The sequence below is a fragment of the Ylistrum balloti genome, unplaced genomic scaffold (assembly GCF_031769215.1).
Source record: "Ylistrum balloti isolate Yb309-2 unplaced genomic scaffold, AGI_CSIRO_Ybal_v1 Utg371136, whole genome shotgun sequence".
NCBI lineage: Eukaryota > Metazoa > Mollusca > Bivalvia > Pectinida > Pectinidae > Ylistrum > Ylistrum balloti.
Genome location: NW_026782623.1, coordinates 4,434 through 129,645, shown reverse-complemented (window position 1 = coordinate 129,645; position 125,212 = coordinate 4,434). Strand labels below are relative to the sequence as shown.

The 125,212-nt window shown below is 36.0% G+C and overlaps 9 protein-coding genes across 9 annotated transcripts; 5 read left to right on the top strand and 4 right to left on the bottom strand.

Moving 5' to 3' along the window:
- Window positions 1-9,142: 9,142 nt before the first annotated feature.
- On the bottom strand, window positions 9,143-13,396 carry LOC132561005 (doublesex- and mab-3-related transcription factor dmd-4-like). The gene is made up of 3 exons (XM_060225723.1): window positions 13,158-13,396; window positions 9,948-10,084; window positions 9,143-9,813 (listed from the first exon to the last, which is right to left on the bottom strand). The coding sequence occupies exons 1-3, from the start codon at window positions 13,394-13,396 to the stop codon at window positions 9,143-9,145; spliced, it is 1,047 nt and encodes a 348-aa protein (XP_060081706.1).
- Window positions 13,397-23,419: 10,023 nt separating this feature from the next.
- LOC132561016 (endoglucanase-like) lies at window positions 23,420-26,378 on the top strand. Its single transcript, XM_060225732.1, has 3 exons — window positions 23,420-23,456; window positions 25,312-25,554; window positions 26,077-26,378. The coding sequence occupies exons 1-3, from the start codon at window positions 23,420-23,422 to the stop codon at window positions 26,376-26,378; spliced, it is 582 nt and encodes a 193-aa protein (XP_060081715.1).
- A 2,494-nt stretch (window positions 26,379-28,872) lies between these two features.
- LOC132561004 (endoglucanase-like) lies at window positions 28,873-33,189 on the top strand. Its single transcript, XM_060225722.1, has 3 exons — window positions 28,873-28,909; window positions 30,843-31,085; window positions 32,888-33,189. Exons 1-3 carry the CDS (start codon window positions 28,873-28,875, stop codon window positions 33,187-33,189), a joined length of 582 nt encoding a protein of 193 aa, XP_060081705.1.
- Window positions 33,190-39,533: 6,344 nt separating this feature from the next.
- LOC132561014 (probable proline--tRNA ligase, mitochondrial) lies at window positions 39,534-61,095 on the bottom strand. The gene is made up of 14 exons (XM_060225731.1): window positions 60,868-61,095; window positions 55,327-55,626; window positions 54,663-54,840; window positions 54,375-54,448; window positions 53,913-53,993; window positions 53,441-53,513; window positions 52,016-52,123; window positions 49,131-49,224; window positions 48,163-48,194; window positions 46,872-46,933; window positions 44,232-44,311; window positions 43,090-43,225; window positions 42,136-42,303; window positions 39,534-39,691 (listed from the first exon to the last, which is right to left on the bottom strand). Exons 2-14 carry the CDS (start codon window positions 55,570-55,572, stop codon window positions 39,581-39,583), a joined length of 1,443 nt encoding a protein of 480 aa, XP_060081714.1. The 5' UTR covers window positions 55,573-55,626; window positions 60,868-61,095; the 3' UTR covers window positions 39,534-39,580.
- On the top strand, window positions 57,214-67,511 carry LOC132561013 (NADH-cytochrome b5 reductase-like). The gene is made up of 7 exons (XM_060225730.1): window positions 57,214-57,268; window positions 61,691-63,237; window positions 63,483-63,634; window positions 64,209-64,296; window positions 64,824-64,928; window positions 66,149-66,352; window positions 66,796-67,511. The coding sequence occupies exons 2-7, from the start codon at window positions 62,368-62,370 to the stop codon at window positions 67,000-67,002; spliced, it is 1,626 nt and encodes a 541-aa protein (XP_060081713.1). The 5' UTR covers window positions 57,214-57,268; window positions 61,691-62,367; the 3' UTR covers window positions 67,003-67,511.
- LOC132561003 (zinc finger Y-chromosomal protein-like) lies at window positions 58,930-61,923 on the top strand. Its single transcript, XM_060225720.1, has 2 exons — window positions 58,930-59,455; window positions 61,691-61,923. Exons 1-2 carry the CDS (start codon window positions 58,930-58,932, stop codon window positions 61,921-61,923), a joined length of 759 nt encoding a protein of 252 aa, XP_060081703.1.
- Window positions 67,512-69,865: 2,354 nt separating the features above from the next.
- On the bottom strand, window positions 69,866-74,925 carry LOC132561009 (2-iminobutanoate/2-iminopropanoate deaminase-like). Its single transcript, XM_060225726.1, has 6 exons — window positions 74,789-74,925; window positions 72,148-72,253; window positions 71,826-71,880; window positions 71,636-71,704; window positions 70,399-70,454; window positions 69,866-70,055 (listed from the first exon to the last, which is right to left on the bottom strand). Exons 1-6 carry the CDS (start codon window positions 74,851-74,853, stop codon window positions 69,996-69,998), a joined length of 411 nt encoding a protein of 136 aa, XP_060081709.1. The 5' UTR covers window positions 74,854-74,925; the 3' UTR covers window positions 69,866-69,995.
- Window positions 74,926-74,962: 37 nt separating this feature from the next.
- Window positions 74,963-85,229, top strand: LOC132561012 (ribonucleases P/MRP protein subunit POP1-like). The gene is made up of 9 exons (XM_060225729.1): window positions 74,963-75,042; window positions 76,130-76,199; window positions 77,036-77,220; window positions 77,589-77,831; window positions 79,571-79,658; window positions 80,371-80,951; window positions 82,215-82,443; window positions 83,771-83,920; window positions 84,054-85,229. The coding sequence occupies exons 2-9, from the start codon at window positions 76,130-76,132 to the stop codon at window positions 85,211-85,213; spliced, it is 2,706 nt and encodes a 901-aa protein (XP_060081712.1). The 5' UTR covers window positions 74,963-75,042; the 3' UTR covers window positions 85,214-85,229.
- A 2,156-nt stretch (window positions 85,230-87,385) lies between these two features.
- On the bottom strand, window positions 87,386-115,733 carry LOC132561010 (acyl-protein thioesterase 1-like). The gene is made up of 8 exons (XM_060225727.1): window positions 115,525-115,733; window positions 97,473-97,504; window positions 95,677-95,742; window positions 95,157-95,204; window positions 94,809-94,879; window positions 92,979-93,157; window positions 91,340-91,510; window positions 87,386-90,667 (listed from the first exon to the last, which is right to left on the bottom strand). Exons 1-8 carry the CDS (start codon window positions 115,708-115,710, stop codon window positions 90,617-90,619), a joined length of 804 nt encoding a protein of 267 aa, XP_060081710.1. The 5' UTR covers window positions 115,711-115,733; the 3' UTR covers window positions 87,386-90,616.
- Window positions 115,734-125,212: the final 9,479 nt, after the last annotated feature.

The following is a 125,212-nucleotide window of genomic DNA, read 5'->3' as shown; positions in this document are numbered from 1 at the left end:
TATGATAACACATGCAAACAAGACACCATCACTACTATATAAAAAAAAAATTCCCGCTTGAATCGGTCACGACAATGTTGATGATTAATGTCACTTAATTCTTTATTCTGAATTGACCTAGAGTTATCAAATAAAATTTCCCAAACCCATAGCAAAATCCAGTGCTGAAAAACTGCATTTTTCTTACTGTGTCACTACTGTTGCTGTCATTTCTGCTTGCCATCATGTGTTCGTGTTTACAAATTGAACTGCCTCATTTTCAAAAACATTATCGACACTAAATTTGAAAGGGGTTTCATGAACCAAAGAAGTGGCGAAGCTGGACATTGGAAATCGACTTTGAATATCGGGATAGCGTAGAAACGTTAATTGGAATGTATCAATACATACAATCAATAACGTTTTTAACGTGATATCACTTATCACATATAACTACAGAGAAGTATAAGAAGTGAGTTGATGCCAATGTTAAAGCAGTGAGTTGATGCCAATGTTAAAGTAGCAAGTTGATGCCAGTGTTAAAGCAGTGATTTGATGCCAGTGTTAAAGCTTTGATGCCAGTGTTAAAGCAGTGATTTGATGCAGTGTTAAAGCAGTGAGTTGATGCTACTGTTAAAGTAGTGAGTTGATGCCAATGTTAAAGCAGTGAGTTGATGCCAATGTTAAAGAAGTGAGTTGATGCCAGTGTTAAAGCAGTGAGTCGATGCCTGTGTTCAAGTAGTGAGTTGATGCCAGTGTTAAAGCAGTGAGTTGATGCCAGTGTTAAAGCAGTGAGTTGATGCCAATGTTAAAGCAGCGAGTTGATGCCATTGTTAAAGTAGTGAGTTGATGCATGTGTTAAAGAAGTGAGTTGATGCCAGTGTTAAAGCAGTGAGTTGATGCCAATGTTACAGCAGTGAGTTGATGCTACTGTTAAAGCAGTGAGTTGATGCCAATGTTAAAGAAGTGAGTTGATGCCAGTGTTAAAGCAGTGAGTCGATGCCTGTGTTCAAGTAGTGAGTTGATGCCAGTGTTAAAGCAGTGAGTTGATGCCAGTGTTAAAGCAGTGAGTTGATGCCAATGTTAAAGCAGCGAGTTGATGCCATTGTTAAAGTAGTGAGTTGATGCATGTGTTAAAGAAGTGAGTTGATGCCAGTGTTAAAGCAGTGAGTTGATGCCAGTGTTAAAGCAGTGCGTTGATGCAAATGTTAAAGCAGTGCGTTGATGCCAGTGTTAAAGCAGTGAGTTGATGCCAATGTTAAAGCAGTGAGTTGATGCTACTGTTAAAGCAGTGAGTTGATGCCAATGTTAAAGAAGTGAGTTGATGCCAGTGTTAAAGCAGTGAGTCGATGCCTGTGTTCAAGTAGTGAGTTGATGCCAGTGTTAAAGCAGTGAGTTGATGCCAGTGTTAAAGCAGTGAGTTGATGCCAATGTTAAAGCAGCGAGTTGATGCCATTGTTAAAGTAGTGAGTTGATGCATGTGTTAAAGAAGTGCGTTGATGCAAATGTTAAAGCAGTGCATTGATGCCAGTGTTAAAGCAGTGAGTTGATGCCAGTGTTAAAGCAGTGAGTTGATGCTAGTGTTAAAGTAGTAAAGTGGAGGTGTGTGTTTTTAGCACTAAGTTGATGTTGGTGTTAAAACAATGTGGTGATGTCAATGGTGATGTATGAATTGAGTATACAATGAATGCCCTCAACCTGAATTATTTAATCTGATTGGATAAGCTTTGAATTTTTGAGAGAGAAAAAAAAAACAACTCTAGAAAAATTGGACATTGATATGGTGTTATTGCTGCCTCCCTGATAGTGATCCTGAAATGGTCCTGACCAAGTGTCGTTAATTTTCAGGTCAATGTGAAATCCAATATGGCTGCCATAATGAAAAATAAATTTCAGTCTTCTTAAGAGCCACTGGTACAAATAAGCTGAAAGTCCATGAGCTTCTTGTTTGGAGAAGGATCATGAACTTGGTTACCTGGAGAAGGATCATGAACTTGGTTACCTGGCAACTGACTTGGTGACCTGGCACAGGACATGGCGACCTGGCAGTGTCTGTTATCTCTTAGAGATCTCTGAACTGTAGATAAGAGTCGAGTTTCATTCATTCAACCTACCAGTATTAAGTCATAGCTAGCATTACACATACAAAAGTACAGAAGTTCCTGTGAAAACAGAGAAAAAGTTGATTGATTCTTATCAGCACGAGATGTGTTGAACCTGTTCATACTCAAACTAAGACAGGGGTTAGAGTAAATTTATCTCTACTTCTTGTGGAAAGAATATGGTATCAATCACTTCTTGATAAAAAAAAATAGATCAATTTATTATTGCAAAACCACCAATTGCCAGTCAGGAAATACTTTCTGTATTTCAAATTTAACTGTCAGTACTAGTACTAACTTACTGATGATGTACAGGACCAGTCTATGTTAAACTGACCATAATAACTGATGATGTACAGGACCAGTCTATGTTAAACGGACCAGTCTATGTTAAACTGACCATACTTACTGACAATGTAGAGGACCAGTCTATGGTAAACTGACCATACTTACTGACAATGTACAGGACCAGTATGTTAAACTGACCATACTTACTGACAATATACAGGACCAGTCTATGTAGAAATGACCATACTTAATGACAATGTACAGGACCAGTCTATGTTAAACTGACCATACTTACTGACACAATGTACAGGCCCAGTATGTTAAACTGACCTTACTTACTGACAATGTACAGGACCAGTCTATGTTAAACTGACCATACTTACTGACAATGTACAGGACCAGTCTATGTAGAAATGACCATACTTAATGACAATGTACAGGACCAGTCTATGTTAAACTGACCATAATAACTGATGATGTACAGGACCAGTCTATGTTAAACTGACCATACTTACTGATGATGTACAGGACCAGTCTATGTTAAACGGACCAGTCTATGTTAAACTGACCATACTTACTGACAATGTACAGGACCAGTCTATGTTAAACTGACCATACTTACTGACAATGTACAATACCAGTATGTTAAACTGACCATACTTACTGACAATGTACAGGACCAGTCTATGTTAAACTGACCATACTTACTGACAATGTACAGGACCAGTATGTTAAACTGACCTTACTTACTGACAATGTACAGGACCAGTCTATGTTAAACTGACCATACTTACTGACACTTTACAGGACCAGTATATTAAATTGACCATACTTACTGATGATGAACAGGACCAGTCTATGTTAAACTGACCATACTTACTGACAATGTACAATACCAGTATGTTAAACTGACCATACTTACTGACAATGTACAGGACCAGTCTATGTTAAACGGACCAGTCTATGTTAAACTGACCATACTTACTGATGATGTACAGGACCAGTCTACGTTAAACGGACCAGTCTATGTTAAACTGACCATACTTACTGACAATGTACAGGACCAGTCTATGTTAAACTGACCATACTTACTGACAATGTACAGGACCAGTCTATGTTAAACTGACCATACTTACTGACAATGTACAGGACCAGTCTATGTTAAACTGACCATACTTACTGACAATGTACAATACCAGTCTGTTAAACTGACCATACTTACTGACAATGTACAGGACCAGTCTATGTTAAACGGACCAGTCTATGTTAAACTGACCATACTTACTGACAATGTACAGGACCAGTCTATGTTAAACTGACCATACTTACTGACAATGTACAGGACCAGTCTATGTTAAACTGAAACTGACCATACTTACTGACAATGTACAGGACCAGTCTATGTTAAACTGACCATACTTACTGACAATGTACAGGACCAGTCTATGTTAAACTGACCATACTTACTGACAATGTACAGGACCAGTCTATGTTAAACTGACCATACTTACTGACAATGTACAGGACCAGTCTATGTTAAACTGACCAGTCTATGTTAAACTGACTATACTTACTGACAATGTACAGGACCAGTCTATGTTAAACTGACCATACTTACTGACAATGTACAGGACCAGTCTATGTTAAACTGACCATACTTACTGACAATGTACAGGACCAGTCTATGTTAAACTGACCAGTTACTGATGTTAAACTGACCATACTTACTGACAATGTACAGGACCAGTCTATGTTAAACTGACCATACTTACTGACAATGTACAGGACCAGTCTATGTTAAACTGACCATACTTACTGACAATGTACAGGACCAGTCTATGTTAAACTGACCATACTTACTGACAATGTACAGGACCAGTCTATGTTAAACTGACCATACTTACTGACAATGTACAGGACCAGTCTATGTTAAACGGACCAGTCTATGTTAAACTGACTATACTTACTGACAATGTACAGGACCAGTCTATGTTAAACTGACCATACTTACTGACAATGTACAGGACCAGTCTATGTTAAACTGACCTACTTACTGACAATGTACAGGACCAGTCTATGTTAAACGGACCAGTCTATGTTAAACTGACCATACTTGCTGACAATGTACACGACCAGTCTATGTTAAACTGACCATACTTACTGACAATGTACATGACCAGTTTATGTCATACTTGTCATGATGCTGACATTTGCTATGGTTACTACAGGATGGTTGTTGGCCATGCACACGTTGTGTCAAACATTAGCATCTTCAATATGTAGTTTATTTCTGTGTCCGTTAAAAGTAGGAGGTACAAATACTTGGTCACAGAGTGGCAAACACTTTGTCACTCCGCACAAAAAAGTCGAGAAAATTTAGAAATGATAAAAATGACTAACTGTTGTTGTTTTACAAAAAATTGTTTTACACTACTTTTCTGTATGTTGTTTTGCTTTCAGAGACCCGGAATTGATTGAGGGGAAATCATATTTGAAAATGGAGGGTGGGCACATTTTCATGGTCAAAAGGTGAGATGTTTTAATTACCAAAATCCTAAGACTAAATGTGTTGATGTTGATACTTTCTGGTTACAGTAGTGATTTGTGTACGAACTAGATTATTGCTTCAAAGTAAATGGTGTTCAATATCTGGTTTGTTTAATGGGTCTGAAAATGTCTTTTATCTGTTGTTTTGTTTGAAGGTCCGGCCAATGTTTTGTACCCACTAGTTTGTTTGATGTGGGTCTGCAAATGTCTTTTATTTGTTGTTTTGTTTGAAGGGTCTGCAAATGTCTTTTATTTGTTGTTTTGTGTGAAGAGTCTGCAAATGTCTTGTATTTGTTGTTTTGTTTGAAGGGTCTGCAAATTTCTTTTCTGTTGTTTTGTTTGAAGGGTCTGCAAATGTCTTTTATTCGTTGTTTTGTTTGAAGGGTCGGCCAATGTTTTGTACCCATTGGTGTGTTTGAAGGGCTGGCCAATGTTTTGTACCCATTGGTGTGTTTGAAGGGCTGGCCAATGTTTTGTACCCATTGGTGTGTTTGAAGGGTCGGCCAATGTTTTGTACCCATTGGTGTGTTTGAAGGGTCGGCCAATGTTTTGTACCCATTGGTGTGTTTGAAGGGCCGGCCAATGTTTTGTACCCATTGGTGTGTTTGAAGGGCCGGCCAATGTTTTGTACCCATTGGTGTGTTTGAAGGGCCGGCCAATGTTTTGTAAGCCTTGATTCGTTTAAAGGGTCGCCCTTTGTTTTGTACCATTGATTTGTTTAATAGGCCGACCTATGAATCCCAAATGGTCGTTTGGGCATGGAAACAGATGAAAATTTACACTGATGCACGTTTATGATGTGAAGAGTGACGATATTTAAAGTCTTAATTAATTGAACCTCGACCAACTTCAAAGTATTATTTCCATTTGAGTCCGTTGGTGAAGACTAAACTTGGAGATAATTGCCAATACAACGCCTGTTTTTAATGCACATGTTATAACTATTGATTTTCCAATACACTAACTAGAAATGCATAAAATGATACTTTTTGTCATCGGGTCAGTATATACATGTAGTACGGACTTAATGAAACGCCATGGTTGTGTCCTCAACTTTCTGTTGTACACTTAATTGCAAAAATACAGACTTTGTTAAAGATCAACAAAATGAAGAATGAATACTGTTGTACATGAACCCTGCCTACACTAAGTTTACATACCCGATTACAGAATTTTGATAAAATATTTAAAGACTATGCATGAATACACATAGAAATGGTGATATTAAAGCTCCTTGTGCCTTTCATGAATGAAATTCTGATTGTTTTTCTTTTTAAAAGATTTTACATCATTAAGTCAGTTTCTTTAAAATTAAATACCACTTCAATCAACATCTTACAACTATAAGGTCGCTATCATTTGTATCTCTACCCCGGGCGATGGTTTCATTTTGATTTCTAACACATGCTATTTGTCAGATACACTGCATGCCGTACAACTATCCATTTGTGTGGCCCCGCCTTTTTGCCAAGAAGCTATTTAAAAGTTTTGTACTGGTCTGTAAAACCGTTGTATCTAGTTCAAAGCAGGATTTCCCTTACAAACATTACTGTTTCATCAGTCACACCAAATTCCGGCCGATAGATGGCGATAAATCACGATCATAGCCGTAATTCACCGATTCCTGTCGTCGCTTGTTCAGGTCTGACTGACATGGCCACACACGACCGCTATTGGTCTACAGTGTAAGATTTTTAACGACGTCATTATGGCTGGGCGAATATTTGGATATTTTACCAAAGATCCTTATCAATGGAGATGGTTGAAGAAATTCCAGATATGTACAGCAATTGCGTTCTTGGCCATTGTCAAGTTAACTCTTAATGGTGTTTCCGTTGATAAAACAACGTTTGATAAATATGTAAAATGTATATTGTGTCTTTGAATATGTGTACAAGATGTTAAGGATTTGGTATTTCTTAAAAGTGGGTATGGCGGTTTCAGAAAGAGGGGTGCGGAAGTTTGATTACCAAACCAATGATTTGTATACGTTATTTATTATTTCTGAGATCGTTTCTCTAAGTCAAAATAAAAATCTGTTTTAAAGTGAATACAATATTTGTGCGAATCTCGAATGGAGTGTCCCGTTAATCGTATCCATGTACCGGACTTTGGGGGTAAAGGATCCTACCCTCATGGGTTAGCGGAGGGGTAAGAAGTAAATATCATACATATTTGATAACTGATGACTAATCATCCATGGTTAGGGAATCGACAGTCATACGAACTCTATCCATGTTTGTGACTAAATCAAGTTGTATCTTTTTACGTGACAAGGGTAGTTTTGTGCGCGTGCTTTACGCGATGAAGGCGGCGCTATATAACAGTCCAGATTGAACATCTCAATTCTTAAATGATAACATGGGATGGAAGTATAAAGGAAACTCGATCCGTGATCCGTGCCGTTTATCAAACTAGGTTCCGTTACAGATAGGTATATGGCATGCTACCGATACCGCCGCACCAAGCCGTATCGCTCTTCTTATCTAGAGGAGAGAAAATGTAAATTGTCAAAGTAAATATTGAAAAAATGCACATCGTAAGCTGTGATGTGGCTATCTTGGCGATGCTAGCGACACATGATACTTTGATTTCTGTTAAATATTGCCAAAATATGTTCGGATGGCTGTTAATTTAAACAGAGAGGGCTTCATATAAATACATGACTTGGTAATTGGAGTCTTAACCATTTCTTTGATTGTTGATGCGGTGAAACTCAATCATTGGTCTATAGTACATGATAGTGACAACACACAGCTGTTCCTTAGACCCGATCATTACGGCGCCCGATTTCCGTAATTGGTCACATGCAAATGTGCTGTAATTAAAACAATCGGTTATCCATGGCTACTAGAAATACATCAAGATGTTACTTTAAAGAAAATTATTGACTCTGGACTGACGGATGAACCACGACATGAGATTAATCTTTTATACTTCACTAGCCCACGGACAGGTTTGGTTTTCTTACTTAAGTCATGCAATGTTGCCATGTTATTTTAGTATCCACAGTGATGTGAAAGGGTATGCCCACCAAATGCCACGCGTCTTTCTAACATTCCCCAAATGGACCTGGGAAGAAAAACAACTGTTAACACGGGAAAACGTCAACTCATATAGCTCATACAACTCGATATCGACAGATCGTCAAAAACAGCTTCATTATGACACAAGGCTAACAAGAGAGGCTACAGTACAGAACTTTTACATGTCAGTTACACGGTAAACCCGCTGTCGTTGTTTACTTAAAGGTGACCGGTAATGAAAATTCGCGAAAAAAAAATCATTAGACAATGATTAAAGAAAATTGCGATGTATTGCATTATGTATAGAGGTAGTACTATTTTTACCTGCAAACTACCGAAGAAATGAAAATATCTAGAGTTGTTTCCCCACTGGACACATTTATATTAGCAGTGTTAATGAAGGTCGTGTACATTAAATCGACCACCTCTTTTAAATCAGCATGTCCGACATCATAAAACGACCTAGAAGTAAAGTTTGTTATTTTATCTGAACAGTTTGAGCCTCAGAGTGGCTAAACGTTGTCAAGTATTGATGATTCAAGTGACGAATCTAATTTGGGAATACAGTCAGTTTGTTAATGAATGACGGCAAAAAAGACTTATATAACACATGTTATATGCGTCTCTAATGTAACAGTATTTATGTTAATTTCTTATAGTTTACATTACAGAACTTTATATTTTTGGGTTCCTGAGATAACTCGTGTAGAACACAGATTCTCTTAAAACATTTTATTAAGAAACAAATTAATTTCATTTGACTTCATTCTCTTAACTTCAAATACATTTACTTCAAGCAACTTTTTCTACATATACTACATGTAGATAAGGATCCATATTACAATACTGTCGTTGTAGTTTCTAGGTGATAATTGATAAGGTCAATAGGTTATCTGTACAAAGCCTCTGTACAATTATATACAAAATAAATAGTTTGTCGATACAGTGTTACAACATGACTGATAAAAAGAATATTTGTATTAAATAGATACAAAATAAAGGGGAAAAATCATAGGATAGGGAAATGTGACGAAGAACTGATGTTGATTATTGTGTTAACTTTTCTATGAAGGAGACACATTATTTATCGAAATCTCCTGTGATGGAGGTGTAAATGTACTACTGTTGTCCTGTTTGGCGGAGTTAAACAGTATAACTCTCATTCATTGACTCGCACACATTCTAAAGGGGCGCACAATGTTATGATTCTCCGATAATTGCAGCAACAGAAAACTTGAGCCTGGCTGTTTTAGTTGCCACTACTTCACCATTAGCGTGTCTTGTATATTTTTCTCGCGCTTTAGTGTCGTTTGATTCACAAATTGGTATATCCACATTTTTTGTATTTTCGTTCGTCTTACACTTGTTCAAAAGACCGGAGACATTAACATCCGGTCCCTTCACATGCTCTAGGCCCATATAGTTGGAATCTTTGATAAAAGGAAACATGTTACGATGAACAATATCCGCTACCGGAACTGAAGAAAGACATGACTGGATGCGTGGTACATTGCATGCGATTTGTTGAATAGCTTTCTGGAGATTTCCATGACAACCCTGCCAGACCAGTTCTAACACACTCGAGCTGTGAAAGGGAAAGACTTGCTGTAAGACATCACGTGGTGCACAAGGCGACGCAGTTGTCATCTCTGAGGTGTCCATCCCAACAAGTCCGGTTAGAGAATGTCCGGTTTCTAGGGAGTTACTTCCTTTTACTTTCGTTTGTAACATTTCGTTTTGTCTTTCACGTTCAAACATTGCAAGTTCAAGCTCTTTATCCGCAAAACATCTTCTTTTGCGCATGCGTTCATTGAAAATAGGAGGCAAGTGTTTTTCCTCTGAGTTGTAAATTGCTGGTTTGCATCTGTACTCTGTAAAATATATTGAAAATGCGTTAATTTGAATTCGTTTCAAACTGAATCTCATATGCTTTAAATGTATGTTTAAAGATTTTTAACAAAAATGAATGATTAGAAACAAGATCAATCCGCGCCAAAAAACTTACTGGAAAGTACATCACGTGGCATTGAATGTTGTTGTAGGCTTCTGAGATTGCGCTGTAGCAGTTTGCGTTGTTGGAGTATTTGTGTTGCCGTCTTGACTTTGTCCTTCAAATTGATGGTCATCTCTGAGGCTTGGTGTCTGACAAGGACAAAACAACAAAAAGAAGGTTAAAGATTGAAAGATTGTTTATAATGAAAATAGAAACGGGCAGCTTTGCGTCTGGGGGAGACAAAACATCGAAACGAATATACTTAACACGTTGTGCTAGGCAAGACAAAACAAAAATGGAGCTAGAAATTTTGTTGGTGGCATGAAAATAAAACTTTACAAGATGGAGATCAAAATGAAAGCTCTTTTTCTGTCGAGGACAAAAACAATTGAATTACAAACTGAAAACTTAGTGTTTGTGTCGTGAATAACCGGCTTGGTGAAAAACAAAACAGTGTCCGGCAAGGCCGAACAACTTCGCTAAACAACAGAATACAAATTCAAACGGTTGTCTTTGAGTCTGGTAAGATCAAAACAACAAATAGGCTTCATATCTCGAAAGGACGACACAAGATATATTTGTACATGTAAGACTGTTTGGCAAGAACAAATGTGCAGATTTGTGTCTGGCAAGGACGAAACAAAACAGCTATATGCTTCATGTCTGCAAGGACGAAACAAAACCCAAGTACAGACTATAAGCTCCATATCTGGAAAGGACGAAACCAAAGCACAAGTACAAACCATAGGATCAATGTCTCGCAACGACGAAACAAAACACACGTACAGAATATAAGCTCCGTGTCTGGTAAGGACGAAACAAAACACAAGTACAGAAAATATGTTCCATGTCTAGCAAGGACGAAACAAAACACAAGTACAGAATATATGTTCCATGTATAGGAAGGACGAAATAAAACAAAATTACAGACTATGGTTCCATGTCTAACAAGGACGAAACCAAAACACAGACTATAAGCTCCATATCTGGAAAGGACGAAACCAAAACACAAGTACAAACCATAGGACCAATGTCTCGCAAGGACGAAACAAAACACAGACTATAGGCTCCATCTCTGGTAAGGACGAAACAAAACGCAGGTACAAACCATAGGACCAATTTCTCGCAAGGACGAAACAAAACACAGACTATAGGCTCCATCTCTGGTAAGGACGAAACAAAACACAGGTACAAGCACTAGGACCAATTTCTCGCAAGGACGAAACAAAACGCAGATTATAGGCTCCATCTCTGGTAAGGACGAAACAAAACACAAGTACAGAATATATGTTCCATGTCTAGGAAGGACGAAATAAAACAAGTACTGACTACAGCTTCCATGTCTAGGAAGGACGAAACCAAAACACAAGTACAGAATATATGTTCCATGTCTAGGAAGGACGAAATAAAACAAGTACTGACTACAGGTTCCATGTCTAGGAAGGACGAAATAAAACAGGTACAGAATATGTGTTCCATGTCTAGCGAGGACGAAACAAAACGCAGCAACAGACAATAAGTTCCATGTCTAGCAAGGAAGAAACAAAACACAAGTACACACTGTAAACTCCATGTCTAGCAAGAATGAAATTAGTACGTTTATGTTAAACGTAGTCTGGGAGATTGCGTAACTATAGGATCCAAGGCGAGCAAAGCTCAAAACTTGGAGACACTCATAAAATATCATATGATACCAATACAAGATACTTTTTATCACATAACTCAGACAGTTTTAACAGTGACCTAATAAGCGAATTATGTGATGATATCGTATCCGACAAAGAACGGGTATATAGGAAATAAACAATTAGATATATAGATGGAATGGTTTGGAGATTTATGTGTGATGGTATATGTTTATTGCGGACCCATTCAGTGATATACTACGATGAGTTTTCTTTTCTGAAAACGCTCCCTTACATACTCCCAACTTTCACTTCATTTTTCAGTTTAACAAATTCGTGCCAACGTTGTTGCCAATGCTGAATGTGTTCTAGATCTCTGTGACTATCTGCTATCTTGTGTCATGTTGACATTCATTTCCTTTAACTGGAAATAAATGCGATAAGAAATGCGATATTATGAAAGGACATTGATCAGTAAAAGTAACTCTATTTCAGAATTAATTTTCGGTAAAATAGGCTTAATTTTCGACCCGCCGTGCATGACACGCGCACCTGTTAGGGTGGATTATTGCCCGAGCGGCATGCAATATGGCGAGGATTATCCACGTCGGTATCTCCTTACTTCTAATTCGTTACTGATCAAATCTAAACACCGGACCGGACGCACGGAGCAATATTGATTGAAACGTAATGTAAGTGTAAACAGACATTAAATTGATAGCCTGTATCAAGGCATTAACTCCGTGCATGGGAACGAGGTGATAATTCCGTGACAGATTTTAAATATACCAAAGATAATAATGTAGCTAGATGTGTATTCTTAAACACATAAATTCTTTTAGATATAATACTTCCTTGATTTAAAGCTTGTGTTATTTTTCATGTTTTTTGTAAAAGCGAAAGACAGAACGAGCGATACTCTGATGTATTGTATTTATTTTTGTTGACGTTCCGGCGCGGCGTGTATAGAAAACAGACCGGCAACAGTACGGTGGTCCTCGGCTATCACGTGCATATGATTTTCTTTATTGTAAACTTGGGCCGTGAAACATTAGCCGCGACTTTTGGAAATTTGGCGATATTTATTTGTAGAGGGTGGTATGTGTAAACCGAACAAGTGAAATTATGTAGATCGCACGATATCTGCTGATTAAACCCAGCGAAAGGCCGTGCATGGCGCATGCTCGGTAAACAGACAGTGAAAGAAACCTGCTTTCTGTACCGCAACAAGGGGGTGACTAGTTATACAAAATGTAATTGATATCAACATGTTTGGTACAAAGTAAATCATCAGTTTAACCAATCAAAATTTGTCCAAACATCACTAAAATGACATTTATTATATACTACTGGCTCAATTCAGTATAAGTGGATTTTCATTTTGTAACATATTACTGCGGTGATAAATTTGCGCACCCACCATAACTGCGACGCTACCGTGCATTATAGAGGGTACATTGGTGATTTATAATAACTAACCACGAAGAAGTTATAAAATATTACCGAAGTTTTCTGTCAAGTCGATGACATTGCTTCATCGTCATTTAAAAACTGCAAATGTTGTTGATCTTAGATATAACATTTAATATAGAGGTACCTCCTGAGTGCCACTTGAGCTGCCATCACGCGTTGGCGTTCCACCACCAGGAGACAATTAGGACATTGACAGTCGCGCCACCTACAGAACCGCTTGTGGCCTTTCAGACAGGACACCACTCCATGGTTCCGACAGCGGGCACATTTTGGCGTCCGTAACAGCTTTCGTCCGCTCACACGAGTGACGGACTTGTCCCGTAATGATGCATGGCTACCTGTCTTCTTAACCGCTTGGTCCATCTTTGTTACATATGTCTGTGAGGAATACAATGACGATTAAATAGCACTTGTCAAATGTTTACACCATCGAAACCTTTTTAACAAAGTTATGAACAACTCAATGGTTGTTGGAAACACTACAGGAAAATGATGTATTATCATATTGTTTAAAAGGTATATACTGACGTAGTTGTATCTTTGGACGAGACACTCAACTCAAATTGTTCTGGACAGCATGCGACGGGCCTTCTGTACGTTGTTGAATGAAGTAGCCGCCAACTAGTACAAAAATTGCCAGCCTCATTTTCAAACGTTAAAATGTCAATATCCAACCGTGCGTCGTCGAATAAGCCGGCTTATGTGAACCATGAATTGGGTTTAAATGAACGGACCATACACAAAGTTCTAATGGTCATCATGTAACAAATGTACAATATAGTTTTTTCCGGATCTAAACTTTACTGGATAAAGTCTAGCATTCTTTCCAAATGTCCACTAAATACATTTTGTTTCGTCACTTTAGTAGCAAGAACCTGACATATATGAAACACGCTATAGATTTTCCAGTTAAATTTAACTTTAGTCGAGCTTGTATTGAGTCATTTTGTTACTTTACAGGCGGTTAACAAATTATCCGTTTACAAGCGATACATGGGGGAATGTTAATGAGCATGACGCCCGAATTTTAGAGATATGAATGATATATTTGCGTTATAGTTTGTATATATTGTACGTTGTTCCGGTCAGAATTTTGTGTCCTCTTTTTTGAACGATTCATGTTTCTCCCCTGTTATATCAGGATACCTGATATATGAACCAATAATACCAGATATTCAGATCACGATCTTTGTCTTTCTGTCCCCAATGATCGGCCTTTTAGGTCGCCTGATATAGGTCAGGAAGCTGGTTAGAAGAGGAGTTGCAAGGAAAGAGACACGTGTTATTTCTTTCTGTGATTTATGTTTACACAACATAAGTTATGACCATTTCGTTAACATCATTTTAATACGCTCTGTGTCACATGGTACCGAGACCGAGAGTACTTAACGAGAACATTTCCCGGAAAATGGGGCTTGCCCTGCCATCCCCGCCCTACCCCCTCTTCCCGATATCTTTCATTGTGAATGACATGTTCAAATAAATTAGTTTCAGTGTGTATTTTAGCTTCTTTTCCTGAACATGACGAGAAAACACTCAATGGATGTTTACTTTAGAAAAAAATTGTTGTGGAGGGGAGGGAAATCTTTAATCCTTTCAAATCCTATTTTTTTTAATCAAATCTCTTTTTGTGTTGTACTTGCTTACATGCTCCGACTTCAATTTCCACCCCTGACATATGAATTGTTATTTTCAGAGTGAGAAAACAAATTGAAAACATAAATGAATAAAATACAAAATCCGAATGTTTTCCTGAGCTATCTATCGCAAACATCAGTTAATTGGAAAGAAGACTTTTGCTAAAATGACATTTGTTCTTTTGTTTTCATTTGACCAAATATTTCATTCGTTAGCATGTCTTCATTTTAGGTGACATGGCCGAAGTTTCGTGAATTTTCTGATCCATCTTTGTCCAGCGTAATGTCGCCTGTTAACATTTTCACATTTCTGATTTCTTGAAAGTTTGCAGCGATTTAAATTAAATTTGCATAAATGTTTCGTGGGCAATGATAAAGTAAACTTGTAAATTGTATGATTTCAAACCCAACAGGCCAAAAAGGTGGTGATTAAAGGGCGAAATTTGCGTATATCTTCTCATACCAAGATACTGTTAAACTTGAAAATCAAACTCCTCATAGAGAGAAAGGTCTCCATGTGGTTTATCAAAATTGCAAGTTGTATCACCCCACGTCTCGTTGCCCTTAGAGAGGGGATAACTAACAGTATGATTTATATAGGAAAATGGCATTTGTTAGTATATATTGTTTATTTTCGGTGGGATGTAATTCAACCTCAGAAAGAAAAAAATAAACGATTAAATTAGGACCAAGTCAGTATTAAGATTAAGTATTAAAATTTAATACATTTTCTACCTTAAGAATATGAATGCGTTATCATGAAGAATGATTTTAAAACTTCATTAAAACGCATAGCACGCCATTCTTTTACATAAAAGTTAGGTTTTGGCATGTTACATGACGCATTTGATACTCAATGGTATTGTTATTATATATAATTCCTCTCATGGGCAGTTAAACATTAAGATCTGAAGGTGTACTTTTAAAAAAAGCTATCCTAACAATGCCCATGAATTCAAGATCACGTCGATTGTAGTTTGTTAAAGTAGTAACTTCTAGCTGTTTAATCAACATTAGTAGTCTTGTTGACAAAATCATCCTTCTTAATTTATAGAACTCTTCAACGGTATGTTTTACTTAAAAATAATTTTCATAGTTTAAAATTTCAAGAGAAAAAGTGACTGGAAATGTATAATTGACCGTTAAAATATAACTTTATCCCCTCCCGCGGAATTTATAAGAAAATATCGTCATTGCGCCTACGGCAAAGTGTCAGCACAAATAATAAAGGTAATTCAGAAACGCAATTTGAATTTAAATACTTTATGAATTAGTGTTTTAATACTAATGATCAATTTTAATCAATGGTGTATGTATAATATCTAAAACGGCTTACCTTTTAGAAACAGCAGGAATCGTAGTAGACACAGACAACAATGATACCAATGTTTCAGCGGCTGGATGAGAGGGAGGGGATGGAGGAGTTTCGCGTCACTGATTGGCTGGATTCTCACCGAGAAACACGCGTTAATATCCACATCAGATTTCACTTCCGAGTCAGAACATATGTCACATTTCTCATGTCTGACGGTGGGCCTTGCGAAAGGACGGGGAAACATAAAATTAGGGTGGGCAAGAGTACATATGATCGGCTTCAAGCCCCTAAGTTTTTACACTGGCTTATCTCCCTGTTTGAAACTGAGGGTCTCTAAAATCCGACTCTCCAAGAGACACAATTTATAAAACTCTATTCAATTCCGTAATTTAATTTTCAGACAGGGATCAATCCAGGACATCATTAACAAGAGCGTTACCACTATATTGCACGAGGGATACACACACGAGGGTGGACGAGACTTACAAAGGTTAACACTATAGAGAGCGACGGATACATACAAGAGGACGGACGAGGCTTATAAATGTTAACACTATAGTGGACGAGGCTTACAAAGGTTAACACTATAGTAGACGAGGGATACATACACGAGGGCGGACGAGGTTTACAAACGTTAACACTATAGTAGACGAGGGATACATACACGAGGGCGGACGAGGCTTACAAACGTTAACAATATAGTGGGCGAGAGATACATACACGAGGGTGGAAGATGCTTACAAGCGTTAACACTATAATGGGCAAGGGCTACTTCATCGAGGTAAACGAATTACATATACGATGGTGGACGAGGACTCCATAATCAAGGGCGGATATGAATACCATGGGATGGAGAGGACCACACACAGGAAGTTGGTCAGAGGGCTACTTACTCAAGGGATGGAGAGGACCACACACAGGAAGTTGGTCAGAGGGCTACTTACTCAAGGGATGGAGAGGACCACACACAGGAAGTTTGTCAGAGGGCTACATACCCAAGGTATGGAAAGGGCTTCACACAGGAAGTTGATCAAAGGGCTTCATACTCAAGGGATGGAGAGGACTTGGCTACATACTTTAGGGATGGAGAGGACTTGGCTACATACTTTAGGGATGGAGAGGACTTGGCTACATACTTTAGGGATGGTGAAGACTTGGCTACATACTCTAAGGATGGAGAAGACTTGGCTACATACTCTATGGATGGAGAAGACTTGGCTACATACTTTAGGGATGGAGAAGACTTGCCTACATACTCTAAGGATGTCGAGAGCCTGACTATTACACAAGAGTTGGTAAGGACATACTACACAGATAGTGTGTGGAGACAGGGGAGACACATCCTACATTTGTACATACCTATATCTGACGCCAAAGTCTACACAAGAGGTCATGCCTACTTTTCTATATTTTACATGTGATGAGCTTAATTCCTGTTCACAAAATGTCTTGAACCCAACATGATCATGTTGTTTGGTTTTTATTTAAAAAAGATTAAGAATTAATAAAATATATTTAAAAAAGAACTTTGGATTCTAAAATCTATTTTAGTCATCTTAATGATAATGACAATTAAAGCAAAATTTATCACGGTTCGATATGTGAAATGATCTGCATGTCACTATATACAGTTTTAACACTGACATAGAATTTTAACTGTAAAAATGGAAAAAATATAACATAAACACACATTTTCCAAATAAGAATCTCACATATGCATATTTACAGGCACGCATTACGTCTAAAATTTGGTTGCATATATTCTCGGCTCATTTTCACAGAACATTTAATCACTGTCGTGCCACCACAGAAAGAAAACCGACTTGGTTAATCCTTTTCATTGTGTATTTTCCAGCAATTATTAGACATAGCAACATTCCATACAGCATTGGAAAAAAAAGGATTTCATATTCGCACAAATGCACACACACACACACGTGCAACACGCGTAAATACACGGACAAGTATAAATTGCACCTACACTTCACAAATATGATAATACATGTATTAAATCAATACCAGACGTCCTTGGATACAGTTTCTAATCCTAAAACATACCTACATGTGTGATATTTAATTGAATTGAACCCTCAACAATGCTGATGTGTGAAAGACACTTGGAAATTTGATTTGAATACAAATGCAAACGATATTTATTTAATTTACATATGAAGACAATGTATATGGTACAGTATCACGCTATTAAGTACAAAAATATAGGCTTACAACGGAAGACCTTATACTTTTGATAGCTTTTTCAGTGAAATATTTAAGTATCCAACTTTGAATTGTCCTCTCATTGCCTTCTGGAATGTCTGAAACAAGAGCTTAAATGATGGTGTGTTAAGTGAGGACAATTCCTTATCGTGCCCATAAAAATTCGTATGTAGGTGTGATTTGAACAGTTTATCTATCGAACTGACTAACTGACAAACGTCGGCGGCGAGATCTTGCACATGTTTCGAATATCTTTAAAAGTGTCTGATAATAGCAAAAGGAAAACGAAGCGGAAAACCCACTACTGCCTTTCTATCGTACTCAAACGCAGTAATTTTGCGCTATGTTTGTTTGTTCAGAAATAACAGTTTTTTGAATGTACTCTTCCGTTATTGCTTATTTAGTCTTTACAATTTTCTACACGTGTTTTTTTATTGTATGTTTATCACATACAAAGTTCTCTAAACATAATGAAAAAATATTGTTTTATTTTCCGGACCAACACGACATTACTGTAAGTATTTAACTATCTAATGGTTAGTTTTAAGTAATCTGACCTGAAGAATCAGGATGACCTATAGCCATCATCGTTTATTTTTTCATTTTATCTTCGTAACCACTTAGCGTCGTTCGCCTTGCATTATCCGCCGTGACACATTTTCTTACCTTTTGAACTTCTCCAGTTGCACCTGTATCATTTAGATGGAACTTGTCAATAATGCTACCAAAGAGTTGTTATTTTTTATCAGCCTGATATCTAATATGGCCGCCGTAGCCTTCATCTTGAAAAAGACATTTGAAACTTCTTTTTAAGTTCCACTTGTACAATCTAATTTTGGTGTTAAAGACAGGAGGCCAATGAAAAGTTATGTTTCGGTGTCCTCAAAGCCTCGACATGGTAGCAACGGTGGCCATCTTGTAGCATGTTTGAGTAGTCATGGTTTTCCAATACTACGCCTATTTCAAATTTCTTCTCAAGTTCCACTGAGTTCAACTTGACTGAAATGATCCTGAGATGGTCCCGACGAAGTTTTTGAGTTGGTAGGAAATCGAATATGGCCGCCATCTTCAATTACAAACTGAAACTTCTTTTCCAATTCCACTGATGCCACTGAGAAACTAAATTGAAAATCATTGCTGTTTATTTTGTTACCTTTTACTGTTAAAATTCAGACTGTTAATGATTCAATGATTGTCTTCACTACCACTACCATAGTAACATAACCGTTAATGTTCAGGGTCTCTACTTATCACAACCTGATCAAATACGTAACCTATTGGTAATAACTGTTGTTAGACATTTTCAGGATCCCGCGATAGTTAAGCTGTAGGTAGCTTCACATGGGTCAGAGTACTTGTTTTATTCCAGGTAAACAGCACATAGAGAGCACACAGTATAAACGCAATCATTCCGGTCAATGTAAATCTCACCCCTTTTAACTACACCGACTGTTAAAATATTTCAAGTTATATTAGCACTGCGTGGATTTTCAAGTTAACATTATAGATACACACAATGTTGGCCATTGTAGCCAGTCTGGCTGATGGGCAAAGTGAGCTGCTTCAACTTCTTCCTTTAAATGAATTATTTTCAGTTACCAAAACGAATCGACCTTGACCGATACTGGTCAAATTTGTAAAATTTCAAACGATTTCTTATGCTAAATCAATGATCTAAAATGATGCTGTCTGACTGATAAAATCTTGAGATATCCGAGAAAGATTTTGTGAAAAAATTACCTTGAATAATAGTCAAGATCACTGGGATCTAATAACAAAACAAAAGATCTAGAATTGTGAATTGTGATATTTGGCTGATAATGTCGTGAGGATGAAGTCAAACAAAGTTTATGAAAAGAATTTACATTGATATAGAAGATCACAGGGGTCAGCTTCATTAAAACCTTCAAACAATCTTTTCTCAAAAACCAAGACTTTGAAGGAGATTTGTGTAAAATGTTCCGGTATTTGTGTAAAAAAAACATTGACTTCCGTCCAGGGAGGCGACGCGGGGCCCACTGGACCACCTGATTTCTTTTATATTTAGATTGAGTTAGGGTTAATTTATATAACTCGGACTCATTGGATTAGACAGTAAACAATGTGGCGTTTACTTAGATAAAGCTGTGGGAGCCATCACATATGGAGGTTTTACATTCTGACCCAGCAGTGGCCGAGGTGACAACTGTAGAACTACCGATGGAATACACTTTCTGGTATGACCGGGTTACAGGAATTAACTTAAACAAAGATAATGATTAGGGTGAAGGGAAAACATTACACGCATATTGCGCTCAATACATGTGAAAGATACACATGGAAGGGTCTTGGGATAGGGATACTATGAAGAAAATGCATTTCGCAACGAGATGTAAAGTCAACTGTTTAAGTATATCAAAGTTTCAATTAATTTGATCACATATTTCCCCCCAGTTTATCGCTTTATGAGAACAGAATGTAATGTTTTGTTTCTGTAAACAGTTTAGCAATTTGCCAAAAACACTCACTGGAACTAGTTATATATTAAAATAACGTAAAACAACACGTCAAAATTCAAATTAAAACATCGCCGGAAAACTGACCTGTCAGTAGAACTGTCTAAAAATCTTTGAAATGTGAACAGGAAGGAACACAGGTAAAGCCAGGAGACAACACACACCACGTAAAATCTCTAAATTATAACCAAGTTAATGATGATAACAGATCATATATGAAATATTTGCGTAAATAATGAACATTGCAAATGAAATCTTCCTAAAAGAGAGTTTTTTCCTTAGCTTAAATCTGTCACGTAATATATACAGGTAATTGTGTCGCCTGCAGAGCTGGCGGACACTTAAGGTCACTTTGTCCGTTGTCACGCGTCGGCGGCGTCCGTACGAAAGTTTTCCGGACTTTTTTCGTTTATGCTTTGAGTATATGGTATATGGCTTCTTCTTGGAAGGGTACAGATTAAGTTCGATTTCCGGCTGTCTGTGACCCTTCTTTGCAGAGCAATGCCCCTTTGAACTTAGATAATCTCTGGGAATATTGTTTTCTGGACTTTCTTTGGTTATGCTTTGAGTTATAGAAATGAAATTTGGTATATGGCTTCTTGTTGGAAGGGTACAGATTAGTTTTGACAACCAGTTTGATTTCTGGGTGACCGTGACACATTAAGTAGGCGACACATACAGTTCCGAGGAACTCTTGTGACCCTGATGTAACTGTGATGTTTAAAAACTGATGACCGTGATGTTTAATAAACTCAAGACTGTGATGTTATTTCTAAAATTATGAATATTTTGCTTGTAGATTTTAGTACAATGAACGACGAAGATAAACTGGTATTGATTATGAATATCACTGACACTAAAATTTAGCTTCTATTTTTTTCATTTTTTAATATTTTACAGAAGAACCTATGTATTTTACATGTACATATTTTACAGAAGAACCTATATATTTTACATGCACATATTTACTTAAGAACCTATATATTATACATGTACATGTCAACCGAAGAACCTATATATTTTACATGCACATATCAACAGAAGAACCTATATATTTTACATGCACATATTTACATAAGAACCTATATATTTTACATGTACATATTTACATAAGAACCTATATATTCTACATGTACATATTTTACATAAGAACCTACATATTTTACATGTATATATCAACAGAAGAACCTATATATTTTACATGTATATATCAACAGAAGAACCTATATATTTTACATGTACATATTTACATAAGAACCTATATATTCTACATGTATATATTTTACAGAAGAACTTATATATTATACATGTACATATTTTACATAAGAACCTACATATTTTACATGTACATATCAACAGAAAAACCTATATATATTTTACATGTATATATTTTACATAAGAACCTACATATTTTACATGTACATATCTACATAAGAACCTATATATTTTACATGTATATATTTTACATAAGAACCTACATATTTTACATGTACATATTTTACAGAAGAACCTATATATATACATGTACATATTTTACATAAGAACCTACATATTTTACATGTACATATCTACATAAGAACCTATATATTTTACATGTACATATTTTACAGAAGAACCTATATATTTTACATGTACATATTTTACAGAAGAACCTATATATTTTACATGTACATATTTTACAGAAGAACCTACATATTTTACATGTACATATTTTACAGAAGAACCTATATATTTTACATGTACATATTTTACAGAAGAACCTATATATTTTACATGTACATATTTTACAGAAGAACCTATATATTTTACATGTACATATCAACAGAAGAACCTATATATTTTACATGTACATATTTTACAGAAGAACCTATATATTTTACATGTACATATTTTACAGAAGAACCTATATATTTTACATGTACATATTTTACAGAAGAACCTATATATTTTACATGTACATATTTTACAGAAGAACCTACATATTTTACATGTACATATTTTACAGAAGAACCTATATATTTTACATGTACATATTTTACAGAAGAACCTATATATTTTACATGTACATATTTTACAGAAGAACCTACATATTTTACATGTACATATCAACAGAAGAACCTATATATTTTACATGTACATATTTTACAGAAGAACCTATATATTTTACATGTATATATTTTACAGAAGAACCTATATATTTTACATGTATATATCAACAGAAGAACCTATATATTATACATGTACATGTTTTACATAAGAACCTATGTATTTTACATGTATATATTTTACAGAAGAACCTATGTATTTTACATGTACATATTTTACAGAAGAACCTATGTCTCATAAGAATATTGATACTAAAACATGTTGTAACATGAAAGTTTTTTATTTCATGTATATTATTTGGAGATAATTCGTATAAAATTCTCTTTTTTTGTTAGTTTTCATTTCTGCTGTAGAGGCGATTGTTATATAGTAAGATATGCTGGTTGTCATATATAAAAATCTATAAGTATCTCGTAGGTGAATACTAGACCGGATATTAATTCTCTTCGATGTTTTAATTGTGAATTAATATGTGACACTTGAATAAATAATATGTTTAGTAGTAGACAGTACGTCGATTAATGGGACTGGACAGGTCACACTGTCTGAATGGCTTTATCTTGACCAGTGGTCAAGCAGCTATAAAAGGACCGCCTGGTTATATAGATTTGCAATCATGATTGTCTCCGTGGTCGCTGTGCTGTTTCTTGTTGGTAAGTATCGATAACAAAGATGTCAATTGTCTCCTCGTTGCTACATCTCTCATAAATGGTTTTATCAATTGATGGTTCGGTAAATCTGACGAAAGGAGATAATCTTGGTCGGGGATTCATCAGATATTTCTTTACTGTTGAGTCTTGCGGGTCTTGCCCACCCGGGAGACGAAACAGGTAGAGTGATACTGTGTACCGTTGTTGTCATGGTAACCTTTTGTTTGATTGTATTTCATTGTTATTGTTAATTATCTATGTTACCTGTGAGACCACCAGATACTAAAATTAATGATACTATCCACTACTGCGATAGTATAAGATTGTGCCCGTGTTTCAGATTATTCCCGTACCAAATTTATGGCAGTAAAACTATCTTTACACCATATGGCCAATTGGCCGGCGATGTTACCAAATTTTCCCCCGCTTTCAACAAGTGTGCACCAAATGTAACGATAATTGTACAGAGGACGAAATTCACTGCTTACTGATATGTATCAAATTCAGTAAAGATGGGAAAGAATCATTTCACAAGTGTAACATGTATACCACAACCTCCAAGTCATAGGTCCATCAGAAAAACAACGATTTTCTGATCTTTTTGTCGACATCTCTAGGTAGTTTTTCATCTGATCTAAGTCATGTGCCAAGGTCCCAGTAAACCGAATATTGTCAGTTTTATAATAAAATGTACACGCGCTTATACAAATAATATTTCAATAATAATGTCCATCAACCTGGTTTTTTGGCTACTCTACTCCATGTTTACATGTGTATGTATACATTGTTGCCTTACGTGGGCCGAAATCCGTTGATATTCTACTCGTACTTTTGTCTCCCTGTACCGACGGAAGGTCTGTCCATTGACTTGTCAGATCTTTCTATTGCTAATAATATAATTGTCACCCCCTGAGACAAATTATGTATGTCATCCGCCTGTCTCGCCCCTATCACCAGTAACGCCCCCGTCCCTGCATTGCCATGGTACCCGACATTGATGTTGGTAATATTCTAGCAAAATGACCAAAACTTCTTCATATTTTTTCAACAATTCTCCTCTACCCTGTCTCCCCAAGTCAGTCACTTCCTCAGTCCCTTTTTCTTAAGGTACCACAATAGTGTATTATGTCACCTCTACTCTGCCTTCCCAGGGCAGTCAGTTTGTTTCTCTTCCGGTACCACAATAGAATGTCCTCATGTCACCTATACTCTGGCTTTCCAGGACAGTTCCTCGATTTCTTTGACTTCCGGTAGTAGAGTCTCCTCACGTCTCCTATATTTTGCCTTCTCAAGACAGTTTCTCTGTGCCTTTTGACTTCCGGTACTACAATACAGTGTCCTGTCAGAACGTAGAATCTTCTATTCTAAATCGTGCATGTCTGTCCCGAAGGTCGCAGCAAGGATGTTGTGACAACTAGTACCCGTCTCTATCTAGATTGCACTCAACAAGCACATGATTTCACGAAGTAGACGATGTTTTTTTTAATCCGTTGATATATATATATTTAATAACTACTTGTCGTCGTGAACATTTCAAAATCCTCCGTGTGTACGGCCTTGGAAAGCCACGCCCGCTAAAGCTATCAAGCTAAACATGTTGATTAGTCATCGTTACTAGCTCTGTGCCAAATACCTTCGCTCATTTCACAAGTAGTTTCCCACTTGACATACTTTCTGCACGTCTCAAACCTTCTTTTTAAAACCAAAATCGTTTTAGTTGGTGTGAACGAAACTAGAACAAATGACTATATCAGCTTCTGTACATTTATCAAGGCAAAAATATAACTAAAACTCATTAAGTCATAGACATTCATAAACACATATTCCTTAGCATCCACCACATGTATTTGGTTTGCAGGTTGTGTGCAGGGAAATCAGAAATGCACAGGACATCCACGTAGGTACAACGGTAAGCTGTGTGGCTCTACCACAAGGTACCACGACTCCCATAAAGGGGCGTGTGGGTGTGGCCATGGGGATACGCCCTTCCGTTGGAACCAGGATCATTACGTAGCTGCTGCCAATCAGATGTATTTTGACTCCGGCCGTAAGACTTGGTGTGGATCGAAGTGTGGGCAGTGCGTAAAACTAACTACTACAGGTAATGAATTAGAACACAGGAGAGTTTGTGAGAGTGACCACAACAGGTAATAAATTAGAACACAGGAGAGTTTGTGAGAGTGACTACTACAGGTACAACAATATAACACAGGACAGTTTGTGAGAGTGACCACTACAGGTACAACGTTATGACACAGGACAGTTTGTGAGAGTGACCAATACAGGTAATACATTATAACACAGGACAGTTTGTGAGAGTGACCAATACAGGTACTACATTATAACACAGGACAGTTTGTGAGAGTGACCAATACAGGTACAACGTTATATCACAGGACAGTTTGTGAGAGTGACCACTACAGGTACTACATTATAACACAGGACAGTTTGTGAGCGTGACCACAACAGGTAATACTAGTTAACTTGGTGCGTATTATAACAGCAGGTAGTTTGTAAATGAGCGCTTGGTTGATTGATTTATTTAAAATCCAGCTAAATGTAGGATATTACGTAGTCGGATAAGGTTACTTGTCGCATGTACTTATCTTACTTGTTGTTGTAGGTGGGTATGTGGATGGTCAAGGCGGTTATACAGGTGAAGGTCAGTCGAAGGTTTTCATGGTGACCAACCTTTGCCCCGCCGTGGATCCCAACATGGCTTGGTGCGCTCAAAGTGCGGCGCCGTGGGCTGGCGGTACCAATACATTCGGTTACGCCTACCATTTTGACCTGGAGAACGGCGGCGGTCAGATTGGTCGTCTCGGCTGGAATAACCCGGAAGTGACTGTTGAGGAGGTTTCATGTGATGGCCACGAGGGTTTGACCCCGAATAGTGGCTATTATCGTAGCTGTGAATGTCATTGAATGTATGTAGATGTGTGAAAGATTATTTATCCATTAAACTTGTCAATAAAGCAATGACTTCATTATTTTTCACATCTTGAGTGAAAGCTGAAAGATACGCTCAAACTGAAGATAAATTAGTGACTCCTGATAGAAACGCATATTAGGCTTTGGAATGTATCTCAAAATCCAAGACATTGAATGTAGCAGTTTATACATAGAGATATAGATGCATAGAAAAATGATAGTCAAAATATCCTGTATAAACAGAAATGGTAGCAAAAGCGAAAACAACAACAACAACGAACAAACAAACAAGGAAATTACAGGCAAAACGCGCACCACAATTCGCATTGTGGCACTCTCCTCTGTAACGAACGATGTCTCTGGGATATGGAAAGAAAATACGGATGGAACTCCACACAAACATGGAATTTCTGTGAAGGCGGGTGGTCGACAGTTATCGGTGCAGAGGTGGATTCATGTGAAACCGGATTGTCTAGGACTTTTTATAACATGGAAAAGAAAGAAAGAGGTGACTGAGGTAGGCGTTTGACGATAGAATGCAGTTTACAATGATTCGCTTTGACTGGTCAATCACAGACGATATCAAATATCATGTTATAGACTTTCAGGTCATTAGGCGGAATGGATTTCGTTTCATCTAAAAGAAAAGTCAGACATAATTGAGCATAAATAAGTATGTTGAAGACTTTTTGTTCTGCTATCTAACATGTGCCCAATTCAAGAACATGGAGGATACAAGGATTTATATAATATTTATGGGTCTGTAGACGAGGATATCTCAACACTGGTGCTGGGATATCCCTGTACAAAGAATATTCCATGTTTTATTTTTTTCTCGTACTTTTAAAAGAAAAAAAACATTAGTAAATGGAAGTTGTGAAACATCGCGCCATCATCAATAGCAATATCGCATGAACTTGTGCGTAGAAATAGATGACGTTATCAATTCGCGACACGTTTTCTGTGTATGAAATGATAACGCTTACCCTATTGTGAAAAACGTCATAATGCGTGTTTCTGTTTTTCCCTGCGAAAGGAAAAGACAGGTAACCCTGGTAAAAATACTAGCTCAAAAATATTGTCAAAATTGCATAGAAACAAAACCTAGTCTTCGCTTTTTTCATTTCAAATTCTTTAATTCGACCAAATTACCTCCCTTTTAGGTTACACACAGCAAGACAGTTGGATATGACGTCATTTTAATCAAGAAACAGGAAAACATCTAGTGGATAGAGTCCGAGATGTTCCAGGTACATGATGTCAGTACATCACAAAGTGTGTCGTGGAGTTTGGTGTGAGGAGGTAGATCTATAGGAAACGTACACTCTCGTCAGAACTGAAGTGGATTACGGGGTCACGGTCACTTTTACTCTCTGCACCCAGGGACATGTCATGACAAAACTGAAGGTTCCATGAGCAACATCTTATGGACAAGATTAAAAGGCTAAGTTGATCCTTTGATGTACATCAGACGAATCTCAAGGTCGCATAACGGTACATTGTAATGGCTTTGGAGATGAGAGTGGTTTGTTTGTAATCTTCTAAAGGAGCGTATCAGCCTGTGATTGGTCAGGTTGTTTTCTTTTCTCCTGGAACCAATCAAATGATTTCGCTTGTGACTCCAATTTTGCCATGACATGGCCCTAATGCTCTTTTATGTGTTGACGGGTCGTTAAGATAATAATAATAATAATAATAATGTTCAAAGTGATCTTAACACCTGGAGAATCGAAGATGTCCAGCAAATAGAATTGGTTTTTTTTCAATATATTCGACAAATACAATATCATGATGATCAGTTTTGAGTTGTTCACGTGCAATCTCGCACACATTGATACCAGCGGACGGAGAGGTCATATCTTTGTCTGGCATTACAGCTCTATAACTAATTTTACCATACACTGTCCCACTTTCCGTCGATGAAATTAAAACACGAACTTTTACTAAGGTCAAAAGAATGTCAATTTGAGAAGGTTGATTACGTCGTGTTATGGTTTGCTTATCACATTAATTTGGTGTGACTTTGACAAAAATAAGTCTAATTCCCGTGACTAGATTTTTCGTGTCAATCATGTTTTACATAAATTTATGTGTAATGCTAACTCTTCATTACCGAGACTACTTATTGATGCTCTATAATAAATAATCACAGAGCTAAACGATATTATTCCGGTCACGTGTTCTATAACTCTTTGTATACCCTACAATTATATATCTATAAGTATTAATTAATCGCTTTACGTTATATATATATACACTGTCAAATTATCGAGGATCTGCTAATCAAGACTAGAATTCAGTGTTTAAGGTCATTAGAAGGTTTCCATGTTTGATGAAAACATCATTTTCTTTCATAACTAAAATTCAACTTTTGCTATTGTGTGTGCGGAATGCTTATCGGTCAAAAAGGTTACTCCTAGGTTGGGGTTATCAGAAGTTATCGCGCCTATAAAAAGGCCGTCTGATGTTTCCTGCACTATCTATCGCCATGATCATCACATACCTCACCCTGTTTCTCCTCCTTGGTGAGTACAAACGTTTATTAATCAACCGTAATCATTTAAATATAAAAGAATGTGTATTTAACTATTTAGCGAGAATCCATTACAAAAAAGTAAATAGACTGAACAACATATTAGGAAAAATACGTTATATTGATGAAGTTAGAAAAAGGAAAAAACAACATTGTCCATCATTTCCATAATCCAGATTGATTGACAAAGCATAAAGATCTATGAGGAGAAATTCTGCGTTATATGTCTACGGTGATTTTCCCGTCAATAGAATTCATTGTTCAAGCAATTGGAGTGAACACCACGATTTTATTTATATAAGAATATTATACGTCGATGTTACATGGAATCAATTAAACGGTTCCTACGAGACTTTTGTTATCAATGACAATTGTGATAGAATGTTGGTGTTAGTTATGTATGCAGATAAAAATATAGCAGTCAGTCCAAGTGCTCATTAGACAGATACAAGACAATTTCTCGTGAATGACGTAATTTTGATAATATTTTGAGTTTAGATCATAGGAAAATATCTACCCATTAAAGTCATTAATGAGCTACAGGCCATGAACAAACGAAATTAAAATATGTAGTTTAAAAGGTCGTCGTAACAAAAAATACGTGCCCTTACTATGGTGGTCAACAACCTCCTTAATATACCCTAACTATGGTGGTCAACAACCTCCTTAATATACCATAACTATGGTGGTCAAAAACCTCCTTAACATACCATAACTATGGTGGTTAACAGCCTCTGTTACGTGATTGTACAATGGTGGCCAACAGCCTCTGTTACGTGATCTAACTATGGTGGTCAACAACCTCCTTAATATACCCTAACTATGGTGGTTAACAGCCTCTGTTACGTGATTGTACAATGGTGGCCAACAGCCTCTGTTACGTGATCTAACTATGGTGGTTAACAACCTCCTTAATATACCCTAACTATGGTGTTCAACAACCTCCTTAATATACCCTAACTATGTTGGTTAACAGCCTCTGTTACGTGATTGTACAATGGTGGCCAACAGCCTCTGTTACGTGATCTAACTATGGTGGTCAACAACCTCCTTAATATACCCTAACTATGGTGGTTAACAGCCTCTGTTACGTGATTGTACAATGGTGGCCAACAGCCTCTGTTACGTGATCTAACTATGGTGGTTAACAACCTCCTTAATATACCCTAACTATGGTGTTCAACCCTAACTATGTTGGTTAACAGCCTCTGTTACTGATCTAATATAACAACAATATACTATCCTTAATATACCATAACTATGGTGGTTAACAGCCTCTGTTACGTGCCCTAACTATGATGGTTAACAGCCTCTGTTACGTGATTGTACAATGGTGGCCAACAGCCTCTGTTACGTGATCTAACTATGGTGGTCAACAACCTCCTTAATATACCATAACTATGGTGGTTAACAGCCTCTGTTACATGATCAAACTGTGGTGGCCAACAGCCTCTGTTACGTGATCTAACTATGGTGGTCAACAACCTCCTTAATATACCCTAACTATGGTGGTTAACAGCCTCTGTTACGTGATCTAACTATGGTGGTTAACAGCCTCTGTTACGTGATCTAACTTTGGTGATGACATACACAAGCTAGGTACATACTGAGGTCATTGTGGTAGATTGATCACATTCAGCCATTTCTAATCATGGTTCAGTCTATATCATTTCCGGTAAACTTTTAAGTGACGATAAATCTGTAGGTATTGGTGGTTTTATATTAATGTTCTATCAACATCTAGGGATAGTTATTGACAGCCTCCCTATATAATTTGGTACATTGGTCAAGTGACTCTTTAAGATTTTATACCATCTAGTTCACGATAACTTCATTTATTGATTAATATTTATTTATCAGTTCCGTTTACTATGTTTGTAAGAAACAGCTCCAACTCTATTTTTTATATAACATTCGGCTTACAGGCTGTGTGCAGGGATATCAGAAATGCACAGGCAGTCCTCGGAGATACAATGGTAAGCTGTGTGGCTCTACCACAAGGTACCACGACTCCCATAAAGGGGCGTGTGGTTGTGGCCATGGGGACACGCCCTTCCGTTGGAACCAGGACCATTACGTAGCTGCAGCCAATCAGATGTTCTTCGACTCCGGTCGTAAGACTTGGTGTGGATCTAAGTGTGGACGCTGTGTTCGACTGACCACCACAGGTACTGATTTACAGACAAGACCACCACAGGTTCATGTATACAGACTATGCTACATACCTTTCTATGTATGATGTATGGTGAGTATGATACTGTCCACTACAGGTCAGTATAAGAAGTGTAATATGCTGACCTGCAAGTATGGGTCTGACTATGGTTATGACCACTACAGGTATGGGATACTGACCACTACAGGAATGGCGTCTTGGATACTGACCATTACAGGTAAGGAGTCTTGGATACTGACCACTACAGGTAAGGAGTCTTGGATACTGACCACTACAGGTATGGTGTCTTGGATACTGACTACTACCGGTATGGAGTCTTAGATACTGACCACTACAGGTATGGAGTCTTGGATACTGACCACTACAGGTATGGAGTCTTGGATACTGACCACTACAGGTATGGAGTCCTGGATACTGACCACTACAGGTATGGAGTATGACCAAGATACTGACCACTCCAGGTATGGAGTCGTGGATACTGACCACTACAAGTATGGAGTCTTGGATACTGATCACTACAGGTATGGAGTCTTGGATACTTACCATTACAGGTAAGGAGTCTGGGATACTGACCACTGCAGGTATGGAGTCTTTGATACTGACCACTACAGGTATGGAGTCTTGGATACTGACCACTACAGGTATGGAGTCTTTGATAGTGACCACTACAGGTATGGAGTCTTGGATACTGATCACTACAGGTATGGAGTCTTAGATACTGACCACTACAGGTATGGAGTATGACCAAGATACTGACCACTACAGGTATGGAGTCTTGGATACTGACCACTACAGGTATGGAGTCTTGGATACTGACCACCACAGGTATGGAGTCCTGGATACTGACCACTACAGGTATGGAGTATGACCAAAATACTGACCACTCCAGGTATGGAGTATGACCAAGATACTGACCACTACAAATATGGAGTCTTGGATACTGACCATTACAGGTAAGGAGTCTTGGATACTGACCACTGCAGGTATGGAGTCTTGGATACTGACCACTACAGGTATGGAGTCTTTGATACTGACCACTACAGGTATGGAGTCTTGGATACTGACCACTCCAGGTTTAAATTCTGACTAAAGTTCTGATCATGATACCAAAGATATTGGGACTGATTGTGACAACACTGATCACAACACGACGCCTGATCTCTGATGTTCAACGGCTAGTTAGAGATAACCAGAGGTTCTGAAATATGGGAAAGCACACACACGCACGCACGCACGCACGCGCACGCACGCACGCACGCACGCACGCACGCATGCATAAATAAAAATTTTAAAAAAATCAATATTCTTGATTATTTCATAGCTGTAAATATATTGAGATATGTAGATATACTTTGAATGTTCAGTTTGCCTTTAACGCTCTCGTTTCAGTGGCAACGATTTGAGAATTGTTCACTAACCACCGGTTAACTTTAACTAACCTTTTTAGTATTCTCACTGTGACGTTAAACCACTTAACACATGTTCAGTAGGTATGGATGGTTAAATTCCTACTATTTTGGATGGATAAATATCATGTAAAATGCTATATTTTTTCTTTTGTTGTGAAGGTTTACGCGAGTTAATGGTATCTGACAGTGTAGGGTATTACGATACCGTAGTATGATTGCTGACAACATGAAGCGTTGAATATGGTGTGCACAAAGATTTTTTAAAACATTTTACCAAATAATTATCCCGTATGCGCCATTCCAGGCCTTACCTTGTTATAAACATATCAGGATAGGTCTAAATACACATGCTGCACGTGCTCAAGATCGTGTCTTCTCCGTGTTGTAGGTGGGTATGTAGATGGTCAAGGCGGTAACACAGGTGAAGGTCAGTCGAAGGTCTTCATGGTGACCAACCTTTGTCCCGCCGTGGATCCCAACATGGCTTGGTGCGCTCAAAGTGCGGCGCCGTGGGATGGTGGTACCAATACATTCGGATACGCCTACCATTTTGACCTGGAGAACGGCGGCGGTCAGATTGGCCGTCTCGGCTGGAATAACCCGGAAGTGACTGTTGATGAGGTCTCATGTGATGGTCACGAGGGTATGACTCCGAATAGTGGCCTTTATGGTAGCTGTGAATGTCACTGAATGTATGTACATGTATCAGCGTCTATTGAACCAATAAACATGTCAATATTTAGTACAATGATTGTGCACGTGGTTGATCTTAGAGGTATGATTGTTTTAGTATCCACGTACAAAAACTTGGCGTACACATAAAAGAAGATGCTCCCGAGGTCTGTATCACTCACCTGGTTCCTACAGCTGTCACTTCAAAACATAATTATATTGTTACATTTCCCCAAAAATACAGAGAATCATGAAGAGTCAACTAAATTTCGACAAAAATACATTCATCCAGGCAGGAAAAGAATTATTGCAAACATTATCTGCATTTCCCACCACAGGGACTTGGCATGAATTCCCAACCCATGGTCCAGTTACAACAAGGGATGTATACGTAACTGCTCATATGTTCTTATATTCTAAGGACCGTTTATCTTAACAACACATAGATACCTTTAAGAAGAAAAGTGTTATCATCCCACTGAGTGTATGATGAAAGAGGTTGGCCAAGTACTGACAGGACAAATTAGGAAATATATGTGAGAATAGCTAGGTAAAGCATGATGCCAAAAATATGTCCCCCGACATATCAAACATGGCCGTCATATGAAAACAAAATTTTGTAAAAAAAAATGTTTCCCTACCTGTGAATGGATAATTTTTTGTATGTGTTTGGTTATGTTGCCATTCCCGATAACAAATTCACAATCACTGTAGTACATATATGAACCATGGGTTGGAAATTTGTGCCAAATCCCCTGCCCCTTTGCATACCATTGATTAATAGAAAATCGAGTCTCCTTCAGCCAAGGAAAGGAAAGAGTCCAAATACTTGCATTGCAGTAGAATATTACTGAAATAGTAATAAAACAAGACGACTATATATGTGTACCTGTCATTTTGCATTCGCCATCCTTTAGTCCCTTTAGTCCCTACATGGACAAAAACCTACGTATACAGGGACCAAGAGATGCCTACAAAGGTAATTTGAGTATGATTTAACCAGTGCTTCTAAAAGTTAATAAAATAAAATACAGTAAAACTTCGATGTGTCGAAGTTCAAGGGACCGTCGAGAAAACTTCGATACATCGGGACTTCGACTCATGAGCAACTGCAACCTATAAATGATGGTCACTTCTCTGCCAATTAGATTATCTGATCTGTACAATGCACAATATGTTCTACATACATTTCAAGTTTAGGATATTCACCATATAAAGCAAAAAACCCATCACTTTATATGGCAACAGATATTCAGTACACATTTTACGATAAGAATTAGGAAGAGAAGAATGACAGTACAAAATAAGTTTACAGACTGCACAAATCTCTAATGCTTACACGTACCCATTAATGCAAAATCTCTAATGCTTACACGCACCCTTTAATACAAAATCTCTAATGCTTACACGCACCCTTTAATGCAAAATCTCTAATGCTTGTGTCATTAACTAGACAATATATAGGACGTTGAGTAATTGTCATGGTAAGCTACACATGATGCCAGAAACAAAAAGTCAATTAAGGACTAAACACCGCCTCCAAATTAAAAAATAACAATAGTTATTTATACAGCCACGGATACAGTCGTACTTGAGGATGCTCCGTAGCCGACGGGGAAATTTTCGTCGATAATTTGCCGATAAGGAGGTAATTATCGATACATATAGTATAGAAGTGATCAGGAGACCATCCTAGATTTAGTGTGAATTCGTGGATAAGAAAATATACGCAAAATAACAGATAAAATGACTAAAGGCAAAACCGGAAGTGCAAGAAGTAGCAAGAAATCGGCTTCTCAAGTGGGATCCATCTCGGAAGAGTCCTTCAACGACGCATTGATGGAGGAACAGTATAACTGCAAGATATGCTCGAAAGAAGCAAAGAAGTACATGAAGTGTGATGGATGCCAGGACCTTTTCTGCATCAGATGTCTGGATTTTTATTCAAAGAAATATGACATCCTATCAAAATTAGATATAATGTGGTTTTGTCCATCATGCAGAATAACAGTCGAAAAGAATATTCTCACGGACAGTAAAATAGAAGAGAGGTGTAGGAAATCACGCAAGATTATGAAGATAGAATTGCGGAACTTGAAAGAGAGGTAAAACGGTGAATTGATTAACTGGAAATGAACTTGAAATGTGAGAAATCTGCACCAAGCAAAGACGAAATAGTTGCTGAAATTAAAGAGCGAGCAGAGAGGGAAAACAACATAATTCTATTTGGAGTTCCGGAACAGTCCCATCACGACGGAAAGAAACGTATGGAAGAAGATGCTAAAGTTTTAGGAAATTTATTAGAAGTCTGTGGAGTGTCAAACAAAGATAGGCCTGGAAAAATTATACGATTGGGAAAGAGACCAGAGTCCAGTGACATAACCAACAACAGCCGGCCTGTTCTAGTTCGTTTTGAGTCTCAATAACCAAGTAAAGGAATCTTTAAAAATATTAGAAAAATAAGAAATATTAGTCAACTTTCCTCAATAGGAATAAGAAACGACTAAACACACTGTGGAAGAGAAGCAGAGAAGGCGTAGCGAAGCAGAAAACAATGAAACGGAGAATTATATATAAAGAGGAAACTTTTAATGTCATTTCAACCTGAGAATAGTGAAATGGTTTTGCTATTAAGCATTTAATTGGCTATACATATGTAATAACTGAGAATCTTAGAATTTTTTAGGAAATATCTGATCATCATATAATTTTAGATATGGATATAGAGGCATTTGTTTTGCCTGCGTCCATTATTTACATATTACTAATAGTTTTGGTTATATCGTAATTTCGACCAATCAGAAACCTCCAATGTGTTTCGATGGTAACGGTTTTGAAGCACCTAATATGTCAAATTATTGGCTATAATCAGATGCAGCAATTGATCAAGTTTAAATAGAATCAATTAAAAGTGTATGAGTTATAGCACTTAACATAAAATTTTGTGTACCATGGGTATAACAAGATTACTGGACTTCTAACAAAAAGGAAGTTTAGTTATGTAATAATCAAATAGGCTTGTCAATGAGACAGGGTTAAAACTTTTCAGTAAATGTGTCAGAATTTCTATTTTGACCATTGTGTAACTACAACTTTGTGTTCCTGTACACCTGTGTACCGCGGATAGGACTACAGACCATTGTGTAACTGTACATATGTATCATTGTACACTCTTGTGTCCCTGTACACCTGTGTACCGCGGATAGGACTGCAGACCATTGTGTAACTGTACATATGTATCATTGTACATTCTGGTGTCCCTGTACACCTGTGTATTGTTGTGTAACTGTACATATGTATCATTGTACACCCTGGTGTCCCTGTACACCTATGTACCGCGGATAGGACTGCAGACCATTGTGTAACTGTACATATGTATCATTGTACACCCTGGTGTCCTTGTACACCTATGTACCGCGGATAGGACTGCAGACCATTGTGTAACTGTACATATGTATCATTGTACACTCTTGTGTCCCTGTACACCTGTGTACCGCGGATAGGACTGCAGACCATTGTGTAACTGTACATATGTATCATTGTACACCCTTGTGTCCCTGTACACCTGTGTACCGCGGATAGGACTGCAGACCATTGTGTAACTGTACATATGTATCATTGTACACTCTTGTGTCCCTGTACACCTGTGTACCGCGGATAGGACTGCAGACCATTGTGTAACTGTACATATGTATCATTGTACACCTATGTACCGCGGATAGGACTGCAGACCATTGTGTAACTGTACATATGTATCATTGTACACCCTGGTGTCCCTGTACACCTATGTACCGCGGATAGGACTGCAGACCATTGTGTAACTGTACATATGTATCATTGTACACCCTGGTGTCCTTGTGTGCCTATATATCAGTGTGACTGCAGACCATTGTGTGCCTATAAAGCATTGTGTCACACCATCCTGTGTTCCTGTAAATCTTTGTGTGCTTTGTGTGCCTATATATCAGTGTGACTGTAAACCTTTGTGTGCCTATACATCAGTGTGACTGTAAACCTTTGTGTGCCTATACATCAGTGTGACTGTAAACCTATGTTCACCTATACATCAGTGTGACTGTAAACCTTTGTCACTGTATATCAGTGTGACTGTAAACCTATGTTTACCTATACATCGGTGTGACTGTAAACCTATGTGTGCCTATACATCGGTGTGACTGTAAACCTTTGTGTGCCTATACATCAGTGTGACTGTAAACCTTTGTGTGCCTATACATCAGTGTGACTGTAAACCTTTGTGTGCCTATACATCAGTGTGACTGTAAACCTTTGTGTGCCTATACATCAGTGTGACTGTAAACCTATGTGTGCCTATACATCAGTGTGACTGTAAACCTTTGTGTGCCTATACATCAGTGTGACTGTAAACCTATGTTTACCTATACATCAGTGTGACTGTAAACCTTTGTGTGCCTATACATCAGTGTGACTGTAAACCTATGTGTGCCTATACATCGGTGTGACTGTAAACCTATGTTTACCTATACATCGGTGTGACTGTAAACCTTTGTGTGCCTATACATCAGTGTGACTGTAAACCTATGTTTACCTATACATCAGTGTGACTGTAAACCTTTGTGTTACTATACATTAGTGTGACTGTAAACCTTTGTGTGCCTATACACCAGTGTGACTGTAAACCTTTGTGTGCCTATACATCAGTGTGACTGTAAACCTTTGTGTGCCTATACATCAGTGTGACTGTAAAACTTTGTGTGCCTATACATCATTGTGACTGTAAACCTTTGTGTGCCTATACATCAGTGTGACTGTAAACCTTTGTGTGCCTATACATCAGTGTGACTGTAAACCTTTGTGTGCCTATACATCAGTGTGACTGTAAACCTTTGTGTGCCTATACATCAGTGTGACTGTAAACCTTTGTGTGCCTATACATCAGTGTGACTGTAAACCTTTGTGTGCCTATACATCGGTGTGACTGTAAACCTCTGTGTGCCTATACATCAGTGTGACTGTAAACCTTTGTGTGCCTATACATCAGTGTGACTGTAAACCTTTGTGTCCCTATACATCAGTGTGACTGTAAACCTTTGTGTGCCTATACATCAGTGTGACTGTAAACCTTTGTGTCCCTATACATCAGTGTGACTGTAAACCTTTGTGTCCCTATACATCAGTGTGACTGTAAACCTTTGTGTGCCTATACATCAGTGTGACTGTAAACCTTTGTGTCCCTATACATCAGTGTGACTGTAAACCTTTGTGTGCCTATACATCAGTGTGACTGTATACCTTTGTGTGCCTATACATCAGTGTGTGACTGTGACACTGTTGCACAATGTGTTGAATCTTGGTTTGATGATTGACTATCATTGATTCTGCTTGTTTGAATGATTGACTGACCCAGGATAACCCTTCCTTGTTTGGTTGATTGACTGACCCAGGATAACCCTTCCTTGTTTGGTTGATTGACTGACCCAGGATAACCCTTCCTTGTTAGGGTGATTGACTGACCCAGGATAACCCTTCCTTGTTAGGGTGATTGACTGACCCAGGATAACCCTTCCTTTTTTGGGTAATTGACTGACCCAGGATAACCCTTCCTTGTTTGGGTGATTGACTGACCCAGGATAACCCTTCCTTGTAAGGGTGATTGACTGACCCAGGATAACCCTTCCTTTTTAGGGTGATTGACTGACCCAGGATAACCCTTCCTGTTTTGGGTGATTGACTGACCCAGGATAACCCTTCCTTGTTATGATGATTGACTGACCCAGGATAACCCTTCCTTGTTTGGGTGATTGACTGACCCAGGATAACCCTTCCTTGTTATGATGATTGACTGACCCAGAATAACCCTTCCTTGTTTGGGTGATTGACTGACCCAGGATAACCCGTCATTGTTTGGTTGATTGACTGACCCAGGATAACCCGTCATTGTTTGGTTGATTGACTGACCCAGGATAACCCTTCCTTGTAAGGGTGATTGACTGACCCAGGATAACCCTTCCTTTTTAGGGTGATTGACTGACCCAGGATAACCCTTCCTGTTTTGGGTGATTGACTGACCCAGGATAACCCTTCCTTGTTATGATGATTGACTGACCCAGGATAACCCTTCCTTGTTTGGGTGATTGACTGACCCAGGATAACCCTTCCTTGTTAGGGTGATTGACTGACCCAGGATAACCCTTCCTTGTAAGGGTGATTGACTGACCCAGGATAACCCTTCCTTGTTAGGGTAATTGACTGACCCAGGATAACCCTTCTCTATTACACTGTCCACTGACAACGATCTATGGTATTCATATTCTAATTTCTCACATTACAGCAAGAAGTTTTAATCCTTGTCATGGTTCATCTTCTCACAAGAAAACACAGTATACATAACTTGAATTTATTGACTATAAAATATTACATGTATTTAACTTCACACTGTCTGTATTGTTGAAGCCATATCCATGATCTGATCCAGTGTCATAAAGGTGGAGTCATCATTACGTGTATTTATAACCTCAAATTCTGCGTTATCTTGAAGGGCCTGGAAAAAAATATATGCACATATTAAAAAAAATATCTAATATCTACAGATGTAAACTTTACTAAAACTTTCACCTCTAATTCTCAATCTGCAATTCTCATGAGCAAAAAAATGACCGTTTTCTGACAAAAACAGTGATAAAAATCATCACCAAAAAAATCCATAATTAACATCAGCACAACCTGTGATCATACCAAACACCAGACAGTGATCATACAAAACAACAGACAGTGATCATACAAAACACCAGACTGTGATCATACAAAACACCAGACAGTGATCATATAAAACATCAGACAGTGATCATACAAAACAACAGACAGTGATCATACAAAACACCAGACAGTGATCACACAAAACACCAGACTGTGATCACATAAAACACCAGACAGTGATCATACAAAACACCAGACAGTGATCATACAAAACACCAGACAGTGATCATACACCACACCAGACAGTAATCATACAAAATACCAGACAGTGATCATACAAAACACCAGACACTGATCATACAAAACACCAGACAGTGATCATACACCACACCAGACAGTAATCATACAAAACACCAGACAGTGATCATACAAAACACCAGACAGTGATCATACAAAACACCAGACAGTGATCATACAAAACACCAGACAGTGATCATACAAAACATTAGACAGTGATCATACAAAACACCAGACAGTGATCATATAAAACATCAGACAGTGATCATACAAAACACCAGACAGTGATCATACACCACACCAGACAGTAATCATACAAAACACCAGACAGTGATCATACAAAATACCAGACAGTGATCACACAAAACACCAGACAGTGACCATACAAAACACCAGACAGTGATCACATAAAACACCAGACAGTGATCATACAAAACACCAGACAGTGATCATACAAAATACCAGACAGTGATCATACAAAATGCCAGACAGTGATCATACAAAACACCAGACAGTGATCATACAAAACACTAGACAGTGATCATACAAAACAGTAGACAGTGATCATACCAAACAGAAGTCAGTGATCATACAAAACACCAGACAGTGATCATACAAAACACCAGACAGTGGTCATAAAAAACACCAGCCAGTGATCATACCAAACACCAGACAGTGATCATACAAAACACCAGACAGTGATCATACAAAACAACAGACAGTGATCATACAAAACACCAGACAGTGATCATACAAAACACATACAAAACACCAGACAGTGATCATACAAAACACCAGTCAGTGATCATACAAAACACCAGACAGTGATCATACGAAACACCAGACAGTGATCATACAAAATACCAGACAGTGATCATACAAAACACCAGACAGTGATCATACAAAACAGCAGACAGTGATCATTCAAAACACATACAAAACACCAGACAGTGATCATACAAAACACCAGACAGTGATCATACAAAACACTAGACAGTGATCATACAAAACACCAGACAGTGATCATACGAAACACCAGACAGTGATCATACAAAATACCAGACAGTGATCATACAAAACACCAGACAGTGATCATACAAAACAGCAGACAGTGATCATACAAAACACATACAAAACACCAGACAGTGATCATACAAAACAGCAGACAGTGATCATACAAAACACATACAAAACACCAGACAGTGATCATACAAAACACCAGACAGTGATCATACAAAACACTAGACAGTGATCATACCAAACAGAAGTCAGTGATCATACAAAAAACCAGACAGTGATCATACAAAACACCTGACAGTGGTCATACAAAACACCAGACAGTGATCATACAAAACACCAGCCAGTGATCATACAAAACACCAGACAGTGATCATATAAAACATCAGACAGTGATCATACAAAACACCAGACAGTGATCATACAAAACACATACAAAACACCAGACAGTGATCATACAAAACACCAGTCAGTGATCATACAAAACACCAGACAGTGATCATACAAAACACCAGACAGTGATCATGCAAAACACCAGCCAGTGGTCATACAAAACACCAGACAGTGATCATACAAAATACCAGAGAGTGATCATACAAAACACCAGACAGTGATCATACAAGACACAAACCTGCAATCATATCCAAACTAGGCAAAATAATAGGGGACTTCATTTTACCACAGATTAGGGGTAGAGATGGAAGGTGTGGGTGTATGGTTGTGTTTGTGTGTGTATGGGTGTATGGTTGTGAGTGTGTGTGAGAATGAGGGTGTGTGTGTGTGTATGGGTGTATGGGTGGGTGGTTTTGTGTGTGTGGGGGGCAGTGGGGGATCGTTTCACTGTAATGGTAAATTGAACAGCGGATCACTTTACCATCAAGGTCAAGGGCTTCTCTATATGACATAACCAGGAAAACTAAAATTGAAGTAATAAAGATTTACAAATCTTCAGATACAAGAGAATGTAACAGATACCTTGTCTTTAACTGTTATTATATAAGGGTAGCCAATGGCTTTTGCCCCAAACAATCGGAAAGTCACTTTTTTGTCTCGATCATCTATCACAACTTCACCAGATAGACCACTTCGTTTGTTTAACTCGTCACTCAGAGATTCAGCTATGGACAGACATTCTCTCTTGGACTGAAAAAAAAAATACTGCATGTAATTCTCTCTACAACTAATACATACTAACAGTCACAGTATATCTCATAGTAAGTATGGAGATAACCTCAATATAAATACATAACAATGTACTGAGACTAATCCATTAATAAAACATAACATATGTCTCATAGGTATTGAGACTAATCCATTAACTTGTCGGTATTGAGATAATCCATTAATAATACATCACATATGTCTCATAGGTATTGAGACTAATCCATTAACTTGGAGGTATTGAGACTAATCCATTAACTTGTAGGTACTGAGACTAATCCATCTACTCATAGGTACTGAGACTAATCCATCTACTCATAGGTACTGAGACTAATCCATTTACTCATAGGTACTGAGACTAATCCATTAAGTTGTAGGTATTGAGACTCATCCATTAATGATACATAACATATATCTTGTAGGTATTGAAACTAATCCATTAACTTGTCGATATTGAGATAATCCATTAAAAATATGTAACAGAAATTAAAACTACCCTATCAAAAATATGTTACGAAAGTGTTGTGCATATCTTCATTTTTTTAATGGTAAATATATTCTAGATATATCCTGATTGATAAGGTATCATAAAAACAGTAGAAGTATTGAAACAATACTTTCTCCCATGATGAGACTACCTTACTATAATACCTTACTGTTAATACATAACAATATATATCTGATGTATTGGAATTACTCGTTAATCATACATCATGTACATTATCAATATATCTAAGGTAATGAGACTGATCTAGGTGTAATACTTACTTCTAATGGTATAATACAGAATTGGTATGGTGCTAGTAGCTGGGGCCACACTATCTTTTTCTCTGTAGATAAAACTTCAACACAAGCCTGCATTATTCTAGATACACCAAGTCCATAGCATCCCATCTGATACAAACTGAAACAGGACATATTTTACTCATAACAAGTATCTCAACTTATTATTCCTCAGTCTATTGACATACTGTTTCAGTGGTGTAGTTCCATTCCTTCCCTCTTTTACAGGCACACAAAACCCTAGATCATCTCCCTCGTGTGTAGAATATAAAACCAAATGTAACAAAAGTGAAACAAACAGGTAGATCAGAATTCTGAACATAATATAGATGTAATAGTAATTAACCAAGATATTCCCTGTAACTGGTGATAAACTCACTCCCTTCTGTTTCATAAGAATGTGGTTAAGTCTCTGTCAGCACCAGCCAAGTTTTACTGTGATATCTGAGGAAGAGTAGCACCCTAATATACACTTACCCAGACAACATTTTAAATATTTACAGAAACAGAAAAACACTTTTAGGCTCGTCTGGACAAAAAATACCCCTCCCCCCTCCCACATTAAACTTAATGAAAAAATTTACACGTATATGTGTAACATATTCCTAAAAGGTCTTTTCACTTACTACTTTTTTTCCTCAAAGGGTGCTGGAGGAAAGACCGTATAAAATCATTATAGAAGTAAAATACTCCACATTTCTACACTACTGGTGTCTTTTCTGAGGGTGAATAGGTCGAAAGAATAGTATTTACATTTCAGAGACCTTTTAATGTTCTACATGTACTTTCTGACCAAGTCTCCCATTGTCACATGCATGTTTACTTCAATGACCCTAAACAATTTTAATATTGTGTGAGAAGCCATTAAGTCAAAAATCATTAAAGAACAATAATACAGGTACATGTGTCAAGTACCTGAAAACCTAGCACAAACTGCTTGTTGTTTGTAGTTTGAACCAGCAACCTGTTCGCCATAAAAGTTCAGTAAGTATTCCTAACATGTAATGATGCTAGCATAACACTAATGGTTAACATGATACATAGTTTTGAGTGTAAATGAGCTGAAATGTTCTCTAAGTATACAGATAACAGTAAATAAAGATCACAAGTAAGCATATATCACATACTTCTTGTTTGCATCTTTGTTGATGCATTTCGCAGCAAAATGCTCAGAGTACTTTGTTCCCAGCAGGAAAGAATGTCCAACCTTGAAAAAAGAAATTACAAATGTCAGGCAAATAAACAACTGAGTTGGTTTATCTCATCAGATCAGGCTGTTATTTCATCAGATCAGGCTGTTATTTCATCGGATCAGGCTGTTATTTCATCAGATCAGGCTGTTATCTCATCGGATCAGGCTGTTATTTCATCAGATCAGGCTGTTATCTCATCAGATCAGGCTGTTATTTTATCAGATCAGGCTGTTATTTTATCAGATCAGGCTGTTATTTTATCAGATCAGGCTGTTATTTTATCAGATCAGGCTGTTATTTTATCAGATCAGGCTGTTATTTCATCAGATCAGGCTGTTATTTTATCAGATCAGGCTGTTATTTCATCAGATCAGGCTGTTATTTTATCAGATCAGGCTGTTATTTTATCAGATCAGGCTGTTATTTCATCAGATCAGGCTGTTATCTCATCAGATCAGGCTGTTATTTTATCAGATCAGGCTGTTATCTCATCGGATCAGGCTGTTATATTTCATCAGATCAGGCTGTTATTTTATCAGATCAGGCTGTTATCTCATCGGATCAGGCTGTTATTTCATCAGATCAGGCTGTTATTTTATCAGATCAGGCTGTTATTTTATCAGATCAGGCTGTTATTTTATCAGATCAGGCTGTTATCTCATCGGATCAGGCTGTTATTTCATCAGATCAGGCTGTTATTTCATCAGATCAGGCTGTTATCTCATCGGATCAGGCTGTTATCTCATCGGATCAGGCTGTTATTTCATCAGATCAGGCTGTTATTTCATCGGATCTCATCGGATCAGGCTGTTATTTCATCAGATCAGGCTGTTATTTTATCAGATCAGGCTGTTATTTTATCAGATCAGGCTGTTATTTTATCAGATCAGGCTGTTATCTCATCGGATCAGGCTGTTATTTCATCAGATCAGGCTGTTATTTCATCAGATCAGGCTGTTATTTTATCAGATCAGGCTGTTATTTTATCAGATCAGGCTGTTATTTCATCAGATCAGGCTGTTATCTCATCAGATCAGGCTGTTATTTTATCAGATCAGGCTGTTATCTCATCGGATCAGGCTGTTATTTCATCAGATCAGGCTGTTATTTTATCAGATCAGGCTGTTATCTCATCGGATCAGGCTGTTATTTCATCAGATCAGGCTGTTATTTTATCAGATCAGGCTGTTATTTTATCAGATCAGGCTGTTATTTTATCAGATCAGGCTGTTATTTCAGATCAGGCTGTTATTTCATCAGATCAGGCTGTTATTTCATCAGATCAGGCTGTTATCTCATCGGATCAGGCTGTTATCTCATCGGATCAGGCTGTTATTTCATCAGATCAGGCTGTTATTTCATCAGATCAGGCTGTTATTTCATCAGATCAGGCTGTTATTTCATCAGATCAGGCTGTTATCTCATCAGATCAGGCTGTTATTTCATCAGATCAGGCTGTTATTTCATCAGATCAGGCTGTTATTTCATCAGATCAGGCTGTTATTTCATCAGATCAGGCTGTTATTTCATCAGATCAGGCTGTTATTTTATCAGATCAGGCTGTTATTTCATCGGATCAGGCTGTTATCTCATCGGATCAGGCTGTTATCTCATCAGATCAGGCTGTTATTTCATCGGATCAGGCTGTTATTTATCAGATCAGGCTGTTATTTATCAGATCAGGCTGTTATCTCATCGCATCAGGCTGTTATTTTATCAGTGAGAAGTAGAGGTTTTACAGAAGATTTAGGGGAATGCTGGTTTTAAATCTCGTAAATTTGTCAAGCAAAGAGTATTATTCAAATTAAATAGACAAATTGGAAAATACAAAGTGTTAGTCTTAATATCCTTTCTGTAATCTGCAGATTACATTTCCATACATACTGGTAAATCATATATATTAATAAGGTGCTTTATCAATTAAACAGGTAGTTTATGCAAAATCTACCCAATATTCAGTAGGTCTAATTTATACTGAATACTTCACGTTGTTGTCTGATGCATGACTCATATCTCTTTGGGTTTCTCGATTTATCTTCCCTAACATATCTGGCATTCAAGAAGATTTAAAATTCAGAGAGATTTTGTTAAATTTGGAATTACCTAACCCTTATTGAAAGAAATGGGTTTTTTTTTCATATATATTCAGATTTACTTCCCTTCAATACTCATCTCATAGTTTGATATGTCATAGCAGTAACATGCTAGCTGGCATCAGTGAATTCTGTCATAGGACTGGTCGTTAACTGGTCTGAATCTATCCTAAGAATTTCTCTTAATTTTTTCCATTTTGTTTTTAAATACTTTAATATCAAGTGTGTTGTACTATATAGCATGCAAGATGTGTTATGGATGGACTACATCTGAAATTACTTTAATAAACATTTAACTTAAAATGACTTTACGAAGTAATTCAATGATACAGAAATATTCTAAAGAGATGTTGTCCATTACTGTATTCCCAACATACTGGTACATATCAAACTCAATGATACAGACCCGTACAGCTTATGTTTATAGTCAATATAATCCACTGTTAAATCAGTGATGTGGATTACAGTACTAAAGCATTACCTCTATTGATGAAGAAACTGACAATTCACATGGATTTTCTGAGCATATCTTGTTCTTTGCCTCTAAAAACAGAAAGAAATTAACAAGAATATATATTTATGTATCAAGCAAGATTTAAATCATACACAAAAATTAGCACTAATTAGTAGCTATGGCTATAATGTTAAACCACCAGGGCAGTTAGACATGGATAAGTTAGACATTTCATATACCACTTGAACAATTTTGTATAACATTATACTTTACCAATATTGTTATTAAACACCATAAACATTTAATTGTACAAAATCATTAAAACAATTACAGTCGAACTTCGTTAACTCGAACTCGGAAAACTCGAAGACCCCGTTTAACTCGAAGCACTTTGTCGGTCCCGGCAAAATCTTCTCTTTATTCTAGTAATCAAAACTCGGAAAACTCGAATTCGGAAAACTCGAAAAACTCTGTTAATTCGAAGTAAAAATTTGGTCCCAACAACAAAACATATACTGAATATGATCGGAAAACTCGAAGTATAAATTTTGTGCCGGTCAATTACATTGCTGATGCGCTACGCCGTTTTGCAATTTTACCGACAATAGGCTTTACAAGTGAATATTAATGAACAATACTGTAATTAACAATATTCATGTTTTAGAAAAGTGTTTATTGTTATTTAATTGAATGATAAAAGGTAACCGTTAGATCTTATAATTGATAGATATCGGCGATAAAAAGTGAAGTTCTACTCACATTGCGTAATTTCCGTGTCTGTCAGCCATAACAAACACCGACCTGTGTATACACTCAGTGAAGCGGAACTAAGCTATAGAAAACAATCACAACACTGGCCCAGTACTAGGCTTAATGTTTTTACAGGAGTACGCATGAAACGGTCACCTGTGCTCAATTAAACCGACAAATGAGTGAAACAATTATTTAATTAGCGTCGAAGTACTTAGGGCAGAATTAGTGAGGAGATGTCATGAGTGTCACATAGGGATAAAAGCAGGGGTGTTTCTCACCGAAATCATACCCGTTTCGAAATGTCGAAGTCAATTTAATTATCAATTCTGGTTTTTCAACGATCAAGAACAAAATATGTTTGCTTATTACCGGAATCTACATCAAGCTTGTATATAGCCAAAAAGTGACAAAAAGTACAAGGAACGTCAGGAACATTAAAAATCTTTGCACCAAAACTCATGAACTCGGCTATCTCGAAGACTCGGATAACTCGAAGTATTTTCGTGGTCCCATCGACTTCGAGTTAACGAGGTTTGACTGTAGTAAGCTTATAAGACAATCTCACCTGTAGTTTCAGCATTAGCTCCAAATCCACACCTAAAAAATTAAAATGGTTAAAATGAGGTAAAAAGCATTCCTTGCAAAAATAGTTTGTCAACATACTGTGTCAACATACTGCTCACATTTTCAATACTGTACCCCAACTTTCTTTCGCTGCTTCTAAATCTTGGGAATTCCATATTACAGCAAATTTGCAGTAAAAACAAGAGTCTCTTGGGGCCTGCATCGCTCATCTGGCTAATTGAGCCAGTCAGTCATTCAACACAGAATTTCAAAAAGGAAGAATAATTTCCGAGATACAAAATTAAGTCTTATTGTCCAAGGAATGCTTCAGATCAAACTTGGACAATATACTTGTATGAAAGGAGGGATTCTTGCTTCATTTCCTCTGTTATTGGGACAGAATCAAGGCATTCCCACAAACACAGGATTTAAAGGTTTTTTTCTATTTCTACTTTTGGGCCCTTTCCTTTCTTTCCTGCCCCTAAGAGCTGAGACCCACCATTTATACAAAACTGAATCTCCTTCAATCCAACATGCTTCAGACAAAATTGAGACAGAATCATGGCATTCCAACAGAGGAAGGATTTCAAATGATATGCTGTATTTCCAATATTAGGCTCCATCCCTCCTGCCCTAGTGGGTTGAGATCCACTGTTTATACAAAATTGATTGACCTAAGCATGCTTCAGATAAAATTGGGACAAAATTTAAGCATTCCTACAGAAGTAGAAGGATTTTAAAGAGTTTGTCCTATTTACACTGTTGGCCCTGCCCCTCCCACCCAGGGGGACTGAACAGTTTATACACAATTGATTTTCCCTCATTGAATTATGCTTTACACCAATTTCAACTGAATTTCAAAGATTTTAAAGGATATACCATATTTTCCCTAATGTACATATATTGTATTTGTATAATAGCGTACACATATAAAAATAAATATATAAAGATGTAGTCAACTATACAAACTTTTTGCAAACATGAATTGTGTCCTCTCCAATGTCTGCCCTGATCTGGAATTCATGGGAGATGCTTCCTCCAATGTTGCCAGTAGAGCCAGTCACTGAAAGAACAGTTAATGAGGTGTTATCATCAATCACTGAAAGTACAGTTATTTAGGTGTTATCATCAATCACATAAAGTACAGTTAATGAGGTGTTATCATCAATCACTGAAAGTACAGTTAATGAGGTGTTATCATCAATCACATAAAGTACAGTTAATGAGGTGTTATCATCAATCACATAAAGTACAGTTAATTAGGTGTTATCATCAATCACATAAAGTACAGTTAATGAGGTGTTATCATCAATCACATAAAGTACAGTTAATGAGGTGTTATCATCAATCACATAAAGTACAGTTAATGAGGTGTTATCATCAATCACATAAAGTACAGTTAATAAGGTGTTATCATCAATCACATAAAGTACAGTTAATGAGGTGTTATCATCAATCACATAAAGTACAGTTAATGAGGTGTTATCATCAATCACAGAAAGTACAGATAATTAGGTGTTATCAACAGTCCCTGAATGACTAGTACCTACCTTTATCATAGTCCTGATCCAGAGTGGCTGACAGTGCCTACCTTTATCTTAGTCCATGGTCCAGTCCTAGCCTGGGTTAAGTGTACCTACCTATATCATGGTCCAGTCCTAGACTGGGTTAAGTGTACCTACCTATATCATGATCCAGTCCTAGACTGGGTTAAGTGTACCTACCTATATCATGGTCCAGTCCTAGACTGGGTTAAGTGTACCTACCTATATCATGGTCCAGTCCTAGCCTGGGTTAAGTGTACCTACCTATATCATAGTCCAGTCCTAGCCTGGGTTAAGTGTACCTATCTATATCATAGTCCAGTCCTAGCCTGGGTTGAGAGTACCTACCTATATCATGGTCCAGTCCTAGACTGGGTTAAGTGTACCTACCTATATCATGGTCCAGTCCTAGACTGGGTTAAGTGTACCTACCTATATCATGGTCCAGTCCTAGACTGGGTTAAGTGTACCTACCTATATCATGGTCCAGTCCTAGCCTGGGTTAAGTGTACCTACCTATATCATAGTCCAGTCCTAGCCTGGGTTAGTGTACCTACCTAAATCATAGTCCAGTCCCAGCCTTGGTTGATTGTACCTACCTATATCATAGTCCAGTCCTAGCCTGGGTTGAGAGTACCTACCTATATCATGGTCCAGTCCTAGACTGGGTTAAGTGTACCTACCTATATCATGGTCCAGTCCTAGACTGGGTTAAGTGTACCTACCTATATCATGGTCCAGTCCTAGCCTGGGTTAAGTGTACCTACCTATATCATAGTCCAGTCCTAGCCTGGGTTAGTGTACCTACCTAAATCATAGTCCAGTCCCAGCCTTGGTTGATTGTACCTACCTATATCATAGTCCAGTCCTAGCCTGGGTTGAGAGTACCTACCTAAATCATAGTCCAATCCTAGCCTGGGTTAAGTGTACCTACCTATATCATGGTCCAGTCCTAGCCTTTGGTTAAGTGTACCTACCTATATCATGGTCCAGTCCTAGCCTTTGGTTAAGTGTACCTACCTATATCATAGTCCAGTCCTAGCCTGGGTTAAGTGTACCTACCTATATCATAGTCCACTCCTAGTCTGGGTTAGTGTACCTACCTATATCATAGTCCAGTCCTAGCCTGGGTTGATTGTACCTACCTATATCATAGTCCAATCCTAGCCTGGGTTGAGAGTACCTACCTATATCATAGTCCAGTCCTAGTCTGGATTAGTGTACCTACCTATATCATAGTCCAGTCCTAGCCTGGGTTAAGTGTACCTACCTATATCATAGTCCACTCCTAGTCTGGGTTAGTGTACCTACCTATATCATAGTCCAGTCCTAGCCTGGGTTGAGAGTACCTACCTATATCATAGTCCAATCCTAGACTGGGTTAAGTGTACCTACCTATATCATAGTCCAGTCCTAGCCTGGGTTAAGTGTACCTACCTATATCATAGTCCACTCCTAGCCTGGGTTGAGAGTACCTACCTATATCATAGTCCAGTCCTAGCCTGGGTTAAGTGTACCTACCTATATCATAGTCCAATCCTAGCCTGGGTTGAGAGTACCTACCTATATCATAGTCCAGTCCTAGCCTGGGTTGATTGTACCTACCTATATCATAGTCCAATCCTAGCCTGGGTTGATTGTACCTACCTATATCATAGTCCAGTCCTAGCCTTTGGTTAAGTGTACCTACCTATATCATGGTCCAGTCCTAGCCTTTGGTTAAGTGTACCTACCTATATCATGGTCCAGTCCTAGCCTTTGGTTAAGTGTACCTACCTATATCATGGTCCAGTCCTAGCCTTTGGTTAAGTGTACCTACCTATATCATAGTCCAGTCCTAGCCTGGGTTGAGAGTACCTACCTATATCATGGTCCAGTCCTAGACTGGGTTAAGTGTACCTACCTATATCATGGTCCAGTCCTAGCCTGGGTTAGTGTACCTACCTATATCATGGTCCAGTCCTAGACTGGGTTGAGAGTACCTACCTATATCATAGTCCAATCCTAGCCTGGGTTGAGAGTACCTACCTATATCATGGTCCAGTCCTAGCCTGGGTTGATTGTACCTACCTATATCATAGTCCAATCCTAGCCTAAGTCTACCTACCTATGGTCCAGTCCTAGCCTGGGTTAAGTGTACCTACCTATATCATGGTCCAGTCCTAGCCTGGGTTAGTGTACCTACCTATATCATGGTCCAGTCCTAGCCTGGGTTAGTGTACCTACCTATATCATGGTCCAGTCCTAGACTGGGTTAAGTGTACCTACCTATATCATGGTCCAGTCCTAGCCTGGGTTGAGAGTACCTACCTATATCATAGTCCAGTCCTAGCCTATCCAGGATCTGTTTATAGGCTGTACACACAGTATGATAGGTCTCTGTTGCTTCCTCCAATGAAGCATCAAATGTGTACAAATCTAAAATAATGAAATTTTTTAAACCAATCAAATCATCACTGTCAAACTTGTATACCAATCAGATCATCAATGTCAAACTTGTATACCAATCAGATCATCAATGTCAAATTTGTATACCAATCAGATCATCACTGTCAAACTTGTATACCAATCAGATCATCAATGTCAAACTTGTAACAACCAATCAGATCATCAATGTCAAATTTGTACACCAATCAGATCATCAATGCCAAACTTGTAACAACCAATCAGATCATCAATGTAAAATTTGTACACCAATCAGATCATCAATGCCAAACTTGTAACAACCAATCAGATCATCAATGTCAAATTTGTACACCAATCAGATCATCAATGTCAAACTTGTAACAACCAATCAGATCATCAATGTCAAATTTGTAACAACCAATCAGATCATCAATGTCAAATTTGTACACCAATCAGATCATCAATGTAAAACTTGTAACAACCAATCAGATCATCAATGTCAAACTTGTAACAACTAATCAGATCATCAATGTCAAACTTATAAACCAATCAGCTCATCACTGTCAAACTTGTATACCAATCAGATCATTACTGTCAAACTTGTACATCAATCAGCTCATCACTTTCAAACTTATAAACCAATCAAATCATCACTAGTAAACTTGTTAACCAATCAAACCATCACTATCAAACTTGTACACCAATAAGACTGTCCCGGTCAAACTTATACACCAATTAAATAATCACGGTCAAACTTGACAACCAATCAAACCATCACTATCAAACTTGTACACCAATAAGACTGTCCCTGTCAAACTTATACACCAATTAAATAATCACGGTCAAACTTGACAACCAATCAAACCATCACTATCAAACTTGTACACCAATAAGACTGTCCCTGTCAAACTTATACACCAATTAAATAATCACGGTCAAACTTGACAACCAATCAAATCATCACAGTCAGACTCGAAAACCAATCAAATCCAAGCTGTCAAGCTAACAACCATTGCTGCAAAATCCCTACATCCTTTAAAGTACAACACTAAATCATGTCAATAAAACAATGCTGCTCAATGATACATCACTCTAAGAAAAAATCTGCTTTTGTGTAAGTAAATCCATTCACTGCGTACTTCTATAAAAAATTTCTCCACTATCTTCTTCTTATTTTACCCATGATTCTTAAGTGTTAACAAAATTACACAGAAAACCAAATGGTAGTTTAATCAAACATGTATAGTACAGAATGATTTTATATTTTTTTGAGTCATTCCAAACAGACATATCAAAATATTTACAGGTAGCTTTTGTTGTTCTTCTTACCTTTCATATCAAACTCTCTACTTCGCAGGAAGCCATATTTAGGAGAATTTTCATCTCGAAACTTTCTGGTTATCTGAAAGTAATATATGATAATTTACAGAAGAATTAAGTTAAATGAGCCATTTAATGTGTAGTACTTATGTTTTAACTGATTTCACACAAAACATCACAATTTACAAATGTATCCAATAAGTAATATTTACTTTCTACAGAACCATTTTAAATATTAACATATATGATGTACAATTTTACATCTTTCAGAGTGATTAAAGCATTTCGAATTCCTTCATTATAAAAAAGTTTTTTTGTGAAATGCAATTTTGCATTTAATGACTTTTAAACAAGTATATTGATGTTAAATACTTTTTAGTAATTGGTTGGTTTTCTGATAACATTCACATATCACTTGAGGTTAAAGAATACTGACCTACAGCACAGTACTGTTTGGCTGTCTCAGGGTTATAAAACTTACTTGATACATTTTCATTGGTAGGCGCTTGTATGATAATAATGGGCCAGTGGCAAGTATGTTTGTGATCACCTCTTCATGGGTCTAAAAAAGTTACATACACAGAAATATTATGCTTCAGTGCAATTTTAATACTTAAAAGTTTAATAGCTTCACTTGCTAAGTCCACTCATGTTGTGTCTTTCAAATTTAATATGAATAAAACATTAAAGTAAATAATTTTCTTTCTTGAATTTAAGTTACTGCATAACTGCCTGTTAAATGTTTCAAGCACTTGCAAGCAAAAGTAAATTATCTGAACACAGAAGACTTAATAAATAAAACATCACAAGTGAAACAACTCTGGCATATCTGAATCTCAGTACATTTTCTAGATCACACAACAGTGATTTTATTGCTAGAGTCTTGTTATTTCATATGTAATTATGACATTAATTAAACTGATAAGGAAAGACCTAAACTTACTGGTCCCAAGCAAAATTCAATCCTTTTTCTATCTGTTAAACGGAATAGTTCATTTCCCATGGCATCCCAACGTCCTATTAAAAAAAGAGAAATCAAGGATGATAAGGTGTTGTACACATTGCTTACGTTATTTTCATGCAGTCAGTATACATTTTAAAAAAATGTATTTGTAAAGGGAACACAAAACAACATTGACTTCTCACAAACAAAATATGACAGTATCGACAGATTAGTGAAGAAAATTTCAAGAATTTCTTTCCACAGATTATGAAATATTAAAATATTCACCAGTTTTCTTCCAAAACTTTGCAGGAGCCAATGTTGTCATGGACATTTTTTGACACCCAATCCTCTCCAACTCTTGATCAATGATCTTCACTAATTTGTCCTGTACCCTTTGACCTAATGGTAGAAGGTTGTAGCCTCCGACGTGACATTGTTGTATGATATTGGCATATAGGAAAAGCTGAAAATAGAAAAAAAAAGAAAATATGTCTTATAAACAGTAGTAAAGCAAATAAACCAAGTTGTATACAGTTTATAACAATATTTGTACAAACAAATTACACAGCTTAAACAATAATTATAAAGGTTGTAGAAGTTTAGAGGCAAAACAAAAGAGGATTTGTTCAAATTACGATGCTTTTAAAAGAAGACTTGTTCAAGTTGTACATGAACGATAATGAAGGATGTGTATATTTACAACTATACAAGCATTCAAAATGAGGATTTGTACACAATGTACATTATTAAAAAAGGAAGATCTGTACATATACAAGTTATACAAGGAGACTAAATGGAGATAAAAGTAATATACATGTATATATCAACGTAACAATATACAAGCAAAGTCATTGTTATGCAATTTTCTTATTATAGTTATGTACATGTAGATATGAAATTAGAATGATTTATGCATAATTTATTTTTTTGAAAAGTGTGTGTTCTTTACCTTGTGACTCTGGCAGACCAACTTGCTGCTTTCTGGGTAAATGTTTCCTAAATTTTGGTACATTTTGCTTACATATCTCCTTCCAGTATAATTGTATTGGTGTTTTTGGGCGCCATCAGTGTTTGTTTCGGGAGAGTTACAAGTCTCTGTTGTAAATGATCTAGAAGCATAACACTGTGTTGAACAAAAAGATGGATTCTGACAAATCTTCAAAAAGATCCGTCTGCGACAAGCCATTGATGACATCTGTCCGGTGTTGTGTTTGCCTTGATAGCTATGCAGACAAGTGAAAGGTTAGGTCTGAAATGATACAATTTGAAAATTAGCTTCAATTATTCATCAACATATACTGTCTACATTCTGCTTAAATCAACATCCTGACTCTCTTCCTTAAAGGGGTACCCTGCATCTTAAAGGGTTTCTGAGAAATTCCCACCAGCAATAACAATCTTCACCAGGCAAAATCCAAGATGGCTGCCTGTCGGCCATTTTTTTCCTGATTAATCCCAAAATGAAACAGGCACAACAAGAGACCTAGAGGAACCTATACATGAAATTTTAAAAAACATCTATTGAGTAGTTCTTAAGAAATAATGATAACAAACTTTCAAAGTCAAAATCGAAGATGGCCACCTTTTGGCCATTTTGTTTTTCTGATCAGTCCCAAAATAACATGGGCACAACTGGTGACCGAGGGGATGATAAAGGTGGGCTAAAAATAATGATTATAGTGATGATGGTTTCAATGAAAATCAAAAGGTTTCTAAATATCCACTGTAAATCTTAATTATCTATCACATAAAATCTGTCAAACATTCCAAAGACTCAAGTTGTATTATGATTAAGAATACTTCTAGAAGCCAAAAACAAATGATAATTTTTCCAATGGATAAATGCCCAAATGATTCCCTAGAATTGTTCAGTGAAGGATCAATAAGCTTGGAGAACAGCACGGAACACCAATTGCACCATTCCAATGTGCTTTCTCCAACAGCATGGTGGATTTAATTAGAATCTCTTTAAAATCCTGTCGTACACGATAATTATTTCTCCTGCACCTTACACATTTATGTCTTGTCTGAACTGAGCATGGAGTTACCACCTGAGGAAATGTGACACAGCATGCTTTAGAGCTTGTGCAGGAACCAACCTGGAGTTGTAACCGAGAGTTCTGCGACTACATATCAGTGATATTATACTGATCAATGTATATATATATATAATATATATATATATTTATATGTGTGTGTGTGTAACAATTCATGGACAATTAAGTGTATAGTCCATTTGATAGTTTAATTGTTTTGCCTGTATGGTTGAGTATCTATAATACTAATGTATCCAAGTTAAGCTCAAGTTATGTCCTTGATGTTTCTTCAACACTTGTGGAGCTTATATATCTGGGGATAATCCTAAGCCAGCATTGATTTACACAAGACAGAAAATTCTTTTATGTATCACAGTAAGCTGTTTGGAGCAACAAGGCCAAACCCATAAGAGACTTGTAAAAGAGTATTATTCTTCATCAGTGAAGGGGTAAGCATGTGATAGTTTATGGATACCGGTAGTTGTGACAGGTCCGGATCCCTGTTCCTGAGTAGACTGGTTTCATTCTTGATGTACATTCATTTCTACCCCTTCATTTCAGTATGTATCTAATGAGAATAAATGATATACATCAAATAATCATCGTGTTACAAAATTACTGTCACTACAGCACGTGACACAAACTTCCAAAGCCTCGCCAATATTACCTGATGCCAGCAAATACCGGAACGTATAATCATAACTTAGTTCGAACCACGATCTTGGTTGTTAATGTGTTTGAAACAAGTAGACATTCACGTGAAGCGTTAATGTGACTGATGTGAATTGTGTGCTATTTTCATTTTCCGTTAAAAACAACTTGTCGAGCGAGAGCAGTGGTCAATGGAAACGAATGGTAACTATGCCAGGTCAAGTAATAAATTACAATAGCTGATGTCTGAAATGATATCAAAACTGCCCATAATTTCACACATCGGATATAACACATCCGGGTTGTAGAGATATAGAGGTTAGCTATGGCTTACGTACATTATAGCTAGATAGATATATACATTATAGCTAGATATATGTATAGACTACAAGTACATATGAGAAATTCTCTTAGCGAACAACTAGCATATGCTATATCTATGATTCGAAGAGGGTTTTGTATGTGGCAAAATATACACATACTAACTTAGTATACGGATCAATAGAATCGGATGTTCTTATTTGAAATAGCTGGACTTAAGGAATAAGAAAATCAAATTCCTATTCCAGTAATTCTCAGATTGATCCCCTCCCCAAACATGCTAGTCACTAACCCACATATATTCTCATAGTGTACCAATATTGCATTAGCGAGATGGGTACTTGGCAAAAATTGGCTTATGTCCCATAGCTAAAATGCAATTAACTCATCTACAATGAAGCACCCTTGTGTCGAAATGATGTGGCATCCCTTACTTGGATCCTATATCTGCTTTTATTTATATACACCTTTTTATAGATACATGATCCTTGCTGGTATCACAGCCAGGTATTCACTGTTCAAAATATATGTTTGATAGATGTATTATTTGATAAAAGTTGATCATCTTGAACTATGTTTGTAGTGCATGAAACAAACTGAAGTGATACATGGAAAGTACAGTTTAGTACATTATTCTATAGATTTGAAAGTTGTTAGCATTAGAAGAATAAGTCTATCGTGACAAATAATTGTTCTACACAAATAATATTGTAAAAGGAGTAGTCACATGCTTGTCAATTCTCCCTATTAAGGGATGGATACAACAGTTTTTTACCCTTACATTAGATATAAAATTATCAGTAAATTTCATAATCGTTTATAATTTCAAATTTGTCCACCAGTAACTATATATATTAACATATAAGTCTGCTGAAAGGAGGTATGTAATGTACTTTTTTGAGGCAGATGTTTTGCTCACACACAATCTCCCCCATGAAAATCCCAAGAAGTTGGCAAGTATATTCATAATAAGATAAATAGATGATGATAGCAAGATCTCGAATATGCATTGAAGAACAAATTTGAATGTCACAGATTAAGGTAAAGTATTGACTATTACAGATTAGAAGCTATAATAGGAATTATGCAAAAATGGACAGATGTATTTAAAATACAAAAACATTGTTTTATAAAACACTGTATGTATTGTATTTTGAACGCTGTTTTTATAAAAGACTATCCACATATGGATTTTGCAAATAACTATGCATATCCATGAAAAATTATCTCCATGAGTTTTTGGCTGACAATCAATTTGGCTCCTTCTTTTTTGTGGTTTGATTGCATATTAACATATACATATATAGGAAAAGTCATACAAGCACACTTCACATGTATTCAAAAGTATTTGATGCTCAGAAAGGACACAATTTTTTTCAATGAATAGATTTTTCATTCATACATTGGTCCTGGACTTCTGTATGTAGTAGGGAAGGATCAGAGCAATGCCTTGTGATTGGGAAATTGTTTTGATAATTATCAACTTATATAGAAAATCAAATGCTTTGCTGAACACATGTGTTGCTTTCATTTATATTTTCTAGATGGACTCGAGCAATGGAGGAGTAAAGAAAAAATGTAGAAAAGTATATGACTGTAGTGAATGTTCTTATTCTACTGCTTGCCGAAGTAATCTTAATAAACATCACAAGAGACACAATAGAAGTATTGTGCAACAAGTACAGGGGCTGATATGTGATAGATGTGGAAAGAAATATGCAACCAAATTTGGGCTGAAACTGCACATCAAAAGTAAACATGAGCTAGTGTTTAAACATTTATGTGAATTGTGTGGTAAAGGTTTCAACCAATCTGTACAGTATAAACTCCATTGTTCCAGTCATGTTATTGTGCCAGATAATGTCTGTCCAATGTGCAAAGGTGAATTTAGTGTGGAATCAAGTTTAAAGCGACATATGAGGATTTGTAAGGAGATACATAAATCATCATCTAGTAAAGAAATGTCGGACCATTGTGGACATAAGTGTGATCAGTGCCATGCTTTCTACACCACTAAGTCTGGATTACGAAGTCATATAGAAGGCATGCATCAAGAAGCCAAGTTTGGGTGTAACATGTGTGATAATACATATCGCTGGAGGTCTAGTCTTAAAGCTCATCTCAAGTGTGCTCATGGCTATACCACTTAACATGTTATGATTCATAACATTTTGTATGAGAACTCCAGTACATAATTCAAGAATGTTTTGTATTAGAACTCCAGTTCATAATTCAGGAACATTTTGTATGAGAACTCCAGTACATAATTCAGGAACATTTTGTATGAGAACTCCAGTTCATAATTCAAGAACATTTTGTATGAGAACTCCAGTACATAATTCAGGAACATTTTGTATGAGAACTCCAGTACATAATTCAAGAATGTTTTGTGTGAGAACTCCAGTTCATAATTCAGGAACATTTTGTATGAAAACTCCAGTACATAATTCAGGAACATTTTGTATGAGAACTCCAGTTCATAATTCAGGAACATTTTGTATGAGAACTCCAGTTCATAATTCAAGAACATTTTGTATGAGAACTCCAGTACATAATTCAACAACATTTTGTATGAGAACTCCTGAGCAATAAGAGCAATTTGTACCATATTATTTCAAGAACTTCTGATATCATTCAATTGATGTGATCAGCATTTCTAATAATAAACATAAAAATGATAGGTCTTCTAGTTGCAGTGATATTTTTTTAACCTGTTCCGAAATAGAATATTCCTCACAACCCATTCCAAAACAGAATATTCCTTGCACTGAAAAGTGTACACATACTGTACAAATATGTAGAAATTGACTCATCTTGTCTCCTGAAGTAAGTTAATACCCACTGTTTATTCATTCATTATAATTCAATCCATATGTATGATTTGAACAAGTGGAAAACATTACAACACTCAAATCTGTCCCTATAGACATTGAATTGGTATTCACACTTAATACATGTCCATGTACACATGTGTTATCTCTGTCAACATGTCTTGTTGTCCCTGTATACATGTGTTGTTGTCTCTGTATACATGTATTGTTGTCCCAGTATACATGTCTTGTTGTCCCTGTATACATGTGCTATTGTCCCTGTATACCTGTGCTATTGTCCCTGTATACATGTATTGTTGTCCCTGTATACATGTATTGTTGTCCCTTTATACATGTGCTATTGTCCCTGTATACATGTATTGTTGTCCCTATATATATGTATTGTTGTCCCTGTATACATGTATTGTTGTCCCTGTGTACATATGTTGTTGTCCCTGTATACATGTATTGTTGTCCTTGTAAATATGTGTTGTTGTCCCTATAAATATGTATTGTTGTCCCTGTATACATGTGTTGTTGTCCCTGTGTACATATGTTGTTGTCCCTGTATACATGTATTGTTGTCCCTGTATACATGTCTTGTTGTCCCTGTATACATGTATTGTTCAGTGCTCCAGATAACTTTTTGACATGTGGGGTTTTCACTCCTACCTTTATAAATTGAGGGGTTTTTTCACCCCTGCCTTCAACAAGTGTATGGGTTTTTCCATATTAGGGTAACACTGAATTTGTAAACATTTTTGACAGCGCCATATTTGCTATGCGACTGGTTTATAATCACGATCAAGAAAGCGCTTGTTACGAGTTTCGTTTACTTGATAAGTGTCTGTTTGACTTAGATTATTGAGTTTTCTAACTACGTAATATTGGAGCCGGACATTGACGCAGAGTCCGGATTTCACACGGGTCAATGACGCAAATCTTATTTTTTTCCTAGCGTGAAATTAGAAATATTGTGCGTGAAAACGCATTCACGCAGGCTATCTGGAGCACTGATTGTTGTCCCTTTATACATGTGCTATTGTCCCTGTATACATGTATTGTTGTCCCTATATATATGTATTGTTGTCCCTGTATACATGTATTGTTGTCCCTGTGTACATATGTTGTTGTCCCTGTATACATGTATTATTGTCCCTGTATAAATGTTTTCTCGTCTTGAGTCTGTTTCCTTGAGATTGCAAATTCATGTTTTATAATGTTAAAGGTGTTTGTGAATCTACTGGGTATCAAAGGTTTACCAAATAAGTTGGTTCCTCTAATGATATGCGCTTACCTGTTGGAAAATGGATTGTGCAAAATTAAAAGTGATTCACACAAACGAGATGTTCAGCCTGTCAGCCACACTACCAATAGATGAGTTCATTTCAATAGCGAGGAAATTTATTTCTGAAGAATATTGATATTTGATAGTATGAATTTTAATTTTTTTTTTAATTGAAAACTTTTTTTTATCTCTTTACATTTTTTAAAGCAAGAACACACTTGATTCCATCGACCAGTAAAAGAAAGTTAGATGACCTTGAGACAGAAGATGCTGTAGGGGATAATACAGGGCCCTTGTATCCCCAGATCCCACCTTCAACACCTTCTCAACCCCCAAGGAAGTGTCAGGTGGAGGAAGGATACTCCTGGTGGACATGTGCCATGTATGGGATGCCTTACGACAAATCAAAGCCACAGCCCCGAAAAGCAGAGGGAATCTAAGGATTATATTAATGTTCTGTTATATCTGGCATCCTGAACAGAAGTGTCAGTGAGGCATTCAATTGCAGTAAAGCATATAGAATTCAGAAAATGTTTTACTGACAAACAATGGCCTTTGAATGAGAAAAAACAAACTCTGAAATAATCTCAGTGTATTTTTAAAAGGAAGTTTGATTCTGTATTGTGTAGAATTGATGGTCAGACCACATTGAGAATGTATATAATCAGTGTGTGCTGCAGTGTAATAAAAAAGTGATAGACAATTGAAGAATGTAAAAATAATATCCATTACAGAGGCAAAAATATGTGTAGAAAATGCACATGGACATTTCTGAATTTGCTTAATTTTGAAAGTAGTGAAACAATACTGAAAAAAAACTTGAGTTTATAGGTGGCTGTTACACACTCCGTGTGGGTGTACATAGCAGAACCTGTGCAAAAGTGATGAACAATACTGAAGAACTAGATGTTTCATCAAAATGTCAAGCAATAGTGTCAAATGGTTGTGCAAGGTTAACTGAGGATGCTATTTTGCTCATTTCAAAGAATGATGATGAGTCATATGATAATGACTTCCTTCCCAAGCCACAAGAAAAATCCCTAGAGTGCAACATCCTTCAGAAACCCAATGGAAAAACTCTTGCAAATAACCTCTTTCCGAAACATTTAGAAAAAAATCTGCAAGATGACTCCCTGCTGCAGCCACCAGGAAAACCTCCAGATGGTGACCTTCTGCTGCAGCCACCAGGAAAACCTCCAGATGGTGACCTTCTGCTGCAGCCACCAGGAAAACCTCCAGATGGTGACCTTCTGCTGCAGCCACCAGGAAAACCTCCAGATGGTGACCTTCTGCTACAGCCACCAGGAAAACCTCCAGATGGTGACCTTCTGCTACAGCCATCAGAAAAACCTCCAGATGGTGACCTTCTGCTGCAGCCACCAGGAAAACCTCCAGATGGTGACCTTCTGCTACAGCCATCAGAAAAAATCCTTGTTAGTGACTTGGGGCAGCTACTAGAAAGTTCCCTCAAAGGTGACCACCTTCCCCAGCCCCTAGAGAAACCTTTTGATAGTGACCACCTTCCCCAGCCTCTAGAGAAACCTATTGATAGTGACCATTTTCCCCAGTCTCTAGAGAAACCTCTAGATAGTGACCACCTTCCCCAGCCTCCAGAAAAACCCCTAGATAGTGACTGCTGCGGAACAGGCTGTGTGCCCTGTGTGTTTGACATCTATACGCAAGAGATGAAAATTTGGGAAAGGGAATGTTGCAGAATCAGACAGAAGCATAAATTTGGTGATTACAATGCACAGGTATGTAATTACTATGTGTATAAACAAATAAATATAAGACATCCAAAAGTTCAGGATACATGTAGAACATGATTTAGCTCAGATCTGTTGATTTTCATACCTAAAATGTTACTGTGACACATTCTCTTGCCAATGATATTATAATTACAAGTCTTATTAAATGTGATTTGATAACTTCTTTTAGATTTGGTTGTTTATGTACAAATGTTTTTTGTTTTTTAGTAATGATTTTTGTATTCTTTCAGGATGAAAATGTTAGATTCTTGGCAGAAGCAGAATATCACCAGTTTACATTAGAAAGTATTAGCAGGGTTACCAAGGACACACAAATTTACAGATTTCATCTGCCAATGGGAAGATCACTTGGTCTGAAGCTTGGGCAACATGTCATTCTTAGGTAAAATATCAACTGACTAATAGTTACACTAGGGGGCCAATACATTAACTGCTAATTGGTTTATAAGTTTTTGAACTATATTAACAATGTATAATTGTAGTAATATCATCAGGCATGGGGTATTTCTGGATAAATATGTTATTTTCTCAGTTAAATTTTGTCTAAATTGATGCTACTTGGCACACATATGCATACCTTAGGAGATATTGATTTGCCATGTGGCTCATTTATGTTGTTCATCACTTGTAACTAATTTATCATGTTAATGAGGGAAGGAAGATCCAACATCTGTGCCCAGCAAACAGATTCCACAAGGAATACAAGAATTCAGCCATAGAAGTTTAATACTTCAAAGGGTAAAGATGAATGCTCAGTAGTATGTGAATTTAATTAATTTCTACACATTAGATGTGTCGCCATCAGAACCATACGATCAGATCTGATGACAAGACATCTAATAAGTGAAAACTAGTTGACACTCCTGATGTATCATGCTGTAAGGTATATCTGTTATACAATGTATAACACTGATGATGGGGATTATGTCTATGGTTGTTTTTATCTTGAATAACAGGGGTGTTGTTGATGGAGATGTGGTCACACGCCAGTACACACCTGTGTCTGATGTCAAGGTCACAGACTATTTTGAGCTTCTCATTAAGGTAGATATATGTTAAGGAATATTTTGTAGCTAAATCTGAAATTGAAATGACTGTTAGAGAAAACTGATTTTGTAACATATTATATTTATCTTTATATAAGCCAAGAGGCCAAATTATAACCAGTGACTGTTACAAGAAAGATAGGGGATGGGCTTATTACCTGACGACAAAGTAACATGCATTTGTAATTCTACTGAATAGATATTGGTTAGGATGGGGTTTTTACCAGAGACAAGCTTATTGCTAGATGAATATGGTGCATAGTAGATCTGATATTGGTTTTAATTAATTTGATAATATATGTGAGAAAAAAATGAGCATATTATCAGTGGTTTCCTCATATTATATGACATATGTGCTGTGATCTTCAAATGATTAGGAAAATGTAATGATACTCGGCTGTTTTCAAAAATACAAAAGCTGTTCCAGTGTGGATGACTGGATTATCAAGTTTCCTCTGTAAAGCGGAGTGACTGGATTATCAAATTTTCATTTCTTTGATGTAATTTCTTTTTTCTTTTGTTAAGCTGTATGAGAATGGCAAGATGTCACAGTTCATCCGAGCTTGGAAGCCAGGAATTAAAGTGGATCTTAGAGGCCCATTTGGGGAATATTCCTATACACCAAACCAGGTTTGACACCTTTACATCAATCTAGATTTATTTTCCACCTCTGAAGTAATCAATAATATCTTTTCAGATTAGTTATTTATTTTTGTATGTACAGGTAATATGTTATAACACCCCTCCAGTTCAGATCTCCCCTAGATTATTCTTGTGGTAAGTTTTCTACCAGTACACTCTCAGTATCAATTACAGCTTATGAATTTCTTTAGAAGGAGTGTGATTGTTAGTGAGTCATTTACATGACTTGACATGAAACAAGGGTGGTTTACTGAGAGTACCAGAGTTATGTAACAGTATACTGTAAAATTTTATATTTTTATGGGGCTCAATTTTTGTGAGTTTTCAAAAAAAAAAAAAAACCCAAAAAACAACTATTTCATGAATATATGATTTCATGGATAAATATAACTTAATAAATCTACTTAAAATTATCTTAACAGATTGTGGACATATGTTGTTTGATTAAAAAAAACTTAGGAAAGAAATGACTGTAACTGCCCCATTAAAGTTAAATATTCTCAATACATGTATTTGATATATCTGCAAGTATTTGTTGTAGAATTTCTTTTTACTGGTTTGTCAGGTTTGTTCAGATGATTAGATGAATTACGGTAAAATCTCAGTCTTCTAAACATACACAATGAAAAGAATAACAATCCATGACCACGTCCATTGCAACCATGCTTCAAATTTGTTCAAAAGAATTGTTTTGAGTTGCCCTCCAAGATTTGAATTTAATAAAACTTTTTAGAATCATTTAGGGCTAGTGATAATTAATTGTCTCAATGTAAAATAACAAGAGAGTAGAGAAAGCGAAGTTAGAAGTCTGATTTTACCGACATATTAAGTATGTAGCTTGCTTAGGTAACTTACTATTGTTGCAATTTGAAAAAGATACTTTGAATGTTGAAAATTATGTAACTGAAGGTAAGGCGTAGAAATATGAATCTGTAGTGTCTGTTTGCTTGACCCTCGTGTTTGTTTAATGACACCATGATTGTCTAAGAGGTGCCTTATAGTTGTATTGCTATCAGTAGCAGGCATCTGATATGGAAGGCTCCTTTTATTGGGAACTCTGATAAAATGATTTTCCTGTTGAGAGAAATCTGTGTATAACTGGTTTCTATGAGAATTTAAGAATGAATTTGTTTGAGTTAGATAAAAGTACATGTATTACCAAGCATCATAGAACATGTGTATCATATCCATGTACTTATTGTTTGTAGCATGCACGACTTATGATGCTGGCAGCCGGTTCTGGAATAGCACCTATGGCACAGATAATCCAAGGCATTCTCAACAATGAGGAGGACGATACACGTATCCAGTTGCTTTATGCTTGTCGCACCTACAATGACATTTTAATGAAGTCCCAGTTGGACGAGTGGACAGAGTTCTGGAATTTCTCAGTACTCTACGTACTTAGCCAGGTAAGTGTGATTGAACACTCTAAAATCTGTAAAATTTGACTTAAATATTTTTTTACTTTCTGAAAATGTGGATTTTATCTTTTTAATTTTATTACTTTAACCAACATAATCAGACAATGGATTGCTGCAATTATCTATTCTCCATGGTCCAATGCTGATTTAAAAATAAAAAAAGATGATTCTATGTTGAAATCAAGATGACAGCATGGCTGACTACTGTGCTTTGACTTCTAACAGTAGAGAGGCAGGAAATTACAGGAGTGATGTGGTTATGTCTATTTCTTCAAAAATCATCCTGCATGGAAGAAAATAAACATTTTGAATTGAAACAATTGAAATACCAAGGTCATATGATGATAGATACATGAAATGGGTTTACATACATCTAGATTTTTCTTTATATCTTTCTTTCAACTACATATTTTGCAATTCTATTGAAACAGGAGCCTACAAGAGCTAAAAATAACTACAGATACAGTGACAAAGTACAGCTGGGACGTCTGGACAAAGACTTGCTTGCTAATGAACTACGAACACCTGTCCTCAGTAGTACAAGGATTCTGATCTCAGGCACTAAATCCTTTGACAAGGACATGCTCAAATATTGCAAGATTTTGGGCATACAGGACTGTGATATCCATAAATTCTAATTCATTTATACATTACTGACAGGGAATGCTGAAATTGAATAGTGGTTTAGTATACATCGTGTTGTATATAGGATCTTGTTTAAGAGAAATCTTATTTGATAAAGAATTATTTAATAGTATTTTGTTATTTCACATAATTCTCTGTATGCTCATATGTAGGGGTGTTGAAAGGAACTTAGGTAAAGGAAAGGGCAGATCTGATATCAGCTGCATTATCCAAATAAAAGAGGCCCATCAAACATATCACAGACAGCAGTGGAAGAGTTGTAACACTTGGAAATGAGAGCCATGTCAAAATAACCAAAGACCAGTCAATCTTTCCGTCAACAGTGCTGTAAAATACCACTCTACCACACTCAGACAAGTCAATCTTTTTACCAATGGCCTCTATAAATACAACTCTACCACACTTAGACAAGTTAATCTTTCCATCAACAGTGCTGTAAAATACCACTCTACCACACTTAGACCAGTCAATCTTTCCATCAACAGTCCTGTAAAATACCACTTTACCACACTTAGACCAGTCAATCTTTCCATCAACAGTCCTGTAAAATACCACTCTACCACACTTAAACAAGTTAATCTTTTTACCAGTGGCCTCATCAAATACCACTCTACCACACTCGGACAAGTTGTTCTTTTTACCAATGGCCTCTATAAATACCACTCTACCACACTTAGACAAGTTAATCTTTCCATCAACAGTGCTGTAAAATACCACTCTACCACACTTAGACCAGTCAATCTTTCCATCAACAGTCCTGTAAAATACCACTCTACCACACTTAAACAAGTTAATCTTTTTACCAGCGGCCTCATCAAATACCACTCTACCACACTCGGACAAGTTGTTCTTTTTACCAATGGCCTCTATAAATACCACTCTACCACACTTAGACAAGTTAATCTTTCCATCAACAGTGCTGTAAAATACCACTCTACCACACTTAGACAAGTAAATCTTTCCACCACCTGTCCATCAAATACCACTCTATCACACTTAGACAAGTCAATCCTTCCACCAAAAGTGCTGTAAAATACCACTCTACCACACTTTGACCAGTCTGTCCTTCCACCACCTGCCCATCAAATACCACTCTACCACACTTTGACCAGTCTGTCCTTCCACCACCTGCCCATCAAATACCACTCTACCACACTTTGACCAGTCTGTCCCTCCACCACCTGCCCATCAAATACCACTCTACCACACTTTGACCAGTCTATTTCTCCACCACCTGCCCATCAAATACCACTCTACCACACTTTGACCAGTCTGTCCTTCCACCACCTGCCAATCAAATACCACTCTACCACACTTTGACCAGTCTGTCCTTCCACCACCTGCCCATCAAATACCACTCTACCACACTTTGACCAGTCTGTCCTCCACCACCTGCCCATCAAATACCACTCTACCACACTTTGACCAGTCTATTTCTCCACCACCTGCCCATCAAATACCACTCTACCACACTTTGACCAGTCTATCCCTCCACCACCTGCCCATCAAATACCACTCTACCACACTTTGACCAGTCTGTCCTTCCACCACCAATCCTGTCAAATACCACTCTACCACACTTTGACCAGTCTATCCCTCCACCACCAGTCCTGTCAAATACCACTCTACCACACTTTGACCAGTCTGTCCTTCCACCACCAGTCCTGTCAAATACCACTCTACCACTTTGACCAGTCTATCCCTCCAACACCTGCCCATCAAATACCACTCTACCACACTTTGACCAGTCTGTCCTTCCACCACCTGCCCATCAAATACCATTTTACCACACTTTGACCAGTCTATCCCTCCACCACCAGTCCTGTCAAATACCACTCTACCACACTTTGACCAGTCTGTCCTCCACCACCTGCCCATCAAATACCACTCTACCACACTTTGACCAGTCTGTCCCTCTACCACCTGCCCATCAAATACCACTCGACCACACTTTGACCAGTCTGTCCTCCACCACCTGCCCATCAAATACCACTCTACCACACTTTGACCAGTCTGTCCCTCCACCACCTGCCCATCAAATACCACTCTACCACACTTTGACCAGTCTGTCCCTCCACCACCTGCCCATCAAATACCACTCTACCACACTTTGACCAGTCTGTCCCTCCACCACCTGCCCATCAAATACCACTCTACCACACTTTGACCAGTCTGTCCCTCCACCATCTACCCATCAAATACCACTCTACCACACTTTGACCAGTCTGTCCTCCACCACCTGCCCATCAAATACCACTCTACCACACTTTGACCAGTCTATCCCTCCACCACCTGCCCATCAAATACCACTCTACCACAGTTTGACCAGTCTGTCTTTCCACCACCTATCCATCAAATACCACTCTACCACACTTTGACCAGTCTATCCCTCCACCACCTGCCCATCAAATACCACTCTACCACACTTTGACCAGTCTGTCCTTCCACCACCAGTCCTGTCAAATACCACTCTACCACACTTTGACCAGTCTATCCCTCCACCACCAGTCCTGTCAAATACCACTCTACCACACTTTGACCAGTCTGTCCTTCCAACATCAGTCCTGTCAAATACCACTCTACCACACTTTGACCAGTCTATCCCTCCACCACCTGCCCATCAAATACCACTCTACCACACTTTGACCAGTCTATCCCTCCACCACCAGTCCTGTCAAATACAGTATATATAATAAAATTAGCTAACTAAACATACTTGCTACATTCATTATAACATAACAGTAATGCTTTGTGTATCATGTTCTGACCATTCTGACATGATGTAACAGGTCAGTACTTTGAACACACTAAAGAAGTGTTCATTACAGGAACAGTATGATAAAACAGAAAACAAAATTTTGATTTATTGTGTTTATTTGCAATTTGATTGCCATGCTCAGTAAACATATATATACTTATATACATGGATTGCTGAAATCATGAAATGCAGTGAACTTTTTAGAGGTAGGTCACGGTGACAGGGACATTAACTCTCATCAGTGATGGGTCCAACGACAGCAACAGCTTCTATTTCCACCTTGGCGCCCTACCACATATACAATGTGTTATTTCTGTTACATTTAGTTAAAAACAGGAATTCCGATATGAAGATAAATTATTTATGAATGAATTTTTACATACAAAATCTCACATGAGTGTACATTTGATGTGTGATTTGTTACATGACTTTGAAGATTTGAAACTGTTTCAGTTGAATGAAATAATCAATAATCGAAATCAATTTGTCTCGAAGATTCAACTTCAACTGATGATTTCCACTTCATTTCATTAACACAAGTGAAAAGATATTATTAAGAGAAAGATTCAAAGAGAATGTCCAACAAGACATACAGTATCAAATGTAGTGTCAAGAAACTATATGTACAAACCCTTGGAAGTGCTGCCACTTGTACCAAAGCCCTGGCTGGAAAGTTTTTTGTAAAATCTGAATTATAAAACAAACAAAAAAAACATGAGTATTAGTGGAACTTCTAAACAATTTTATTGAAGGTTTTTTTCTGTACGTGAATTTTGTATTTGGTCATATAAAAAACTGTGCTCTGCACACAAAATTTTAACAAAGGGCAATAACTCATTAACAAAAGGTTTCGGACCCTAACTTTGGTACACTGCATATCATTAGTCAATGTATAAACTAAGTTTCAGTATCCTAGTTTAAATGCAAGGAAAAAGCTACGCCCTGAACTCAAATTTTAATGAAATGGAAATCTCTATAAAAGGGGGTTTTTGGGGGTTTGAATCTAGTACACTGCACCTCATCCTGATATAAACACCAAATTTCATAATCCTTGCTGAACTGTGGGCAGTTAAATATATACAAAGTGGAAAATTTTCAGGGAGCATAAAAATTCACAACTCATGGTAGGCCTTCTTTTGGTTAACATGGCAACCAAAGGATAAGTAACATTTTGGTAAATACTTCCAATGCATCTGCCTTTTCATGTACCAGTTTTAAACATAATCAGACAGACAATGCTCAAATTCTGACTAATCATAAGTCTTCATTATGTTTCCATGGTGACTTTTTTGGAAATTTTGATGTTTCAAATTATAGGCTTTGATAAGTTACAACATTCAATCTCATATGATTCTAATTTTTTCAATGATTCGTGAGCTATTAGACATTAAACAAATATATTATGTACAGTGACCTGGTTACCATGGCAGCAAATGTTTTTGCTTAAAATACCTGCATGCATACACAACTACATATGGTCTCTACCATTCCTGTGTTTTTTTCATTGAAAATTAGTTTTTCAAATTAAGAGAAAATTTCCCAAGCAAGATTTGCAGATGGTAGATTAACATTCAAAACAACCAGACAGGGTGATTTCAGCAGCACTATACTTCGTCCACTCCCTTATTGACCCTGCCTTGGTCACCTGTATACAAAAACATATTACCAGTGCTCTTCCTTAGAGCATTCCTCTTGGGAAAGTGAGCTTAACAAAACTAATCTAAATAATGTGACCAGTTTCATGAATTTACAAGCACAGGGCTATGCTAATGTCTAACCTGTATTTATGTTTCTTAATACAATGAATGTAGACTAGAGGCTTGATATAACCTTAGTACTTCATAACTGTTACGATGTTACAAACTCACTCTTTGCATACTCTGTATTAACAGCTGTGAAGTCGTTGATATCTTCAAGCATCACGGTAGCTTTTACCACTGCAAACATCAATACAAATGACATGAATTAACTCTTTATAGAATCTGTTGGCAAGCAGTGCATTAGATTGATTTGTTTTGGCAATCATTCTGCTAAACACAGACACAACATTTAGTTTACCATTGTCAAATGATGCTCCAGCAGCCTCCAATATGGCTCCCATGTTTTTCATGACCTGCAGTATAATTACATGTAAACGATAATGGAAGAAAAAGCAGATCAAATTCCATTTTTGGCTGGGGAACATGAAATGTTTTTACTAACTTCAATCCAAAAATTCCAATATTATAAGATCCCATTGGACCTGTGGAACTATATTACAAGAACCTATGGAGGAGCAAATTTGCAACAAGAATTAAAATTAAGTTCATATTGTCTTTTAAATATTTATACAACCATTACAATTAAACAGCATTAAATATTCTTTGTCCAAAATATCCACCTGCTGTGTCTCTGGAATGACCCCACCTTCAACCATCACACCTGTGGTTGGTTTTAATCCGATCTGCCCTGATATGTACAATGTATGGTCTACACGCACAGCTTGGCTGTCAGTTGTAAAGAGATACCAGAAAGATAAAAGGTTTGATCATCAGCATTACTTTTACCAGAGGAAACAAGGTTTGATCATCAGCATTACTTTTACCAGAAAGATAAAAGGTTTGATAATCAGCATTACTTTTACCAGAGAGAAACAATGGTTGATCATCAGCATTACTTTTACCAGAAAGAAACAAGGTTTGATCATCAGCATTACTTTTACCAGAAAGAAACAATGGTTGATCATCAGCATTACTTTTACAAGAGGAAACAATGGTTGATCATCAGCATTACTTTTACCAGAAAGAAACAAGGTTTGATCATCAGCATTACTTTTACCAGAAAGAAACAATGGTTGATCATCAGCATTACTTTTACCAGAAAGAAACCATGGTTGATCATCAGCATTACTTTTACCAGAAAGATAAAAGGTTTGATCATCAGCATTACTTTTACCAGAAAGAAACAAGGTTTGATCATCAGCATTACTTTTACCAGAAAGAGACAAGGGTTGATCATTAGCATTAATTTTACCTGAAAGAAACAATGGTTGAATATTAGCGCAACTGTGAAAGGAAAGGAACAAGAGTTGGTCATTAGCACCACAGATACAGAAGAGTAAAAGGGTTTGGTCACCAGCACAATTGTTTCTAGACAGAAACCAGGTTTGGTTACCAGCACAATTGTTACTAGACAGAAACCAGGTTTGGTTACCAGCACAATTTTTACTAGGCAGAAACAAGGGTTGGTCACCAGCACCATTGTTACTAGACAGAAACAAGGGTTGGTCTTTGGAACCATAGTTGCAAGAGAAAATGGTTTGTCACTGGCACTACTTTTACAGAAGAGGTACAAAGGTTCGTCATTGGCACCATTCTTACAGAGGAGAAGCAGGTTACAATTACCATTGTTACCACAGAGATTAAAGACAGTCACTTGCACCATTGTTACCGGAGAGAAGCAAGGATTAGTCACTGGCACCACAATAAGGGAGACAGACAAGAATATGTCACAGGCACCAATGTAGCTGGAGAAAAACAAGGGTTGGTCACTAGCCAACAGGTTCTTGTGATTAATACGTGCTTCTGGACATGTGATTTTTCCACCATTAAATATGGTAAGTTAAAGAACCAAAGCAAGACCATTTGGTGAATTACAAGTCGGCATTGACACACTGCCTCACCAAGGTGAACCTGTACCCCATGTAGACAAGTGACAAGTAGTGTCTTGGAAATAGAGCCCAGACAAACCTTTTTTGATGTAGGTTATGGGTCAGAGTGACCTACTTTTGATACATGGCACACTGGCCCAACAAGGTTATCTCATACACAAAGTTTGAAATCCTAGTGACATTTTTTTCTCTGATGTAAGTCAATCGTCACCTACATTTGATACATAACACACCATCTCATCAAGGTCAATTCATATCCAAAGTATGAATTTCCAGTGACAAAAAATGTAGGAGATAGAGTCTGGACAAACCTTTTCTCTGATGGGTCAAAGGTCAAACTGTAGGTCACAGTGACTTACATTTGATACAAGTATGACACACCGCCTCCCACAGATTAGTCCCATAGCCACAGTATTAATAACAAAATAGTGGGAGGATGGACGGCACTACAAATGGATGCAATGCAAAACTATAGTCCTCTCTACCTCTCCCTGGTTCCCAGTATGGGAATAACAACTTGTGCAGTAGACTTAAACAACCAAGAGTCTAATCATTACATTTCTTATTTTTATGGAAAAGATAATGATTCAAAAACAAAGAATCTTTTCATACACATACCTGTGAAGCAACTGTACAAATACTGTCTTCAAAACTACCCTAAACACCCATATACTGCACCTACGACACTCAAACTCTTTCTAAAAACTAAGCAATCCCGTTCGCCGTGACCTCCTGATGTTGGATGGATCTGGAGGTGATATGAATGCATGTGTTTGCAATATGACCCCACAGTGATGAGTTTTCATCAATGTGGACAATCACGGCTTTAGTAATATTTTCCAGTGTTGAATTAGTCTATCCATGTGTTCACCTGGTGAAAAACGTTTACTTCAGAAAAGTTCAACATCAAATTTCAAATAACCTAGTCGCGAAATATTCACTTAAGATATATACACCTTAAAATGAACCCATTTAAGACACTTGGGAATACAAGTGGGCGCAAAGGGATTTTTCCTATTAATTTCAATAAGACTGTTAAACAAATTCTTCTAATTTTGTCCGTAAAGCAGATATGTGTTGCCGATATATATGCGTTATACCTATTTTCCGTACAAAACAAATATCGGGAGCCGTAAAAGAGTGTCTTTTCACCATATAAACAACGTTTATATTGTTTCCTGTTTCTATGTGATTTTTGGGATTATCGAGTGTTTTAAAGTAGTTTAAGGAGTTTTTGAGTAGTTTGAGGGTGTTTTGGGTAGTTTTTGTGTAAAGTTCAAGTGTCGACCTTAAGATTAGTTAATGTAAGTGTAACATAAAACGAAAGTAGATCGCCATATGTAGGCCGGATGTCCATCACACTAATGTTTACCTGTATGAACCAATAGCTGCTGGAGCATTCGACGTCTGAATAATTTTTCTAACAACTCCTGCCATTCTAACGTAAAATTATGTAACAGAGACGTGTGTCAATCTTATCTGCGACTTCCCCGTGCTTGACCTCGCGAATGTCTTTTTCTACCTTTCATTTAAAGAGTTCCTCTAGCCAACATGTCTGCGTCCATTCGAAAAACGTGGAAAGAAAGAAAGAGTGTTGTTTGACGTTTTGTACTAAATAACACGAAGGTAATTGTGTGAAGCATATTTTATTTTAATCTTATTACAAAACAGTTACTGAAGTAAATTTGAATTGGCAACTATGATGCAATTCTACCTTTAGCTAAATATGCTGGTAAATTTAGTTCTCTAGTAAATAAAAACTATGAACATATATACTTATCAAGTTGAGCACAGCCTGCTATGCTCCCGTATGACTGCATTGGTGGATCTGTGACACGGCGCCTGTCAAACAGGCACAGATCTGCATATGGGTATAAAGTGGGTATTTGAGAAATAGTTACTCCTTTGAGTAATCAAATAGTTATGATATTACAGTACATGATTTGCCTAGGATAACTCATAAAGCCACTAGGTACATGAAGCTTGTTTCCAATGCCATTTTCCGCTGTGGTGCCCAACACGCTCATCTAAAGCAAAGTGTTACCTTGATAGAAAACATCAGTGGTATATATCAACTTTTTGCATATTGATGAACCACTGCAGATCAATATAAAAAAGTTGATAGAACGTCAGAATAATTAATTGTAATTAAAACGTACCAGGACACTATACCCCAGTGTGCACTATACCCGCAAATTTAATGTATGACATATCCTCGGAAATCTCTGATGTACATTTTATGTACGGCATGTCTTTTACCTGATTAAATATTATCATTATTGAAAACAAAAGAAGAGGATTGTTTAGTGCTGAACAAGATCAAAAGCATATGTATTTCGATTAGAGCAAGATCTAGAACTACACACTAAGTTTAGTGCACTTTTGCATAACATGCCTGTACATAAACTTCTGAGTTCATCTTTGAAGAATTGCCAGTAATCACAAGAAGTAGAGGCCTGTGGCTAAAGCAGTGATAGACACTAATTCCTAAACTAGATTAATATTAGTATTTAGTATCAGGGCTCTCACACCCCATTTTGGGACTGGGGCCTGGGGCCCTTAGAATTGGGAAAAATAGCGGCGTTTTCCTTGGAATTGGGAAAACTTGGGGTCTAAATTGGGAAAAAAAGATACTATTTTGCATTGGGAATTTGGCCCCAAATTTTGCAGATCAAGAGCCCTGGGTATACTTATTTACTTCTCTTTCATACAGATGGCTAAGCAGAAAGGATCAAAGCGTAAGAGAGAGGAGGAAGAAGACATACTTCACTTTGCACCCAGAGGTATGTAAGTTGTAAGTCTGTTGAAGATGACCATTATTGATTAATGCTATATTCAGGATCAACAATGAAGCCATCAATCAACAAAAGTATACAGCTTTCATCCAAACCATCACTTATATTGACAGGGAGGAGAAATGAACATGAATGCAATGTAGGAACTCACCATTAGGACTGAATCTTTATAATTAACTTGAGGTTAAGCAATTGAAAACTTTTAATATGAAGATTTAGATTCTCAACTTTCTGCTGTGTGCAAGATGTTAAAAAGAGTGATCGAAATATCCAATGAAGTTTCACACACTATATTTGTTAGATTTTAATGTATACATGTTGTTGCACAATGCACTAACTGTGCCAGCAGGTTCTATTCATGAAGGTAAACACCAATTGACTACTTGTCAGATATTTGTAGCAGCTATGAAGAAATTTAATAGACGTAGAAAATCTTCATTTCTGTGCCCCGGAACATTTACTTCTAGTTGGTTGTTGGCAGGGTAATAAAGCCAACGAACAAATGTATGGTTTGACCAATTCAAGCTGTTTTCACAATCTTATTGCTATCTTGTCTTTACTTACCACTCTAGTGTACATAAGACTATACTACAGCTTAAAATTCCTGTGAATATATTATCATCTAATACAATGTGAAGTGCAATTATGTTTCACACTTTGAATTTGTCTTATAATGGTAACAGAATAGTAATTGAAACATCATATGGTATTCTTAAATCTTTGGCATCCAGATTAATCTAACACAAAATGTGTACTTTTTCTGTAATTTTTTTAATAATAATGCTGAGAGCCTAACTGAAGGCTTGTCTATGTTTTGTACACAGAAATTGGGGTGGTGGAGTATGTAGAGAACAGAGCAGCAGAGATCAAGGCTCTCCAGAAGTATCTTGGTGAGTCAAGGGGGAACCGTCTTGTTATGCAACTTCTCCCCAAAGGTCTGAGACGACGAGCCCTAAGTCACGACATCAAACGACTGCCACGGCGACTACGTGAAGCTGCTAAGAAAGAAGTATGTGGAAATTGATAACATAAAATTTTCAATAATTACTCATTTAATTTATTCCAAAGACAAAGGAAACACAGAGAAATAAACAAATAAGTAATGTAGATAAGTGGAAAATATCCAATTAAATAGATGTGTAAGAAAATGTCAACTATGCTGTGTATGTTGTTGCTGTAAAAGATCATCACTAGTTCTGCTATATTACCCACACAGTAAGTAGAATGCTTTAGGTTGTTGAAGTTTGAATCTCTAAAAGTTCATACAGGATCCATCCAGAATATCAGCTGATTTTAGGGTTAGGTCTGTATAGTTATACATAAGGACGTTTTTATGAATAATGTGAGACTCTAAGCTAAAAACAATTTGTCTCTCAGTATGTCAACCGTGATACAAAGACACGAAGAAAACCTCCAAGTCGTAAGTTTCGTCGACGTCCAAATAACTTACTGGATGAGTATGATAGAAGGCAGAGGAAGCATGTTTGGTTGGAGACACACATTTGGCATGCTAAAAGATTCAAAATGGAGGAAAAGTGGGGGTACAAAATCCCACTACAACCAACAGACAAAAGCAAGAGAGCAGCCTACAGGTCAACGAAACACCACTGTCTCATTCAGGTACGCTAACGTGTATCATCATTACAGGTTAACAGAACATCAATCTCGTAAACCATCGTGTGAAAGGTAAACTAATCATTGACTTTGTGTAAAATGTACCCAGTAATCAAAAAGTGGGAAAGTTGTGTTTATATTATATGTTTTGTTTTGTTTTTATTTTTACAACTGTAAACATACCTGATTTAGCACATTATCACTTTTTTGGCAAATTAGAACAATGATGAAATACGATAAAACTCACTTGTGTCAAACAAATTCATCGGATAAGTCAAATGTTTTGTTTAGCCCAGAGGTTTTCTGTTCTCTGTCTTAGTAAATTAAACATGGATGATTTGCACACTGTTTAGTGGAATACTGCGTTTGTGTCAACATATTTTGTGGTCCATTCCTTATGAATTCTACCAAAATTTCCTTTTTTGTGTCAAACATTCAAGCATCACCTAGCCTCAGGTAAAAATATCCTGACTTTGGTCCGAATGACGGTGTGTGATCCGTATTAACAAGCGCTAGTGTAATTTAAGGATTAAACATTAATCCCAGTGTTTACGCAGGTAAACAGGTGAAAGTTAGAATTTATACCCAGTTAGACAACCAAGCTTAAAACAAAAAACCACCTCATGACTGGCAGAAACTAAAACGAAAAGCAAGCGATAAATAACATACCGATGCAAATTAATAAAAATCCTAGTTCGTTATTGACACATTTGTTTATGATTTTAAATACATTTCCCGGATATACATGTACATAGAAGAAAGTTTGATTTAATTCTATTTACAGTTATGCTTTTATGGTGCTGTACCTGTAAAGTTACGTTTCAGTGACACTGATGCGGCCTTCACCCTTTCGTAGCCCACCTCATTGCTTTTGATATTATATCAATGTAGAATGTTCATGAGTACATATTTATTTAGTTTTGTTTTAAAATATTGTTGACAGGATTTCTTACTCTTAAGGATATAAATGGGAGTTTGATAATTATTGCCTTAGGTATTGATTTCATTAAGTTATGTGTGTGAGAGTGGGTGCATATCTACATGTGTGCTGCAATTCAATGATGAGTGTTTCACATTACATTTTCAGTTTTATCTTTGTACTTATTACTGTTCATTTAAATAAAATATTTTTATTTAATTTATTACTTGTTCGTTACTCTCAAGCCATCTGTGAGACATGTATTCAGTAAACAACTGATGAAATAGGGTCAGTCTTTGATTCACAGTGTCTCCATTCATAGAAACATGGCTTCATTGAACCATCAGATAATTGTAATATTTCATTTGATCCCATCAACTTACACTTATCCGTGTTTTACTGTATGTACATTTACAGTATACTTGATTAAAAATTTAAATGATTTTGAAATTTTTAAATATTGTGTATTGATCAAAAGTGAAGAGATAAAGGATGGTGAAAGTCCTTAGCATCACTGATGAGTCCAAGGAGGACAACACAGCTGTATGATGCAGTTTAATTCATTGTTTGGCTCTATTGTTTCTTACTATAATTTGTATTAATAGATGCTATTCACTTGTGTGTCTTTAGTACAATCTTTAGTATTTATCGTGATTTGAGGAGGTCATGATATGGCAATTATCAGGTCGATCTGAGGACCAGATCAGTCGGCGACACTGATTTTCATATTGGTGTATATATGTAAGTGATATTATTCCAAAGTCGAGGTAGATGTTGCCTGTATGCACCATCCATTTAGATTTGAATGTTTTCAATTTCATTTTAGGACCATTCATATATGTGCTGCATTGAGCTGAAAGGACCAGAGCATTGTCTACTAGATGGTCTGAGTCACATGACGAATAATTCCACAGGTAAATAACCATAACAGACTGGTACAACATACATATATTATCACAGGATCTTAATCAGTAAAAAAATGTGTTTGGTATTTAAATAATGCAAAGCATGTAACATTACCTTAGTTAAACTAAGATTTATAAGTGAAGCAAATTTCTGGCATTTAACTTTGATAAGTATGATGCTGAAATTTAGCTACAGATATGAAAGAGCTTAGTTTGATAAGTATGATGCTGAAATTTAGCTGCAGATATAAAAGAGCTTAGTTTGATAAGTATAATGCTGAAATTTAGCTGCAGATATAAAAGAGCTTAGTTTGATAAGTATAATGCTGAAATTTAGCTGCAGATATAAAAGAGCTTAGTTTGATAAGTATAATGCTGAAATTTAGCTGCAGATATAAAAGAGCTTAGTTTGATAAGTATAATGCTGAAATTTAGCTGCAGATATAAAAGAGCTTAGTTTGATAAGTATAATGCTGAAATTTAGCTGCAGATATGAAAGAGCTTAGTTTACTACATTTATGTGTTCCATTGCATTTTAATCAAGACAAAACTTTCAGCCACGGTCCACATTGATCAGTATTTTGTGGTAAATGTTAATTACAACTTTATTTGTATCTTTTTCCTTTTTAATTTTTCTCTGTATATTTTTGGTTTTGTTTTATGTTATTAAAGTCAATTAAATATCCTTGGCTATATAAATTTTTCCCCTGTGGGATTCCAGGGCAGACTTTTGCAGCTAAGGGCTGCCTGTCAGGGATCAGGGAAGGCCACACCATGCTCTACTCATGCGATCATTATCCACTTGGGGCCATTGGATGTGCCTCGTTTCTATGGAAACCTCAGACAGGAAGTGATCTGACAACAGATTTGCGGCAGCTTTGGATATGGGTCCATCCTGGCTGTCATGAGGAGGTCTGTCAGAACCTAGAGAAATCATTCCTGTTCTCCAGGGAGGTTGAAGCTCAAGGCCAGGAAATGGAAGTTGTTACAGAAACTCAAGTGAAGGTCTCCAATGTTTTTATTGATGAAACAAATCAACAAAAAAAAGATGATGTACATGTTGACGAAATTAAGACAGTTGTATCCAAAGCAAAAGAGATTTACAACAATGAGACATCAAAGGACATTTCTATAAAAACAAATTCAAACAATGTGAGAAAAAATGACAAAGACAGCAAGAAAAAATTGGCAACATGGAAGGTGAGGGCTGGTGAGGTGTGGATGGAGTCCCTAAAGGATTGTCTAGTGCGATTCCGTCTAACAGGGCCTACCTCACAAACGGTCCTATCACAAACACTTCAGGTACACCTGCATTTTATCAAATTTTAAATCAAAGTTGCTTTTGCTGATGTTATCTTATACCTACTGCTTTCCTTTTGTATATTTAGGTCATTTCACGCAAATGGTCTGGATGACCTATATCAGTGGTGTTCTCTTTGTCATGTGCTGTATGTTATGCTTAAAAGTTGCCATTCAAACTACTTTTCTCATTAACAAAAAATCCAAAGGTTCTCATTTTAGGCATGTAGTCAGCTTGAATGAAGGACTATCAGGTTTCTTTATATAAATGACCTTGACCTACTTCCCAAGGTCACATTGGTGAAATGTATTAAAATGTTTAAATAACATTTTCTCCATAATAAAAAAGCCAAGGGTGCTGATTGAGCCTGTAGTATATTGGGATGAAGGGTCACCAAGTTTGTTGAAATGAATGAGCTTGATCCACTTTCAATATCACAGGTGCAAAATATGTTTAAATCTTAATACAACTTCTCAATAACCCATTAGGGCCATGGTGGTTGAGTAGCTAAAATGTCTGACATCACTAGCCCTCCATCTTCGCGTCACAGGTTAAAGGCCTTTGTCAGTTTTCTCGGAGAACTCAAGTTTTCTTCCACCACCCAAACATGGCACATCCTTAAATGATCCTACCTGTTAAAAGGACATAAGGCAACAGTAAACTAAACTAAATTATCAATATTGGTTCTGTAACATCAGAGAATTAAGGGCTACAAAGTTTATTCAGATGATTGAAATTGACCTACTTTTTAGTTCACAGGATTCAAAGATGTTATGAACTTGAAATTCCTTTTTCCATTTAGCAATAGTTCCTGGGTTATGGTATTTGTAGTGGTATGCTTTAAGAGAAGGTTTTCAGGTTTGCAGAAATTGACTTTAAGAATTGATAAAGTCTTCTGTGTAAGCTGTAGAACATGTAAGCGATTCTTGTCCATTGGGTCTCTTGTTTGCCTTCATTATTGAAATATCCATAAATCTGAACTGCTTTTATAACCATTCATACTTATGCAGTTGTTATACTAGAAATAGATCAATAAAGCCAGATGTCTGTTATGGCACATGGGCATCTTTTACATCATGTTCTATTTAAACTTTGTTGTCTTTCCCATTAATTTTTTCTATCATTGCTGTATACTGAATGCTTTTCTTTTTCCTGTTACACTGTATATACCTAGTAAGAAAGTAAGGTCTATAGTTTTACTTATTCAACATAATATATCATGACTTACTAATTCTTGTTCTTGTCTTTAATGGAATGACTTTCAGGTGGCTGACATGTTACCACAAGATGTTAGTGGTGAGTTTTGGTGGCAGCAGTTCTACAGCAAGGATCACACATCCATTGGCCATACACAGCAGAAACAATTCTGGAATGAGATTACCAAGTGCAGATCTCCAGGGGAGCTAACTCCCCATCTAGTGTTAGGTCTGACAGTGCGGGACCCCAGGATCCTCATGCCAGACATCAGAACGAAAGTTACAGAAAGCCAGGAAGGTAAGATTAAAACTTGTGTTTTTTAATATAGATATTCGAAAGAAACACAGTGTTTTATCAAAGTATTAATTTTCCAGTTATTGATAACTGGAAGGAATAGAATCACTTACTAGATGGAGGTTGTTATAGATACTCAGGAAGAATATCTTGATAACATATTATTTTGCATTTAATTGAATAAATACATGGTAAGTCTTGATACATCCACCACTAGATCTTATTCACTGAAACCTTTAATGGTGACAGATATTGTGGTCATTTACTCTTATGTTTTCCTGTGAGAATTAAGGGAAATCATAAATATTTTGAAAAATCATGTTCTTCTCTAGACTAAAAATATTGTGAATTTCTCAAATTAGACTTAGCACATTGCATTTTTAGCCTGTTGTTACCAATCCTTGCTTTTTGTTCGATTGAAAAATGCCAAGGTCACCTCAACAATCAGCATTCATAGATATCCCTGCAATCATTTAAGACAGCTGTTGTTTAATGTTTTGAAATTTTTCATTTAATGTTTTATTTTTGTAAGTGCATTTTGTTTTAAGTGGATTGTGGTCAGTCACAATGGTAAAGTGGACACCACTAATATAATAGGAGAATGACTCAACACTCCAAACGATAGCTAAACATTCCTTCTCCACTGTAGAGTAATTTTGTTCCCGCGGCAGTAACTTTCTGCTGATGTACACAATAGGGTGTTCCTTATCTTTGATATTCTGACTTAAGACCGCTCCAATAGCCACGTTGCTGGCATCAGTCTGAATGACACCTGACAGATTCACAATTCATTTATTGAGTAAAATTTCTGTAGTTGTTCACTGGGATGATTGATGGAAATCTAGTGAAATTTAGTAATGCGTATTATGATCCAACAATAATTTAGATTCTTTATCTTTATTATGATCACATATACACATATATACAAATACATGAAAAGGTCTTTATTATGTCGCTGAATAAGCATTCTTCTTTAGCTCTGTTGGTAGTCATGTATTATCACATAAGAGACTGGCTAATTTCTGTCAAGGAACTAGGTAGGGATGTGTTTTTCTTTGTTCTTTCACATAAGCTCTAACATTGGGCCCAAGAGGTAATGATGGAAATACTTAGATTTGTGCTACTTGTGAGATCAAGTTCTCCCCTGGAGAGGGAGTATGTCATCCTGGTAAATACAAGATTTAATATAAGGCTTGGATTTAGAGCACGTCAGAGACCTTGGTTTGATTCCTGTTGGTCCACTTGGCAGGGATGTGTTTTTCACTGTTCTATAATCTATAATTAAATTGTGTTAACATTATTCAAAGGTTTTTCTGTGTACTGTTGGCAGTGGAGAGTGATCCCTGTGTGATGTCAGAGACACCTGTACCAGACGTGTCCTTGTCAGCCATTTGGGACCCAACAGTGAGATCAGATGTCAAGCAATCCAAAATGACAGATCACCAACTCAATGTACTAAAGTCAGATCATCTCATACCAGGTAAATTGGAGTATGGAAATACTCAGAGTATGTTTCTAGTTAAAGTACTTGCCTTTATTACAAGCAGTTGTACATTAATATTGTTGTCCCATGGTCTTTTTGTAATTTTTTATTTATTTTTTTATTTTTTCAGGAACTCCTCTAGAGTTAGGCCTAAAGGAATCCAAAATCCCCATTATCCTCATCCAGATTCCAGGGGTTAGGTCAAAGTCCAAAGGTCAAAATGGTACAGCTCTCAGTTATGGTAGTGGATGGGACATTGTAATTCCAGCAGGATGGAGCATGGCATTCTGGGTAGCTTTTAACTACAGGTGTGCACGAGCAGGTGGACTATTGGAGTCAGAAAGTCTGGCTCATGAACAGGGAGTGTTTCACTTTCCGCAAGGTTATCCTGATACTGCTGTGGGGAGAGAGGAGGAGAGGAATCTACATCACCAGTCTATGGATATCTATAACAAGAAACCACCTGCTAAACGTCCGAATTTCACCAAGCTAGGAATACAATGCTCATTCGAGTTCCCTTGGAGCAGCCTTGTAAAGCAGTGGGCAGTCAAAGAGGAAATGCAAGAGGAATGGAATCAAACCAGGGGTTACTTTTATGTGATGAGAGACAAAGCAATCTTGAAAGAATTGAGTAAAGTTCTATCAGTGGCAGCAAATCGAAAACTATCCAAAGAAAACAAAGACAGCTTATTCACCAACATGGTATCTATATTGAGCAAGAATGATCAACTTCTAATATTTGGAAGCAAACATACAAATTGTCTAATTCCTGTAGAGATAGTTATGGTTTCCCGTGGTTGTCCTGAAAGGTTTGCAAATATATCCATTCCAACTCGTGAGGATTTGTCGCGATTAGTATCTGACCCAAAGTCTGGTGGTCCTATGGAAACAGTGCATGAAGACAAAACAAAGAAGGAAAAGAAAGACAAGAAAAAGACAAAGAAGCAAAAGTCAGATAATAGTGGTGAAAAAAATACGACAGGAATGACAGACAATTCTGGTACAGCAGGAAATGACAACAAAGCTTTGACTGATGTTCAGAGTGAAACACTTGGTGGTGATGGAGGTGGTGTTGACCTAATAGACAGCTGCAGCCGACCCCTGATTGGTTACATCAAGGAAGGAGGATTCACCCTGGGAGTCGGAAACGGTCGAGGCCTTGGATTTGTCTCTATCATTGGACTATTAAAACTTCTTGACACAATGCCACATCAACTACATTGTACAGTGTTGGTTAGGAACCCAACATCCTATCAGTACAGATATGCTCACATCAATGTTCTTCATTAAAGGAGTGAAATATTAACTTGGTTTTTCTTTTATCTATTAAGCAGGTCAGTTGCAATTGTCAATGTGCTTAGTATTTACAAAAGGATGGTTGTGGAAAAATAAGCTGGAGTGTTTTACTAATTGGGAATGATAATATTGTATAATAATCAGTCTCAAAAAGTCTTGAATTTATCTTTTAAATCCTGGCTGAATTCAATACGGAAGCCATTTTAGATTAATAATGGTAATTTGAAAACATAGCATGAATTGCACAATTCCAGAATATATCACAACATAGTTCGTTCTTTTAAATTCTACTGTCAGTTCTCACAAAAGTATCAAGAATTATAAATCATGATACATTTAAGAAGAATACACATTTTGCAGTTAGGCTAATAACTGTGTTAATGAATAACTACATATCCTGAACTACTACTATAGAAATCAGAAAATTGAGACTCCTCCAATTACCATCAAAATAAAGAATAAGCCACAATGCAGAACAGCTTTAGGTACTTTTCACAGAATTCTAAAACATTACAGCAGAAAGATTTGGTAAATCTGATATAACGAGTCTACATTGTAAAAAATTATCAAGAGGAAAATATTTTGTTTACAGTTGATGTAGCTACCTGCTGCACATTAAATCTGCCTGATGTCATCCAGAGCAAATGGGCTCAAGTGTCCTGGCCATGGACAGCATACAACAGAACATTGTGCTCGGCTTTGTAAAAGAGAACCATGTATCTGGGATCTTTACCTCAGATTGCAATATTTGATGATCTAAAAAAGAACTCAAAAGCACACAGTAACTTGGGATACTATTCATGTGCAAAGGTGATGAAAATAGGTAGAGAGAGTATAACATGAATACACACCAACAGAACCAGGATTTCAGTATTAAGTTTGTTATTGGTGTGTGATAGTATCGGTGGATAGGAATTCCTTTAGTGCCCCATTTAATCAGTTACGTGTAGTCTATGATCTACTAAGGGACAGATTTCTTTTTTTTTATATGTGAGAATGATATTTAAATTGTATTTGTCTTATTTAGCGGAGAAAGAATGCAAGTCAATTGGTAACATATAAGGGGAGATAAATCCTACAGAATTATTTCTTTTATATCAGATACATCAAATAAGTAAAATTATCCACATTTTTATCTGGTCAATATGCTTCGTTTTGATGGATATCATAGCATATTGACCACAGCTAAAATATTCTAAATTGTTAATTTCGTTAACCAGTGTTTTATGCTGATCTGCTTTAACATCTTTATTTTCTTTTGGGAACAAACAATAATTCCATTGGTCTGTATGCAGATGCAGTCTACATACCTTGTTTAGATATATAGTGCATATGAAGAATTGGAAAGACCTGTTTTACTCTGAACTTATATAAGCACAGTTAAGATTCACAGGAAGGAATGTGATTATCAATAAGTATTCGCTGGTAATATGTATACCTTTCAAATAATCAAACTTACATTTCGCCTTATTAGGACCCACATCTCTGATGTCTTGGTTAATACGAATTATCTTCCTTTCAACTTTCAATTGACGTATGGCAGCCATCTTGAAAGTGGAAAAGGTAAAAATGAGCATAGACCATTTGTGGGCATTACACAACTCATAATTAGCTATTACAGGCTGTCACATGCCAAATTCTTTTAATCCTCCAATCCAAAAATCAAGGTCTCAAACATGGGGCTCCTCACTGTACTCTGTGGCTTGAACTGCAGAAATTTGTGTTCCCTCACTGACTTTGTTTAGCATGCTGCATGTCAAATGGAATGGGACACAGGTCCAAATTTCATTTAAGGTTGTTTGTTGAGTTCTTCAACAGAGAGAATAATTTTGACACAGGTTCTGATGGCTACCTCACTGAACAACACACAGATGTTTATATCGTGTCACTAAGAGCAATTGGGGTAAAGTGTCTTGTCACAGGACCCAGCCATGACAGCACAGACCAGTCCATTTTTACAGAATTCTGAGAAAAACCTTCAGGCGTAAAGAGTCGAACCAGACGCATCTCGAATCTATACCTGACGTTCAGGAGGCTGACACTATACTGAGCTATATATTCAAAATCACACATCCTATTAACAGAAGTAGCGATAACAAAATGTTATTTACAGACTGACGAATGACGCATCATGACATAAGCTTCAAATTAAAACATGACAAAGTATAACCATGAACACATCGTGTTTTATTGGTATGAAAAAGAAAATTAACAAAATCATGATAACTTGCAGACCAAGCATCATTAGTTTGTTTACAATTTTTCATAATTACCTCATAAACAAGAAAATACTGTTTGCTAATGATAAAAAATAAAACAAAAATACATTAAGTGGGTAAATTCTGATGAAAAGCAACCGATATTTAATTCAATAAAGTTTAAATCATTCTCAATACATCCTGAAATTAACTTATAAGTGCCATTTCCAAACAGTTGTGTATCCTTTACCTAGACAGAAAACAACCTACTCTCTGGTCTGGCTTATTCTTATAAACTATTCACTTCACATATATATATATTGTAGATAAATTCATTAGTTTTTCCCCCTTCATTTTTTTTATACTGAAAGTTAAACAAAACATTGTACAACTGCGTCTAGATACAGCTTAAAGACTTGCTACATTAGTACTGAACTCACATGTCACTGCTGCCAGTAGCGGTATTTTAACAAAATGTGTACCAGTTTAGAGGAATGTGAGGTTGATATACATTGGATATTGATAACTACACAATGATGTTATATCTTCTTTAAATTTAAGAATATTGCAAATAGGTGTTCATGCGGTGCTTCTTTCTGGTAGTGCCAGATATATAAATGCAAAGTTGGTGTCTTATTGGCGATCTCTAAAATAAATCTTTGTGTTTGGTGGATGAGTTATGACATAATATTCAATTAAGCTACATCTAAGTACTTTTAAACAAATGCATGACACTAGTTGGTTTGGTATCACTACATACACGGAAAAATTGCCCAGTGATTCTTTTACCCTGGCATAAACAGCATAAAATCCAAACAATTGGTTAATGCATAAAAACATGTATTTTGGCATAAAACCCCTTTTTCATTTTCATTCTGTTGGCAAACAGGCAAAAACTACCTACAGTTAACTACAGCAAAAGTTTCCCTGTAAACAGTATACAATCAAAGTGCCTGGAAGATACTTCTGTATATTGCAAACGAACTTTCTTTTCAAGCATACTTATTTTCACAAAACAGGCTGTACTCATACTTTCATTCTATACTGAAAATGGTCTGAATGCAGATTGATTATCTTCTTTGGATCATCAGATTTGTGAATGTAAATTGCACATGAAAGAGAGTTGGTTTACAGAACAAGAGGAATGAAAACAAAAAGAATACAAATTGTAGAGTATATAGCATGACCTATCATAATAATGGGTACATCAATTATAATTTTAACAAAGATGTATACAAAGTTTACAGAAAAAAAATATGGCTACAAAAAAACAAAAAAAAAACCGCCCTTGTTCTTCATTACCTGTAGTTGTCAGTTTTCTATAGACAGGTGCATAGACTTGACATAAATCTTAAACGTTTACACAGTAATGAGGATTAGACCAAAAGGTGTTGATATAAACCTAAGTTATACATGACTGCTGTTGAATCTGACTGCTGGAATATATGATTGATTTATGACGGTATCAATGAAGTAGTTCAACCAAAGGCACACTCCTGGTAGTATCTTACAAATATGCAAATGTTCTCCTTTTTTTTGTTTTTGTTTTTTCTCAAATGAGGCTAGTTGTAAACATTCTTAATTACCACAAGATAATACAATTTCAATAAATAAATATGTTCATACAAGATCTGAAAAAGTTGCATTCAATAATATTAGTTTTTTTTCTTGTTTTTTTTTTTTCTTTTTTTTTGTCGTGATATGTCAAATGACAAAACCTTCAGATTAATTGAAATAAGTTGTTAATGAAATTCATGATGCCATTATAATCTCCAGTATATTGATTAGATCAGCGATCTTACCAACCTAAAAAACAGACATTACCTCTTGTTCTATACAACCTGTCCTGGTTTATAATAATACTATATTTTGTGTAAATGAAAAATAGATCACATTGATGAAATGTTTCTAAAGTCAAATAACTTTCCATAAATAATATCAGTGAAAATGAAAATTCTAGTAATACACTGTAACACATAACATTTTAAAACTTTATCAATCAGTTCAGGACAAACTGTTTTACCTGAACTTAATTAGCTCAAAGGTTTCAGTGTATGTTGGCTTCATACTTTGAAGATCTCTTCATTGCCTACAAAATATATACTATCAGTTACTTTTCCATCTCTCAAGATTGGAATGAGATGGCTGCCTCATATCATGTCAGGAATTTGAAAGATATCAAATCATAACAATATCAATTTATCGTATACTATTTATAATATATTATGTTTATATCGTACTGTTTGTAACTTAATCATATACTATGTATAATAAATTATCTTTATATGGTACTGTTTGTGACTCAATCGTATACTTTTTACTATTATGTGGCACAGTTTGTAACTTTAGCAAGAAAAAAATGCCAATCTTTCTTACAAATATAGAAAATCAACAGAAAACATCTCTTTAATTATCAAACTTGATGCACACTAAAAGAGTTTTCAAATCCAATTTGGAATGAATTTAGCAATGAATAAATCCAGGTGTTTGGAATGATTTATTAGTAGAAAAAAAAAATCAATGCCTAATGTTCTTATTCAATGTAGTGAAGACTTGTTTATATTTAGGAAAAATTGTATATCTTATTCTAAAACTCCATACAAGAGAAAAAAAGGTCAGGTGAGTAAAAATTGGAAAAAGACACTACTATACCTACCATTCTTAACTGACATTTAGCCTCGTCAATGATTTGTAATTGACGACAGTTGCTCGTTGAGGATTGAACCATCTCATACAACATTACCAAAAGATAAAATGTCAAACTGCTCTGTACAAAAACCTACTACCAATTACTGATTGTCAACACAAATCTTCCTTTACAGCTTCTTCATCCAAAACTACTAGACAACAATTACTAAAGAGACAAGATTTTATCTCTACCATTTGGTTGGTTGAATACAATTACTAAGGAGACAGGATATCTCTACCAGACACGATTGGATGTTCACAATAACTAAAGAGACAAAATATCTCTACCAGACATGGTTGAGTGACCACAATTGTTTTTACTACAGAGATCAGATGTGAAGTGTTCAATTTTGCATTATTTCACATAGAAAGTTAATTGGTTGCATCCAAATGCTCCCTGCCACATCGCAATAATGACATAAAAAAAGACCTCCTCGGCTGCAGTTGTATTAAACACAAAACTGTTGATCTTTCCCTTGTTTTCCCCAGAGATATGTGACTACTGAGGTTGTCATTCACTGGGGATGATTGATTCCAGAAACTCCTTTATATCTGCCATTTCCTGAAATATTGAGATACCAATTATCAGAGAAGAGAGATCATCAGATACATCTCCTGAATCAGGTTTTAATACACCCATATTTTACAGGACATATAATTGATGATTTATAGGCAGGTGACAGACACTGTCATTAATATCCTGGGAAATACATCGAAATAAAATGTAGCCAGAATGTTTTACAAATCCTCCTGATTAAGCAATGGTACCGCAATTCTGTAGAATAACATAACATATATGCATTATTAACATTAGTGTAAGTCACCCTACATATAGTTTCCCACATACCGATAGTGAAATTCTAATATAGGTCATATTAAACCTAAATATCTCCCTTCTGCCTCCTCTCCATGTATCCCTAACACCAGTAAAAGCCAAGTAAAACTAATAATTTGCAAGATGCACCAACACATCCACAATTCTTATTTTAAAATTTTCTTTTTTAACAAAGATGCAGGAGTATCAAATGTAGGTGAAAGTTAGCATCCAAAGCCTACAAACTTAATTATCATCCAAGTTTCTTCACTCATGCATGTATAAGTCCTGTCCCGAATGCATTTTCCTAGATATGAACCCCTATATAGTAAATTTTCGTAACAGGATACAAAGACAATGACAACAGGTTTAAGTTTATTTTCCCTGATATATGAATGATATACAAAAGGTGAACTTTACCTGTGCACATGAACTATGACCCATGTTGTCATAGGATTTAAAGTTGACACTCTTTGCATTGTCTGCCAGGATCTTGCTGGTCATCTGTCCATAGGTGTGTGACACCATTGGATCTACCTTACCATGCCCTTGAAACACTTTTAACTCTTTTACATATTTACTTTTTTCTATCTGAAACACAACCGTTTAAATCACAGAAATGAAAGTTTGATAACAAATGAAGTTGTTTTCATAACAATTATACACCATTAAACAAACAGTAAAAGAGGTGGTATATCTTACCTCATGTTCATGAAGACTGAAAGTGCTATATCTTACTCCTACTCACATAGATTAGGAATGAAATATCTCATCTTTTATTCACTTGATAAGGAATGGGATACCTCACCTCCTAATCACTTTGATAACGAGTGGGATATCTCACTTCCTTGTCACTTTGATAAGGAGCGGGATATCTCACTTCCTAATCACTTTGATAAGGAGTGGGATATCTCACTTCCTAATCACTTTGATAAGGAGTGGGATATCTCACTCCCTAATCACTTTGATAAGGAGTGGGATACCTCACTTCCTTATCACTTTGATAAGGAGTGGGATATCTCACTCCCTAATCACTTTGATAAGGAGTGGGATATCTCACTCCCTAATCACTTTGATAAGGAGTGGGATATCTCACTCCCTAATCACTTTGATAAGGAGTGGGATACCTCACTTCCTTATCACTTTGATAAGGAGCGGGATATCTCACTCCCTAATCACTTTAATAAGGAAACGATATCTCTCCTACTAATCACTTTGATTAGGAATAATTGAATATTTTACCATCTTTAGGGCGAGATAGAGGGATTTAAACCAGATGGGCAGATGATAAACTTATCAAGCATGATTCTTGCATCTGTAAACCACATAAAATTCATTAGTGGAATTTCTGTCACAATATGACTTCCCATTCAAAAGTAGTGAGGACAAGATTTACAAAATTGCAGCCATGGCAGTCAACTTGAATGGACATGGATCTGGATTTTGTTGAGAGCAAACTATGTACCATGCCTATACTCAATGAGGAGTGGGAGTAACCAGTAAACAATTAACCTACTAGTGTTTGCAGCTGTTAAAGTGTAAATTTTACTAATCAGACAAGTTTATAGCTATCTTATCTTGTGTTTTATGCAGCTCATATTCCAGAATCTGTATACTTTACAAACAAGTATTTATTGTAAGGTTCATGTTGCTGAGATAAATGAAATACACAAGAAAAAAATTTATCTAAGCCAATTGCATTTGGTAAAGATGTCCTATCTACAAGGTAACTATATTGCAAGTTTGATTGGAATAATGCTAGTAATTGATGAGAAATTGAGCTAACACATTACTTTAAAAATGCACTTTCTCAGCAGTTACTGCACCTTAAAAGTGACATGTTGATGACACAAGAATTGTAATACAGTCATCTCACTTTTAATTGCATGTGTTTTGAAAACCTCTGAATTGGGCTCCACTTAAAAGACACCTCTCACTATGACATATAGTGTGGTACATCTTGCCTTTTTACCTAAAGGGCTTCTTAACAGAAACATACATTCAGAAAAAAAGACTAACAGAGTTTTTATGACAGTGATATGATGATGGGACAGCTTACCTGGTTACCCATGAATTTGCCATGAAGTGGAAGCCATGTACTGAGGCCAACTAGGCCCGCAAGTTGGCAGTCTGACGTCAAGGCAGTGTACAAAGCCACTGCTCCTCCCTGAGAAAATCCTCCAATAAATATCTTTCCTGTTGATATACTTTTTGCTTCTTCTTTTATCAAATCTTTCACTAAAAATCAATGAACACGATTATGTATTGTAGGCATCAAATGAAAATCATTTGATCATCAAAATCAGAAAAATGAAGATTTTATCTGATGTTCTATTACATTTAACTCAGTATAGGTAAGCCTCTGGTTAATTCCAATAAGCAGAAAGTTTAAAACATGTGTTTTTTTTCTCAATAAAAACAATAATTTTTCAGATAGTGCTGGATAACCCTTCCTTTTCTAGTTTCACCTCTCATTCAAATTGTTCAAAAACATGATGTGATCTAACGTATGCCTACCTATTGATAGGGATTATTGCCCCTTGTGGTCAGTAATCACATCAACAGTAAACACTGTGAGTATCTACTTAAGTTTCTGACTCAGGCAATTACACACTTATACATGTCATTTAATTAGCATTGTATGCCTACCTACTGATAGGGATTATTGCCCCTTGTGGTCAGTAATCACATCAACAGTAAACACTGTGAGTAGCTACTGTAAGTTTCTGACTCAGGCAATTACACACTTATACATGTCATTTAATTAGCATTGTATGCCTACCTACTGATAGGGATTATTGCCCCTTGTGGTCAGTAATCACATCAACAGTAAACACTGTGAGTATCTACTGTAAGTTTCTGACTCAGGCAATTACACACTTATACATGTCATTTAATTAGCATTGTATGCCTACCTACTGATAGGGATTATTGCCCCTTGTGGTCAGTAATCACATCAACAGTAAACACTGTGAGTATCTACTGTAAGTTTATGACTCAGGCAATTACACACTTATACATGTCATTTAATTAGCATTGTTTGTGTGGTTAGTTGGTGTAACAGTATTTCACTACAAATTTTGGTAAGATTATCCCACCAAGACTATCCCTATTTATTATATCAAACTAATAATTAGTAGACAAAGGATATGTGCAGCAATGAGATAATTGTAATAAACATTTATTCGTACACAATAAGTCTAAATCTGCACTCCTCATTCTGATTTGTCAGTGTAGCTCTTACTAATACACAAGCAGACATGGTTTTTTCAGCTTTCATGGTTACTTCATCAGAATATGATGTGACGAAGAACAAATTTTTCTCAAGTACCTGGTACGTGTATTAAGAGATAAGTATACCAGGTATTATAATTGACACATTTCTTAATATTACGCTCAGGCCATGGTCTTTTCCCTGATCAGTAGTTTCCTGTTTTGCTAGCTGTTGTGATTTTCGGCAAAATCAACCTTTATTGTTCATACTCCAATTCATTTTCACAAGATAATTTCATATATATCTAAACAGGTTTGACTCTATTTCTTGTTTGGACTGATTGATGGCTTACCCTATTTTCCACTGTGTTGAACTGATGAGGAGAAAATGCTTATGATTGTTTCATGTATTTTGTGTGTTCTTAATTTGTGAGGTAAAATTTTAAATCTATCTCAAATATTAATACTTCCAAATTAAACATGAAATAATCAGATATATATATCACCTTCGATGTTCACCTTTTAGTGTTCACACAAACAACAACAGAACCAAGTCACTACAACATGATGGGATCTAGATAGTGTATACAGATTATGTTTTCTCCACTCTTCCAATCCGAGTCTTTGAAAACACCCCAAAGGTTGAGGAAGGAGAAGTTCTTTTCCTACCACTTACATTCTTGTGATGCTTTTTTAATTCCATCTTCATCCTGCCTTGCTTCAGGATCTAATCCATATATATCAAACCTGTATCAGAAATAAAGATAGAGACCTGTTTCTGTGTACAAAGACCAATTATTGATATTTATTTTCTCAGTGTGTTTAGGCGTAACTTGGCATTGGAAATTTCAATATCTATGGATATACATAAGTTAAGTCAGTATCAATACATATGATACAATGTCAGAATTGAACCTTATAAAGGACATGATCAGTAATCAATCTTAAATGTCACATTATCCACAGCGAAAAAGAATCATATCATACGAACATGATTGTTACAGAATGATAATCTAAAACTTACCAAGAAGGCATAGGCATACCACCATTTAAGGTTACTTTTCGTATTTGCCTGGAAATAAAAATATCTTTTATAGTAGACATGTTCTGGTGTAAATGAATAGGAAACTTTTAACATTTGAAAACAATATAATTATCGTGTCTGGTGCAAAAAAATTATAGCACATTGAAAGGTACAAGTTCAAAAACTCATCCATTGATCTATAAATACTGTATTTAAGGTTTCAAACCTAGTACTCATCTGCCAGAGAAAATTATTCATGTTATCTAGAAATGGGAAGAGGGAACACTTCTAAATTATTGTCACAGCTTTTCAATTCAAACTGTACGTCTATACAATTGGACTTGAATAAAAATTCTAGGCAAATAATGAGATTAAGATTTATAAAACATGTACCAGCACAGGCAATCATAAAATCTTCTGCTTTCCAACAATAAATCTTCATGGCTTGTTGCACTTCTTGACATTTGCTATACTACAATTACATTTCTATGAAATACAGGTTGTAATTTGTCATACTTACGAAGTAGGGCACACACATTTGATGTTAGACATATTAAGTTGAGCAAATCCTTGTGCCCAGCCATGTCTACAAAACAAAATTCAAATCATGGAAATTTACTTTCCAAAGAGGAGCAAAAAATCATAATAACACTTCAAATCTGGTGCTTATTTCATTGTACAGTAAAAACCATAATACCATTTGTCAGAGGAAATGTGATAATACCCAGAATGTGACATTAACAGTTGCAATTTTTTTTGGACCTATAAATCTGGAAGTGAACTTTCTGGTGGGCCAAACTGACTTGTTTCTTACAGAACTTGTTTGAAAACAAAATATTTGTAATAGGCTTTATTTCTCCATTGAATACAGTATTTTAAAAAAAAAATTCCAATTAGTAATATTTCTAAAAAACATTTACAGTATTTCATTAAAACATGCAATCTGCTATCATCATGATCAAGAACGATAATACCATAGTTACCATATACATGGACAAATTATGTGATAGTTTTGGCTGCCCATGTGTTCATGTCATCAGCTGATATCATGCCTCAGAATTCATTCACATCACCCTTAATGTTGAAACATGTAAATACAGAATGCATCTCTGCAAACTACATTACATTTATTTTTTTAAGATTTCCTTTGCGCCAACAAAGATAGCTACCTACCAAGTGATACACTGTTCACCTTGAAATATCACGTTTCATTTGCTGTTATAATAATGGTTATTTTTAACGACCAATAGGAAGTGGTGAAACACAGCATTGAAAAAACTCAGAATTTTGCTTTACTTTTTATAGATACCTCATGATATTTAAAACAACGAATGACTTGAATAAAGATCAGAATGACGATGTTCTTACATTGTGACCGAATAGACTTTTTATCTTCAACTTTTATACGAGAAGTTATATGCCCTCAACAGAATGTTTTGAAAAGTTTACTATAATGTATAAGTAAACATTTTTCCAAATTTTTGTGTTGAAGATGATTTAGGACCATAAAAAGCTGTAAGTGTGAAAAACCTCTTATTAAAGATTATTGTTTTTATCAAGGTCACCTAGGTGAAAGCAACTTATGAGTTGTATCCTGTATTTCAACAAATGACTTACGAAATTAAATATATTGTAACCAATGTGTTTTTGATTATTAGCAATAACTATTAATGTTTTATTTGATTTCTGTTGACATGCATTATGTAATGTTGCTCAGTATTTGTACATATGTCTATATAGACAAAACAGGCATCATTATTGTGTGTAATCAACCATGACATACACATTTCACTCTAGTTTTGACCGCTGATTGTTTTACCTCTGTTTTATTAAGATTACTCAACCTTGTATAAGAGCAGCAGACACTAATTTATTGTTTTCTTTTTTTCTCTCGCCTTTGGACAATGATCATTAGTAGACAATTATTTTTAGTATGATTACTACATAAGGACCATGTTGGCTTTGCCAATAAGCAATTGCCGGCTTAACTTGACCAGTTTTAGGGAATAGCAGCAAGGGGGAATTGGCTGGATGCCAAGTTTGATGGAGTAATGCCAAGAACCTGGAGCTGGGTGACAACGGCATTGTGTCCTTAGCAATTCCAAATCAGACGTGAGGGTGATGGCCAAATAGCCACAAGGTGGGGGAAGGTGGGGTTTCCCTAGAGCTGAGCACTTAATGTTAAAAACAACTGTAATAACACTGAAATTATCCATCAAACTTATTTTGGTCACATGTTGTTTGACCCTGAAAGTACATTACAATGATTACTCAATGGGTTACAAGTACAAACCCAACATTTCTCAATTTACTTACCCAGTATCCCCCAAGCCGTGTAGGAAAATCAACTGCAAAAAGAAAGCAAAAACATCTATAAAAATACCAACAATATTAATGGAATGGTAATATATACATACAGATGTGGCCCTGAAAATCAAATTTTTTATGTTACATCTTACTGAAGGTAATGGGGCTACAACACCATTTGTACTTGTATTATTACAAAACTGAATTAAAAGAGAAGGATTTATAATCCAAATTATTCAAAACTTCATAACATAAGGACATTTTTCTTTTCTTTGCCATTTTTCCAGGTTACAATAGGTGTATTGGTAAACATACATTTATTATATTGTCAGAATAACATGATTTTATGTAAACGCCCTCCCTAAGAGACCATGATGTTCTGTTCCAATGTCTCCAGTCTGTCTTATTCTCCCTAAGACTATAGTTTTGCTTCAGACACAATGTATAACCTGGCTTCTAGACACTGTTGCCATATGACCTTGATTGTAAGATGCAAGTTATAGAAACACAAAAACATTTATCCATGCATCCTTGAAACAAAGATAGACAATTGAATTTGGATGAAGGTATGATATGGCTTGCTTGGCTCTTCATAGATGAAGCAACGCTGACATCTAAGTTGGCAATTGCTGTCAACATCTCAGCCAAATTGGACTTTGGTACTGATGCATTAAAATATTTGTTACCTACTCCATATAGATTACTTATTGAGCTTATAGCAAGAAAAAAATTCAGTTCAGAGACCTCAAATTACACCACAGTTCAACATCTAATAAATTATTAACATTTAAAAGGAATCTGTTTTAAAAAATGGAGAAAATGCTAACCTGTGTAAGGTTTCAGACAATGTCGAACAGAATTACTCTTTCAAAAAGGGCTGTAATGCAATATTACTTAAGGAGCTCATCTCCATATCAAATAGCACTTCATACAACATTTTATTCATTTTTCAAAATAACAGTCAAAACTCTTTCTTTCTCTCTCAAAGAAAAAAAATGAAAGGCAAAATCACTTTAGGGACATAAGACCATATGGTACTGGAACTTCACACAGAATGTATAACAAATAAATTGGTGAATGAGTGAACATTAAGCGAGTTTATTTTTCAGATAAAGGGACAAAACTCCCTTCAATAACTCTCTCTCTAAAATAGTTTTTTATAAAAAAATAGATGAAATGCAGGAGGCTTAACTCCATTTAATACTGGCCTTTTGCATAAAATTGTAAAAAAATCCTGAAAACTCCAAATGAATAGCTGGACAAAATTTGTCTATTGAAAAAGAGTATTTCATTTTTTTTCTTCAAAAAGGTAATTAAATCAACATTAAAAGACTTAATCCTCTTTCATAGAGACAACTACTAAAACAATAAACAAAATGATGAAAAGTAGTAGTGCTAAAATTTTTGATGTCATTTTTGATAGATTTTGTGACAAAGTTTGTGAAAAAGATATACCAAGCAGTTTCAGTAGATCTTAAATCCTGTTATAACTTATCAAAGATAACTATGTAATTACAATATACCAAGTCTTAATAATAAAGATAAAGAACACTTGAGCCTACATCCACCACTGAAGTAAATCAATACACCAACACCATTAACCTATCCATTAACATTATGATGGGTTTTCTTTGTCACTCACATCCAATTCCTGACAGTGGTCAACGCTTAATTATCAACAGTCCACAGTAAAATGACACACAAAATCATTGATTGGTTTAAACCACATGCCAAGAAAACACCTGTATACCTTATATATCAGCACAATTACTAAACAAAAATGTATATATATAAATATACAAAAGATAAGGGTGTGTTCATAACAGAATAACACACCACAGCAATAGTTAAAAGTGGGCTTAGTACAGAATTATACAAAACAGCAACAGTAAAGGGTGGGCTTATAACAGAATTACACACCATCGCAAAAGATAATGGTGGGCTTATAACAGAATTACACACCACTGCAATAGATAAGGGTGGGCTTATAACAGAATTACACACCACTGCAATAGATAAGGGTGGGCTTATAACAGAATTACACACCACTGCAATAGATAAGGGTGGGCTCATTACAGAATTACACACCACTGCAATAGATAAGGGTGGGCTTATAACAGAATTACACACCACTGCAATAGATAAGGGTGGGCTCATTACAGAATTAAACACCACTGCAATAGATAAGGGTGGGCTTATTACTGAGTTCCATACACCTGAAATAGATAATGGTGGACTTATTACAGAATTAAACACCACTGCATTAGATAAGGGTGGGCTTATTACAGAAGTAAACACCACTGCAATAGATCAGGGTGGGCTTATCACAGGATTCTACTTAAAAACAATAACTGTACAATTGATAAGTGTGGGCTTATTATTATAGGGTTCTACCTAACAATAAGAGAACAGGGTCAGCTTATTGTCAGATAGGTTAACTGTGCACAGTAATAGAATGACCAAATTTCAAATAAAACAAGAAAATATCTTAACTTACAAACTGCAATATTCTTCTTTAATTATAATGAATTAATCACCCTAGCAAATTGTTATTCATTGCATTGATCAAAACTATAAAATTCTGCTGCAAGATTTTGTACAAAAATGGTAACACATGTACAACAAAACAGGAAACATTGTATCACTGCTCCTGCAACTCAGTGGAATGGATACATTGGTGGAATGTCACAATGAAAATTAAAGGACGAGTTGTCTCTACAACCTGGTGCCAGTATATCTATATTTTGTTGCTGAGGTATACCCACATAAGTTGATTATAAAGGGAGACAACTATGGAGAAACAGAAGATAAAACTTGGAGATAATAGTAAATGATGTAGGGTATGTGTATGTTATACACAACAGATTGACTGCCCCGCCAATTCTAGTCACGCATTTAACAAAAGATGCGTTAAGACTATTGACTCATGACTTCAGCCTTTATTTGTTGTCCATCAATTCACCATCAGAGTCTGTAATACAATAAGAGAGATTCAATGATGTGGCCAATAGTTACATATCAGAAAATCAATATGACAAATAAGACACTGCTTTTCTGAAGACTGATGTTTTAGCTTTGCGGACTCAAGACCAGAGGTTGATGGAATAAAGGCTTGATAGAATTCTTTGATGGTGATGATGTTCTGTCACATAAACAGTGGCAAGATAAAGACCAACAGGGAATTTCTCACTCCACACCGTACAAGTGTCATGTCTGCTGTGTCCATGGCATGTACACCTCAACCAAGATCTTTAGTCTAGTACACCTTTCACATGTACACCTCAACCAAGATCTCTAGTCTACTACACCTTCCACATGTACACCTCAACCAATATCTTAAGTCTAGTAAACCTTTTTTAAGTACATGTACACCTCACCAAGACCTACAGTTTAGTAAACCTTTTTTAAGTACATGTACACCTCACCAAGACCTAAAGTTTAGTAAACCTTTTTTAAGTACATATACACCTCACCAAGACCTACAGTTTAGTAAACCTTTTTTAAGTACATGTACACCTCACCAAGACCTAAAGTTTAGTAAACCTTTTTTATGTACATATACACCTCACCAAGACCTACAGTTTAGTAAACCTTTTTTATGTACATATACACCTCACCAAGACCTAAAGTTCAATAAACCTCCTACATGTACATCTCCACCTCACCAACAGTCTCCTGAACTTCTTACAGCTTCTATAATTATCAAATGAATGAAATTCTTTCATATATCACTAGGAGACAGTTTAGTAGACTTACTCAAAATAGTTTAACCAACTATTTTAGTAACTTTACCACAAACGGCAGGTCTTCTGAAGGAAGCAGTATAACTCACTTGTATACATTTGGTGTACAGTAAAATCCAATTGTAATAATATAACAAAGTATAATTATATGTATCAGTAATTAATGCCTCTTTAGTTAACAAGGGGCCAAAATAATAGATTATCAGACATTTCAACCTTGTGTCGTTCCTTGACTGTTTTTGATTTTTCCCAAGGAAATCAAAATCATAGGTTGTCCTATGTTGCTATGTCCTTGGGTTAAACACTTTACATCAATTGTTTTGACAGCATGTGGCGGGCCCCCCACATGTTGTTCAGTAAGGTAGTCAACAGCCACAAGAAGACAGTCCCAAAATGGCTGTTAAAGGGGTGATGAACCTAGAAACAAAACTCTGCATGCAGGCACAATGGGTCTACATGGTATGTTTGTCAATGGAGATGTTACTTGTAGGTGTTACACACACTCTCTAGCACTATTCGACAGGTATATGGTAGTCTATAGCATGAATACACTTGAAAGCATTTTCTATGAGACTTTTTATGGTCTAATGAAACACAAGTGTCCTCCATTTTAGACTTCAGTATTGATTTTAGACAAAAGTGGATGCATTTGTACTCTCAATCCCCATCAATGTACAATACATGGTGACCTGGTACATAACTGTGTTCCATTATACTATAATAATGGCACCAAACAGGTCTCAGGAATACATTATTTGCTTGCGTTTAGATCCAGCTTTATGGCTTTATTTCTACATAAAAAAATTCCTTGTCTGAATGCAGTACAGATCCACAGCAGAGGGCTAATCAAGAAAGGAAAGGAAGCAACAGCACAATCATTGTATAAGGAATTGAGAGCAATATTATAACCGAAAAAGAGTTACTAATAATCAGATATTAAGGATTTGAAAAAAAAAAAAAAAAAAAAACCAGAAAGATTAATGTTAACTACATATAAGGCAATAGCAGTAATTGAGTTTTTACCAAGTTTACCCCCAGGAGAAGATTCCAATTCTAAGCTGAGGTTTTGCAGAGGTTAGATGGTAAAATATCTCCTCTGTATCTGGTATATCTGAATACAAGTGCATCTTGTATAATCAGTCTGTTATGTTTGGTAGGTTTCTCACCCTGTGACAAACCCACGGTGGAGGTGGAGTCTCCTTGTAATAGCTGGTAGCTACCTTACTGAACAAGACACAGGAGGCTCACCACATGCCATTCAGAAAAAGTTCAGTAAAGTAACTTGCCTAAGGGCAAATCAACGACAGCAAAGACTATTTCATTTTTCATATTCCTGAGAAACAAGAAGAGATAAAGAAGAAAATTTTTAACCATGCACCTCATATCTTCACCTAAATGTTACATGGGCCAACTCTACAGACTGAGCTATCATGGCACTTTTCCTTGAATGAAAGTGTGAACATTTCTACCTGACTGGGAAGAATTAATGTTGGTACCCTTAATTAGGAGAAATCAATTGGACAAAGCAACTAAAAATAAACATATCTGAATAATACAAGAGTACACATGAAATTGACCAATGCTCCCCAAAAACAGCTTTATTAGACACAAAATTAAGTATATTGCACATTCCCTTAGTATGAACAATGTATACACCAAGTTTCATAATTTTAAGCTTAATGCCTGCAAAACTATGTCATAACACAAAATTTTAAATAAGGATAATAAATGTATGAGGGGTCACTGGCTCTGACTTTATGACACTGCATCTTGCTTTTGTATGATTGATGTATACATAAAGTTTCAATATCCTTGTTTAAATGCAGGCAAATTAATGCTCTGGATAAGAATTTTTTAACCAAAGGCAATAACTCTATAATTGAGTGGTAGAGGTCCCTGAATTTGGTACACTGCACATTATCCTAGTATGGTATATGTATCCATGCACCAATTTTCATGACCCTTGCTAAACTGTGGACAAAGTTTTGCTCCAGACATGCAAGGACAGATGAAAAGACAAGACAGTGACTATATGCTCTCCCGTGAAAATTTTTGGGCTGCATAAAAACAACCCTATAATGAAACAACACTACTTTTTACTTGACGGTCATACAGAATACTAAAAATATCATTGTTCTGGCCTATGGGATTTCATTTCCTTGACAAGAGTTCCACTTCCTGGTTTCCTCTTCCTCTTATCTGAGTGGCTCAATAGATATAATCTCTGTGAAAAAGTTAGGAAATAGTAAAGACAGTTACATATGTAGTTTGCAAGGTGACTTTCATGCTTTGCTTGGTTGCTAATACACTGACAAAGAGAAAACTCCCTAGAGCAAACTCAGGACATTGGCATGGGATGTTGAATGGAACAAGTAACTTCAATAGGATTTTTTCTGAAAATTATTGTTCATGTATATAATGTATATAATGGATAACAGATTCATATGAGTTATATCATTGTTACTGCTGAACGTCTACACATTTTTTTCCCTTTTTATTGACTAGAAGCTTGACTTCCTTTTTGATATATTTCATATTCTTTCATCTTCTTCAATATATTTATTATATATTTTATACTAAGTATCAGTAAATTACAAACACCTAGGAAAATATATTGTGACCAGTACCTGTGCTTTAACATAAAGCTGATATAGTATTACAATAGAAAAGACAGTAAAAATGGAATAATCATAGTCTCAGTGTTACCTGAGTGTTCTGGCTAATCAAAACAATACTCTCAAAGAATGATTCCATTACACATTCTCTAATTGAAATTCTAGAATCTCATACAAACACCTGTAAGCTTCATCTTCCATTAACTGAACAAATAGCATCAATAATAGCTGCAGACATAATTAGATTTAGTGTAAATGGATTACTGCGAAAGATAGAAGTCAAACAACAAAAGTGTCATCAACATCTAATAACAGAAAGCAATCGTTCTGGTATTCATTATTGTAATACTTCATACTAATAATGATTGAAGACCTAATGATTCCATTAAAGTTAGAAATAGTTTATATGCTAATTAAAAAGTTATATTGGTATCCTCTTTCTATAAATAACAGGTGATAATTAAGATATAATTAGTGAATGAATGGAGGAGTTGTTTAGTTAAACTGGATACTACACAAGAATAATTTAGAGTAGTTATTATGGTTTGGCTGGTAGTCCCTATCTTTCCACGTCCAATCAATAAATCAAACCTTATAGATGAAGTGCAAGATTGTTATCACTGCACCTGACTATCCTAAATAAAGTATCTAGGGTTACCAACCTTAGTTAATAATACACTGTACACCATAAAGATATGTTACACAGATGTATTTTAAAGTGACAATAAACCTATAATATACATGTCGAAGAAGCCAAGCATAAGAACAGAGCTCAAAGATTCAGCCAATTCTATTTCCTGGGTTGAAGGGAGCATTCAGCCATTAACCAAAGATTGCTTCCCTCCAACCTCATTATTGATTGCTGGTGTAATACAATAAATTTCCAGTCTTGCTGGAAGTCAAGAGTCCATATGTGTCTCAGGAAAAAGCCATCAGTAGTATACTAACTACATGAACATGGCACATTACTGTTTACAAAAAAACTTCCAAACTTTCATACAACTCTCTATAATATTGCTGGCAATAAATTTCTGTAAATCTCTTTAACCAGGTTAAATCAACTGCTTGTAATTGTTGAATAATTCATATAGTTGAGTACAGCTCTGATAGATTTGTAACATTACAATGGTTTATCACCATACTATGATAGCAAGTCCATGCTTATATGTTCAAACTATGATTTATATATCAATGATATATCATACAACATTCTATAATTTAGTATATGATATTCAGATATATACATTTATACAGATTCACACAACTGTACCTTACCGGTAATTTGTCTATTGAAGGACATCCCTACAAATCATCAAAATTAAATGTTACACTAAAATTTTAAAGATTCTAGAAATATCAACATATGTTTTTCTTAATATATCATTACTGTAGCATTTTTTCTTATTTTGATTCTTCCAAAAATTTTATAGATAGATCTTCATTGACTTTTTAATGGTCGAATTCAAAATTCATAACTTATTTAAACATTAACTGAGTCAAGCTTGTCTATGCCTTCCCTTTGATATATCTAAAGCAATTACGTTTAATGCCAATCGTATCCCATTAACGTGTACAGTATGTCATGAAAAGTTAGTGAATATAATAATTTTCTTTTCACAAATTATTTTTACATGTGTTGATATGACAAATCTTTGTTATGTACACATATATTCATATTTAGATTGCTTACTTCCAAATTCAAAATTTTTGTAATTTTACAAAGTTCTAAAGCAAAACATTTATTTATTAATGGCAGGTTTTATTTCATCCTTGAAACCAGTAAAATTAACAATCTTTGCAGTACAGTATCTAATGTCTTGCTCTTCTGGAACACCTGGTCTTATTCTCTTCATACTTTTCAGTCATCTCTGTGCAAATCTTTCTTGTTTGGATTCCGTTGACAAGTTAGAATTTTCTTGTTATTTTTATACTTTATTGATACTAGCCATTCCAAATTACTCGGGTTATGTCTCATATACCACAGAGAAGTAGATTTCTAACCATGGCATCTAGTTGTCTTCAATCACCTTTGTTTATGGAATTTGTGGCTACAGGAATCTGATGCAGATACTGGTCATGTTGTTGTCTTGACAATTCTGAGATAAAACTGAAAAGTATTTCTGGTCAATAGTGATAAGAAGGATGTCAATGTTGGCTTTATACGGGTGGTGCCATGTTGGTGGCTGAAATCTTCACAAACATATAAATCAAATTATATAAATTCCATAACATGAAATATTTATGTACATAAGTTGGTTCTTCAAACATCCTGTTTTATTTTACTATGATATGCAATCACGGAACCTACAGTTCTAGAGATTAAAATCTAATTTCTGTCAGAGAAGCCTTCCGGTAATGGAATAATGCTTTTTGTATAGATAAGTTCCATTTAGTTGCTCCATGTTTTGATATGTATGTAAGCTATATGCTTGATGATTGGTGGTCATGTTGATATTTTTCTGCTGACAGATGACAACAAACAGAACATGTTGTAAAATAGTCTTATGACAAAGTTCAGAGTTAACCAATCAGAATTGTTGGAAGTCAGAGACACAAATCAAAAATATAATGAGTTGACAGGAACCAAATACTTACTTCAGCTACACCTTTTCACACTGAATTTCAGTTCAATATCTCTATTTACCAATGGGTACACGAGCTGAAACCACATTATGACAGAATGACCATCAATACTATATATTTTTGCAATTTCATGGTAATCATGATGGGAATATACAAATGCATTAAGATACAGAAGGTCTTCTAATGGTGCCAAAAAAAAGAACTTTTATCTATGGCAAAATTAATTACCTTTAGAAAGTAAGCAGTTTAGATGCTCCCATATTTAATCATTGTAATGTTGATGTAAGCACCTGTCCTTAGCTAATGGGATGTTAAGCAACAGAAAACTACATGTGAAGTCTGATGTTGCTCCATCTGCTGTTTATTGTTGTTTGAACTGTTACAACTATAGGCCCATACCTTCTATGTTATTGACAACACATGCCCTTCATTTCAGTAATCATTACAACACTGATTCATGATAATTAATTCATAATTACATTAAAAGAAATTGACAAGAAAAACATATGTGTGTATATGTGACATATGCAGGCATAGAAATGCCATTTATTGCCCAGCAACACATTCCTGGTGGGGCATGAAAATCTCTGATTCCATTCGCCAGTTTCACTTATTTCAATTGAGAAAATTTTTTAGGAAAACATTTTCAACATTAGAGAGTACTATAATAATCAATCTTGTATAAGTTGAACCTTGAACCTGTTATGAAATAATCAACTAATGACACAATCTAATTAACTGAGTTAAATGAACATTAGCCACTTAGAAATAATTCAAATACATGTACAACAATAAAATAAACTGACATGAACATAAAAAGGTTTATTTCCAAAAACTTATTTTCATTCAAATACAATCGCCTGCCATCTCCAGTAGAAGATTGTCGATGCTACTTATTAGATTAATGCAAAACGAAAATAAAAAACTAAAAACAAACAAGAACCTTCAATAGTTTCCCTTAGTTTCTTCTTCACAAATATGGACATCAATCTTACCCTCTGATCTGAACTAGAAAAATCCTAAAATTGAAACCTGAAGATAAAACTTTAAAACAGTTACATTTTAAAACTTTGCATTAACTATATTGAACAAACAATTACTTAAAGATTTGTGTGTTTGTTCTGTTTATCACCCCATGTACAACCAGGGACATTTTGAGGCTAGGTCTCCTTGTAGTATGGCTACATCACTGAACAACATTCCAAAAGCCTGCAACATGCCATCCAAAGCATTTCAATTTGGTACCTTAAATATCTATATATTGATGAAAAAGAACATGACATGAAACCAGTTATCTCCAGGTCAAATCCTTATTTGTGATTTTCCTCATACATGTATTTCAATGTATTTTTACATGAGTCACATACATTTGTAATCATGTTTTGTTGAATGAAGAATCATGATTCTAATCACGTATGACAGCTGACAGAAGCATACTTGATCTTGTACATTTTTTGATAAAATGTTATATTTTATTAGTTTCTAAAAAACAGAACATATATTTTTGAACTTGCATTAATATAGAATTTAAGATTAACTACATCTTTAACGAGCCATAGTAATAAATCAGAACTTTTAAATCAACCCATATAATTAAAACAAATATTAGATGTTTTTCCATTTTCATCTCCCAGCTTTGAAATCTTTAACACTCTGGGACATTAGCTGGTGAAAATTTAGAATAAATGAGTAAATACAATCAGTGATATGTAACAAGGCCCTTCTAATAAACCTCCACAGCTCCCTCAAGTGACCCCCATTAGATCTGTATGCTACAGCTTTCTGTTGAAACTAAAAGCCACCGATAAATCAATTAAATCAATCAGAAAAAATGGTTGAACCATGCAATCAATTTGATCAACCCAAGTGGCATAGTATCAGTGTCAGCATCTGGGTTTTATCTGGTAAACTATGGAAAAGATTGCAAAAAAGAATTTGATTTGGTGAGTTTGCAAACCACATATAACAACATAACAATGTTAACAATGCTATCTGTCTTGTAACAAGTTTTCTCTACCAGGAATAGACCACTTATATAAGATACTTTTGAATATCAAATCACGAATATGAAACAAAGTTTAATTATATTCTATATACACTGTGTATGCACAGATGACACAAGGAACATTAAAATGAGTAAAGCTAAAGCAAGCTAGAGAACAACCCATAATGAATCTCAGTCACTGGAGACAGATACAGATCACCAATACTGTATATATCACACACTGGAGACAGACACAGATCACCAATACTGTATATATCACACACTGGAGACAGACACAGATCACCAATACTGTATATATCACACACTGGAGACAGACACAGATCACCAATACTGTATATATCACACACTGGAGACAGACACAGATCACCAATACTGTATATATCACACACTGGAGACAGACACAGATCACCAATACTGTATATATCACACACTGGAGACAGACACAGATCACAAATACTGTATATATCAGACACTTGAGACAGACACAGATCACCAATACTGTATATATCACACACTGGAGACAGACACAGATCACCAATACTGTATATATCAGACACTGGAGACAGACACAGATCACCAATACTGTATATATCACACACTGGAGACAGACACAGATCACCAATACTGTATATATCACACACTGGAGACAGACACAGATCACCAATACTGTATATATCACACACTGGAGACAGACACAGATCACCAATACTGTATATATCACACACTGGAGACAGACACAGATCACCAACACTGTATATATCAGTCACTGGAGACAGACACATATCACCAATACTGTATATATCACACACTGGAGACAGACACAGATCACCAATACTGTATATATCACACACTGGAGACAGACACAGATCACAAATACTGTATATATCAGACACTGGAGATAGACACAGATCACCAATACTGTATATATCAGACACTGGAGACAGACACAGATCACCAATACTGTATATATCACACACTGGAGACAGACACAGATCACCAATACTGTATATATCACACACTGGAGACAGACACAGATCACCAATACTGTATATATCACACACTGGAGACAGACACAGATCACCAACACTGTATATATCAGTCACTGGAGACAGACACATATCACCAACACTGTATATATCAGACACTGGAGACAGACACAGATCACCAATACTGTATATATCAGACACTGGAGACAGACACAGATCACCAATACTGTATATATCACACACTGGAGACAGACACAGATCACCAATACTGTATATATCACACACTGGAGACAGACACAGATCACCAATACTGTATATATCACACACTGGAGACAGACACAGATCACCAATACTGTATATATCACACACTGGAGACAGACACAGATCACCAATACTGTATATATCACACACTGGAGACAGACACAGATCACCAATACTGTATATATCAGACACTGGAGACAGACACAGATCACCAATACTGTATATATCACACACTGGAGACAGACACAGATCACCAATACTGTATATATCAGACACTGGAGACAGACACAGATTACCAATACTGTATATATCAGACACTGGAGACAGAATTAACATACCACCAATACAGTACATATCAGACACTGGAGACAGAATCAACATACCACCAATACAGTATATATCGAGCACCAGTGACTGATACATTCACAAAACACAATCATGGTATTGTATCAGCTTATAAGGCAATAATGTCAGAAACATCCACAGACTACCATAAAAGTATAATTTTCAGGTACTGGGTGTCAGAAAGTATTTTGTAAATATTTACAATTGTCACTCTCAAAAATGAATGATTTTCAAGAAATTGCAACCATTTCAGTTCTTTCCCATGAGCTTATATACCATAGGACTGTTTTATTACATAGCAATGTATATAAGGCACTGCCATACTGGTTATAAAAGCAATTTTCTGTGATACTTGTGCAATATGTGTATTTCCTCTTTGGTTAACATTTGCCTGATTTCAGTTGCTAGCTATACAGTATGATGCTCTAGTAGCTTTGTTGCACTAAGTCTGTTTTCCTCGACTAATCCTTTAGTAATTGTTATCTTATTAATTCAAGAACAAATAATACTAGAAATTTGGCCATATACAACTGTATTATCACAACACAATATTATTTACATCAAAACAAATATTAATACATAATGATCATTGAATGGTACAGGTATAAATGATTGTTAGCATGGATTTTAGCTTTAAAAAATCCATAAAATACCTTTGTTTTATGAATACAGAAAACAGAATAGGTATCAATCATATTAGAAAAATGATTCTACAGAAAACCAATATCTCATGAGGTGTGTTCTCCAGTGATAAGGCAAAGTAATTTCCCCACATCATGTATTATGGTTAGGCTGCTAGCATGTAACTGAAAGCTAAATTAGACAAAGGCTTTCACTAGGAGAACTCTCTCGATATTTCTTCCAAAATTTCTTCCAAATTCTACAAATGGAGACAATTATAAACTTTGTACATTGAAAGACAAACATAAACCTGTGCTGATAATCAAACGCTATTCTTGATAGGGTGTCAATCAGTCTTTAATTTTAGATAATAATCACATTGTTAATCATGTTATGTACACCATCCATGAAGATTCTACCAAAAAATTATTCATTTTTTAATCATGACTAATTTTAAGCAAGAGGAAAGAATTGTCTATCTCCATACCTATATAAAGATTGTTTCTTTTGCTTTCCACCTTTCAACGCTAAATTTTGTAAAATTACTCCAGATAAAAATGGAATCAATGTAGCTAGGTACAAAAAATTTGGTTCCCGACTAATTCTAAAATATTTGTTTTTTAAGATGATTTTCTTGCTCTCTTGGTTCAATGTGATGCAATTGTACATATATACCGTATACATTGTATATGATGCTACCCCACACAGATGAGTCCACAGAGAATTAAGAGCATTTCTTACCAAGTGTATGATCTACCTAATAGGGGGTTGTGGATCTAGAGATAACGTTTACAAAGTCAATTCTCTAGTATCAATGCTTTTGTATTCATTATGCCAAAAATTTGAGTCTCTGTTCTATTCTTCACACAAGGAAGTGCTAATGATGTTGCGAAGACATAAAACATCAATTTCTGATGTGGTGAATAATGGATGATGGAGAAGAACTGCCTTGTATGATATTACTATCTAGTGTTACATGACAATAGAAAACCATTAAGTCTGATAACCAGACTCTTAAACACAACACGCCTCTCTACAGCTCTATTGCCATCTATTCATTTCTTATTCACAGAAAGCTTAAGATATGTTATATAAATATTTCAAACAAACTCAGGCAACCTTATAAATGTACTCTTAATGTACATGCTGGTAGATATCCACTCATTTCTTTGTTGGTGCCATATGCTCTCGAGAAAAAGTTTGAATTGATCAACATTTCTTTAGACGAAGTCTTCATACATACAGATATACAAACACCAAATGATACACGTCATAAGACTTAGAAGTGTTAATTTAAAAGGTTGTTTTTCAATGTTCATTGATAATGGTTTGCAAAACTTGCAAATATGTTGTCGTTTCTTATAGAAAGTTATTCCTTTTGATTTGTCAAAGGTGTTAAGATTTTTTTGGAAACATCAAGCATAATTACAAGTCAAATAAATGTCAAATCAAACCTTATCAAGGTTACCAGGACCAAAAAAGGACATAGGAACTCTGCCCTTATGAACTTGTTCTCCATAAACAAAACCATAGCACTCCGATTAGCGCCTTTCAAATTAAATCATGATGTGCAGAAGACTTATTACTTACTTCATTCATATGTTACAATCATTTAATCCAATTTAAGATACATGATTTACATTTCCATGACAATTCCACTAAAGTATAAATTCATAAAATAGCCCCAATTAAGAGATCTTAGAGGTATCCTGGCCCCACTATGGTTAGATCATTACTTGGTCTTTAATACCTGGATCTTTTCCCTTCTTTTGTTCTGCTCTTTCTTATATGAATTTGAAATTCAATTTGAGAAAGATCTACCCAGTACCTCTCAAGATATTACAATAACAATTTTTCCTGCTCAAACTCAAGATGACCACATGTCTTTGTGCTTTTGTGGTCAGCCCCAACAGCTACAAGTACAACCTGGGCCAAAGAGGAGCCTATATACAAAATCTGAGAAAATTCATCAAGTACTTCTCAAGAAACAGCAATAGCAGATTTTCATATTTAAAATAAAAGTTGGCTGCATGCCTTCCAGCCATTTTATCTTTCTGTTCTGTCCCAAAATCAAAAGGGTACAACTATTAACCATTCTGAACTTCTCCAGAGAGAGTGATAACAAGAATTGTTGAAGGACAGACAGATCCAAGACAATGGCCAAATGGCGATTTTCAACAGTGAAAGCCTTCTATCTGATGATGTGGCAAAAAGTGTTTATAATTCAAGACTGATTTTCTGGAATTTGCAGAGCTCAAGTCTATCAAGCATATCAGATACAAGAAAATATGTATCATTTTAATTGATCATTAAACTCCAAGCATGAAACTTCCAGTTCAAGCATGTTTGATCAATAGCAAAATAATATTTTTCCTTTAAAAGCTCTCATTAAAACCTTAATCACCTGGAATATTGTTGATTTAAACATTTTTATTTTCAATCGGAAGAAACTGTAAACTAATGAGAGGCAAACATGACTTTACATAGCTAGATATGTACAAGTCTCATGGTTTTCTTCTCCCCATTACTATTAAAGAGTAATTATACAATATTAAGAAATCACCTATCTATATCTTTCATAAACTACCAGTAAACTTTTTCATTTTTATCCTCATGGGGATTCAAGGGAGCATGTCAACATTGTTTATCATACTGTACAAAGTTTATCATACTTTAGATTTATAACAGCAGACTTTTCTATCAATCTTAAATTTCTCAACAAAAAAATTCAGCACAGCATTTTAAAGCCCCAATGTATGCACATTTCACTTAACATGAACAGTAGAAATAAACTATTTAATTTGATATCCTGAAAATTAACTCATCCGAGACCTACTAATGATGTTATTGCACATCTGTATAAATATAAAAGCTGCTGAAATTCATTCATTTTAAACATGCCTCAATTTACGATTGTTGCCAAACTGAAGTCAGAGAATCCTTCAGATGTTTCTATGAGAGCTTGGTATTTACTTTAAACATATATGTACATCCTATTCAGACTAACACGAAGTCCTTGAATGACTCACCTACATTCTACTTGTGATTTTGTGTCTCAAAAAACATGCAGCATGTCATCCTCGACACTAGGGATTATGATCACATTTACTCTCTGCAACCCTGGAACATGTCATGGCAAAATTGAAGGCACAACCAAATTTGTTTGATTGGTTTCAGGAGAAAATAACTGACCAATCACAAGCTGATACATTCCTTTTGATTACAAGGACTACAAAGGAGCTACACCCAAATTCATGTGACCTTGAGATTTGTTGATGTACATCAAAGGATGAAATTTGCCTTTTTTGTCTTGTCCACAAGGTGTGCACATGAAACCTTAAATTTTGCCATGACATGTTATAGAGGTGCAGAGAGCGAAAGTGATCCCCTTGAGTATCAAGGATGGCAGCATGTGTGACTGGTTACATGTTTTTTGGTGGCAGCCTTTTGAACTTCATATAACATAAGTTTGCATTTTCAGTAGGTCCTACTTCGATTAATTTTTATTTGTTTCAATATCAGTTCAGTTACCATTTCAAAATAGCACAACTTGGGATCAAAACAAAACTACATACTTGTTATGAAGTTATCAATTCTTTGCTTCATAGAAAAAAAGTGATAAAGGTAGTAGTAACAAATATTCACATTCAAAACCCAAGATGGCTATGTCAGCCATTTTGTTTTTCAGATCAATTCCAAAATGATAAAAACACATCTTGGGATTGAAGGGAGCTTACCTAAGACATTTGAAAAAAACATTCATTCAGTACTTCTCAAGCAATAGTAATAACAATGTGTAACATGTAACATGTGTAGATCTGATCTTATGTTGGTGGACTAAAAAATTTAATGATGTCACCAGAAAATGAAAAAGCAATCAGATTTCCAAACCACATACCTTCCATTTCTAATCACTAAGTTTGAGCTTGTGGTTATTTTTCAACAAAATATGAAACTACACTTAGCAACAGTTTATTCTACAGATTTTATAGTATGAACATAAGGTTTCAAAGTTCAACACATCTACAAATTTATAGATTTTACTTGTACCTACCAATATTTTGATGGAAATTATGGCACAAACTCACCTATATGACTTAACAAAACCTTGCAACACCCATGAAATTTCTCCAAAGCTATGATGAATATCATTACATAAAGAAACCATATGAAAACAAACACTTGCTCTTAGTTAAAATCAATGTCCTTCAGTAACTTTTGCAGTTTTTTATCTTTAAATGAATTATTCCACTGCCACAATCATCATATGATTCACCCATGGCAAAAAGGTGTTAAAGTGAGGTGGATTTGGCTTGCAAAACGTTGTTGTTTACATTGTCATCTGAACTTTTGCACAATACATGTGCAAATGAGACTAAAGGAGTATGCGTACAGATGTGGCTAACACAAACATGAGCTCAAACAGAGTAAGGTGGGGGGAAATGTGAGTTCATTGAGACTATTGATATTATGAGACATGTGATGTTTGAAACTTGTAGATAAAGAACAGACATTTCGATCCGTACATGTCTGCAGTATATAGGAAAATTTCTTTCCACTTTATTAGTATCGTTTGAGTGCCGACACGAGTTTGGGTAGCTTATTCTTTTCACTTGTGATATGAGTTCTGACATTCATCGACTCAGAGCCAATATTGTATTTTAAAAAGTCGATAGAATGGTATAAAACGTCAGAATAATTTTTAGTATGAATAACACAAGGCAGCTAGCACAGGGTTCGACACATGTTTAACTTGTTCGCACCCACCAGGAGGTATGGCTTCAGCGCACGGATAAATTCTTGTCTAATTGGCTGCTCTCGAAGAACAAAACAAATCACGGTCTATTATCGACTACTGGGTACATGACACTACGTCCGTGTGCCAGGGCAAATCACACTCACCGTTGCTCTGTGGGCTGCTCGGGGTCCAATCACGATTGGGGTGGCCATGCTGCTTGACGAACTGTTGCCCATGCACCAATAGCATAAAAATACGCCAATAAAAAGAACAACCGTTGAAATGAGTCCAAAAAACCTCAGCTTCTTGATACTGGATTTTCTGCTGACAGTAGTCTTGTTCTGATGCATGAAATGACTTTCCCTTCCAACTTGCCGGATGTTGTGGTTGCTCGTTCTGCCTCATATGCACATGCGCATTTCGATTTTACCCTGCCAGCTTCATTTATCGAATTAATATAATAGTTCGTGCGGAACGCAGCTGTTTTACTCATTCCGCGTTATTTTAAACGACCGTCAATTCGCCGACAATGACGAAGTCGATAACATGAAATTGCGTTTTAGTAGAGACCCTTATATGAATGTGTAAAACAATGGATTTGTGCTAAATGTTCATTTATATATATTACATACAAAAACGTTATAACGTTACATCACAGAATATAGAAACATAATGATGAAACTATATCTTTGAATAGCTCGCTAAAGGCTCACAAACTGGCAATTTTCATTATCTTTTTCATGAACATTTAACACAAAGCACAATGACGAAAACTCATGCCATACATCACATACATATTTATTTACCACTCAATTAAGGAGTTTTTACTATTATACGTTTCGCTAATTCGATAAAACAACAAAATTCCCGTAAAATTGGGAAACCTGCAAGACATTTATTAAAAATTACAGAAACCTTGATCTTATATTCGATCTACATGTAAATGTTGACCCGAAATGCAGCTAACAAGATATGGAAAATTGGGGAAATGACAAACTTAGTTTAGAATGAATCTATATATGATACTTTGTACAGATTTTTCATCAAGGACCTTTTGTCTCGTTTGTATTTAATTATGCAATTGGCGCAATAAAAAAGTATATATATACATATATTGCTTGGTGAAAACAATGTACCTCAGTACAAAAACCCGTTTCAGATCAAAGGTCATTAATTTATTGAAGGTGACAGTGCAATCATCGAAATGTCTAGCATGATTTTCTACCTGGTTGTTATAAAAGAACTTCTATTTCATATATGTTAGCATCCTCAAGAATGACAAAGCGAGATTAAGATATTCTACATTTATTAAACTGACGGATAGATATATTACACATTCTGACTACCACTGAACTCCTGTATACATTTATGAAAATAAGAAAATAACAAATACAACATACATCAAACTACCGTTGGATATTTCTATCGTTCACCGTAACCTCTAACACACAGTAGAATGTTGAGAATCTGAATATTTATACCCTAACGTTTCAAATATTTTTACCTTAGGCTTATTATCCGGATATTCAGTCCTAATGACGAACATTATTTTCGTGCGACTAACTGTTTTTTTTTTCAATTGCAGTTGGAATAATGTATGATCTTCCTGTCTTTTGATTGGCTGAGAAGTTTAACTTTGACCGAAAGGATGCTTTGCGCACTCGCTCGCGGAAATAACAACACTCTATAAGTAGTTCACGTTTTTTAAAAATTTGATTTGGATTTCGATCAATTCATAAATTTTGAGTAATGAGTTATAATATTGTAATACCATATATCGTGATTTTTTGTGCGTATTTAATTTTTGAGGACCAAGCGACCTAAAATCGCAACCAACAAAATAGCAATTTGCGTGTTTTATTTTAAGCGCATGAGTAATGGATCTACAGAGTTGACGTATCTACATGTACCTGGACACTTTCTAGTCGGGAATACGTTTATAATTAGTAAATACTACAATGTATGTCTCTTCAGTTAGATATCAGTTGGATGTTAGTACCTACAGTGGCAAGTCTGAAAAAACAACAAGAACGTTCAAACATGTCAACATAATCATAATCTAGACTCAATTTCAATCAAATTATGGCAAGGTATGAAGAAAAGATTTCCATAGAGTTTCCTGAGCAAGTACAATGAGAATAAGACCAGGTGTTCCGTAAGAGTAAACGTCTTCTGCTTCATTGCTGCGTTGGAAGGGGTGTTAGCAGCAGGTAAAACTTCACGATAATCAATACTCCTTTTTGTATATGTTTACATAATATAAAGCGGCTACAAGATCTCTCCCTCTCACTTACTCCTGTCCTATTCGTCCAAGAGTGTTCCAATAATGTTGAATCTCCTTCATTTCGGCCTCTATCTTTCTCCTTCATGTCCCTCTCCGGCTACCAGGTCTTCCCTTCTAATCGCTGTAATCTTTGCTACCTTCTTGTTGCCGATCCAAACCTTAATCCAAACATCCTTTTGAAACACTCTCTTTCAAACTCTCTTCCTACTCTCTATCTCCTTGTCGGTTAACTGATCTTGCATAGCTCTTGTATCACTTGATCTTTGCCCTCCTTTAAATTTTCCCTAATTTCAAAATGTTGCCCATTTTACCAGGTACTGATGACCCCTTTACTCGTTTAGTTGCTTCACCACTGAACTGAACTTCTTATATATCAGAAGGTCTCTTCTTTCTCCAGATCTTTTCTATCTTTACTGATTTGACTTCCTCTGGTAATTTCCGTGCCGATCTTTCTGCATTTTTCCTTCGACTTACTGATCTTCTGCATCTGCTGTTGTGCGTAACTCAGGGTATTGAAGTCATTCACAAAGTCTTTATATATATCTACAAGATACAACATGAACGTGCCTAACGAGTCTCTTCTGATACTAGTCGCACCACCCAGTCAATAAACAGAATGAGCACAAGAGGCGAAACGCTGTACGAGACTACTAGGATGTTGATACTTCATCCCTCACTGTGTGTTGGAATTCATTGTGCATGTCTTTGATGAGTCTCGGTATTCCGTTCGGCTTCATGATTTTCCATAAGGAGACCAGATGTATATTATCAAACGCTTTCTCAGAGTCTACGAAGTAGATTTGAATGGCGATCCTCATACCAAATTCTACTCAATGATGTTCCGAAGTCAGAAAATGTCGACTGTACATGATCTGTTCCTTATTAACCTACTTTGCTTCCCCTTCAGATGACATCTACTTCGTCCTGAGTTCTCTTCTTTAAATGCGGGATATGATCTTCCCTGGAAGTTATCCCTCTCTAGGTGCATCGTGTAAAGTTAACTTTTTTCGGACGTTGAGCAATAACCTCTTCCCCCTACCCATGGCTCCGGTACATTTCAGTATTCTATATCTTGCTGAAAACCGTGTATAGGACCTCATCACTAATGTCCCCACTCTCCTTTATCATTGCTGTCTGGATGTTGTCATGCCCTGCAGCTTTGTTGTCCTACTTTAGATGTTCCCCCTTACAATGTCTGGGATTTTCAAGCTCCCGCTGTTCTCTAGTCGCTGTAACTTCCGGTTCCTCTCTATTAAACACAGCAGTGAAGTGCTCTCGCCATCGTTCTGTTTGTTCCTCCTCTCTACGCAAGTTTTTACTATTACTCTCTTTGTTAGGTGAGTTAGATATAGACACCTTCCTTATACAAATGCTTGGTGATAATATACAATAACCTTAAGTCTTCCCTACACAATTCTGCTCCTCGATGTATTAATTTTGTCAGTTGCCTTCATTCTCTTGTCTACTTCAGTACAGTCTTTCCTCCACTGTTGAATTTCTTCTTCATCTCGACAAGTATACATGTATTAGTTGTTTCATTTCATTCCTTTCCTCGCCAAGAGTTCACCTTCTGTCCGATACCCATTCCTTTTGATATTTCTGTATCGAATCTTTGTCGTCTGGTTTCCGTTTTTCAAGCTTTCAGCATTTCTCCAATGTTCCACACAGAAATCCTTCTTCACTTCTTCATTCTTGAGGTTTCTGATGCTATAAACTTTTCTGTTCCCACTTCATTCTGGTCTTTCTCAACTTCAGTCTGCAATTACTGGTCGCTTCTCACATCTTCAAACAATGGTGTTATCCCGATACTCGAGACATATTGATTGTGACAACGTGACAAATATTTTTTTATCCAAGATCAAGCTCGGCATTATCGTGTATAATTATCTATAGATTCGTGAATAAAGCCTATGAAAATAGAAAGAAACCAACAAAACAATGCCTTTTTTTGTTAAATGAACGATGAACTCAGAGAGTGGAAAGTGGCTATATTTTACTGATAACATGTAATGAAGCGTACAAGATTATGTAATATCTCAACTGATAATACATATACACACTAATACAATCCACATCCATGCCAAGTCATTTTGATTTCTACAGAGCACATCTATAATCATGTCAGCAAAAATTTTTTTAGGTTTTTACAAAGATTATATAACAAACGAAAATAACGAAAACAATCTACAGAATCATAGCACATCAACATTATTTACATATTAAATTTAGTTAAGAAATTAAGAATTATTTCACAGAATATCCATGAGGTTTAAGAGCACAGTCATTTAGTAATTAAAAATGTTATAATGTTAAAAGTTAAGATATTTAATGAGCACGTGTATGCCATACCATTCTTTATAACGATTATCAAGAGTGTTGGCTTTTAAAATAAATCTATTAACGCTTTGCATTAATATCACGGTTTCGATATATCATGGACAGTATCATATCTCGGGTTTACAAAAACCCCGAGACATGACACTGCCGTCATATTAAATAATCATACACTGTATATATATATATATATATATATCAGACCATTTAAAAGTCGAGTCAGAAAACCAAAAAAATAAAAAAATTTCTGTCGGCACACAGAACATCTTCATTTGTTACCTTTCCAATATAATATGAGTTTTATAAAATCTCTAAAAGAGGTAGCTGTCCTGACATGGTACGGCAAAGTAGTAGTAACTAAAACGCTATAACTGTTTGTCCCGTTATGATTGAACAGTCTTACTTCTGGAGACATGAAGTTAATTGTACCGAAAAGAGTATGATTAAGGTTTCTCGTGAATGAAATATTATAATTAATTGTAAAAAAAAAAAAAAAAAAACTGCTTCCAATTAAAATTGTAAAAGTTTCTATGGCTACAAGTCTAATTCTATCGATATGAAGTGTGGAAAAATTCTCTGTTCGATAAGTGTTTCATACCCTTAGATGAACTTTTGAACAATGATTAACGCCCTAAAATACCGGATTTTCAAGTTTTTGGGGAGTTTAGAGCAACTGGAATTGCCATTCCAAAAAAAAAAAAAAAAAAGAAAGAGATTAAAATAAGACATGATATGGACGTGATAAATAGTCCTGCGCCTCTTTAAGGTAATGTACCTTCCTAAGTACCTTTAAGCATATATTTTCGACATGAATATAAAATGTAAGAAATAATCCCAAAGTTAGACGGTCTGCTCATAACAATACTGTGAACGTTAAACTTATGTTTACTATTGAATTTATCCAGTCTGTAATTGGCCGATACTATCATGGTTTGCTTTCCGAATCTTATGTTCTTTAAAACGATGGATTAAAATCTAACACTCTCTTTCTAAAGTATCTTTGAAAATGGACATCTCATTGTCTTCAGTAATCATAAAGCCCGGTTTCCCCCCACAACAAGACCCCTCGCGCGCTTACATCCGGGCCAACAAGAGTGATTAGTATAAGTTGAAATAACTTGTTTCGCAATTGTTGTAAAATAAATAAAGTTTATTTTTTATAAAGTCTACTAACATCGGCTTTGGCTAAAAAGATACCATTTATACTGGAAAATGTTTGTAAAAAAATCGGTTCATCATGCCGTGCTCAAAACGAATTGTAAGCAATGAAAGAATCAGATGCTTAGTCTAAGTTTTAACGGAGGCTTATATGTTATGGTTTTTAATATTCACTTTTGCATCAAACTTTTCATGGGCGATTACTTTTAACCCGAGTTATGTACAAAGGGAGGTAATCGAATAAATAAAACTGTCGCTCGCTTGAAAGAAAATATTGGTATTTCTATTTGTTTAAAAAAATAAGTAAACTCTTAGTATAGGTTTAAAAATAGTTGCAGATATGTACATAAATGAATTGTCATTTGAGCAAAAATTATTTGAATTTGATATTCAAAATCGTTTCGATTATATTAAAAGCGATTCCGTAAGATCATACAACACGTTATTGATAAACCCAGAGAAGACCCGGAGGTATTAGTTTCAGTGAGAGCACCTGTCACTCGACATCTGGTGATGAAATGTGGATGCATTCAGTTCGATGATGTGACCAAAATCGACAATGGCTACAACAGAGCAAACGCAGACAACTGCTGTGGTGGTTTCATCGACGCTGACACCTTTGCAGGTATGCACTTGACGCAATGTGTTGTATTTCACGCCTGGGTAAATCGATAGAGATAGGCGATGCTTGTGATTTAATTTACACAGCGGCGTTGGTGGTTTATCGACGCTTGGAGATGCTTGTCAATCACGTGAAGTTAATTTTTAACACGTTTGTCTGCAAGCTTCGACATAAAACTGGAGTAGCATAATGTACATAAGGCAACTTCCTTTCGGTTGTTCGATAGTTAAATCTGAACAATGATTGTAAATTAATAAACCAGGTAACACGGCACTTTTTTCTCAAAAAATATATCTATTACAAAATGTTAATTCAAGGGAAATTCTCAACGTCAAAGAACCTCTAAATTCAAAGTAAAAAAGAGTCTCTTATTTGCCATTATGAACGAAAAAGAAAAAGACGATGTTTACAACTGTAGGTGTACCAATGGGATTCAAATACTTAAATTGAATATTGCATTTAGCTCATCTACCACCAAAGGGCAGTGTGTCATTGTACAGAATCAGTTTTTTCCCTTATAAACATCATCATTTTAACAAGCAAAAGGCTTAATATCACAATAAGACCTGTAGTGTGATGAAGGGATACAAAGTTTGTTCAAATGTATGACCTTGACCTACTTTCTAGATCACAGAGCTCAAATATGTTTAAAGATTTAAACAATTTCTCAAAATTCAAAAGGTTTAAGTACTATGATCTTAAGCTTGTAACATGCTGAGATGAAGGACTGACAATTCATGTTCAAATGAATGACCTTGACCACTTTCAACATAACCTGGTTGAAATGTGAGGAAATCTTTAAAAGTCTTCTTTTGAATAATTAGCAAGAGCTCCATGGCCATGATATGGGTCCTGGAGCAGAAAGGAAGGGACATTTAATTAGTTTATTCAAATGAATAACTTTGCTTATTTTCAAGGGGTAAATGACTACATATTTTAAAACATTTAAGATTCAATTAAAGTTCCAGAAGACCTGGAATGTCATGCCAGCTGGTATCTAGGATGAAATGCTATAAAATTTCCTCATAGAAATGTCCTTGACCTGTTTTTACAGCGATTGCAGTGAAATAGTATGTATAAATCAGAGAATAGACTCAAGTTTTATAATGTAATTGTTCCTTGGATATTAGTATTTTTGCAAACAGCCAACTAGGAAAGAGTGCTGTTTTTTCATAAAAATACCATTTTTCAAGGTCACATGGATGGAATGTGTTGAAAACCTTTTAGAATATTAAGCTTCTTTTTAAGTTTCATAAAATGCAGACTAGGGTACTGACAGTTTTTGAGTGGATACAACTGGGATGGGATATAAATGACTTTGACCTATTCAAGTACAGAGGATGCAAATATGTAATGTGATCCAAAAAAATATAAAACAAAAAAACAAAAAGCTTTTAGATCTTATGGAGTTTCATCAAGCAATGATACTTATATTTGATCAATAGGTAGCTGATCATTTGTAAGGAAGTAAATATAATTGCTACCTGGAATGGAGTAGTCAGTACCACAATTAATTTCGTTAGAGACTCACTCAAATACAAAACAAAAAAGTTATGGAGCTGTGCTTGTTTATTTCTAGCTGGTTTTAGCTGATGTCTATTATCTGTATTTGTATAAAAGCAAGAAATAGGAGCTAATAGGTGTCTTTGTATGAAGAAAATTCTTGTTGATTTACATTTAGCTTGAATTTGATCTGAAAGATTTAAACTTTCTCTATATTTTAAAATTTATATCTAAAATAATCTTTCTAACTAATGATGCTAATTATATATGTGCAGCAGTTAATAAACACTTACAATACACACTTGTATTGAATAATTCAAAACTTTGTTCAAATCCCAGATTTTCTAATGCTATAACAGTGGATAAAACATGTGTTAGCCTCACATATTATCAAAGTAGTATAATGTATACAAAATTCTGTGTTATAACAGCCTAAGGTTATTATCGGAACAATTTGAGCTGTATGATTAAATTTTGAGATTTTTATGTCAACTGGCATGAAAGGTCTAGGATAACCTACCTTGTCATCTTTTGGGTCACCATGTGCCATGCAACATGTATGTGCTGTTAACATTTTAAACTTCTTTTCAAGTTTATTGGGATTTATTGAAATCATCTGACATGGTCCAGACTTAATCATACAAGTATTCTACTTCGGGTCCGTCAGAAATCCAGTGTTGTACATGTAGAATCTTGGAAAGCACATTTTTAAAAATCTGTTCCATTTGCCCTGGTGCCATTTAGGTGATATTTTGTAGAATTGTTGAAAAATTGAAATTGAGAAAGTTTTGTTGTTTTTGTCATCTTTACTGCTAAAATCCAGTTACTTTTTCCTGTTGTAGATGTTACCCATGTCATGTACCACTACTGCTGTTATCAGGCCCTTTTACCTCTTGTTGAAAACTTTGTGACTTAAGGATAACTTTTTTTATTATTTGGGAAGTACTCATATTACCAATTGCTTATATTTAGTGTACATTTATTGAAAAACAATACTATTTGAACTTATACTCGATACCTGTTTAATTTTGCAAGGCATATTTATTTCAGTTATTTAGTTTTGGCTTTTTTTTACTGATATTGAGTTTCTTGTTTGTCTATCAGTTCTCATCAATGTTTACAGACAGAACAGATTTCTGAGATTTTGATTACTCTAAAATTGTTTGCTGGGTATGTACTTTCCGATTTTCTTTCCTAACTGAGATCATGGCTAAATTTATCCACCGCAGATATAACAGACTATTACCGGTATACATTATCTCCACAATGCTAGACATTGTGGAAAAGTGGTTGTCCTGAAAAGAAAAGAATATGACATCTCCATTCCAACTACAGACGTGATGTCTATACATAATTTGAGCACACGACATGTTCTAGCAGTGCTGGCAATATAAAATCAGGTTGTGTGTCAGGCCACTTCTATCTAAACAAACCGTTCCTGTAACACTTCCTGTAATACTGTCATTTAATGATGGGTTCTGATGTCTAGATCAACAGGGCATAATGCCATAGCTTTTCATCACCAGCGACCTAAATACTCAGATAATTTAACAGGTCTAAAACAGCATGTGACATACTTTATAAGAGCAAGAGTCAAGAGTGCCATGTCCAAAATGATGAGTCCAGTTATAAAGAGAATTACATGTAGCAGCTATAGGGTCCCAAAGTTTGAGCGAGTCCCACAGGAAAACATGAGTTGGGGACTCATAAATTTGAATCACAAAAATTACTGATGTCCATTCACTTCATATGGTTATCAAGAGAGAAGCCAATTTTGTGTTACAGATCAGCAATATCAGTGGCAGATCACTTTACATGTATCTGTGTGACGCACTTACATTCAATAAAACCCATCTGGAGATCACCTTGTTTTTCATGCCACACTTAATTGTGGTAAACCAGATCGCATCAGAAAGGTCAGCTTCCTGAAATTCTGTGAAATTTCTGTACC

What these genes read in the sequence shown, in the direction of transcription:
- LOC132561005 (XM_060225723.1), bottom strand. Translation starts at nt 13,396, where the DNA reads ATGGACCAAGCGGTTAAGAAGACAGGTAGCCATGCATCATTACGGGAC. An exon ending in GCTCAAGTGGCACTCAGGAG is followed by an intron (nt 10,085 to 13,157) that starts GTACCTCTATAT and finishes TGTCCTTGTCAG; the next exon opens with ACACCAAGCCTCAGAGATGA. An exon ending in GCCACGTGATGTACTTTCCA is followed by an intron (nt 9,814 to 9,947) that starts GTAAGTTTTTTG and finishes TATATTTTACAG; the next exon opens with AGTACAGATGCAAACCAGCA.
- LOC132561016 (XM_060225732.1), top strand. Translation starts at nt 23,420, where the DNA reads ATGATTGTCTCCGTGGTCGCTGTGCTGTTTCTTGTTG. An exon ending in CGCTGTGCTGTTTCTTGTTG is followed by an intron (nt 23,457 to 25,311) that starts GTAAGTATCGAT and finishes TTTGGTTTGCAG; the next exon opens with GTTGTGTGCAGGGAAATCAG. An exon ending in CGTAAAACTAACTACTACAG is followed by an intron (nt 25,555 to 26,076) that starts GTAATGAATTAG and finishes TTGTTGTTGTAG; the next exon opens with GTGGGTATGTGGATGGTCAA.
- LOC132561009 (XM_060225726.1), bottom strand. Translation starts at nt 74,853, where the DNA reads ATGGCAGGAGTTGTTAGAAAAATTATTCAGACGTCGAATGCTCCAGCA. An exon ending in TCATTCCAGAGACACAGCAG is followed by an intron (nt 71,881 to 72,147) that starts GTGGATATTTTG and finishes ATTATACTGCAG; the next exon opens with GTCATGAAAAACATGGGAGC. An exon ending in AAGTGGCAGCACTTCCAAGG is followed by an intron (nt 70,056 to 70,398) that starts GTTTGTACATAT and finishes TATATGTGGTAG; the next exon opens with GGCGCCAAGGTGGAAATAGA.
- LOC132561003 (XM_060225720.1), top strand. Translation starts at nt 58,930, where the DNA reads ATGGACTCGAGCAATGGAGGAGTAAAGAAAAAATGTAGAAAAGTATAT. An exon ending in TCAAGAAGCCAAGTTTGGGT is followed by an intron (nt 59,456 to 61,690) that starts GTAACATGTGTG and finishes CATTTTTTAAAG; the next exon opens with CAAGAACACACTTGATTCCA.
- LOC132561010 (XM_060225727.1), bottom strand. Translation starts at nt 115,710, where the DNA reads ATGCATCAGAACAAGACTACTGTCAGCAGAAAATCCAGTATCAAGAAG. An exon ending in GGTATGCCTATGCCTTCTTG is followed by an intron (nt 94,880 to 95,156) that starts GTAAGTTTTAGA and finishes TTTCTGATACAG; the next exon opens with GTTTGATATATATGGATTAG. An exon ending in TAAAAAAGCATCACAAGAAT is followed by an intron (nt 93,158 to 94,808) that starts GTAAGTGGTAGG and finishes ATTGATTTTTAG; the next exon opens with TGAAAGATTTGATAAAAGAA.
- LOC132561014 (XM_060225731.1), bottom strand. Translation starts at nt 55,572, where the DNA reads ATGTCATCAATGGCTTGTCGCAGACGGATCTTTTTGAAGATTTGTCAG. An exon ending in AACAAAGATGCAAACAAGAA is followed by an intron (nt 43,226 to 44,231) that starts GTATGTGATATA and finishes GTCCTGTTTCAG; the next exon opens with TTTGTATCAGATGGGATGCT. An exon ending in TAATAACAGTTAAAGACAAG is followed by an intron (nt 39,692 to 42,135) that starts GTATCTGTTACA and finishes ATTTTTTTCCAG; the next exon opens with GCCCTTCAAGATAACGCAGA.
- LOC132561013 (XM_060225730.1), top strand. Translation starts at nt 62,368, where the DNA reads ATGAACAATACTGAAGAACTAGATGTTTCATCAAAATGTCAAGCAATA. An exon ending in ATTTTGAGCTTCTCATTAAG is followed by an intron (nt 64,297 to 64,823) that starts GTAGATATATGT and finishes TCTTTTGTTAAG; the next exon opens with CTGTATGAGAATGGCAAGAT. An exon ending in ATTCCTATACACCAAACCAG is followed by an intron (nt 64,929 to 66,148) that starts GTTTGACACCTT and finishes TATTGTTTGTAG; the next exon opens with CATGCACGACTTATGATGCT.
- LOC132561004 (XM_060225722.1), top strand. Translation starts at nt 28,873, where the DNA reads ATGATCATCACATACCTCACCCTGTTTCTCCTCCTTG. An exon ending in CACCCTGTTTCTCCTCCTTG is followed by an intron (nt 28,910 to 30,842) that starts GTGAGTACAAAC and finishes TTCGGCTTACAG; the next exon opens with GCTGTGTGCAGGGATATCAG. An exon ending in TGTTCGACTGACCACCACAG is followed by an intron (nt 31,086 to 32,887) that starts GTACTGATTTAC and finishes TCCGTGTTGTAG; the next exon opens with GTGGGTATGTAGATGGTCAA.
- LOC132561012 (XM_060225729.1), top strand. Translation starts at nt 76,130, where the DNA reads ATGGCTAAGCAGAAAGGATCAAAGCGTAAGAGAGAGGAGGAAGAAGAC. An exon ending in ACTTCACTTTGCACCCAGAG is followed by an intron (nt 76,200 to 77,035) that starts GTATGTAAGTTG and finishes TTTTGTACACAG; the next exon opens with AAATTGGGGTGGTGGAGTAT. An exon ending in AGTTACAGAAAGCCAGGAAG is followed by an intron (nt 82,444 to 83,770) that starts GTAAGATTAAAA and finishes TACTGTTGGCAG; the next exon opens with TGGAGAGTGATCCCTGTGTG.